At 38.9% G+C, this 144,179-nt stretch overlaps 2 protein-coding genes and 1 long non-coding RNA gene across 5 annotated transcripts; 1 reads left to right on the top strand and 2 right to left on the bottom strand.

The window, feature by feature from the left end:
- The first annotated feature begins 13,245 nt into the window (after nt 1-13,245).
- LOC122009871 (sodium/hydrogen exchanger 2-like) lies at nt 13,246-107,833 on the top strand. The gene is made up of 14 exons (XM_042566178.1): nt 13,246-13,572; nt 13,678-13,796; nt 46,015-46,112; nt 46,857-46,916; nt 47,458-47,504; nt 47,587-47,781; nt 51,034-51,080; nt 51,324-51,390; nt 58,849-58,949; nt 59,043-59,144; nt 106,250-106,385; nt 106,474-106,536; nt 107,082-107,165; nt 107,498-107,833. The coding sequence occupies exons 1-14, from the start codon at nt 13,393-13,395 to the stop codon at nt 107,831-107,833; spliced, it is 1,635 nt and encodes a 544-aa protein (XP_042422112.1). The 5' UTR covers nt 13,246-13,392.
- On the bottom strand, nt 72,047-75,128 carry LOC122009874. The gene is made up of 2 exons (XR_006119680.1): nt 73,519-75,128; nt 72,047-72,241 (listed from the first exon to the last, which is right to left on the bottom strand). It is a non-coding gene; the product is annotated as an uncharacterized LOC122009874 (long non-coding RNA).
- On the bottom strand, nt 93,828-97,108 carry LOC122009872. 3 transcript variants are annotated; one of them, XM_042566179.1, is made up of 2 exons: nt 96,955-97,108; nt 93,828-94,929 (listed from the first exon to the last, which is right to left on the bottom strand). In XM_042566179.1, the coding sequence occupies exon 2, from the start codon at nt 94,925-94,927 to the stop codon at nt 93,863-93,865; it is 1,065 nt and encodes a 354-aa protein (XP_042422113.1). In that variant the 5' UTR covers nt 94,928-94,929; nt 96,955-97,108; the 3' UTR covers nt 93,828-93,862. The 3 variants fall into 3 exon arrangements, with proteins under 3 accessions (XP_042422113.1, XP_042422115.1, XP_042422114.1); XM_042566181.1 differs by lacking the exon at nt 96,955-97,108 and adding an exon at nt 95,053-95,370; XM_042566180.1 differs by lacking the exon at nt 96,955-97,108 and adding an exon at nt 95,049-95,370.
- Nucleotides 107,834-144,179: the final 36,346 nt, after the last annotated feature.

The following is a 144,179-nucleotide window of genomic DNA, read 5'->3' on the forward strand; positions in this document are numbered from 1 at the left end:
ATTACACGCCAAAGCCCTAGCCGATACCCTCCTACGACTCAACTCTTCTCTCCGTTCTTCGAAATATACATAGATGGCACCAAGGTAACTTCATTCTCCCCAAGCTCTACTCATTTTGGCACTTCATTTTCATTTCTCACCAGATCTGTGTAATTTGGCTTGGTTCTCGGTTGTTGGTGGCTTCTGTGCTCACCTATTTACCCCCGTCCGTGTCCCATTTTTAACTTTTAGAAAGAAACAAGTTGGTGAGGGGCCTTCTAAGTCATCAACTGAGAAATCTAAACCTAAGGCTCCCTCCCAACCTCAACCATCTGTTTCTGGAAGATTTCCAAACCATCACTTTGAACAAGCCTTTCAACAAAGAACCTTCAAACTGCTTCCGTGTAGGTCTATGGATCAAAAATTCATGGATGAATTTTGTCCATCTATGTCGGAAATACTTGCCTATTACAAACTTGATTCTCTAGTCTATTTAGAATGGGACATCAATTACGACTTAGTATCTGAGTTTTATAATAATCTTCATCAAACTAATTATGTTAATTATAAAACTAGAGTTGCTAAGCAGACTATTGATTTCACTTTCTCGACCTTCTTTGATTATCTAGCTTGCCGGAGGTGTTCAGGAAATTTCTTTTCCATATACCCTGATTTACCAGACCCCTTACCTTCTCCTTTTGATGTCTCATCTGACTCTATTTATGAGTATTTCTTCGGTCATCCAAGACCGGGTGGACAAGATGAGTTAGATGTTGATTTTCCTACCTTTGCAGCCCTGAGATTATCTGCCCCAGATTACATTCTCTTTAAGGCTGTCACAAATTGCCTTCTACCAATCACATCTAAACCCTTGTCAGAGATCCGACCATATCACTGCTTGATGCTTTATGGATTGCGTTGGCGTCTTGATTTTGACATCATGTCAAGCATTTATTCGTCTATCATCTCCTATAGTGAGTCTAACAGCTTTACCGTTTATATACCTTATGGGCATATAATTACGGATTGGCTCGAGACCCTACATATTGATGTCTCCAAGGGAAGGATAGTCAAGATGGTGAGGCAGGACTGCAGACTTGGAAAACGTGCATTTTCCAAGTCTGGCATCATAGGACAATTTGGGGAGGTTCGTTGGAAGGACGGGAGAGCACTGGGTGAGTTACCACGGGCACCTCCATGACAGGTTGATGCTGCTCCTGTTGTTGCTCCTCCTCCTCCTGCTGCTGAGTATGGAGAGGCAGATCCTGATCTGCGTTGGCAGATCGCTGAGCTGGAGAGCCGCATCGATCAGCACGATGAGCTGTTGGCCGTTGAGCTCCATGGGCTGCGCGTTCGGATTGACTAGCGTTACGATGATCTACGCAGTCAGCAGTTGGTGACACAGCAGGTGCTTCTGGGATGGATGGCCAGCTACCCACCTCCGCAGTATTTCTCGTGCTATCCACCCTCGAGCAGCAGCTTGCCGCCTCAGGGACTCATTCCTCCAGCTGATGATGATGATGCTCCTCATATTGAGGATGTTGATTGATACACTTTGTTTTATGTTGGTCATTTTGATTGTCTATGTTTCGGATACTGTTTGATAGATACATGTGTCTGACCTGGATATTAGTTGTTTTCATATATTTATGCTACTCATTTTTCTATTACTTGCTTCTCTTTATGTTTCAGTTCTTATTGGCTATTTATATACTTTTCATATGTCATATCTTGATTGTACACTTAGAAAGAATTCTATGTGGATTAAGAAAGAGACAGTATGGGTTAAGGGGGAGTCCTTTAAGTCCTATTACCTAATTTGCACCTTTTCGGTGTTTGACAAAGGGGGAGAAGATAACTAAGTTTAGAGATGAATGAAGTTTTGATTTTAGGGGAGAGGATAACCTTGAGGATTATTGACTTCCTTACATAGTGTTGTATCCGTCTTAGGGGGAGGATCTTGATTCCCCTAAAATTATGGAAGATGAGCATTTCTAATCTAAACTTAAATCGTGTTGTCAAACAATAAAAAGGGGGAGATTGTTGATACAGTCTGACCTAGCTGTTGTTTTGATGTTGACACTGATTTAATTTTGTATCAGATATTAATTAAACTCAGATTGATTACTGATTAAGGTTGATCAGATGGAAGGGAAAAGTCCAGGTATGGAAACTTGGCACGCTGAGTCGGAGAGGGCTCGGTAGCTCGTTCTCTGGACTAGGTCAGAGAGGGCTTGGTAGCTCGTTCTCTAGACCGGACGGAGTCGGAGAGGGCTCGGTAGCTCGTTCTCTAGACTAGGTCAGAGAGGGCTCGGTAGCTTGTTCTCTGGACCGGACGGAGTCGGAGAGGGCTCGGCAGCTCGCTCTTCGGACTAGGTCAGAGAGAGCTTGGTAGCTCGTTCTCTGGACCGGACGGAGTCGAAGAGGGCTCGGTAGCTCGTTCTCTGGACTAGGTCAGAGAGGGCTCGGTAGCTCGTTCTCTGGACCGGACAGAGTCGGAGAGGGCTCGGCAGCTCGTTCTTCGAACTAGGTTAGAGAGGGCTCGGTAGCTCGTTCTCTGGACTGGACGTGGAAGTCGAAGAGGGCTCGGTAGCTCGTTCTCCGGACTAGGTCAGAGAGGGCTCGGTAGCTCGTTCTCTAGACCAGGAAGGCTTTAGGGTTTAGGGCTGGGAAGCTCTAAATCTACATAGGCATTGGATCGGTCTGTTGACCGATCCAGTGATACTATGGTTATCTGATCAGTCACCAGACCGATCAGTAACCAATCAGTAACTCTCTGTGAGAATTATTGATCGGTCTGGTGACCGATAAGTAACCAATCAGTAACTCTCTGTGAGAATTACTGATCGGTCTGGTGACCGATCAGGAGGCAATGGATTTCTAAGAAAGGATAGGGGATCGGTCTGTGGACCGATCCACCTATAGCCTGATCGGTCCACAGACCTATCAGAGCCTTCCTGGACCGATCAGGCTATGGCCTGATCGGTCAGAAAGGTTGTGGATCGGTCTGCTGACCGATCCACGATAATGTATGTAGTTTCTGCTGTTTCTCTGCAACTTCTGATTCGTTTGATTTAACCATCTGCTGTGAGCTTTTTAATTTGCAGGTTGCAGGTATCATGTCAATGCTTAAATTCAAATTAAACTCCATCAGGAGAATAAAACAAAGGTTTCTTTCTACTGTGTTTCGCTGCAAATGGTGCAATTGGAGCATCAACGTTCACTGGCTGCGATCTGGTTGCGATCAGTTGACAGTCAGCTTGACTCTTGCTTATTGGTTCGAGCTCAGAGACACCTGTGAAGAACATGGGTTCTATTGGTGTGAGTTCAGAGAATCGGATGAGGAGGAAGAGTGATTGGCGACGCCTTAGCTTGCAGCAGCGATTCGGTGCAGGTTGACAGTGATTCTGTACAGGTTGAACGCTGTGGAAAAACAGAGGTATAAGAAGAAGGAAGATAATAGAAGAACAGGAATCGATCAAGAAAGTGAAAAGGTTTTTTCGAGCTCTTGGCTGAGAAGCTGTTGTTTTCCTTCTTGCGCTCTGCTGTCGTCTTCGTGTGGCTGTGTGCATATTCTTCATTCTTTCTAGCCACCGATTGCTATAAGTCTTGTGCTTCATTTACATATCTCTGAAGACTTTGTGGAGATGTTACTCCACCGAGAAGGAGGAAATCTTTAGCTGGAATCTATCCGGGGTGTGATCTACCGAAAGATCAAGGAATCGTTCACCTTACGGACACGCCGAGGAGTAGGGGCAAGTTATCCCCGAACCTCGTACATACTGGTGTTAGTGGTGCTTGTCTTTTTTTTTTGTGTATTACATTTTTGTTTGCATATTTTCGCTGCGCTAACGATTTGTAGGAAGAAATTACTTAAGCGTTTAGAGGAGGCTATTCACACCCCCCCCTCTCTAGCCATCCGAAGATCCTAACAACCTCATGGTGGTAACACCTCATGTGCTAGCCACTAGACTATCTCAAGGGGACAATATTAAGATAATTTCATGAATGAGTACAAAGGGGTTTTAATTCATTATCATGAAGAGACTTTTGTATTCGTGCTCATTTTCTTCCTTCTTCCACTCTTGGCCGAAATCTACCAAAGAGGCTGCTAGCACAACTTTTGGTTGATTTTCTTCTTCACTTTTTGAGTTCATGAGATGGATGGAAGACTTGTTAGTGTGGATACCGAAAGAGGTGAGAACACTTGATTGCACTTATATCCAAGTTATCGGGAGTTTGTGTTTACGCAACAAAGGTAACTCCCTTCATGAAACTTAGTATGTGATTTTCCTTCACATGGATCTTTTGGAAAGGAACTAGCTATTTTCCGCTATGCTTTCTATGTATTTAGCGCTCTAGTTACTTACATCAACCCCCTTTGATCAATGAGACATGAACATCGTGGGGTCTTTCCTGATTGGGCCTCAATAGAAGAAATTTTTCTTGATTGTTGTGGATTACTTTTCTAAATGGGTTGAGACTGAAGCCCTAACCTAAATAACTAAAAATGCAGTTGAGAAATTTCTATGAAAAATATTGTCTGTCAATATAACATCCTCACAAACTCATCTCAGATAATGGAGGACAATTTTAGGGATGTCAACTAAAGGAGTAGTGTAAAAGATTCGGAATTTGATAAGCATTCATCTCAGTAGCCTACACACTAAGTAATGGGCAAACTGAGATGGTTAATCGAGAAATAGTTCATGACTCAAAATAAAATTGAACCATGTCAACGATAGTTAGGTAAATGAGTTGTCAAGTATTATATGGGCTTACCGAACCACACCTTAAGAAATCACAGGAATGACTCTCTTGATCTGGTTTATGGAGGGGAGGTGATCGTCCTAGTAGAAATCAAGGAAGAATTGACTTGAAGAAGCACTTATGGATAAGAAAATTCTAAACAATGACTCCTAGAGCTCACCTGATCACTAAGACTCGAGAGTAAGTAGTTGCTCAACTCAACGCATATCGATGGCAAATGTGTATTAAGTTTAATAGATTGGGAAGCCCTGGTTTGGAAGAAGATAAAGATGGTTGGGGTCGTGAGTAAATTAGAACCATAGTAGAGAGGATTCTTCCAAGTAATTAGCAAGAAAAGCTCAGGATCTTATTACCTATATAAGATAAAAATGACAAAAAACTTGATCGACCATAAAACGTCAACCACCTGAAATCTTACTTTTCTTAAAAATAATTTTGATATCCTTAAATATTATTTTACCTATGTTTATCTATTTTTTTTATTTCTCTTATCGAATAAATGACTATTTCACTACTCAAGTCTTGCCCAAACTCTCCCGATTAGGAGATAGTCGGGGTCGAGATTCTCCAAGTTACGATAGCAGACTCTTCTTTGTACAAAGGACAAGCGAGTACTGTATTATTTTGTCCTTTTTAACTCAAACATAGTCGGGATCAAGATCCTACAGGTTGCAATAGCAGACTCCCCTTCGTAAAAGGGTTGAGTATGAATACTATATCGCCTTATCCTTTTCAAGGCCCAAACTCCCTCGACTCGAACATAATCGAGGTGTAGATCCTCTAGGTTGCAGTAGTAAACTCCTCTTCATATAAGAGTTAAGCGAGTACCATATCACCTTATCCTTTCAGGGTCAAACTCCCCCGACTCAGACATAGTTGGAGTAGAGATCCTCTAGGTTATGGAAGCAGACTCCCCTTCATACAAGGGTCGAGTGAGTACCGTATTGTTTTTATCCTTTTTAACTTCCAAGCTCCCCTAACTTAGACATAGTCGGGGTCGAGATCCTTCAAGTTATGGTAGTAGAGTCCCCTTCATATAAGGGTCAAGGGAGTGTCGTATTACCTTGTTCATTTCAACTCAAATTCTCCCAACTCAGATATAGTCAGGGTCGATATCCTCTAAACTACTATAGCAGATTCCCCTTCAAACAAGGATCAAGTGAGTATTGTATCTCCTTATCCTTTTTAGGGCTTAAACTCCCCCAACTCTAATATAGTCTGGGTCGAGATCCTCCAGACTGCCACAGCTGACTCCCCTTTGTACAAGGGTTGAGTGAATAACATATCATCTTGTCCTTTTCAAGGCCCAAATTCTCCTAACTCAGACATAGTCAAGGTCAATATCCTCCAAGTTATGATAGAGGACTCCCCTTTATGTAAGGGTCAAGAGAGTACCCTATCACTTTATCCTTTTCAAGGCCAAAACTCCTCCAACTTAGACATACTCAATGTTGAGATCCTTTTTGATCTCTACAATAGTAATGGAAAGCAACATTAATTTCTCAAATTTTTATCATATTTAAAAGAAACTATTATAAAAGGTAAAAATCAGATAAGTATATCTCAAAAATCAGTATCATCCTCAACAGGGATACTCTCCTTAATCTTCAAAAGGTTAATGACTGGGAGGGGAAGTCAGCAGGAAGCTTCTCATTCTCTACCAGTTGTTTAAGGGTGCTATCAATTTCATGATGCACTATTTGGACGAAGCGGGTGTTGACCATATCATAGAACTCATATGATCGAAAGAATTCTTTGTTCTTGATGGCATAACGCTCACCGTCTTCTGCCTAGGGCTCCTCAAGCTCTAATACCTTACCCTTCAACTAGTATTTTTGGGTTTCAAGCATTGACACGGAGGCTTTCGATTTAGTTAGGGAAGTCTCCTGGTCCTGTGCCTCAGCCCGGACATCCTCGACTGCAATAAGGGCAACATCCATACCGCATCATCGGGTTTCCGCCAAGGCCTTGGCCGACTTGGCCTCCCCTTAAGTGACTCTCAATTTTACTTTCAAAAGCCCCACTTCCTTCTGGCTAGCCTCCAAATCATCTTAAATGACAACCTCCTTGGCTGTGACAACTTCCAATTTTGTTTGATGATCAATTATAACAGATGTTAGTGTGTTTATCTCCACTTGAAGCTGACTCACATGTGCTTTATACTAATCTTTCGTCCATTGTGTTTGTTGTCCCCCTCCTCAGTCGGGTGATTATTGCATGGTCAAAATCGAGGGGAGCTTGTTGTCGCTTCAGGCGATCAACTTTGGATTGCACGGTGATTATTTCCTCCTGAGCTATAGTCCAAACATTCTAAGAAAGGGTTACAGCTAACCGAGTCTTCAGTTCAGCTATGCAGGCTTGTAGCTCTCATCGGCCTTACTAGATCTTAGGGTATCACTAGCTGAATACCATCAGTTGGGATATTTTATTAGCCCCATTTAACATAAGTTCCTCTACTAAAGCTCAAATGGGGTATGTCCTTGGTTGTTTCCTCATTGTTTTTCCATGCGAGGACTACTAGACCATAGAGGGTAAGATCCACCCTGTTCTCTTCTTGAACCAAGTCTTGGGATATATCCACGGTAAAGGGGATGAATTCTTTGCCTAGTAAATCCTTCCAATAACATGCAGGACTCAAATCCATAGGAGCATGAGAAGGACTCGACCCCATGCGGGTAGTTCCTGATTCGGTAAGGGGCAAGAAAATTTGAGTCCTAGGAGATGGACGAAGGTACACCAAGGGAAGATTGGCCATAACTAGGTGGCTCTTTGACCCAGTTGGTGCCTCTGGTGACTGAATTGGCAAACATATCAGTGGACCTAGGGACTTGTCCAAGACTTGCACGGAGGTGGATGGGCTCGAGCGACGGGCAATGCCTCTTCCTTGAAATTTTGGAGGCGACCTCTGACTCTGCATACAAAGTCGGTCTCAAGGTGCTAGATTGATAAGGAGACCTCTTAGACTCTCCCATCAGGCTTGGCACCTTGGCCATCGATGGTGGAGCCACCTCTATTGGGTTTGTAGCCAGAGTCGGGAGTGCTCCTTCCTCGAATACCACTTTAGTAAGATCAACGATGACTACTCTACACACTTCCAATTCTGCCATAGTAAGTTTCATCATCATATCAGCTACCAAAATAACATGCTTTCAATTAGATATTAAAACTTACGATGATGAGAGTTCTTACCAAACAAATCTTTGAGGGGAGTCAACTCAGCCTGAACATAAGCAGTAGTCCTTCCTCGATTAAGACATTGCTGCTAACTATAAGCCTAGTAGCTTCTAGGATGCGCTAAAGTATCCCTGCTCTAAGTTATAGTCTTTTAAAGTCAGAAGTGGGGGCAATTTTCACTACCAACAAGTCGACCAAGAAATAAAACTTAAGGGGTTGATAAAGAAGAATTGGGGTTTTCATCCTTGGTGGGATGAAAGAAGCTACTTGATCAGGTTAATCCTGAATCAGGAGAAAAAGAAGAAGACCCCATCCTCTATCTTCTTCGATAAAAGATAAAATGAAAGAAGTGAGAAGAAAGTGGAAATGATACAAATAGAAAAAGGATTTCAACTCCAGTTAAGATGTAGAAGGAATTGGAGTCAAACTGTGATAATAGGATACAAAAATATCATGACACTTCGATGAAGAAAACTGAGATAGGGAAGCATAGCTCACTCAACATGTGATTTTAGAAGAAGGTCACAAATTCTGGAGGAGGATGATTTGGTAGGTCCTTGCCATTTGGAAGCCCTAACAGATGATTGGTCAGAATTCCATAGGATTGATCCAAGGATATAATAGTGAAACTTGAGGAGTTGGATCTATACCAAAGAGCATAAGAAGATTCTCCAGTCATGGAGTATGTACTACCACAGACTGGTGAAAAAAAGAATCGTAGAGATGGACTACTTGCTAGGTGAGAAGGAAAGCTCGAAGAACTAGAAGACAAAGAATGATGAATGCAGAGTTATTAGTTGTATGTAGGGATGCTCTTATCTGATATAATATAGCCTGACTTGCTCAATAGGAATCATTAGATGTCTACTGTTACAAAGGTAGGATAAATTTCTCAACGTAGGATCAACCATATGGAGCAAATAAAATCCAGATAAACATTACCCGATGAGAGATACTTCATCTTCTCTACTGCGAGTCACATCACATTAATGTGATGCGATCTTAAAGACATACTGGTGCATTCTGGGCTTAGAAATTGAGGCAGATGATGTAGGCAACGTGCTTAAAAGGAGTGATTACATTTAAAGACATAATGACTAAAGCGTAACGACATTTAATGCGTAATTTCTTCAGAAATACGCAAATGGATCCGCTATATGGCTTAAGTAGTCAAGATAGTTGGAATTATTCCGATCACAATAGTCTAGTCAGTCGAACTCTCGCTTCTTTCAACTAGATTTGAAAGGGAGACTCGTGATCCGAGGGTGATTAGTGGGTGCCACGTTGATAAGAGAAGATTGATAAATTTGTTGTGGTTCCAACAAGGGGTAAGTCTAGTCGACACTCAACTCCCAAGCCTCTCACCTCTCACCTCTTTGGCCTCCCGGTTCCTTGGTCTCCCGACTTCTTGACGACGCGCATAAGAACGTAAGACCATTTCAAGAAAAGAATAATCATATTATAAATCTCGGATTATTTTGAGAAAAGAATAATCCTCACACAAATCTCGAATTATTTCGGGAAAAAGATAGTGGTGTGAATAAACTTTTTCTTTAAGGAATTAAATATGATAACATGAAGATTGGAATTAAAAAAAAGGTCTGTTGTCTCTTTATAAAAAGTAGTCCTTTTCGACATCCAAAATATAATATGCACACCTACATACTGTTAGAGTGTATACTAAAAGCCTAGCTTTTGTAAACATTTATTAGTTGAAATAAAAGAATCACATTGGTCAATATTTGTATTTATTTGTTAAATGTAATTGTTAAATTAATTTATATAATAGATAACATGGAGTGTGGTGTCACACTCAGAAGATCATGTTGTCGGATCTCTATAAATTATAAACAAGTTGCTCATGACTAAGATGGAAATGAACAAACCATCAGAATAGTCGTAGTGTAATTAAGTATTAGTTTATCATGACTAATAAATTACACTGATACACTTTAAGTGTATTGAGTAGGATCATTTAGGTATGTTCTTTTTGTACTAACTTAGTAAAAGAACTAGGCCTTAGTTATTATGGAAGTGTGTGCTCTTAATCCTAATATAATAACAAGCACATATATTTAATATTTATTTCTTTGATTTATCAAAGGGTGAGGTTTAGCTCGATAAATCAATATGCTCGATAAGTTGGGAAATGATATTACTTATAGTGTGTGTTGTTGATTATAGAAGGAATCTGTATCCTAGTTATTTAGGTTGAGAATGTCCCCAAGAGGAGCTCATAAGGATTGTCATGTTAAACCCTACAAGTGGACTTAGTCCGACATGACAATAAAGTTGAGTGGTACTACTCTTGGAGCTAGATATTAATTAAGTGAGTTGTCAGTAATTTACTTAATTAGTGGACATTCTAATCTTAAACACAGGGAGACTAACACACTCATGATAAGAAGGAGCCCATAATGTAATTTGGGATTGGTGTGGTAGTGCGGTAATAACTCTCTAATGGAATGAGTTATTATCGATGAACTTGAGTTGTGTGTTCGGGACAAACATGGGATACTCAAACTCATCGGAAGGTCAAAACCAATTTCTCCTCTAGGTCCCTGTCGTAGCCTCATTATAGCCTCAAGTCCATCCAAATGTAAGGCTCTTCTTGGTGTCCAAGAAGGGGGTCAGACCATTGCTTGGTGACCAAGCAATGGCCGGCCACATCCTCTTATAGGGGTCGGCCCTATAGCTTGGTGACCAAGATTGTAGGTGCCGACCAATATTAATTCAAATAGGAGGGTTGTTTTGAATTTTTAAAATCTTCTCTTTGAAGAAAACTATAAGTTTTAAAAGAGAGATTTTAATTTTTAAAACTTTCCTTATTTGAATTTGGCCACATGTTTTAATAGAGAGTTTTAAAAGTTTTTAAAACTTTCCTTTTTTAACCATCCTCATGGTTTAAGAAAAAAAGGGAGATAAGTTTTAAAACTAAAATTTTCTATTCTCATGTTAAAAAAGGAAATTTTATAAGAGAGTTTTTAAATTTTAAAACATGGTTTTAATTTTTAGAAACTTTCCTTTTTTAACTCCTACTTTAGGAAAGAGAGCTTGTAAAATTTTATAAGAGTTTTTCTTGTAAAATTTTATAAAAATAAAATTCCTTTTTCCTCTTGATGAGGTGGCCGACCACCTTGCTTGGTGCCCAAGCAAGTGGCCGGCCATATTAAATTATTTAAAATCATCACAAAATTAAATTTGGTGATTGATTCAATCAAGAGGAAAGAAAAGAAAATATAAAAAGGAAAAAGGAAAAACTCTTGAATGATTTTATTTTTTGTAAAAAGTTTTTCCTTATTTGCCTTGGGCAAGTAATATAAAAGAAGGGGTGAGGGGGCTTCATAAGACACAACTCTTATTCTTTTGCTTGGGTGATCTCTTGGTGGTCGGCCCTCTCCCTTCTTCCTCTCCCTTTGCTCTCTTTTCCTTGGTGGTGGTGGTGGCCGGATTTTAGAAGAAGAAGGAGGAAGCTTTTGGGTGGTGTTCATCTTGGAGGATCGTCGCCCACACGACGTCCAAGGTGAGGCGAGGAATACGGCAGAAGATCTTGAGATCATTAGCTTACAAAGAGAAGATATAACTAGTATTTTTCTTCCGCATCATACTAGTTATTTTTCTTTGTATGAATTCTAAATACAAGAGACAATTAGATCTAGTTTATCGAATTTATTTTTCGATTTTGTGTTTTCTTCTTTTTCGAATTTGTGATTCGATTGTTCTTTTTGGTTAACCTAAAGTTATTTAAGGAAATAAATATTAGCTTTCCTTAAAAAACTTTGCCTAGGCGGTGGTGGTTGCTCCCATATCCAAGAAGGTCATGTGCCTCGCCATGCAGTCCTGGAAGCGAATTTTGGAAATTAATATTTATGGAATTAATAACTTAGGTAGATTTGAATCAATAGTGTTAAGTTCCGCTTGCGATTCAAATCTAAACCATTAAGAACAGATAAGTTAAATTTGGAATCAATAATGTTAAGTTCCGTCTGCGATTCCCTATTTAATTTCTAAAGAACACAATAGATTATTTAAGGAAAGGTTCGACACTTGTACAAAAGTTTTTGTACAGTGGAACCGGTACGTTTTCCTAGGATTAACCAACACATACATCAAAACCTAATATTCATTCTTTTTCATTTTCTTTGTTCTTTAACTTATGTACCAGAGTGATTGTACTGGAGAACCTCTGATTGTCATTCTAACTCATTTTCTTTTTTTACTTGCTCTCATCCAGGCTCCCAAAACCACTTCATCATCCTTGTTGTCATCAAGTGATTGACAATTAAGTTGACAACAAAGTCAACTCTGTCTACATTTGCAGGATAATATGTGACACATCTTATGCTGTACATTCTATGAACATTATGTGTAATTTTTTATTTAATTTTCTTTAATCTAAATATTACTTTATAAAAAAACATATACATGGTACATACAGGATGTACATCATAAAGTGTGATGCTGTATATCAACATCTATATAGAGAAATGATATACTACAACCTAAACTCTAAGTTCAATAAAAAAAATTATACATGGATATGTAATATAGAATAAAGAATATATCAAAATTATATATTTATTTATTTTAACAAAATCATCCTTTCCCATGTAACTGCACACAAAGAAGGAGCCGTTTGTATATATTAGTGGAGAGTCATGACCCCCACCTATAAAATAGATGGAGACTATGATTCCCCACCAATGGATGTAAATGATCCTCTCTTGGTATGTAAAAAGTGTATTAGAAGATCTACCCTTAACTGCATACGGGTGTTAGATCAGTGATAAAATGAATGAAATAATTTCAGAAAATTAAGATTCAAAAACTGACCACACTGTAGTATTATTTTTTTAATTTACATTTTTTTACCAAATCTAAATCCAACTTGCCCACCACACCACCCCAATCGTGATCGGTCAATTTATGTCTTCAAAGGGAATTTGATAACCACATCTAAATCTTAACTTGCTCATAAATGCGCCTCCAAGGGGAATCTCGTGAGTGACGGTGTCTTTTTCCTTACAATTTCTTTTTAAACAATTAAAACTCCTATCTGGACGTTTACTGAAATTAATTTCCAACCAAAAGATGAACGTAAATATTAGGCAAAGCCTTTTTGTAATAAGAATTTACTACTTTAGCATATTGAGCCATTTTTTAGATTTAGAGGAGCAGAAATATTTTCCCTGTTTGCTTTTTTTAGACGAAAAAAATTATGGCCAGGGAAGTCTTGCGCATAGACAGTAGACGAGTACACGTGATCGTCGGATCGGACGCAATGCTGATAACACCAAAGACGAAGGCAAGCCAAGCAAGGGAGGCAATCTCGAGCATATAAAATGGTCTGCTGGTCTGCTCGCGTGTCATCCTGAAGAGAGTCCTACTTTTTCGGTAGACGAGCCTCGGCTGCGCAACGCTTGTCTTGTTGTGAGATATTTGCAGGAAGACTGCGGCCAGGGCGGCGCCATGGCCGTGGATTTGTCTAGTGTAGCTGTGAAGCTGGGGATCCCCCAGCTCGGGGCCTCCGATTACGCGTCGGTGGTGTCGATCAACATTTTCGTGGCGCTCATCTGTGCCTGCATCGTGATTGGCCATCTGTTGGAGGAGAATCGGTGGATGAATGAGTCCATTACGTCGTTAATTATTGTGAGTATCTGTTTGCCTTCTGGTTTTTTTGGGTAATGCTCGAAAATGGTTTACTTTATTGTTTAGTCGAAGAAATGAGATGAATTGGGGATGCTTTGAACGCAGGGGTTGTGCACCGGCGCCGTGATTCGTCTCTTGTCGCAAGGCAAGAACTCGCATGTTATGGTCTTCAGTGAAGATCTCTTCTTTATCTACGTGCTTCCGCCTATAATTTTCAACGCAGGGTACTTTTTCTCTTCGCTGTGCCAGTTCCACATGTTTGTTCTACACTTGGAGAAATGATTCGTATGTTTGTTTCTCTCGTTTGAGTTTTCTTCTTTTTCTTTGTCTTTGAAAAAGATGAAGGGGGAACAAAATAGTTTACCCGACGCATAATGTGACTCGTTTGAGCGTTGTTGCTTCGTAGTTTCATTGTGTTATGGGGTTTCCATCATAAGACTTGCAAATTGGGACGACCTGACACTCGGGCAACAATTTTGTACTTACCGATCATACTAATGTTGGAACTGAATAATATGATGTCAATTCCAATAGATTGTTGAAGATGGCATTGCACTTGCCAATTCTGAGCAAGAGATACCAAATAATAAATCATAAAAAACAATTCTAATAAAACACCTGCAATTCAATCTTGAATTATACCTGCCTCAAGGATACAACCAATGTTGTCTTTGTTGTTGTCATGACAGTGCATTGAGGTATGTCGTGTGGACCCCTTTAATCTTTGAATAATATAAAGAATAGAGTCTTGAAAATATTAAAGAATAAGAATAGTAGGGGAAGGACACTAGAGAAGGCTCAAACTTCTTTTGACTAGAGCTTTCTCTGGGTGCATGAACCTTCTAAGCGACTTCTCTTCTTCAAAGAGCAAGTGCCTCAAATAAAAAAAATTAATTAATAATGGAATATATTTGTAATTTTGAGTCCTTTATAAATAAGAAGCACTAACAATCCCCCATAATACTCTAAATTAAAAAGAATATAATAGTAAATAAAGTATCACATAACATTTATTCTATGCGATCAATCAAGTGTTTTGACAAGCATAAACTTTTATTTAGTACTAGCCTTCATTTGATGGAATGAGGTGAACTAAAACCTTTGCCAAAGGTTTAATTTTGACCTATATTGTGTTACACATGAAGTTTGTCAAGTCTTCAGGTGCAACTTACTTGATAGAATTATTGCAAATGCAATAGATGAAAGTCCAAGTGGGGGCAAGCGAAGAAGTCCAACTAGGTTGAGAACTAAATATTTAGTAGATGGAAGTCCAAGTAATTCAAGAGTGACTAGATGCTTAGTGAATGGAAGTCTCGATAGATAAAGATTGATTGGGTACCTCACACACAAGGAATATTTGGAGGTGAGGATTGTTAGCAAGGAAGACTTGGAAGTGAGTCTTCTTAGCAAACAAAGAAGTCTTAAAGGCAAGACCTCTTGGCATGCAATTCCAAGTGAATTGTGAGAGTCGAGTGAACCTATAATTTGGCATTTTAGGAAAAATTTGACTTATGTAAAGACTAAATATTAGAATTGGTTACAATCGACTAAAGGTTGATTTCAGATGACTGGTATGCAAGTCAACTAGGGAGTTGACTTAGGATGATCTGCTTGTCAACAAAATGGTTTTGTTCAAGGTGGAGATGATTAGGTAGTTGACTAGGATGAGTTCAGTCAGTTGGGCAATGATCCCTTGCAAGAAGACTAGATGGAAATGTTGATTTGACAGAGGAAGGTTGTGGTCATCAAATGGATTATGTGATATATTGATACAATGGATGAGTCAATTGAGGTATCCATTGTTTTGTAGAAGATTGATGCGAAGTTAGCTTAAGTCATTTTACAAGTGTCTTTCAATGTTGATTAATTACAAGCATTATTTTTCTTGTTGGTCTTACAAAAATTTTTAAAAATGGTATTTTTATTGAAATTTTTTATGTATGTCGAAGGGGAGCTTGGCGCAATGCTAAAGTTGTTGCTTTGTGACCAAAAAGTCACATATTCGAATCCTGGATGCAAAAAGCAGGTAAGGTTGCGTACAATGGATCCTTTCCCGGGACCTCGCATAGCGGGAGCTTCGTGCACCGGGATGCCTTTTTTTTTTTGTGTATGCCAATAGGGGAGAAATTGGAGACTTTAAGATAGAAACCTTTCATTTCACTCTAAGTGAATTAAGAAATGGGAAAAAGTTAGAAATGACCCAAGAAGGGAGTAAATGAAAAATTATAATTTTCATGACTTGAAAATTGAATTTTGTATATTCTAACTTAAACATGTCGCCAAATCTTAAAAAGAGTTAAATTATTGGTGAAATTGTAGCACCAAGTGGTTAAGTTCGGCCAATTGGTTGATACTTAGTGAAATTAAGACAATTGGGAAAATTATTGGTGCAATCACACCCAAGCAGTCAAGTTCCAACAATTGATTAATAATTGGAGAGATTACGACAATTGGGGAGCTTATTGGTGCAATTACACTCAAAGTGGTCAAGTTTGGCCTAGTTTTGTTGTTTAGGTAAAGCATTAAGCTAGACCTATATTGTGTAACTAATGAAGTTTATCATATGTGCAAGTGTAGGTGACTTGACAAAGATACGGTAGGTGCAATGAATGAAATCCAGGTGGGTTAAAATTGATCGGTCACTTGAAGTTTGAGGATCAAATAATCAACACATGAAAGTCGAAGCAAGTTAAGAATAATCGATGCTCTTGGATGAAAATCTTGGTAAGTTAAAGTTGACTAGATACGTGACACACTAAGAAGATCGCAAGGTCTCTCAGCATGGAAAACTCAAAAGCAAGGCTTCTTGCAAACAAAGAAGTCCCAAAGACGAGGCCTTCTGGTAGGTAACTTCTAGTGGGATGTGATGGTGAGATGTGAGAGTCAAGTGGACCTATAATTCTGAATTTGGGTTTCAAGCAAAATTTGACTTAGGCAAACACTCAACCTTAGAATTGATTATAGTTGATGATCTAGTCGATTGAAGGGTGATTTTAGTCGTTTAGTATGTGAGTCAACTCAAGTTGATTTGCTTGCAAATAGAATGGTGGTAAAAGGCAAATACGCTCGCCCCCAGCATCCCCGTCAACCCGTCCTAGGGCCAACACGGAGGAGGTAAATCACGGGTGGCTACTAGACTTTGAATAGTGACTATCACATAAGGGAGACATTTACCTCGGCTTTGCCGAGATTCGAAACCCAGACCTCAGGTGGCAACAGCTCATGCGCTAGCCACTAGACCGTCTCGAGGGGACCTGCTTGCAAATAGAATATTTCTATTTAGGATGGACTTAAATTGGCAGTTGATCAGGGCGAATTCAGTTAGCTAACCAGTAGATTAGATCCTTGGTGATTATTAATTTGGTCGAGGAACATTGTGGCCGTTAGATCATGATACAATGGTTCAGTTGACTAGTTGACTGAGGTATACAAAAGACTAATGCAATGCTGGCTCAGTCGATTGATTAAAGTAGGAGTCAACTGTTTTTGTGCAGATTAATCTCGTAAATACTGACAATTGATACTCATCATCCTCAAGCTCTCTTCTCTTTAGTTTCTAACTTATTTTGTGGTTAGGCTTAAGGTTGCAACCTATAAGCTTCATATTTGCTCAATTGTCTTCTTATGTGCTCATTATCTTTATTATTAAAAGAAGAAGAATTGTAAGATGTTTCTCCATCTATTAAAGGAGAAATTATAGTGTGGTTGTGTTAGTGAGAGCCTTAGAGCCGATCATGTGATGATTGTTGTATGGACTCGATGTATCATATTCCTATATATATATATATTTATTTATAGAGGCATTTCTTTATGGTTATTATACTTACTTGTATTGGTGTCAAATAACTGAGTATAATAGTGTCCTTGAGTAGAAGGTTCTTATCTATATCAATCAATTGGTTGAATTGATAATGAGATGATATAGAGAACACTACTCTTAATCATTCCTAGTCAAGTATTAACATTCAGGGACAATGTTAATGCAATGAGACTAGCATATAGGTTAACTCGATCACTTGATCTCACAAGTCATGGATATTAGATATCAAGTTGACATATGGGTATGCATTGGAGAATGTATACTGAATGACCCGCCATGAGAAAGTATCATTGATCGTTATATGAGTGTCATATACTTTCTCATGTGACTATTAGTATGACTATCAGTCCTTGGACCTGAAGTCATCATGGTTCCCTACATAAGGAGTTACATACTTTGGCTTCGTCAAACGTCACCCGTAAATGGGTGGACTATAAAGGCGACTACTGGGTATGTAACAAATTATGCGGAGGGATGTGAGTGATGTAGATGGGATCTATCCCTCCTATATGACGGGGGTGATATTATGATTCTTGATAGAGTGAGACCACTAAGTGCATGGCCATGCCCAAATAAGTCAATATGAGATATTGAGCTCATTTGATTAGAGTGAGTCTACTTAAAGTTTAAGACATAGATTGATTAGAGGATGACACGGTCTATGCCTCAATTGATCAATTTAGATGTCAAGGATAAAAGGACGTTGTCACATATTGTGAGAGTCACAATTAATAGTCACAATGGTGATGTTGGATCTCAACATTCTTGTAACTTAGGTAGTAATGATGTGTTGCTAGATACCGCTCATTGCTTATGTTTATAAATGGGTTTAGGAGCATTGCCAACGTTACAAGAACCTATAGGGTCACACACAAAGGGTTGTTAGATGGACATTAGGTTCATATGATGGACCAAGAGGATTAGGTTAATGTGATGAATCAAATTGAATTAAGAGTAATCCAAATTAGACTAATTGAGTTGGACTCAATTTAATTCATGTGTCGAATGAGTCTAATTTAGACTATGATTCATTGAGTCAATTTAAACCAATGAATAGAGATTCATTAAATTAAATTGATTTGAGTCAAAGGATAGATTTGATCAACCATGAGAGATAAGAGGTCAAGTTTGACTTGACTTGAGAGGGAAGATGAAGGGTCAAGTTTGACTTGACCAAATGCCACTTCATTGTGACTTGGCATGGGTTGGCCAATGATGATGTTCCACATCATCAAGGCTACATCATTGTGTGCCACCTCATGAGGAAGACCAAGAGTCATGACTATTGGTATTACATGGAGATATGAAACACTCTAATAAGTGGCCGGCCAAAAGACAGAAAAAAAAGAAGCAAGTGTGTACTTATTCAAGGTGTCTTCTTCCTCTCTTCTTTTCTCTCCTTCTCCTCCATTGCCGAGACCTCTCAAGAGTGCTAGCACACTCTAAGTGGTTCTCTCCACCTTTTGTCCGTGTGGATACATGTAGAGGAGTATACACTTGGCACTCTACGAGATCCGGCAACCATTTGGACGAGCGGGATAAGCGAAGGGCATCGCTACAAGGGTAATACTTCCTTTTCATGTAGATCTAAGGTAGATCTAGTGTAGACAAACATATACATGAATATTTTATTTATCTATCTTCGCACGGATCCATGGCTAACTTCGAGATTTTCGCAATGCAAAAAACGGTTTTTGCGGCTCGAAAGTTCTAACAGTGGTATCAGAGCCACGTGCGAAGCTTGTACATGTTTGTATTTGTTATTACGAAAAGGTTTCAGATATGTAAGTTTATGTAATTTTTCTACTTTTATGGATTTTGTGAGTATTTTTATTGTAGAGGCGAAGCAACAAGTGCTTGGACACTTGTAGGCTTCAAATACCAAGAAAAACCTTCCGAAACGGCAAGGTCTCGCCCAAACACAATTATTTTTTTTTGGGGCAGTGACTTAAGGCGCTATAAGATCAGTTTAGAACACTCGCAATATTCATTTCGCGAGAAGGGGTGCTGCCCCTAACCCCGCAAGGGGCATTGTCTCGCGATCGCGCCCGAAAATCGCTAAACAGGACCGCCGTGGGGTTGTGACTCTTAAAATTGATAAAACAGTAGTAAAATTATAGAAATTTATGTAAAATACATAATTTAGAATTATGTATGATATTGTGATGGTCATGACTCAAAAATCCCAATGTGATTTGTTAAAATTGTGTTGTAATTCATAATATGGCCTGCGCGCCATTTTAGTATTGTGCGTGTTGTATATGATATGCGACATGCGCGTCGTGTCTCCCTTATTATGTTCCTGTTGTAAATATATTTTAGATTCGAATGTAACTCGAGTTTCATATTTGTAATGTACAAAATGAAGCAGTGGAAGGTCCACTCAAGAAGGAGTTACGAAGAGGGCAACACATGGCGGTCAAAAGGAGGCGCTTGAAGAAGCCATTAACCCTAGGTTGACCGTCCGATCTTTTTATTGGCTTGAGAAGATCGTAGTAGGGCCATTACCTCATCACAAATTAATTAATCAGTATATATCATTGCTTGTGTGTATGTGATGCATGCTAATATAGGGTAATTAGTGCTTTAATGCGTATATGATACACATTCATGATTAGATTAGATCTTAATCAAGTCAACTCGAAATGCCTACCAAGTTTTGATACCCATCACTACCTCGATCATTTGTTGTTGTTGAATCTGCCAAAGCAGAGCAACGCATATTATCTTGGTAGGGTGCGGATGGACAATCTTGGTCCCGCCTATCAAAGCTTGGGTGAGAACAAACTCAATTAGATTAAGTATAACTAGTTAACTCAATTGGATCGGGTAAAACTATAGGCATTTTCCAACGGTTGGGAAGATAGGATAAAGATCACATTTATCTTGATCCTATAAACAAGAGTTGCATAAAGATGTAATTTATAATTAATTTACCGATCATACTAAGTCTTGGGCGATTTAGCCAAAGCTAACTCAAGGCGTAGTATGATGTGGATCTTGTCCCGCGAGAATTATAGCTAATTGGTATGAATCTAGTAGTGTGGTTTGACCACATCCATGACTTGATTCTACAAAAACCCTATAATTCAGTGGGAGCATCATTTAGTTAAAGGCCTAATTAAATGATAAGTGGAATATGATATTTACTTTCTGCTTTATTTATGTTGTAGATTGTCATGTCGACGAACACGAACATTTTCTCCCTGTGTTCTGTCCTTGACAAGGACAAACTCAATGGAGCTAATTTCCTGGACTGGTATAGGAATCTGAGAATCGTTCTCACACAAGAAAGAAAATTGTTCGTCCTGGAGCAGACCATTCCGGAGGCACCTCCTGCCACTGCCACACGAGCCGACCGAGATGATTATAAGAAGCATCAAGATGATGCATTAGATATGTCATGCCTCATGCTCGCAACCATGAACTCTGAGCTTCAGAAGCAACACGAGTTGATAACTGCTTATGATATGGTTGAACATCTTCGTCAACTATATCAAGGACAAGCAAGGCACGAGAGATTCGAGATCTCTAAGGCACTGTTTCAGTGCAAGATGCAAGATGGGACTCCCGTAGGTTCATATGTACACAAGATGATTGGGTATATAGAGAATCTATAGAGGTTGGGATTCCCACTTGGCTAAGAACTGGCCACTGACTTGATCTTGCAATCCTTGCCAGAAAGTTATAGTCAATTTGTCATAAATTACAACATGAACGAAATTGATAAGCCACTACCTGAGCTGCTAAGCATGTTGCGAACTGCTGAGCTCAACCTTAAGAAGGTAAAGCCCAACTCCATTTTGATGGTGCAAAAGCATAAAAGCAAGGGCAAGCCTAAAAGTATGGGAAAATCCCAAGCCAAGGAGGGGTTGCCAAGGATGCTACCTGCTTCCACTGCGGTCAGACCGGGCACTAGAAGAGGAACTATAAAGGATACCTGGAAGATCTTAATAAGAAAATAAATGAGATTTCTACTTTAGGTATATATGTTATAGAAGTCAATCTCTCTATTTCTTCATCGTGGGTATTAGATACCGGATGTGCTTCTCACATTTGTACTAGTGTACAGGCGCTGAGAAATAGTAGGGCATTGACGAAGGGCGAGGTGGACCTACGAGTAGGCAATGGAGCACGGGTTGCTACTGTTGCTGTAGGAACTTACTTTCTATCTCTGCTCTCTGGGCTTGTATTAGAATTGGATGAATGTTGTTATGTGCCTGCTCTAACAAAGAACATTATTTCAGTTTCTTGTTTAGACAAGAAAGACTTTTCATTTATAATAAAGAACAAATGTTGTTCCGTTTATTTAAACGATATGTTCTATTGTAGTGTACCTCTGATGAACGGACTCTACATTTTAGACTTAGAGAACCTCATCTATAACATAAGTACCAAAAGGTTCAAGTCAAATGAAATGAACCGAACATATCTCTGGCATTGTCGCTTACATCATATAAATGAGAATCGCTTATCCCAGCTCCATAAAGATTGGTTGCTGGACTCATTTGATTTTGAATCATATGAGACATGCGAGTCATGCCTACTGGACAAGATGACCAAGACTCCCTTTAGTGGACACAGCGAAAGAGCAATTGACTTGTTAGGACTTATACATAGTGATATTTGTGGCCCTTTCAATGTCACTGCCAGAGGTGGTTATAGGTACTTCATTACATTTACTGATGACTTCAGTAGATATGGTTATGTGTATCTGATGACACATAAGTCGCAATCCTTTGAAAAGTTCAAAGAATTCAAGAATGAAGTACAAAACCAGCTAGGCAAGAGTATTAAGATACTTCGATTAGATCGAGGTGGTGAATACCTTAGCCATGAGTTTCATGACTATCTAGCTGAGTGTAGGATTTTATCCTAACTCACTTCTCCTGGAACACCAAGTGGAATGGTGTATCCGAAAGGAGAAATCGTACCCTATTAGATATGGTACGATCTATGATGAGTCACACAGATCTTCCTATATCTTTTTGGGGATATGCTCTAGACACGGCAGCCTTCACACTTAACCATGTTCCATCCAAAGGTGTGATAAAGACACCATATAGGATATGGACTGAGAGAGATGCCCAGATATCTTTTATGAGGATTTGGGGTTGTGAGACTTACATTCGATGTCAAGTCTTGGACAAACTGGGACCCAAATCCGATAAATGCTATTTTATAGGATATCCCAAGGAAACGAAGGGATATTACTTCTACATTCCGAGTCACCACAAAGTGTTTGTGGCGAAGACTGGTATTTCTAGAAAAGGACTTTGTTTCTAGAAAAACTAGTGGGAGTACGTTCGATCTTGAAGAAGTTCAAGATATGGACCATAGCACTGAAGCCTTGATGGAAGTTGAACTGGAACCGCAAAATGTTATGGATGATGAGATTGTTGCACAAGGAGTTGAGGAACAACAACCAGTTCAAGTAGACCTACCTCTTCGCAGGTCTGACAGGATACGTCGTCAGCCTGAGAGATGCTCATTTCTCTTGTCTGACCATGACGACATTATGCTCGTTGAGATTGAGCCTACCTCCTATCAGGAAGCTGTGATGAGACCAGATTATGAGAAATGGTTAGAGGCCATGAGATCCGAGATGGAATCCATGTACACCAACCGAGTATGGACTTTGGTTGATCCACCTGAAGGCGTCAAACCCATTGGGTCTTTAAGAGAAAGACTGACATGGATGGACTTATGCATACCTATAAGGGTCGTTTGGTAGCTAAAGGTTTCAAGCAAATTCATGGTATTGACTATGATGAAACTTTTTCTCCAGTAGTGATGTTAATTCTATTCGGATCATGTTTGTTATTGCAGCATACCACGATTATGAGAGCTGGCAGATGAATGTCAAAACCGCGTTTCTGAATAGAAACTTGCTCGAGGATGTGTACATGACACAACCTGAGGGTTTTGTAGATCCACTGCATACTAGCAGAGTATGCAAGCTGCATAAGTCCATTTATGGACTAAAGCAAGCTTCTCGGAGCTGGAATCTTCGATTTAATGATGCGATCAAATAGTTTGGTTTCATCAAGAATGAAGATGAACCATGTGTCTACAAGAAGGTTGTTGGGAACACAGTTGTCTTTCTTGTATTATATGTGGATGACATACTACTCATTGGAAATAACATCCCTTTGCTGCAGTCTGTAAAGACTTGGCTGGGAATTGTTTCTCAATGAAGGACTTAGGAGAAGTCGTTTGTATTCTAAGCATAAAGATCTATAGAGATAGATCTAAGAGATTGCTTGGCCTAAGTCAAAGTACATATATTGACACGGTATTACTACGGTTTGTCATGCAGTATTCTAAGAAAGGATTTCTGCCAATGTCACATGGTGTGAGTCTTTCGAAAACTCAAAGTCCCTCTTCTAGAGAGGAGAGAGACCGCATAGATAAGATCCCTTATGCTTCAGCCATAGGATCTATCATGTATGCCATGCTATGTACTCGTCCTGATGTTTTGTATGCTTTGAGAGTAGATACCAGTCAGATCAGGTGAACGTCACTGGATAGCGGTCAAGAATATTCTTAAGTACTTGAGAAGGACTAAAAAATATTTCTTGATATTTGGAGGCGATGGCGAGTTAGCTGTAGAGGGTTACAGTGATGCCAGCTTCCAAACTGATCAGGATGATTATAGATCGCAGTCGGGGTTCGTGTTTTGCTTGAATGGTGGTGCTGTGAGCTGGAAGAGTTCGAAGCAGGACACAATTGCTGATTCTACAACAGAGGCCGAGTATATTGCTACATCAGAAGCAGCAAATGAGGCAGTTTGGATCCGCAAGTTCATTATTGAGCTTGGGGTGATTCCTATCATAGCCGATCCTATAGAGTTCTATTGTGACAATAATGGAGTAATTGCGCAGGTTAAGGAACCTCGCTCACACCAGCGGACCAAACACATACTACGGCACTTCCATCTTATTCGAGAGATCATCGATAGAGGAGATGTGAAAATTTACAGAGTACCCACAGAGGCTAACGTCACTGATCCCTTGACCAAGGTTTTGGCACAGAGAAAGCATTATGGCACTAGGTCATTGGGTGTTAGAGCCTACACTGATTGACACTAGTGCTAGTGGGAGATTGTTAGTGAGAGCCCTAGAGCCTATCATGTGATGATTGTTGTATGCACTCGATGTATCATATTCCTATATATATATATATTTATAGAGATATTTCTTTATGGTTATTATACTTACTTATATTGGTGACAAATAACTGAGTATAATAGCGTCCTTGAGTTGAAGGTTCTTATCTATATCAATCGATTGGTTGAATTGATAATGAGATGATATAGAGAACACTACTCTTAATCATTCCTAGTCAAGTATTAACATTCAGGGACAATGTTAATGCGATGAGACTAGCATGTGGTCAACTCGATGACTTGATCTCACAAGTCAAGGATATTAGATATCAAGTTGACACATGGGTATGCATTAGAGAATGTATACTGAATGACCAACCATGAGAAAGTATCATTGATCGTTATATGAGTGTCATATACTTTCTCATGTGACTATTAGTATGACTATCAGTCCTTGGACCTGAAGTCACCATGGTTCCCTACATAAGGAGTTACATACTTTGGCTTCGTCAAACGTCACCCGTAAATGGATGGATTATAAAGGCGACTACTGTGTATGTAACAAATTATGCGGAGGGATGTGAGTGATGTAGATGGGATCTATCCCTCTTATATGACGGGAGTGATATTATGATTTTTGATAGAGTGAGACAACTAAGTGCATGACCATGCCCAAATAAGTCAATATGAGATATTGAGCTCATTTGATTAGAGTGAGTCTACTTGGAGTTTAAGACATAGATTGATTAGAGGATGACACGGTCTATGGCTCAATTGATCAATTTAGATGTCAAGGATAGAAGGACGTTGTCACATATTGTGAGAGTCACAATTAATAGTTACAATGGTGATGTTGGATCTCAACATTCTTGTAACTTAGGTAGTAATGATGTGTTGCTAGATACCGCACATTGCTTATATTTCTAAATGGGTTTAGGAGTATTGCCAATGTTACAAGAACCTATAGGGTCACACACAAAGGGCTGTTAGATGGAGATTAGGTTCATATGATGGACCAAGAGGATTAGGTTCATGTGATTAACCAAATTGGATTAAGAGTAAACCAAATTAAACTAATTGAGTTGGACTCAATTTGATTCATGTGTCGAATGAGTCTAATTTAGACTATGATTCATTGAGTCAATTTAATCCAATAAATAGAGATTCATTAAATTAAATTGATTTGAGTCAAAAGGTAGATTTGATCAACCATGGGAGATAAGAGGTCAAGTTTGACTTGACTTGAGAGGGAAGATGAAGGGTCAAGTTTGACTTGACCAAATGCCACTTCATTGTGACTTGACATGGGCCGGTCAATGATGATGTTCCACATCATCAAGGCTATATCATTGTGTGCCACCTCATGAGAAAGACCAAGAGCCATGACTCTTGGTATTACATGGAGGTATAAAACACTCTAATAAGTGGCCGGCCAAAAGAGAGAAAAAAAAAAAAGCAAGTGTGTGCTTATTCAAGGTCTCTTCTTCTTCCTCTCTTCTTTTCTCTCCTTCTCCTCCATTGCCGAGACCTCTCAAGAGTGCTAGCACACTCTAAGTGGTTCTCTCCACCTTTTGTCCGTGTGGATACGTGTAGAGGAGTGTACACTTGACACTCTACGAGATCCGACAACCATTTGGATGAGCGGGATAAGCGAAGGGTATCGCTACAAGGGTAATACTTCATTTTCATTTAGATCTAAGGTAGATCTAGTGTAGACAAACATATACATAAATATTTTATTTATCTATCTTCGCACGGATCCATGGCTAACTTCGAGATTTTCGCAATGCAAAAAACGGTTTTTGCGGCTCGAAAGTTCTAACAGTGGTATCAGAGCTACGTGCGAAGCTTGTACATGTTTGTATTTGTTATTACGAAAAGGTTTCAGATATGTAAGTTTATGTAATTTTTCTACTTTTATGGATTTTGTGAGTATTTTTCTTGTAGAGGCGAAGCAACAAGTGCTTGGACACTTGTAAGCTTCAAATACCAAGAAAAACCTTCCGAAACGGCAAGGTCTCGCCCAAACACAATTTTTTTTTTTTGGGGCAGTGACTTAAGGCGCTATTAGATCAGTTTAGGACACTCGCAATATTCATTTCGCGAGAAGGGGCGCTGCCCCTAACCCCGCAAGGGGCATTGTCTCGCGATCGCGCCCGAAAATCGCTAAACAGGACCGCCGTGGGGTTGTGACTCATAAAATTGATAAAACAGTAGTAAAATTATAGAAATTTATGTAAAATACATAATTTAGAATTATGTATGATATTGTGATGGTCATGACTCAAAAATCCCAATGTGATTTGTTAAAATTGTGTTGTAATTCATAATATGGCCTGCGCGCCATTTTAGTATTGTGCGTGTTGTATATGATATGCGACATGCGCGTCGTGCCTCCCTTATTATGTTCCTGTTGTAAATATATTTTAGATTCGAATGTAACTCGAGTTTCATATTTGTAATGTACAAAATGAAGCAATGGAAGGTCCACTCAAGAAGGAGTTACGAAGAGGGCAACACATGGCGGTCAAAAGGAGGCGCTTGAAGAAGCCATTAACCCTAGGTTGACCGTCCGATCTTTTTATTGGCTTGAGAAGATCGTAGTAGGGTCATTACCTCATCACAAATTAATTAATCAGTATATTTCATTGCTTGTGTGTATGTGATGCATGCTAATATAGGGTAATTAGTGCTTTAATGCGTATATGATACACATTCATGATTAGATTAGATCTTAATCAAGTCAACTCGAAATGCCTACCAAGTTATGATATCCATCACTACCTCGATCATTTGTTGTTGTTGAATCTGCCAAAGCAGAGCAACGCATATTATCTTGGTAGGGTGCGGAGGGACAATCTTGGTCCCGCCTATCAAAGCTTGGGTGAGAACAAACTCAATTAGATTGAGTATAACTAGTTAACTCAATTGGATCGGGTAAAACTATAGGCATTTTCCAACGGTTGGGAAGATAAGATAAAGATCACATTTATCTTGATCCTATAAACAAGAGTTGCATAAAGATGTAATTGATAATTAGTTATTTACCGATCATACTAAGTCTTGGGCGATTTAGCCAAAGCTAACTCAAGGCGTAGTATGATGTGGATCTTGTACCACGAGAATTATAGCTAATTGGTATGAATCTAGTAGTGTGGTTTGACCACATCCATGACTTGATTCTACAAAAGCCTTATAATTCAGTGGGAGCATCATTTAGTTAAAGGCTTAATTAAATGATAAGTGGAATATGATATTTACTTTCTGCTTTATTTATGTTGTAGATTGTCATGTCGACGAACACGAACATTTTCTCCCTGCGTTCTGTCCTTGACAAGGAAAAGCTCAATGGAGCTAATTTCCTAGACTGGTATAGGAATCTGAGAATCGTTCTCACACAAGAAAGAAAACTGTTCGTCCTGGAGCAGCCCATTCCGGAGGCACCTCCTGCCACTGCCACGCGAGCCGACCGAGATGCTTATAAGAAGCATCAAGATGATGCATTAGATATGTCATGCCTCATGCTCGCAACCATGAACTCTGAGCTTCAGAAGCAACACGAGTTGATAACTGCTTATGATATGGTTGAACATCTTCGTCAACTATATCAAAGACAAGCAAGGCACGAGAGATTCGAGATCTCTAAGGCACTGTTTCAGTGCAAGATGCAAGATAGGATTCCCGTAGGTCCATATGTACTCAAGATGATTGGGTATATAGAGAATCTATAGAGGTTGGGATTCCCACTTGGCTAAGAACTGACCACTGACTTGATCTTGCAATCCTTGCCAGAAAGTTACAGTCAATTTGTCATAAATTACAACATGAACGAAATTGATAAGCCACTACCTGAGCTGCTAAGCATGTTGCGAACTGCTGAGCTCAACCTTAAGAAGGTAAAGCCCAACTTCATTTTGATGGTGCAAAAGCATAAAGGCAAGGGCAAGCCTAAAAGTAAGGGAAAGTCCCAAGCCAAGGGCAAAGGCAAGGTAATGAAACCTAAAGGAGGGTTGCCAAGGATGCTACCTGCTTCCACTGCGGTCAGACCGGGCACTGGAAGAGGAACTTCAAAGGATACCTGGAAGATCTTAATAAGAAAAGAAATGAGATTTCTACTTTAGGTATATATGTTATAGAAGTCAATCTCTCTATTTCTTCATCGTGGGTATTAGATACCGGATGTGCTTCTCACATTTGTACTAGTGTACAGGCGCTGAGAAATAGCAGGGCATTGACGAAGAGCGAGGTGGACCTACATGTAGGCAATGGAGCAGGGGTTGCTACTGTTGCTGTAGGAACTTACTTTCTATCTCTGCCCTCTGGGCTTGTATTAAAATTAGATGAATGTTGTTATGTGTCTGCTCTCACAAAGAACATCATTTCAGTTTCTTGTTTAGACAAGAAAGGCTTTTCATTTATAATAAAGAACAAATGTTGTTCCGTTTATTTAAACAATATGTTCTTTTGTAGTGCACCTCTGATGAACGAACTCTACATTTTAGACTTAGAGAACCTCATCTATAACATAAGTACCAAAAGGTTCAAGTCAAATGAAATGAACCGAACCTATCTCTGGCATTGTCGCTTACATCATATAAATGAGAATCGCTTATCCCAGCTCCATAAAGATTGGTTGCTGGACTCATTTGATTTTGAATCATATGAGACATGCGAGTCATGCCTACTGGACAAGATGACCAAGACTCCCTTTAGTGGACACAGCGAAAGAGCAATTGACTTGTTAGGACTTATACATAGTGATATTTGTGGCCCTTTCAATGTCACTGCCAGAGGTGGTTATAGGTACTTCATTACATTTACTGATGACTTCAGTAGATATGGTTATGTGTATCTGATGACACATAAGTCGCAATCCTTTGAAAAGTTCAAAGAATTCAAGAATGAAGTACAAAACCAGCTAGGCAAGAGTATTAAGATACTTCGATTAGATCGAGGTGGTGAATACCTTAGCCATGAGTTTCATGACTATCTAGCTGAGTGTAGGATTTTATCCTAACTCACTTCTCCTGGAACACCAAGTGGAATGGTGTATCCGAAAGGAGAAATCGTACCCTATTAGATATGGTACGATCAATGATGAGTCACACAGATCTTCCTATATCTTTTTGGGGATATGCTCTAGACACGGCAGCCTTCACACTTAACCGTGTTCCATCCAAAGGTGTGATAAAGACACCATATAGGATATGGACTGGGAGAAATGCCTAGATATCTTTTATGAGGATTTGGGGTTGTGAGGCTTACGTTCGACGTCAAGTCTTGGACAAACTGGGACCCAAATCCGATAAATGCTATTTTATAGGATATCCCAAGGAAACGAAGGGATATTACTTCTACATTCCGAGTCACCACAAAGTGTTTGTGGCGAAGACTGGTATTTCTAGAAAAGGACTTTATTTCTAGAAAAACTAGTGGGAGTGCGTTTGATCTTGAAGAAGTTCAAGATATGGACCATAGCACTGAAGCCTTGATGGAAGTTGAACTGGAACCGCAAAATGTTGTGGATGATGAGATTGTTGCACAAGGAGTTGAGGAACAACAACCAGTTCAAGTAGACCTACCTCTTCGCAGGTCTGACAGGATACGTCGTCAGCCTGAGAGATACTCATTTCTCTTGTCTGACCATGACGACGTTATGCTCGTTGAGAATGAGCCTACCTCCTATCAGGAAGCTGTGATGAGACCAGATTATGAGAAATGGTTTGAGGCCATGAGATCCGAGATGAAATCCATGTATACCAACCGAGTATGGACTTTGGTTGATCCACCTGAAGGCGTCAAACCCATTGGGTCTTTAAAAGAAAGACTGACATGGATGGACTTATGCATACCTATAAGGGTCGTTTGGTAGCTAAAGGTTTCAAGCAAATTCATGGTATTGACTATGATGAAACTTTTTCTCCAGTAACGATGTTTAAGTCTATTCGGATCATGTTTGCTATTGCAGCATACCACGATTATGAGATCTGGCAGATGAATGTCAAAACCGCGTTTCTGAATAGAAACTTGCTCGAGGATGTGTACATGACACAACCTGAGGGTTTTGTAGATCCACTGCATTCTAGCAGAGTATGCAAGCTGCATAAGTCCATTTATGGACTAAAGCAAGCTTCTCGGAGCTGGAATCTTCGATTTAATGATGCGATCAAATAGTTTGGTTTCATCAAGAATGAAGATGAACCATGTGTCTACAAGAAGGTTGTTGGGAATGTTGGTGCAACCTTAGGTCAAGGATGACTTGGTTGACCTGACTCGAGTTGACCTGACTCGAGTTGTGTTTTGATGTTTGACGATGTTTGACGAGAAAAGAGTTGTATTCTTGATATGGGACAAGAATAGATGTTTGGGAGATTATTGGTGCAACCGTAGGTCAAGGTTGACCTAGTTGACCTGATTCGGGAAAAAGTCCAAGTATGGAGACTTGGCAACGGAAAAGTCCAAGCAGGGAGCTTGGCACTGGAAAAGTCCAAGTATGGAGACTTGGCACTGGAAAAGTCCAAGCAGGGAGCTTGGCACGCGAAAAGTCCAAGTATGGAGACTTGGCACGGGAAAAGTCCAAGTATGGAGACTTGGCACGGGAAAAGTCCAAGTATGGAGACTTGGCACGGAGAAGTCCAAGCAGGGAGCTTGGCACGAGGGAAAGTCTTAACTGGGATGTTAGGCAAGAGGAAAGTCCTGGTGAGTGAAGCCAGGCAGTGAGAAAGTCCTAACTGGGATGTTAGGCAGTGTGGAAATCCTGGTGAGTGAAGCCAGGTGAAAGTCCTGGTGAGTGAAGCCAGGCAAGGGAAAATCCAGATGGATCAGGGATGATCGGACTTCTGGTGTTGGAAAGTCCAAGTAGGTCAAGGGAGTGATCGGATACTTGGCACGAAGTGGAGAATCCAGATGGATCAGGGATGATCGGACATCTGGTGTGGAAAAGTCTAAGTGGGTCAAAGGGATTGACCGGACACTTAGCGGGGAGTGCTAGCAGGTCAAGGGAGTGACCGGATGCTAGGCATGATGTACCAACAGGTCAAGGTTGACCGGATGTTGGTGTGGAAGCCTTAGGTTTAGGGCTGAGAAGTTTGGATCGGGCTGCAGACCGATCCAATGATACATGCCTCATTTGATCGGTCTGGTGACCGATCAGTGACTGATCAGTATGCTACTGATGGTTATCTGATCGGTCTGGAGACCGATCAGAAGGAGATCAGTGGCAAACTAGCAGAGAAGAGAAGCCTGATCGGTCTACGGACCGATCAGAAGGTTCCCTGATCGGTCTGCGGACCGATCAGGCTTCAGCCTGATCGGTCCACGCACTAGCCGTTGCGACACAACGACTAGATTCTGTGTCTTCTTTATCTTCTTCGCAGGTGCAGGTATAAAGGGGTCCGGGGCTTCGTTGCTGAAAAAAAATCTCTTCCTCTAGAACTTCTGTTCTTCTGCTGCTGAAGCTTCTGCTTCAACTGAGCTTTGATTGAGCTCGCCACCGAAGCTTCGCGTAAGCTTCCCGTCGTCGACAAGCTGCTGCGTTTGGGTTGTGAAGTTGCTGCTTCACCTCCAGTCGACAAGAAAGCAAGAAATTGGTATAGTGCTATTGTATTCATATTGTATTGCTTTTCTTACTGTTCTTGTACTCTTTGTTTGCTGTTGCAAACGTTTGTGGCGAGGTTTCTCCACCCACAAGGAGTATATTGTATTAGCCGGTTCTCCGGGGGCTCATCCACCGACGGATTGACTGGACTCGTCCACCTCACGGACACGCCGAGGAGTAGGAGCCCTAATCTCCGAACCTCGTTACATCCTTGTGTTAAGGTTTGGTTTTCTTCTCTTTCGTTTCTTTGTATTTTCCGCTGCGCTAACACGTTTTGTAGAAAGAAACGACGATTTGGGGTCGGCTATTCACACCCCCCCCTCTCTAGCCTCCGTACGAAGGATCCCAACAAGTGGTATCAGAGCAAGGTTGCTCTTCATCGGATTCACACCCGTGGGAGCAAAGCTAGAGAATGGATCTCTATGGAGAAGACGTCACCATTCCACCCTTCTACGAATGCGGCGACTTCGCGTATTGGAAGGTAAGGATGAAGTACTTTCTTATGACTAACATAATGAATTGGTTTTGTGTACAAAAAGGTTTTACTCCTCCGGTGGATAAGGAAGGAAAACCACTTGAGAAGAAGGAGTGGACAAGAGAACAAATTCACAAATCCGAAATCAACGAAGAGGTAACGAGAATAATTGAATTTTCATTGCCTACTAACATCTTGTGTAAGATAGGTTACAACAATGCCAAGGAATTATGGGATAACTTGGCCAAGTTCCATGAGGGAAGCTCAAATTCAAGCCATGAAGAGGAGCTAAGTGAGCCAAGTAGCTCACATCATGGAGGAGAAGATTTAGAAGTTAAGGGCCACTCAACATCTAAAGAAGAAGAGGAGGAGAGTTCCTCTTCAAGATCGGAGCAAGAAGAAGAAGCTTCTACCTCCGGAAGGGATGAAGATGAGAGCGTTCATCCATCCTCAACCCTAGGTAACTCAAGCATTTTAATTTCTAGCAAATTACACATAATGTGCTTCGAGTGTAGGGAATTTGGGCACTACAAGAGCAAGTGTCCAAAGAGGGTTAGAAAGACTCCACCGGCACCAAAGGTCAAGGAAGCCGGCGTCCCAACACGCAAAGGCAAGAAGCACGTGGTGTGCTTTCAATGCAAGCAACGGGGACACTATAGGAGCCAATGTCCGAAGGGGAGGAAACCTCACAAGGACAAGGGATGCACATCGATAGGGGAGCTAAGGCAAACCCTAAGGTATCTTTTAAGGCTCATTCGTGCAATTCTAGTAGGATACATGCTAGTAATTTTATTGCATTAGTCAATAATGATAAGCATGTTAACACTAGAAATCAATACATGTGCTTAGGTGCTAAACATGTCAACCTAGATAGGGATACTACTAGGAATGCTAACCCTAGGATTAACACTTCTAAGGTTAAGGAAAACCTAGGTAGAAACCCTAAATCAACTAGACACATGCCTAGGAACACCTCAAGAAAGAATGACAAATCAAAACTTGAGGTAATAGAAAAGGAGAATCAAGTCTTGAGGTCAAGGCTTGATACCCTAGAAAAGGCCCTTAAAAATTTAGAGAAGTCAACTCTAGGGCCTAAGGGTCAAAAGTCCCAGGACAAGAAAGGTTTGGGTCACAAATCTAAGTCCCAAGTGGTCAAGCCCACTTACCACAATGTTCCATTCGATTATGGAACAAAACCTAGGACTAGGAAGACCACCACTAAGGTCACAAGGGGAGTCACCCCTAGAGTTGATCTTGATGAGTCCCAAATGACCAAGGCTTCAAAGCCTAAGAGGGTCATTAGGAGGGTTGCTAGGGAAGTCATCCCTAGTGAATATTTAGTGAACCCAATGAGCTCACATAGATATTGGGTTCCTAGGAGCATCTTCTCTATCCCATAGATGGGTTAGAGAGTGTCAACTCCAATTAGAAGGGTAGTTAACCCAACTTTGAGGAAATTGACACTCAAGGAGCATTTTCAAGGTTTTGATAACCTTTGAAAATGAAAAAGAATTATTATTTACTCCTTGAAGAGTAAATTGTGCCATATTTGAAAAATATCGATTTTAATCTTATTTGGCACAATTTAAGAAAACCTAGAGAAATACCATAATTGAGATTTTGGTTTTCTCTTAGGGATATATGGGCAATCTAGGGTTAGATTTTAAGTTAGCTAAGGCTAAGGATACTTAGATAGGGAATTTAGGTATTTTATTTGTGCTAACTTGCTATGATTGGTTGTCATATGCCATGTCATGACATCATGTTTAGTTTTATTATCATTTGAAATGTCATGATAATGCTTAGGCTAGTTTATATGTCATGCTTTATTTAAGTTTTCAAACTTTATGCCATGACATCATGACATTGGCACATGTTTTTACTCATGATATCATTATATGCCATGTCATCATCTCTTGCATTATAATCAATGAAATTGATTTAAGGACAAACATATAATTTGATATTGAGATCAAATTGGTGTTTAGAAAATGCATGAGAACTTAGCCTAAGTTGACCTTAATCCATATCTCACATCAAATTGACTTGAATGTGGTTTGATACACCTTAGATGTGTGTGAGATATTAGGATCATGAGTTAGGATCAAGGTGCATAGTCCTTGTACCTAGATGACCCTAATTCAAGAAATTAAGGATCATAGGGAAAGCTTGTGTACAAGTCATGTACATCTAGCCCTAAGATTATGGTCCTAAATTCAAATGATTTTAAAAGCATTTTAAAATTGATTTGAAAAACCTTGATGAAGCTTTCCTAGTGATAGCATTCATCATTGAACATTGTGATACAAAGTTGAGTTAAACTTGAACTATTTCAAAGTTTTTGAACTTTGTATCAAGATTGAAAAATGGAAGTTATTTTCATAGAAAACTATTTTTCCATGATAGTATATGTTATGAGGAATGTATCCTCAAAATTTCACAATTTTTCGAATTTTCTGGAATTTTCTAGGAGTTTCTGAATTTCGGGAAGGAAATTTCAGAAATCTCCTGTCAGAGTCTGGATCGGTCTGGGGACCGATCCAGTGAAGCATGGATCGGTCTGCAGACCGATCCAGTAAGATCCGAGAGCTTGGTGCGATGATCCAGAAGAACCAGAGAGCTTGGTGCGATCTGGTGAAGGCCTGATCGGTCCGGGGACCGATCAGTGACGATCCTCAGGGTCGACAGCAATTCAACATTCAGGTCAGACTGTTTCAACAGGGGTTTGTGGATTTCTAAAGGTTTGGAACTCACAAAGACATTGTTGGTGCAATGGTCAAGGGGGAGTTAACCTTTAGGGGGAGTTTTACCTAATTGTCAAGGGGGAGTTGACTGTTAGGGGGAGTTTTTACTCCTTAAGACTTTTGAGGATTAGTGATATGGGAATCACTAAGCTGATTGTTGAGTTTAGTATTAAGGGGGAAATTAAGAGTTTCAATGAAATGTATGGGACTTTCATTAGGAAGAAACTCTTGACCTTGATACCTTTTTTTTTCCTTTTTGATGTGTGTCAAAAAGGGGAGAGTGTTCATTGGAGAATTATTGGAGAACCCAAGTTAGGTTATCGGGTTAACCTAAGCTAGGAGAAGAATGTCAAGGAATGTTCGAGGAAGAACATTGGAATTCTTTTTGATGTGTGTCAAAAAGGGGGAGAATTATTGGAGAACCCAAGTTAGGTTATCGGGTTAACCTAAGGGGAGAATGTCCAGAGAATGTTCAAGGAAAGAACATTGGACATTGGAAGATGGTTGGAAAACCTAAGTTAGGTTATCGGGTTAACCTAACTTGATTATGGGTTTTGTCAAACATCAAAAAGGGGGAGATTGTTGGTGCAACCTTAGGTCAAGGATGACTTGGTTGACCTGACTCGAGTTGACCTGACTCGAGTTGTGTTTTGATGTTTGACGATGTTTGACGAGAAAAGAGTTGTATTCTTGATATGGGACAAGAATAGATGTTTGGGAGATTATTGGTGCAACCGTAGGTCAAGGTTGACCTAGTTGACCTGATTCGGGAAAAAGTCCAAGTATGGAGACTTGGCAACGGAAAAGTCCAAGCAGGGAGCTTGGCACTGGAAAAGTCCAAGTATGGAGACTTGGCACTGGAAAAGTCCAAGCAGGGAGCTTGGCACGCGAAAAGTCCAAGTATGGAGACTTGGCACGGGAAAAGTCCAAGTATGGAGACTTGGCACGGGAAAAGTCCAAGTATGGAGACTTGGCACGGAGAAGTCCAAGCAGGGAGCTTGGCACGAGGGAAAGTCCTAACTGGGATGTTAGGCAAGAGGAAAGTCCTGGTGAGTGAAGCCAGGCAGTGAGAAAGTCCTAACTGGGATGTTAGGCAGTGTGGAAATCCTGGTGAGTGAAGCCAGGTGAAAGTCCTGGTGAGTGAAGCCAGGCAAGGGAAAATCCAGATGGATCAGGGATGATCGGACTTCTGGTGTTGGAAAGTCCAAGTAGGTCAAGGGAGTGATCGGATACTTGGCACGAAGTGGAAAATCCAGATGGATCAGGGATGATCGGACATCTGGTGTGGAAAAGTCTAAGTGGGTCAAAGGGATTGACCGGACACTTAGCGGGGAGTGCTAGCAGGTCAAGGGAGTGACCGGATGCTATGCATGATGTACCAACAGGTCAAGGTTGACCGGATGTTGGTGTGGAAGCCTTAGGTTTAGGGCTGAGAAGTTTGGATCGGGCTGCAGACCGATCCAATGATACATGGCTCATTTGATCGGTCTGGTGACCGATCAGTGACTGATCAGTATGCTACTGATGGTTATCTGATCGGTCTGGAGACCGATCAGAAGGAGATCAGTGGCAAACTAGCAGAGAAGAGAAGCCTGATCGGTCTACGGACCGATCAGAAGGTTCCCTGATCGGTCTGTGGACCGATCAGGAGGTTTCCTGATCGGTCCATGGACCGATCAGGGACAGAACAGAAGCGAAGGCTTCTTCCCTGATCGGTCTGCAGACCGATCAGGATGTTGCCTGATCGGTCCACAGACCGATCAGGGTTCTAGCCGTTGCGACACAACGGCTAGTTTCTTCGCTGTTTCTTCTTCGCAGGTATAAGGAGACGAGGGCATCTTTTGTGCAAAACACTCTTCTCTTTCCTCCTTAGAACTTCTGTTCTGCTGCTGTAGTTTCAGCTTCGACTGAGCTTTGATTGAGCTTGCCTCCGAAGCTTCGCGTGAGCTTCCAGTCGTCGACCAGCTGCTGCTTTTGGGTTGTGAAGTTGCTGCTTCACCTCCAGTCGTCGACAAGAAAGCAAGCAATTGGTAGAGTGCTATTGTATTCATATTGTATTGCTTTTCTTACTGTTCTTGTACTCTTTGTTTGCTGTTGCAAACGTTTGTGGCGAGGTTTCTCCACCCACAAGGAGTATATTGTATTAGCCGGTTCTCCGGGGGCTCATCCACCGACGGATTGACTGGACTCGTCCACCTCACGGACACGCCGAGGAGTAGGAGCCCTAATCTCCGAACCTCGTTACATCCTTGTGTTAAGGTTTGGTTTTCTTCTCTTTCGTTTCTTTGTATTTTCCGCTGCGCTAACACGTTTTGTAGAAAGAAACGACGATTTGGGGTCGGCTATTCACACCCCCCCTCTCTAGCCTCCGTACGAAGGATCCCAACAGGGAACACAGTTGTCTTTCTTGTATTATATGTGGATGACATACTACTCATTGGAAATAACATCCCTTTGCTGCAGTCTGTAAAGACTTGGCTGGGGAATTGTTTCTCAATGAAGGACTTAGGTGAAGTCGTTTGTATTCTAAGCATAAAGATCTATAGAGATAGATCTAAGAGATTGCTTGACCTAAGTCAAAGTACATATATTGACACGGTATTACTACGGTTTATCATGCAGTATTCTAAGAAAGGATTTCTGCCAATGTCACATGGTGTGAGTCTTTCGAAGACTCAAAGTCCTTCTTCTGGAGAGGAGAGAGACCGCATAGATAAGATCCCTTATGCTTCAGCCATAGGATCTATCATGTACGCCATGCTATGTACTCGTCCTGATGTTTTGTATGCTTTGAGAGTAGATACCAGTCAGATCAGGTGAACGTCACTGGATAGCGGTCAAGAATATTCTTAAGTACTTGAGAAGGACTAAAAAATATTTCTTGATATTTGGAGGCGATGGCGAGTTAGCTGTAAAGGGTTACAGTGATGCCAGCTTCCAAATTGATCAGGATGATTATAGATCGCAGTCGGGGTTCGTGTTTTGCTTGAATGGTGGTGCTGTGAGCTGGAAGAGTTCGAAGTAGGACACAATTGCTGATTCTACAACAGAGGCCAAGTATATTGCTACATCAGAAGCAGCAAAGGAGGCAGTTTGGATCCGCAAGTTCATTATTGAGCTTGAGGTGATTCCTTGCATAACCGATCCTATAGAGCTCTATTGTGATAATAATGGAGTAATTGCGCAGGTTAAGGAACCTCGCTCACACCAGCAGACCAAACACATACTACGGCACTTCCATCTTATTCGAGAGATCATCGATAGAGGAGATGTGAAAATTTGCAGAGTACCCACAGAGGCTAACGTCATTGATCCCTTGACCAAGGTTTTGGCACAGAGAAAGCATTATGACACTAGGTCATTGGGTGTTAGAGCCTACACTGATTGGCACTAGTGCTAGTGGGAGATTGTTAGTGAGAGCCCTAGAGCCGATCATGTGATGATTGTTGTATGGACTGGATGTATCATATTTCTATATATATATATTTATAGAGGCATTTCTTTATGGTTATTATACTTACTTGTATTGGTGGCAAATAACTGAGTTTAATAGCGTCCTTGAGTAGAAGGTTTTTATCTATATCAATCGATTGGTTGAATTGATAATGAGATGATATAGAGAACACTACTCTTAATCATTCCTAGTCAAGTATTAACATTCAGGGACAATGTTAATGCGATGAGACTAGCATATGGTCAACTCGATGACTTGATCTCACAAGTCATGGATATTAGATATCAAGTTGACACATGGGTATGCATTAGAGAATGTATACTGAATGACCCGCCATGAGAAAGTATCATTGATTGTTATATGAGTGTCATATACTTTCTCATGTGACTATTAGTATGACTATCAGTCCTTGGACCTGAACTCACCATGATTCCCTACATAAGGAGTTACATACTTTGGCTTCGTCAAACGTCACCCGTAAATGGGTGGACTATAAAGGCGACTACTGGGTATGTAACAAATTATGCGGAGGGATGTGAGTGATGTAGATGGGATCTATCCCTCCTATATGACGGGAGTGATATTATGATTCTTGATAGAGTGAGACCACTAAGTGCATGACCATGTCCAAATAAGTCAATATGAGATATTGTGCTCATTTGATTAGAGTGAGTCTACTTAGAGTTTAAGACATAGATTGATTAGAGGATGACACGGTCTATGCCTCAATTGATCAATTTAGATGTCAAGGATAGAAGGACGTTGTCACATATTGTGAGAGTCACAATTAATAATTACAATGGTGATGTTGGATCTCAACATTCTTGTAACTTAGGTAGTAATGATGTGTTGCTAGATACCGCTCATTGCTTATGTTTCTAAATGGGTTTAGGAGCATTGCCATCGTTACAAGAACCTATAGGGTCACACACAAAGGGCTGCTAGATGGAGATTAGGTTCATATGATGGACCAAGAGGATTAGGTTCATGTGATGAACCAAATTGGATTAAGAGTAATCCAAATTAGACTAATTGAGTTGGACTCAATTTGATTCATGTGTCGAATGAGTCTAATTTTGACTATGATTCATTGAGTCAATTTAAACCAATGAATAGAGATTCATTAAATTAAATTGATTTGAGTCAAAGGGTAGATTTGATCAACCATGGGAGATAAAAGGTCAAGTTTGACTTGACTTGAGAGGGAAGATGAAGGGTCAAGTTTGACTTGACCAAATGCCACTTCATTGTGACTTGGCATGGGCCGGTCAATGATGATGTTCCACATCATCAAGGCTACATCATTGTGTGTCATCTTATGAGGAAGACCAAGAGCCATGACTCTTGGTATTACATGGAGGTATAAAATACTCTAATAAGTGGCCGGCCAAAAGAGAGAAAAAAAAAAAGCAAGTGTGTGCTTATTCAAGGTCTCTTCTTCTTCCTCTCTTCTTTTCTCTCCTTCTCCTCCATTGCCGAGACCTCTCAAGAGTGCTAGCACACTCTAAGTGGTTCTCTCCACCTTTTGTCCGTATGGATACGTGTAAAGAAGTGTACACTTGACACTCTACGAGATCCGGCAACCATTTGGACGAGCGGGATAAGCGAAGGGCATCGCTACAAGGGTAATACTTTCTTTTCATGTAGATCTAAGGTAGATCTAGTGTAGACAAATATATACATGAATATTTTATTTATCTATCTTCGCACGGATCCGTGGCTAGCTTTGAGGTTTCTGCAATGCAAAAAATGATTTTTACGGTTCGAAAGTTCTAACAAATTGATGAAGTAATTCACTAATGAGCCATAGGCTTTGTGAACTAGGAACCAAGGGTTCTGGACCATGTAAACTCGAAGTGTTAACTAGTGTTTCTTATTGTTGTTTTTTATATTTCCGCGTGGAAACCAATATTAGCATCGAATTAAAGCTTTCATTTTTCAGTTTAGGCTATTCCCTTCTCTTTGTCCCTATATGTGGTAGTTCCATAAGAAGACTCCTCTTATGAATAAATCCTATTCCCCTCAATTAATGAGGATTTTAAACATCCAGCGCCTTCAATAGGTTAGTCCCTTCAACAAGGCTGTATATAAGGACTTTATTCCTATCCTTGCACTTGAGTAGACAAACATTGTTTTCTACTGAAGTAGGACATCAAAATCATTAAACATTTAACATTTATCAGTAATAATATATGCTCAAAATTAATGTAAAAATTCTCACCCCCACATTTTCATGTATTATTAAATTATCATATATAAGAATCCCCTACATTATCAAAATTTATGATAGAAAAAATTATGGTGCAAAGGTTCTAAAGTATAGCACATGTCTAATCATAATTTTTCATTAGATCTTTTCTGAAAGATTTTCAAAATTCATATCTTTTGCTGCATATGGGCTTGGTTTAACTTTTATTAAAGAAACATGCATTATGGAGAGCAGTTGATGATTATGAACCATTCATCTCTCTCTAACTATGAATTGTCATGCAATAATTGCCCCAGTTAAGATATGGTATGATGACTACAAACTATACTTTTTTGTAAACTTGTTCCTTTGAAATATGGGGGTATTGTTCAATTTACTGTACTATTTTGCAACTATATGTATCTCTTCATATTTATACTATTTTGCTTAATTTGATATCTCTAATGCACTGATAACAATCCATTGATTTCATGCAAACATGAGTTCATACCTCATGCCTCGCACTGCATGGAACCATGGAAATGTAGTTTGTACATGATGGATCTGTGGTCTGATATGAGACTGGTCTCATCCAATTTAAAAGAAATAGGTTGTCAGTTCCCATGAATTGTAGTGCATTTCAACTCATTTTCTTTAGGATCTTTTTTTTTTGTTCCATCTAGAAATTGTTGCTGCATTACTGCATTGAATCTCATGATTGGAAAAGGAAGTCGCTTCTCTTTAGATTGTTGGAACTAGATAATAAAATATTGATTCCACCAAGGTTTAGGGTTTTGTTCCGTGCCAGGCGGAACGGGCGAAACTTACCGTTCCGCCCGAGCACCGAAACCGGCATCAGAAGAGCAATGATTTCGACGTGCATCATGCGACAGAAGGAATCGTGTGCGCTCGTCGTCGCGAGACAGAAGGAATCGTGCGTGCTCGTGCGACAGAAGGAAGGAGGAGGAAGAAGAAAGAATGGATCTTTGGGATAGTTTACGGATCACTTACCTGGAACATCTGCCTCGGTGAGGCCATTGGTGAAAGACCAGTAGGCGGCGACAGAGGCGAGGGGACGACGGCGGCGAGGGGACAATGAGTCCCGTGCGAAGGGAGGCGGCGAATCGCGCATCATGATGAGAAGAAAAAGTAGGGTTTTTAAAAACTTATAATTAGAATTTAAAATCGTTATTATATATATATATATATATATAATTTCAAATTAATTATTATATATATTATATAAATTATTAATTAATTAAATAAACGGTTAATTAATTAATATAATTATAATATATAATTTTATTTTATTTTGTTTTTTTATTAAAAATATAAAAAAATTAAAGTGAAAAAATAGATAATTTATATATATATATATATAGTTATATAATTTAAAATAATTTTAAAATCAAACTTTAAATTATTTTTATAAATTAAAAATAGATTAAAATGTTATAAAAGTATTTAAAATAATTTTAAAAATTGATAAATAATTTTAAAAGTCTATAAATAATTATAAATTTTAATTGTTAAAAAAATAAATAATATATAATTTTTTTAAATAAATTTGATTTTAGAATACAGCCCAAGTTAACAATTCTCTCTATATAAAATATTTAATATAGATTATTTACAATATTTATAAACTATAATTATATAAATATATATATTATATAAATTAATAATTAAATAAATTAAATTTTATATAATTAGTATATATAAATTAGAATTTTTCTATTAATTTATATAATTATTATAGATAATATATATATTTTTATCTTAAAATAAAAGATTTAAAACCATAAATATTAAAGAAAATACTTTAAATTATGTATGCTTTATTTCAGAAGTTTTGATAAATATATGCTATCATGTTACGTAAAGTTAATAAAACAACTTTTATATATATATATATATATATATATATATCGAAATCGTATTGGCACAGCACGATACGATCCCGAAACTGTATCGTTCCGGTGTAGGATAGAAACCTCGGCACGGGTCGAGATTTTAAACCTTGATCATTCCACTAAGTTATTGGAAATAAAATCACATGGCCAATTATTGTTGAGCAATCTCAAATAAAAGCAAATAAATAAAAGGGATACTAGGAAAACAAAATTCATAGGCAACTGAGCTTTATATCATGCCTTAAGGATAAGTTTCAGCTCATTTAATTCAGTCTTATCATGCCTCTAGCATACAACTAGTAGTCACTCGTGATTTATCTTCTCCATGTTGGGGTAGGGACGGATTGGCGGGAGCGCTGGGGCGAGGGAATTGCCTTTTGCCACATTGAGCTTTATCATGTATTCCCTTTAAATCTTGAGCAACATTAAAAGTATATAATCTTGAAAATATTATAGAGATAACTCCATTGCTCTTGATTAGGACTTTCCTTCAGTGCATGGAATCTGAATATCTCCTCTTTATAGAGAGCAAGTTTTTCTTCAAGATGCCCATTTATCATGTTAGTGTCCATATCAAGAGTTGTTCTCACTAATTTAATAAAAGATTAAATAAATTTGAATCTGAAGCAGGGTTTAGGGTTTCGTTCCGTGCCGGGCGGAACGGGCGAAACTTATCGTTCTGCCCGAGCACCGAAACCGACATCAGAAGAGCAATGATTTCGGCATGCATCACGCGACAGAAGGAATCGTGTGCGCTCGTCGTCGCGAGACAGAAGGAATCGTGCGTGCTCGTGCGACAGAAGGAAGGAGGAGGAAGAAGAAAGAATGGATCTTTGGGATAGTTTACGGATCACTTACCTGGAACATCTGCCTCGGTGAGGTCACTGGTGAAAGAACAATAGGCGGCGGCAGAGGCGAAGGGACAACGAGTCTTGTGCGAAGGGAGGTGGCGAATCGCGCATCGTGATGAGAAGAAAAAGTAGGGTTTTTAAAAACTTATAATTAGAATTTAAAATCGTTATTATGTATATATATAATTTCAAATTAATTATTATATATATTATATAAATTATTAATTAATTAAATAAACGGTTAATTAATTAATATAATTATAATATATAATTTTATTTTATTTTGTTTTTTTATTAAAAATATAAAAAAATTAAAGTGAAAAATAGATAATTTATATATATATATAGTTATATAATTTAAAATAATTTTAAAATCAAACTTTAAATTATTTTTATAAATTAAAAATAGATTAAAATGTTATAAAAGTATTTAAAATAATTTTAAAAATTGATAAATAATTTTAAAAGTCTATAAATAATTATAAAATTTTAATTGTTAAAAAAATAAATAATATATAATATTTTAAAATAAATTTAATTTTAGAATACAGCCCAAGTTAACAATTCTCTCTATATAAAATATTTAATATAGATTATTTACAATATGTATAAACTATAATTATATAAATATATATATTATATAAATTAAAATTTTATATAATTAGTATATATAAATTAGAATTTTTATATTAATTTATATAATTATTATAGATAATATATATATTTTTATCTTAAAATAAAAGATTTAAAACCATAAATATTAAAGAAAATACTTTAAATTACGTATGCTTTATTTCGGAAGTTTTGATAAATATATGCTATCATGTTACGTAAAGTTAATAAAACAACTTTTATATATATATATATATATATATATAGCACGGCACGATACGATACCGAAACTGTATCGTTCCGGTTTAGCACCGAAACTTCGGCACGGGTCGAGATTTTAAACCTTGATCTGAAGTAGGTTTTTAATTTTGTTTTTTCTATAAATAAACTCTGCTAGCTAAACCTAATGAAAAACTTCTAGGAGAATAGTAAAAATGAGCCTCAAATCAATTCAATACATTGAAGAAGAGGGTCTGCCACATGTCTCAGAAAGCTGATAGCTGGTTATCATCACCAAATGACTTCTCTCACATTTTCCAACTTATTTGTTTTTGCACTGTTGATGGAATCAAGGTCTGAAGTATTTCTAGAACAGGGAGTTTTGGCCCTTCAATGACGCAATTTATGATTCTAGCACACTATGAAGCTTAGATAATGACTGAAGCATTAATCATCCAATGAAAAACTACAGTCTAACTATGAACTAATGGCATATCTGTTAATTGGCTTCCTGTTAACGGTGTTACTTCTCATCTTGGCTCCCATGTTGCAAAGGCAATGTGGCATAATGACACTAATGATTTGAGTGGAAAAACAGATTACAAATTGTGTCAAAGTTTTGAGTGTAGTTTGAAGCTATTATAGCTCATATTCATGCCAATTACCTAAGTTTATTGGGTAATTGGCTAAAATATGTTGTTGAACCTCCAGTCTAAGGACCATGATAGCTTCTTGTGCGCCCCACGGGGTTATCTCGGCTGGTAAAGGCGTGGAAGTTTGCCACTGAGAACATGGGTTCGAGTCCGCAGGGCAACGGGGATTTATTCCCTATCCCTGTGCAAAAAGTCTCGGCCCACTGCGTACTTGCCACCGAGCTACCGTGATTTACCTCCCTCGTGATGACCCTGGGCAGGGTGCGGCGGGGGCCCTGAGGGCGAGGGTTCGCCTTTTGCCAATGATAGCTTCTTGTGCATTGCTCAATACAAATGCTAAGGGAAAAGGCAAAACAAGTCCATGGTGGGATGACAATCCCATATTGCTTGGCTTTTATTATTTGTTTCATTTGCCTATTTTATTCATAGCAAATCTGAGGAATGCCCTTCAAGTTTCAATTATTGAAATGCTCTCTTGGTTTTCCATAGGCGTCTATGATTTCGACAACCATGCCATTTTGATTTTGTATTATTTTTAAAATATGTTTTCATATTAACTGTCCTGAAAGGTACAACAGAAATTCATAACTCTCTGTTGTGCTCTTCACTTTACATGCCATCTCGAATCATGGTCTTATCACCTGGCACACTGTAGGTACTTAGCATCTTGCTTTAAATCATGTCCTTGTCCAGCCATTCAATCTTGTATGCTATTTTATTGCTCACCTACTAAACTACATTTTTGGATCTTCAAGATACCAATGGGTCATTTGAACATTTTTGAGAGAAATTTCTTTTGGTGAATCAGGTTCCAAGTAAAGAAAAAACAGTTCTTCCGCAACTTCATTACAATTATGTTGTTTGGCGCTGTAGGGACATTGATCTCCTTTTTCATAATTTCACTCGGTAAGGGAAACATATCTGAACATACATATTTATAATTTGCATGGTATGCTACTATTGAGCAGAACTTTGTGCTGGTAGCAAAGATAATTTTCTACTGTGACCATTTTGATATTGCATCTATTTATCAAAAATAGCTGCATATCGAAGTTCTAAAATGTTTCTTTGTCATATTCATTGATTTAGTTAGAGAATTTCATGATTCTTGACTTATCTCCTCTTTATCAATGGCTGTCAGGCACACCTATTTAAGGCGCTGTGAACATGCTCTTCTGGAGTAATTAACTTCCTTGATTGTCTTGATTCAAGTAACCAAGTGATGCAACCATTCCAAACCTGAGTGTTTCTGAATTTTAGAAAATGATTGTTTCAGGGCATCATTATTTGTTGACTTGTGTCATTGCCATATATTACTAAATAGTAATGATACATGCAGTGAACTTGAAGCCATGCAATGAAATGCCCGGATTTATTTCACTTAAATTGCTAATATTTGGTGAAAATCCAATTTATCTAAATTTCACCTTAACATTCTTGTCCATATAAAATCTGGAAGTGAATTTCCTGCTTCTAGAAACAAATTCATATTCTTGTTCTTTTCCTTCACTTATAGGCAGGCTTATCTCTGTCTATACATCAATTACTGATATATGACTAGTTTATTTTTACATTTTAATTATCTGAAGAATTCATTTTAATTATGTAAATGATGAATAATTTTCTTTCTTGACCTCTATTTTTTTATAGGTGTTATAGAATTTTTCAGAAAAATGAATATAGGCGCATTGGACATTGGAGATTATCTTGGTAAATAATTTCTTGTGCACTTTTTTCTTTATTGTATAATTGTTTTTTTTTAATTCCTCTTTGGCAATGTCTCCTACAAAAGCAAGGAAATTACTAGGGAAGCTCATAGGAAAATAATTGTAAAATATTCTCCATTCCATCCAACTGCTTTCTTAAAGGGAAGGAAAGAGGTTGGGAAACTATAAATTTTAAAAAAAAATCATTTACTAGAGATCAAAAATATTAATAAAAAATAAATTTTAAAAGTATAAAAAACATTGATTTTTTTTTTTTGTTTTTTGTTTTTTTTTGAAGTTTGGATTTGAGCTCAATTGCTTGCTAAAGTTAATTTTCTGCCCAGATCATACAGAAACAATCTATAGAAACACTGGAACAAAAATTCGCCTTTTCTTTCCCTTTCTATTTCTGCCAAAGGAAGCAGAGCAAAAGAAGTGTCACTTGGGAAATCATTCTTACATCTTATTTCCTTTGCTTTCCTTCCCTCATAGGAAACACAATTTGTGTTATTGCCATTAATCTTCCCTTTTGATTCCTTATGCAGCTATCGGTGCAATCTTTTCTGCTACAGATTCTGTTTGCACTTTGCAGGTTCTAAACTCTAACATATTATATTATGGACGAACCCTTGTTTCAGCTAACTGATGTTGGTAACATGTTACATGAAAATCAGGTGCTTAGTCAGGATGAGACACCTTTGCTTTATAGCTTGGTGTTTGGTGAAGGAGTTGTAAATGATGCTACGTCAGTGGTGCTTTTTAATGCAATTCAGAAATTTGATCTAGTTCATATTGACTTGACTGTAGTGTTACAGTTTGTTGCAAATTTCTTTTATCTGTTTTTAACCAGCACCTTGCTTGGAGCAGTTGTAAGTTCTGACCTAATATACTATGGATGTATGCTCCTACTTATTTGTAAAATACGGTACCCAAATAATATTTAAATAATAAGGTTATTTGATAAATAATTTTATTGGGATTTTTAGAAATTTTTAGAAATTTAATCGGAACTCGTATGATATATTTTGAGGGGATAAAATTATAAGTTTTGGAAAAGGTCCGTTTGGAATATCCAAATATGACAGTTGATTGAGGAATAAACTTAGGTTTTAATTTATCTAAACGTAAGTTTATATTATAAAAACCTAAATTTGTCGTGCCTAGCATCTCACCCGCGCGCCTCTCCTCTTCCCCTGCCGATTCCTCTCTTGCGTCACCGCCGACCGCCTCGGCCCGACATCGATCGCCAGCCACCGGATGGCCGACACCGACCCCTGAGCTCTGATCCAACCATTGTCTTTCCTCTCCTAGCCGAAGACACTCGGAGATTGCCGGAAATCAAGCAAGGAGCCCTGAATCTCTTCACCGCCGAACCCCCCTAGCCGTGCCCTAGCTCCCTTGACCGCGCGGAGCTTCTTCTCCCCGAGCCTCACCCAGGCGAGCACCGGCCGATTCCCTTCTTGTGATCCCCTCTTTTCCTCTTCGCCAAGACGCACCGCCGCCACCTACTCCCAAGTCTTGGCCTCTCCTCGCACCAACACCAGAGACACTGTGACGAGCCACAGCCGCCGACCTCCTCTCAACACAGTCGTGCCCTAATCGATCCAGCAGGTACAATCTCTCCTGTAGGTATGAGTTTTGGGAATAAGGGATAGGAGTAGGTGTATAAACGATCTCCATTGATGTCCTTGCTTCTTCCTATGGTTTCTTTCGGTTCCTTCCTATTGCCCCCGAATGATTTGAACAAGTTGATAGTGGATTAAGTCTTGATTAAAGATGCTCTTGCTTCTCCCTGTCGTTTCTGGATTTTTTGAACAGATTCTAATAGTTTAAGCTTCGATTGATGACATTGTTACTTTGTCCGTTCCGTCTAAATCTATGAAGTGTTAAGCTGTGTTCGATGGTGTTTTGGTTTTATTAATCAGTTTTGCTTCGCTGAACAAGCTTGAGATAATAGGATGTGACCAATTTCGTTGTTACTTCTACTCATGCTTTGTTTTGGAATTAGTTGTTGCTGCTTTTGCCTTCCGAATTGTTGAGGAAATTTGTGTGGATTTAACTTGATGTTGTAGCTGAGGTTGCTGTGGATTCTATTTGTGGCTTTTATCTCCCCGCTGTTGAAGGATTTTGGGACAGATTTGGTAGTCATTGTACAATTTCAAGAATTATTCTTGCTACTTTAAGATGTTTTCGGATCTTGGTCAGGTAGGTGAAGTTTGGTTTTGTCTTGAATAGCCGTGATCTTGAGAAGTGAATTGGTGTGATGTCATTTGAGTTAGCTGTGGATTTATGGAGGGGTCTGATGTTTCTATGTCTTCCTGATGCTTACGAATTTTTGAATGGAAATGAGGGTGGTTTGGATGGGATTTCGGTGTGGTGGTTGATTCTTTTAGATGATCTTATATGCTGGTATAGATCTGAATTATTAGGTGGAATTTAACATGGTTCCTAATCGAATTAGGTTTGGGATTTGATTTAGCTATTAAATTCATATATAATTAGCTAAATCTATATACTATGTGATCGCAGGATTTTGGATTTGAGACGAGTCGCTTGATGTGGAGGTTGTTTGATACGATCTTCCTGTTTAGGCGGGTACTTCTTGCTTTGTTTTTTTTTAGTACTTTGACCTTAGTGCATGAATTATTTTGGATAAGGACTGTTTATCTTGAATCCACTCTTACTTTCCTGCGCTTGATACTTCCACGCAATCTTTGAGAAATTCGTTCCATATCTATACAGTCTCTTGTTGTTGTCCATGATCAATAGCAGATACTAGATACCATGTTTGTATGCTTTGGCTGTTATCTATTTATATATTATGTTGAGCATGCTGGCTTCATGTAGCATACCTGTTTCTGCTTATATATATATGATGACTGTTGCATTGCTTGCATCATGTCATTGCATGCATGCCGCATCCTCGGCCACTCGAGAGAGTGGTAGCTGGAGTTGATGCCGCTTGTCCTGTCGTGCCGCACTCGACCACTTGTGTGAGTGGTAGCTGGAGTACGAGCAGCAAGGACCCCGTCGCAGATGTAGCTAGTTAGCTACTATGCAACTGTCCCCTCGGCCACTCGTGGTACAGTCTGTCACTGACCCGGCCTCTCGGCCATACAGGGGTCATGGTGCGGAGAGGTGGGCGGGAGTGACCATCCGTGCATACGCTGTTATTATATTTATTTTGGTTGCTGCTGTTTATATATGCTGTTATTGCTTACTAACTGCTGTTGTTCACGTATGCTGATATGCTTACTTGTGTTGAGATATATTCTCATGGTAGATGTTTAGTCATTGGAAATTTGTATGTACCTTGCTTATTACCTCTGTAGTATGAGCAGTACTGTAGCAGGTTAGTACCAGTTCTGACCTACTATACCTAGCCTAGGATATGGTTTCAGGTATGAGCATGTATTTTGGTTCTATTGTAGTATCTGTTATTTCTCCTTATGAGACTGTATTTCTTTTGGCATTTCTATTAGTACATTAAGTTCTTGCACTATCTCTTTCCTTACCCGCTGAGTTTCAATACTCACTACCCCACAAAATGGTTTTCTTTCGCCAGGTAACAGGTAGATGAGTCATGGATGCTTGGAGAGTCCCCGCTGTCAGTCCCACATCACACTCGAGGACAGTTTTCTTTTTGGATTTTGTTATCGTTTGGGTGGTATGTTGATTTTGTGTATTTTGTTTTCAATAAGTCGCTATGAATTTTGGGTCAAGTCTGTGATGGCAGGTATTTTTGTTAGTGTCGTTGTTGGTTTTTACGTTCGTATCGTTTTATGTCTTCCGCTGTTGTGTGTTTATTTTGTTCCAGCCGAGTGGGTTGTTATTAACTGATTGATTGTGCTTATATCCAGCCGTGTGGGTTGTTGTATTATGTTATATGTTTTATTCATTTATGTCCAGCCGGGTAGGCTGTGTATATTAACTGCGTGGTTATGTTATTTCTATTTTGCATATATATTCCAGCCGAATGTGGCTGAGGTATATTTTGTATGTAGTAATGTTTCAGATTGTCATCCGTACAGGGGAGATGTTGCCGAAATTTCTTCGGACAGGGACTCCTTTGGGGTGTAACATTATTAGGTTGTTTCATTGAGATTTTACTCCCTTTGCAGGCAGGATTACTCAGTGCTTACATTATTAAACAGTTGTATTTTGGAAGGTATAGAAAAAACATCAACCATTTTCCATTTAGTCTCTGCATTTTTGTCATGTATATTATACTATATTTAATGTTGCAGCACCATAAGTGATTAAAGGATAAATAGATCACACTGAACTAAAAATTTAAAGTGAAGTAAATACCAATGGTTTTTTTTTCTGCAATTGATGAATGATAACACATGAAGCATCTTAACTTATTTCCATTTATGTATCATTTCTATTGCTTTTGTTTGTTATCCAGGCATTCAACTGATCGTGAAGTTGCTCTTATGATACTTATGGCTTATCTTTCTTATATGCTGGCTGAAGTGAGTTTTTTTCCCCATATCACCTGTTAGAATAAGTATAGGGGTAGTTTAGTCTTTTGGTTTATTTCTTCTTTTCTATATAAAGGCCTAACTCGTGGTTCCTAGAGATACACGAGATTTTAGGTTTTGCTTTGAACATGGTATTAGAGCCAAAACCCTAATTTCTTTTTTTTCTTCCCCGCGCCGAACTCCTTTTTTTTTTCTTTCTGCCGCGCCGCGCGACGCGAGTTCTCTTTCTCGGCGCGACGCGAGTTCTCGAGCGCCGCTTCCTTCCTCGCGTCGCCTCCTTCCGCGCGAGTTCTCACCGACGCCAACTGGCATCGACCTCTTCCTCGATCGTGCGGCTAGGGCTCGCGACAACTCCCACCACCGCCGGCTTTCTTCTTCTTCCTCGCCACTGGCCAGCAGCTTTCTTCGCTGCCTCGATCGGTGTCGGCGCACGCTTTCTCAGAGTTTCGAGGTGAGCCGCTTCCGCCCAACTCCGTCTGTCCAGGCGTGTGGCCAGCACTGGCGATTCTTCCCGTCGCCCCCTCTGGTTCGGTGTCGCTGACAAGCAATACCTTCCGGTCCTTTCCTGATTTGGAGGCAGAGGCTGCAAGGAGAAACCAGCAGCATTACTTCCGGCGGTTGTGAGTTACCTTCTTTCCTTGATTCCTTGTTGCTCTCGCCAGAGGGAATTGCAAAAGATAGGGTTTCAAGGAACGGGCCTAGCAGCGAGCTCCGTTTATCACATCTCTTGTCCTCGACCGATTGCAGTTCTTTCCAACCTGCTTAATGGCTACATCCGGCGTTCCAAAGTCGGATACCTCAATCTTTACCAACCACATCACTGCACCTCTCTCTTCCGAACAGTTGGATGGTACGAATTATGTTTCTTGGGCATCTCACATTGAGCTTTGGCTTGTTGGACAGGGATATGAGACACATCTCACTCAAACTGAAGAAGATGTTCTAGACGCCGATCGTCCTCTGTGGAAGAAGGTTGACGCTCAGTTATGTTGTATTATCCGAGCCACCATCCATTCATCTCTTAGGAATGTCTTCCGTACTTACAAAACCTGCAAAGCTGTTTGGACACAAGCTCAACAACTCTTTACAAACACCTCTCGGCGACTCTATCAAGTTTGTGAAGATCTCATGTCCATCCTCAGCGCCCATCAGATTAAGGATTCAATGTCGACTTATCTGGGTTCAGTTTCTAGCCTTCTTTGTGACTTCAATGAATTGCTCCCACCTGCGGCCGATCCTGTTGAAGAGCTTGAAAATCGGAAGAAATTTTTTATGTCTTTGGCTTTATATGGTCTGCCCACGGATTATTCTCATGTCCGTGACCAGATCCTGGGCAGCCCCACAGAAGCTACCATGGAAAATACCTGGGCAACTCTTCTCCGTGTCCCGGCCAAAGTCTTGACGATGCCTTCTTCTGTTCCTGTCGACTCGTCAGCTTTGGTCTCTCGACACAAAGGACCTCCACCTCGCAAGGGTGGCAAAGGACGCCCTTGGTGTGATCATTGCCACCGACCGGGACACACGATTGATAAATGCTGGAGTCTACACGGTCGTCCTCCTCGTGCTGCTCAGATTGTTCAGAGTTCTGTTGCTCCTTCAGCTTCCACTTCACAGTTAACACCTGATTCGACTTCAACACCTTCTTATACTGACTTTCTGAAATGGTTTGAGGATCGACAGGCTTCGAGTTCCGCTGCTACCATTGCAGACGCTGGTACTTCCTTTGCTGGCATATCCCATTCTTCGGGTCCTTGGATTCTTGATTCTGGGGCCATCGATCATATCACTAGTAATAAATCTCTTTTTTCCTCTCTCACTACTTCTGGTAATTTACCAATGGTCATCATGGCCAATGGTTCCCAAACTCAATCCCAGGGTATTGGTATTGTTCATCCTTCTTCATCTCTTTCAATTCATAATGTTCTTTATGTTCCTGGCGCTCCTTTTAATCTATTGTCGATAAGTCAACTTACTCGATCTCTTGATTGTGTCATTTCTTTTACTAACACGTCTGTTTCCTTACAGGACCGGAGTACGGGGAGGATGATTGGCTTCGGATGTGAATCTCATGGCCTATATCGGCTTCAACAAGCCTCTTTTGTTGGTTCGGCGGCGGCATCTCCACTTCTTATCCATGCTCAGTTGGGACATCCAGGTCTTAATAAGTTGAAACAGTTACATCCTAGTCTTTCTCACTTAGAGTCTTTATCTTGTGCGTCGTGTCAATTAGGCAAGCATGTTCGTAGTTCTTTTTCTCCTCGTATTGAGAGTCGGGCTATGTCTCCTTTTGCTTTGGTTCATTCTGATGTTTGGGGTCCGAGTCGGGTTTCTTCTACAATGGGGTCAAGGTATTTTGTTACTTTTATAGACGATTTTTCCCGTTATACATGGTTATATCTAATGAAGGATCGTTCAGAATTGTTTTCTATTTTTGAATCCTTTTTCTTTGAAATAAAAACTCAATTTGGTACTTCCCTTCGAACTTTACAAAGTGATAATGCACGCGAGTATTTGTCTACTCAGTTTCGTACCTTCTTGACATCTCATGGTGTGCTGCATCGCACGTCTTGCCCTCATACCCCTCAACAGAATGGGGTTGCAGAACGCAAGAATCGTCATCTCCTTGAAACCACTCGGACTCTTCTTCTCCATTCTCATGTCCCTCATCAGTTTTGGGGTGATGCGGTACTTACTGCGTGTTATCTCATCAATCGCATGCCTTCATCCACTCTCCAGGGTAAAATACCTCATCAGGTACTTTATCCACATCAGTCCCTTCATCCTCTACCACCTCGGGTCTTTGGTTCTATTTGTTTTGCTCATGCTCTTGATCCCGGCATTGACAAACTCTCTCCCCGGTCTCATAAGTGTGTCTTCCTTGGGTACCCCCGGTCTCAGAAAGGGTACAAGTGTTATTCCCCTACTCTTCGTCGGTACTTCATCTCTGCTGACGTCACATTCTTTGAGTCGGTTTCTTTTTTTGGTCCTTCCGCTTCACAGGCCGAGGTTTCTCCCTCTCCACCTGCACTAATGACTATCTTTTATCCTCCGGAAGCGCCTCTATCACCTCCTGCCTCGTTCTGCTTTGCCGCCGACCAACACTGACACTGCTGTGGGCACATCTTTGGAGCCAAGTCCTTCGTCGTTTCCTCCGGTCCCATCTCCTGACTCTGATGTTCCTATTGCACTTCGAAAGGGTATGCGTTCCACTCGTAATCCTTCTCCTCACTATGTTTCTTTAAGCTATCATCGTCTTTCCCCATCCTATTATTATTGTCTGTCTTCCCTGTCGTCTGTTTCTCTTCCAAAGACTGCAGGTGATGCCTTTGCTCATCCAGGATGGAAACAGGCTATGCTTGATGAAATGAGTGCCTTACAGAGCAGTGGGACTTGGGATCTCGTTCCTCTACCTCCTGGAAAGTCAGTGGTTGGTTGTCGATGGGTGTTTACGGTAAAAATTGGTGTAGACGGCACGGTTGATCGGCTTAAGGCTCGTCTTGTCGCTAAAGGCTATACTCATGTATTTGTATTGGATTATGGAGACACCTTTTCTCTTGTTGCCAAGATGTCTTCTGTGCGTCTTTTTCTGTCTATTGCTGCAATTCGCCATTGGCCTCTTCATCAATTGGACATCAAGAGTGCATTCTTACATGGTGACCTGCTCGAGGAAGTCTACATGGAGCAACCTCCGTGTTTTGTTACTCAGGGGGAGTCTTCTGGGCTTGTATGTCGCTTGCGGAAATCTTTATATGGTCTCAAGCAGTCACCCAGAGCATGGTTCAGTAGATTTAGTACTGTAATTCAGCAGTTTGGCATGATTCGAAGCGAGGCTGATCATTCTGTTTTTTATCGCCACTCGTCTACTGGTTGCATCTATGTAGTGGTTTATGTTGATGATATTGTCATCACAGGTAATGATCATCTTGGGATTTCACAAGTAAAACAACATCTTTTCAAACATTTCCAGACAAAGGATCTTGGCAAACTCAAATATTTTCTAGGGATAGAAGTGGCACAGTCTAAAGATGGGATCATTATATCCCAAAGGAAGTATGCAATGGATATTTTGGAAGAAACAGGAATGTTAAACTCAAAGATAGTCGACAATCCCATGGATCCTAATGTCAAGCTCCTACCAAATCAGGGGGAGCCTTTTTCAGATCCTGAACGGTATAGGCGATTGGTAGGGAAACTAAGCTACCTTACTGTCACTCGTCCGGATATCTCATTTGCAGTGAGTGTAGTAAGTCAGTTTCTTAGCTCTCCATGCAAAGAGCATTGGGATGCAGTGACTCGCATTGTTCGATATATTAGGGGTGCACCAGGAAAGGGTCTTCTATATGAAGACAAAGGACATACTCAAGTTGTGGGATATTCTGATGCAGATTGGGCAAGATCTCCCTCTGATAGAAGATCCACTTCTGGATTTTGTATATTTGTCGGAGGTAACCTTGTTTCTTGGAAAAGCAAAAAACAGAATGTTGTGGCAAGATCCAGTGCAGAGGCAGAATATCGAGCTATGGCTACTGTTAGTCAAGAACTTATATGGTTAAAACAATTGCTTCAGGAACTAAGGTTTGGAGAGGTTACACAAATGTCACTCATATGTGACAACCAGGCCGCTATGCATATTGCCTCAAATCCAGTCTTCCATGAGAGAACAAAGCATATTGAAGTTGACTGTCACTTTGTCAGAGAGAAAGTCATATCTGGAGAAATATCTACTAGTTTTGTCAACTCAAATGATCAGCTAGCAGATATATTCACTAAATCACTTAGAGGTCCTCGGATTGACTACATATGTTGTTGGTTGCTACTCGGAAAACCTAGAGGTTCCACTGTACAAAAATTTGTACAAAGGTCTGAACTTTTTCCTAGCTACCATGTGTTCTTTTAAATTAAATTTTGGATCGCCTGCGGAACTTAACACGTTTGATCCAAAACTTAATCTATTTGTTCTTTTAGGTTTTGACTTGGATCTCCTGCGGAACTTAACACGTTCGACCCAAGTCTCCTTAAGTTATTAATTCCATTAAATATTAATTTCCATAAAAGGTTCCCAGTACTGACGTGGCGAGGCACATGGCCTTCTTGGATATGGGAGCAACCACCACCTACTAGACAAAACCTTTAATAGAAAGCTAATATTTAATTTCCTAAAATAACTTTAGGTTAACCAAAAAGAACAATCAAATCACAAGGAAAAGAAAGAAACAAAAGAACACAACTTCGAAAAAACATATCCGAAATACTAGAACGTAAGCCTCTTGTATTTGGTATTATTTCCATAAATAACTAGCATGATGCGGAAATAAAATTTACTAGTTATACCTTGTAGAAAAACCTCTTGATCTTCTACCGTATTCCTCTTCTAACCTCGGACGTTGTGTGGGCAACGATCTTCCAAGATGAGAAACCACCAATCACCTTCTTCTCCTCCTAGCTAGGTTCGGCCAACAAAGAGGAAGCTTCACCAAGGAAGAAAAACAAAATACTAACCAAGCTCCAAGAGATGCTAGCTTTCTCTCCTTCTTCTTCTTCTTCTCCGAGTAGTATCCGGCCACCACAAGAGCTCCAATAGAAGGGTAGGGTTCGGCCACCACAAGAGGAAGAGAAGGAGAGGTTGGCCGGCCACACCAAGGAACAAAAGAGGGAGAGGAATAATAGATGTTGTGTCTTGTGAAGGCACCCTCACCCCTTCTTTTATATTCCTTGGCCTAGGTAAATTAGGAAATTTAATTACAATAAATTTTCCTTAATTTCCTTGACATGATTTAATTGAGAGAAATAAAATAAAATTTCCCTAATTAATTTGTGATGGCCGGCCACATTATTGGAATACAAAAGAGGACAAGTTTTAATCAACAATTAAAACTTCCTAATTTGTTTCCGGAAATTTTAAAAAATAAAATTTCTCTTTAAAATCTCTTCATGGTTAATAAAAGGAAATATCTATAATTTTAATTTTATTAACATGTGAATAATTTTAAAGAGAAAATAAAACATCTCTCCAATCTACAAATAAGGAAAGAGATCTAATCTCTTTCTTTAATCTTTTGTAGATCTTTTACAAGAGAGATTTTTTAATTTTAATTCTCTTTAAAATATATCTTCCACATAATAATAAAAATTAAAATTAAATTTCTTTTTAATTTTATTTGGCCGGCCCTACTAGCTTGGGTTCAAGCTAGGGCCGGCCACCCAATTTTATACCTAGGCCGGCCCTAGCTTGATCCCAAGCTAGCTTGGCCGGCCCCTATTGGGTGGGTATAGAAGGTGGGTATAGGTGGGTATAGAACTCTATAAATAAGAGGCTACGATAGGGACCGAGAGGAGGAATTGGTTTTGGTCTCCCGATAAAATTAAGCATCCCGTGTTCGCCCCGAACACACAACTTAATTTTATCAATGATAATTCATTCCACTAGAGAACTATCATTGAACTACCGCACCAATCCCAAATTACAGTTTGGGGCTCCTTCTTATTATGAGTGTGTTAGTCTCCCTGTGTTTAAGATATCGAATGTCCACTAATTAAGTGAGTTATTGACAACTCATTTAATTAATGTCTAAGTCCAAGAGTAGTACCACTCAACCTTATCGTCATGTCGGACTAAGTCCACCTGCAGGGTTTAACATGACAATCCTTATGAGCTCCTCTTGGGGACATTATCAACCTAGTATCTCTAGGACACAGTTTCCTTCTATAATCAACAACACACACTATAAGTGATATCATTTCCCAATTTATCGGGCTTATTGATTCATCGAACTAAATCTCACCCATTGATAAATTAAAGAAATAAATATCAAATATATGTGCTTGTTATTATATTAGGATTAAGAGCACACACTTCCATAATAACCGAGGTCTTTGTTCCTCTATAAAGTCAGTATAAAAGAAACGACCTCAAATGGTCCTACTCAATACACTCTGAGTGTACTAGTGTAATTATATAGTCAAGATAAACTAATACCTAATTACACTACGACCTTCTAATGGTTTGTTCCTTTCCATTCTGGTCGTGAGTTACTGTTTATAATTTATAAGGTACTGATAACATCATCTTCTGTATGTGACACCACATACTATGTTATCTACAATATAAATTAAATGAACAAATGTAGATAATTAGACCAAATGTGATTCTTTATTCATAATGAATGTTTACAAAGCTTAGGCTTTCAGTATACACTCCAACATATGTAACAAGCTTGGTGTATATGATCTATATTCTCAAGCTTGAGGGGGAGTGTTAGAATAAGTATAGGGGTAGTTTGGTCTTTTGATTTATTTCTTCTTTTCTATATAAAGGCCTAACTCGTGGTTCCTAGAGATACACGAGATTTTAGGTTTTACTTTGAACATCACCAAACATATGTCAGACCACTAGTATGCCAAATTGGGATAAGATTTAGCTCATCAATAGAAAATAGTTTGTCCTTGCAGTTGCTGGATTTAAGTGGTATTCTTACTGTATTCTTTTGCGGAATAGTAATGTCACACTATACCTGGCATAATGTTACGGAGAGCTCTAGGGTCACTACAAAGTATATGATTTTCTATCAGCATGAATTGTGTAACTTGAATCTGAATCAGGCTTTTATTAGTCAGTTTGAGCTCTTTCTTGCTTGTCTTTTCAGGCATGCCTTTGCAACATTGTCATTTATTGCCGAAATTTTCCTTTTTCTTTATGTTGGAACTGATGCACTAGACATTGAGAAGTGGAAATTTGTCAGTGACAGGTTTGTTATGTTTCTATCATCATATGTGTTTAATCTGTGATTTAACTGATTACATAAATGAGAAGTCTGCATGAATACTACTAGCCTCTTATGCTGACTACTATATTGTTATCTATGGTCTTGATTTGATATTATCATACAGTAATATATAATGCATTTTAAACAGAACTTGTTATCAATTTCTCATGTTGTGGATCCACTGAAATCACTAGGCTTTCAATATTAACACACTATAAATTTAAACCTGGAAATTCTCTTAGAAAAGACCTTTTCGTGCAAATTAGGAATTTAATTTGTAAGACTTTCATATTTTGTAAAAGTTTATTTTGGTAGATCCTCTTGTATAGGAGGATAACATGGTGGAGATAATTTTCAATTGGTGCTTGTTGGATTGTTGCAACACTACTGGGGTGGATATTGTTATTATCTCAAGATAGTTTTGATGTGATTAACTAAGTCAGGTTATGTCCTGTTGGTATTTAACCCCTGTGTCTAAGTGTGCAGGAACTTAGGAGAACAGGAAGTTGAGCGAAAGACGTAGTTAGCAAGAAGGACAGCACGGAAGAGAACCGACGAGCTAGATGCGTCCGAGGCATGAGGTGTTGCAGAAGAGTATGTTGGCGGACGAGAAGGAGGCACGCTGCACTTCCAAAGGACGAGAAGCCAGAGCAGAAGTTTACTCGAGAAGGCCGGAAGTTGGGTTCGGGTGAGCCCTATTTCAGATGGCCGAGATCACCCAAGTGAGCGGAGCCAGAGTAGAAGACTCAGACCAATACGAGCGGAGCCGGAGCGGAAGATCTAGACCCAAGCGAGCAGAGCTGGAGCAAGAACCCGACCAAAACAAGTTAACATGATGTTAACTTGGTCTGGACGCCCGGATCATAATTTCTATCCGGATCACGTCAAACGTGATCCATTGCGATGGGCATAAAACTTTATCCCTCTTCAAGCGCCTGTAACCCTTCCAGGCACCCCGACCAGGGCTATAAATACAACTCTGGTCCGAATGGTTCAGAACAAGGCTTGAAATCACTTGTATACGAATTTATTTAAATGTTCTACTACTTTGTGTGCTTTCAACGCTTGTAAGAGGCTTCTCCCCCTACGACGAAAGGAGAATTTGAGTAGTGCTTCAGAGTCTTAGATTAACAACTTTTCCGGTTGTAATCAAGTAAAAAATCGGTAGCCTTTTTCTTTTTATACAAGTGTGTTATTATTTCAAAAGATCAAGAACGGTTTTTTTTTGTTATTATTGTGTAGGCAATTCACCCTTTTTTATCGGCCGTACCGATCCTAACAAGTGGTATCAGAGCAAGCCCCGCTTCAGAAAGACTAACCGCCATCTGAAGCAAAAGAAATGACCGAATCCAGCATCTACCCGTTGAAATTTGAGGGAGACTTCGCAACTTGGAAGAAGTGCATGAAGGTATTCTTCAAAACTGGCTTCAAAATTCTCTTAAGTATAAAATACAGTTTCGTAGCACCTACGGATCAGCACAGAGCCGAGAAAGATGAATACACATGGACGAAGAAGGAGCAAGCCAACTAATGGAAAAGCAGAGTTCCATCTACTCAGCGTTCTTCCTCCCCAAGAGGTCAGCCGAATCGGAAGCTACGACTCCGCCAAAGATCTCTGGAAAAAATTCCTAGAGCTTCACGAAGATTTCTTGGAATCCAAACTGGCTAAACGGGACATCCTCCGAAGCCAACTGACAAACCTCCGAATGAACAAGGGAGAGAAGGTTGCCCAACTCCATGCAAGAATCAAAGATCTGATCACCCAGCTCAACAACCTCGGAGAAAAGGTAACAAATCGTGACTCCTTAAGGTACGCACTTAACTCCTTTCCGAGAACTTAAGAATGGTCAATCTTAGTAGATGCTTACTATATCTCTAAGGACCTTGAGGTGTGCACTCTTGAAAGCTTATTTTCAACTTTTTAACTTCACGAGTCTCGCTATATAGATTCTCAGGAAATAGAGAAATCAAATAACATTGCTCTAAAAGCCAAGAAGGATGAATCATACATTGACAACTCCTTCAACGACAATGAAACAATATATATGGTAAGGAAATTTAAGAAATTTTTTAAAACTAATAAGTTCAATCAAGTGCAGGCAAAGAAAAGAAGAGCAAGGAAGGTAAGATGCTATAACTGCAATGAAGAGGGCCACATTAAGGATGACTGCCCAAAACTGAAGAAGAAAAATAAGAAGGGGCCAATCACAACAAAGCATAAAATCCTGAAAATGATGTGGGACGAGTCTTCATCAGAGTCAGATCTAGATGAGTACGTTGGACTTGCACTGATGGCAAGCCACCAGGAGGAGAACGTAGATGAAGGGGGAGACTCCTCAGAAGAAAGTAGCAGCGAGAAGGAAGAAATAAACTTCAGAACAGATCTGGTAAGGGTATGTTTACTACCCCTAACCAGTTATATTCAGGTATTAAATTCATGACCAAATCCCTATGTAAACTAAAAACGAAAAATATTAATTTGAAAAAGGAAGTTTGGGAATTAAGAACAATCCTAGCTAAAACATGCCCCCTAGAAATGTATGATAAATTAAAAGATGATAATGAAAAATTGAAGGACCAAATTGAAAAATAAAAATCAAAATATCTCGAAAAACTATAGAAATCTAAATTGGCATCTTAAATATCATAAGGGTCAAATTAGAAGAATATCACAGAAGTATATTCCTAGAAAGTTTTTGATAAATCTAGTGGGAAGGAATCTATTTTGGGTTCCAAAATCATGCTTAAATTAAAATTATCTTTTAATGCATGATCTGTTTTAAGTTAAACCTAGGACTTTCAGAAAGAAAATTAAATATTTAAATTCTTTAAGAGGCTTTGTCTAGAAGTGGTTGATGCTCTAATAACTAAGAAGGCCTAGTGCCTCGCCAGATTCTGGAAGTCAATTACTGAATTGAATATTTAATTGATTTACTATGAAGCATTTAACTAATGTTTTAAATTGCTTATCAAAATTTCTATTAGAAAATTTTCTATGAATTAGTTATCAAAATGCAAGTTTTTTTGTGTGATTTTTTTTCCTAAAATTTAAATTTTTACCCTTGTTAAATCTTTTTAAACATTTAAAGTTTTTTTAAAACTTGTTAATAAAACTAGAGTTTTTAAAGCTTAACCTTTCATTTTTTTAGACTCTATATTTACCTTTTCTAAAGTCATTTTAACATTACCCTATTTTTAATGTGATCAAAAGGAGGAGTAATGAAAATTAAGTCTAGGGGGAGGGTAGTATTTTTAAAAAATTTTTACTTGCAAATTATTTTTAATTTTTTTTTACTTGCAATTTTTTTTTTCTTTTCAAAAAAATTATAATTGTTATTTTTGAGCTTTACCCTAACTTAACTTGATTTGCTCACATCATAAATAGGGAGATTGTTAGTACCCCAAGATAGTTTTGATGTGATCAATCAAATCAGGTTAAGTCTTGTTGGTATTTAACCCATGTGTCTAAGTGTGTATGAACTTATAAGCACAGGAAGTTGAGCGAAAGACGCAACTAGTAAGAAAGACAACATGGGAGAGAGCCGAGGGGCTCGGTGCGTCTGAGGGGCAAGGTGTTGCGGAAGAGTGCGTTGGCGGACGAGAAGGAGGCGCACAACGCTTCCGAGGGATGAAAAGTCGAAGCGAAAGTTTGCTCGAGAAGGCCGGAAGTTAGGTTCGGGTGAGCTCTATTCCGGATGGTCGAGATCACCCAAACGAGCGGAGTCGGAGCGGAAGAATCGGACTAATGCGAGTGGAGCCGGAGCGGAAGATCTGGACAGCGAGTGGAGCCGGAGCAAGAACCCAACCAAAACAAGTTAACATGATGTTAACTTGGTCCGGGTGCCCCGGATCATAACTTCTATCCGGATCGCGTCAAACGCGATCCGTTGCGATGGGGATAAAACTTATCCCCCTTCAGGCACCTGGAACCATTCCAGGCGCCCCAACCAGGGCTATAAATACAACTCTGGTCCGAATGGTTCAGAACAAGACTTGAAATCACTTGTATATGAGTTTCTTTAAGTGTTCTATTACTTTGTGTGCTTCCAACACTTGTAAGAGACTTCCGCTACGACGAAAGGAGAATTTGAGTAGTGTTTCAGAGTCTTGGATTAACAACCTTCCCGGTTGTAACCAAATAAAAAATCGATAGTCTTTTTCTTTTTAGTTTATCAATTCTTTTTATACAAGTGTGTTATTATTTCAAAAGATCGAGAAAGGTTTTTTTTCGTTATTATTGTGCAGGCAATTTACCCCCTCTTGCCTGCCGCACCGATCCTAACTGATAGCCCCTTAGGGCTGCTAAACCAAGGTCTAGCGATACCACCACTATACTTTCTCCTTGCCGGACAACTTAATGAGATGGAGAAATCTCTTACAATAGTTGTCTCTACAAGATTGAGAAAAATAAACATAAAGAGAAGAACACACAAAGAAAAGCTCTTTGAAAATCTGATCTCTCCTTCTAGCTTCATAGATGAATCTCAGGTGAAGGAGGAGGATTCTTCTCGGAGTTCTCTGTCTTTGAACGAAGGTATCTGAGGCTTTTATATGAATGCCCAAATTGAGCAAGTTTGCTTCATATTCTTTAATTATCAATCGGTTGCTTGCAAATCACCAATCTATTGCTTCCTATATTTGGTGTTAATTTGCCCGTTGAGCGATATTTAGAACTTTGGATATGTGATTGATGCCTGCTTAAAATTGAATATGTGTTGATTGATGCAAGTCTATGAGACAATGTGTAATAGCGTAGCGCAGTTGATTTCCAAAGGTTCCGTGTTCTCATAATTCCGACCAATCGACTGTTGCAATCGATAGTAAAAGCTACTATCAAACCACAAACTCAGGGTTTGGAGTATCAATTGAATATTATATTCCTATCAATCGATTGATGTTAAAAACCTCACACTTATTTGTGGTTTGACTCTCATGTATCAATTTGTCATGCCAATACCACAATCTGATTCATGGTTTATTAGGTCGTGACTTCTCCATCCTTGTATAGTAGTCAATTGATACTTAACAGTCAATCGAACCTTGTACTATTTCTCATCCATTCTAATGGACAAGTCCCACCTATCTTCTTTTACCCTCATCCCACATTTATTTTTTTATACCTTGTGCTAGCAAAACCTCATGCTTTCTAAACTGTCATGCCTAGAGGCTAGAGCCTTTTCATCTTTGGATATTCATCACCTAACATTCAATCACCTGATCTGTTAAGGCTTCCCTTTTGTCAAGAATTCGGCCTCCAGCCTTCGTGGATTTCATCACCTTGCATCCGGACTTCCTCTTTGCTAAGAATTCAGTTTTCGACCTTCTTAGACTTTATAATTTCTATCAAGTTGACTTTTCCTACACACTTGATAATCATGTAACAATACTTCACATGTTTGTCTTAACTTAAACGTTGTGCAGCATTGTCTTATTAGGAGGTCAATTTAATTAGTTTATTTCCCAATTTATGTGGTTTATTTCTTAATTTAATTTAGTTTTGTAGATGTAAGGATATTTTGTGTCGAACCAATTTGACATTAGAATCAAATTCTTTTGTGTTGGATAGTCTTGCTTCCCATGCACTACATTCTAATTACTCCTTGTTATTGTCTTGTTCCATTCAATTCTTAAGTGTTATTCGCTTGAAACCATTCCTAACCTACTCGCTACAACACCCACCACCTAACATTCACTTAAGCTACCTTCACCACTTGTGAACCCCGCTTCGTCTTCCTCATCATCCACACCCATTACTCTTTGTTTCTCCTTTCTTTTCTCACCATCTCCATTCACTACAAGCCATTTAAGCCACCAAAATACCTTCTTCATCCTCGCCACCACTAAAGCATTTTGCTTTGTGAGACACCGAAGGCCAACATGTTTGTATGCTCAGATTTACACTTGCATGCGTTAACTCCATCTACCTCCATCCCCATATAACTCAACTCGATTGTCGCCATTAGTTATGTCTCTCTCCCATTAAGGCCTTCATTAGAGGTGTTATTAGCTCTAGATTAGTTTTGCTACTATGCAGATGACCTCCACCAACTGCCACTAAGTTATTGCCTCCTAGTACTGGCTATATATTAAGCGGGTGACCATTGCTTGTTCCTTGTGTTGCAACAAACTTGCAAGCAACCCAACTATAGTCCTCTTCCCTCTACAATCATGCCTCTATTTGTGTCGATCAATCATGTTGGGTTCTTGACATACTATAGTCCTCTTCCCTCAACTATTAGAATCGTAAAATTAATTTATTGGACCTCACTTGTTAAAAACACTGAACAGAAGTTATTTAAGACCTATAGAAGTTTTAAATGAGCTTGAGCCACCCATGACCAAACCCAGCTTCACACGACATGGGCCGTGTCATGCTAGGCTTAGCCCTAGTGGGCTCAGCTGGGGTGACACCTACCAACACGTGCCAAGCATTGTGTAGTTTTGAGCCATGTTTTGCTAAGCACAAATCTCAGCATGGTGTGATATGCGATTGAGCCATGCCAATCATGGTTTAAAATTTTAAGTCATGTTAAAGTTTCGATTTATGACCAAAAGATATGATTTTGATATCGTGTCATGCTAATATAGTTTCGGTACTTTTTTTAAATATAAAATATAAAGGGCGGCTTGGTGCATGAAGTTCCTCTAATTTAGGGTCCTGGAGAAGGGTCAAATCACATTAGATCTATTATACACAATCTTATCCTGCATTTCAAGAGGTTGTTTTCGTAATTCAAATATGTGACCACAAGGTCTCACGACAACAATTTTATCGTTGCACAAGGCTCCTCCTCACTTTTTTAAATATTTAAATATAAAATATGTTAATTAAAAAAATTATAATATTTGATTACTATAAATACTTGTTATTAGGTTAAACTAATATTTTAAAAATTAGGATTGAATAAAAGTCAATTTATGATTAACTAATGTCTAGACATGACGATTAAGATCAAGTAGGTTTAAATGAAATGGAATTTAATTTTTTTATTCAGTTTAAGGAGGTCGGGAATAAGAAAAAAATTAATATATGGAGAAAGGAAAAAATAAAACTTTTCCTTATGTGTTAAAGGTGTTTAATGAGAAAAGGAATTAAAAAAAAATTAAAATAGGGGGAGGAGAATGAATTAAGAGGAGAATGAATTAATTATTAAAAAATAAAAATGAAAAGAAATTAATAGTTAAAAAATAAAGAAAATAAAAATTTAAAAAAACTTAGTCGTGGTCTTGCATGAGACCACCCCCGATGAGGCCTTTGCGTGACCGCGAGATCTCACACGATCGTGTCGATGTAGGTGTCGTGCCGATTGGCGGGCAGAACAATAAATTTCGCCGGTGTCGACAAGTAGGACACAAGATTTTAAACTATGACGCTAAAATATTTTTTCAACCAAATTATATTTTTTTAGTAACATTCAACAAACATAATTTTATTAACTTTGGATATTAGACATTCATAATAATATTATTTTAATAATAAATTCTAATGATTTTTTTATTATTTTTAATTAAAATTAAATGTTTTTAAAATTAATCATAGAACATGTCCAACACGACGTCAGAGCTGGATGATTTTGTTATATTCGTGCTAACATGGGCACAAAATGAATAAAACTAAATTAGGCTTGACAAGTGACATGACAACCTAAAAAAAAAAAGACAGCTCGGTACACGAGACTTACCCTGCTTTTTGCAAATTAGGGGAGGATTCATTGTATGCAGCCTTATCTTGCTTTTTGCAAGAGGCTGTTTCAGGATTTGAACCCGTGACCTTTTGGTCACAAAGCAACAACTTTACCATTACGCCAAAGCTCCCCTTCAAGCACTAGATCTTATTTTTCATAGTACTATCTTTATAATGCATTTTCTAAGTTCCATTTTGCATATATGCTTGAACTAAATCTAGTTTGGTTGCACTAGATCGTAAGTGTCAATAGGTTGTTTATAGAAGTTAGATCATTCTATATATTAATATTGTCCTTTATAGTTCATAATATATAACTTAAGGATAATAGACATCCACACTCATATTCCATAATCCTATGTCTAGATAGAATTAATTCACTTCCTTAAAGCCTATGCTCAATGTAAACCTAGACGTGCCAGGCAAAATACACTTAGTTTAGATGAAAAATTTATCTACAATACATTTCTTGATTGGCTAATTGAGATAAAAAAAAACTGATTGGTATAACAAGATTCCTACTCAATGAACACAATTTGGCAAATACAAACTCATTGGAGTTGCATAAAAGTTTTGCAAAGTGCTCAAGCTAATGTAAATTGAATTATTAAAATGAGAAGTAAATTCGTATGTTACTAAACACTTTTCCAATAAACTATACTTCAAATGAATAAATCTAAATTCTTCATACTTAGTGTCGTTGAATATGAATCCTACTAGCAATACTGCAGTGATATTAGGGAAATGTTTAGACCGACCCTTGTTCAATTCTTTAACAATCTTAAGCTAAAGATTCATTATACTAGGCCTTCTATAAAGCTATCAAAATTGAAGATTATTTTGAGCATAAGAAGTCCTATCATATAACAATGTAGGGGATACTACCCTATACTTAAAATAACATGTTTAGACATGCAAACTCAAGTTGAGTAATAAGTATATTATCTAAAAATTGCAACTACTTTAAAGACAACATCCAAAGCCCTTAAATCCAAATAAACTTTGGTTGATTCACATAACTTAATTCTAAATGTCTCTTGTGATAGCTAAAAAAATTATAAACTTTAACAAACTTTTTTATAGTCTCACCTCGTAATCATTTTCTCCAGATAAAGAACCATTAGTTGAGCCACAATATTTTACTTTAGAGAAATCCCTTGATAACTAACTTTAATGATTTGGGATTAGAAAATCCTCATATGACCAGAACTTAAAGATCCCATGATGACATGACCTTTGAAGAGCCTTTTTGTTAAAATGACCTCTTTGAAGAAGAATCATGTTGCTAACCATGACTTAGGTTCATAGAATATAACTTGTTCATACAACATTGAAATATCAAAAAGGAGTAGAATGGTGCAAGAAAAATAAAATAAGAATGCACCACATCTATTTAAAGATTACCAAATCAAAAGGAATAGATGTCATTTGGTGGTTATTTATTACTCTAAAGATTGTTGGCTGTAATGATTGGTTTTCTTGTCTACTACTTACTATGAAGGCTATATTTCTACTAAGATGGTATAAGATACATATGTAATGATAGAATCACAAATATGTTGAATACTGATTCTGGTAATAACATATTGATGCACCACATAGGTTAAAGGAGCATCATATTGATGCATTTTTTACCCATGCAATCAGATATTTACTCAAGTATTAATTCCACTATTCCTTACTGTGAGGAAATGTGAAGTTTATTTAACTTAGCAACCTGTTAAAAAAGTAGCTCAATCAATTTTCAAATGAGGGGAGTTGCCAATTTGTTGGGAAACACTTGAGCCTCCGTCTTTGCATGTTAACTTTGTCATATTTCACACTCCTTTGATTTTGTACTAGTGATATCATCTTCCCTACATTTCTTTTATTTAGAAAGGGTGATCAAAATAAAAAAGAATCAAGCCTTAGAATCCCAAGAACTAGGAGAAACAAAATACTTCTTTCTCACTCATTAGAAGGGACAACAAAGGAGAGGTAATTAAGAAACTATGATAAACAAAGTCGATGCAATTTTTCCTTATATTTGGAAACCATGACACCCAACAAAGATGCCTACAACTCCCATACAAATTTGAGGCCTCCTTTGTAGTGTAGAATAATGCAAATCAATAACTTTTGTCTGTTTGTAAAGATAGTTATGAGAGCCCTCAATCACTCACATCTGATAGATATTGAAGTAAAGAACAGTATAAAAATAGAGAATCCAAAATATGATGGATTATCTCATATTGAGCATATTTGTGGCATAGCCACTACAATCTTATAAATACATCATAGATAGTTTAATTGTCAGCATACATATGCATTAATTCTTAGCATGCATGCATGCATGTGCATTAGTTCTCAAAATTAACTTTTAGCACTCCCTCTTAATTTTGAATGATCTATCACTCTAAGTTTTTCACGCAAGTAGACAAACTTTTCGTTTGAAAGTGACTTTGTGAAGACATCTACTACTTGTTCTCCAGTCTTGCAAAATGCTAAGTCAATTTCTCTTTTGCTTGCTAACTCTTTAATGAAGTGATGTTGTAACTCGATGTGCTTTGTGGGACCTTGAAAAATAGGGTTATTAGTCATTGCAATGGCAAACATATTGTCACACAAGAGTATGGTTGGCTCAAATTGTTCTTGTTTCATATGTTGGTGCAGGAAGTACCAGATGATCAAACTTAAGTTTTGATTATGGCAAAAAGTTTAAAGTTAAGGTTTCTTGTTATCTAATAAGCTGAACTAAGTGTGGAGGAAAGTCCTAAGTGATCATAGGCAAAGAAAAGTCCTTGTTGAGGCTAGGTAGGTGGAAAGTCCTAGTTGCGGTTAGGCAACGAAGTCTTGGCGGGTTGAGAATGTTGGGTGAAATCCTGGGGTTGAGGACATTAGGTGAAAGTCCTGGGGGTCGTGGACACCAAACAAAAGACTGGACGAGTCGGGGATCATATGTCTAGCATGAAGTCCTGATGTCTCGGACGCTGAGCAAAAATCCAAATGGTTTGGAGGACTGGGAGTAGGTGAGGACTCATTCTCCGAAGAGGGAACAATAGACGTCGGTCCGACCTAGAATTTCAGCGAAACTCAAAATCAGGATCGGACAGTCCGAAGGTTGTCAAAACTTATTATTCTTTATATATTATTGCCTGAACTAACCTTGTTTTGCAAAAACAAGGATCTAGCAAAAAGTTGGTTCGGGCGCCCGAAGTTGCTGTAGGTGCCCGGGCAAGTTTTACATAGGGAGCGCCTCGGCAAGTACTTGGCTAGGCACCCAAGTGGTCCCGGCGCTTGGAGTTGCTCCAGGCGCTTGGATGACCAAAATCTCATCGACACGTTGAGTTGAAGCGCGACGACTGGCTGACTCAAATCAGTGGTCAGGCACCCGGGAGGGGATCTAGGTGCCCAGATGGGGCTATTAAAGGAGACTTCGACTAGCAACTTCAAAACATCAATTGAAACATCTTCCGCTCATGCGCGTTGCTTTGAAAAAGTCTCTACGACGCACAAAAGCTGCTCCGACGACAACTACACTAAAGATTTCTTTCTGCATAGTCGATATTTCTTATTGTTCAAATTACTTGTAATCATTTGAAATTATACTTGTATTCTTCGATTGATTAGTGATTGCCCAACGAAAGCACTCTCACGTGCGGGCAAGTAGGAGTCGCCACATGCTCCGAACCAAGTAAATCTTGGCTTGTTAGCGTTGTCTATTTTTTTTTCTTTATTCTGTTGCCATTTGTCTCTCTAAGAGTTTTAAATGAATGTGAAAAAGCCATGAACGTTATTCACTCTCCCTCTAGTGCTTTCAATCCTACAATTGGTATCAATGCTTTGAATTGGTGAAACCACCATTTGAGCAAAAAATGTTTGTATTTTTTCACTAGTGAATATATAATTTGACCAAGGGTTGATCCAAACAGGACTTGATGTTTGGAAGAGGAAAGTCTAGTCAGCACTAGATGATTAACAAGGATAAGTTCTAATGGAAGGATAGGCAAGTGAGAAGTTTTTTGAGTGACTAGTCTTAAGTGGAAGTTAGGCAAGTGGAAGTCCTGATGAGTGAACTCGGGCCCTAGTGAGTGAAGCTAGGTAGTGGAAGTCATGATGAGCGAATTCGAGCCCTAGTGAGTGAAGTTAGGTGATGGAAATCTTAGTGAGTGAAGCTAGACAATGGAAGTCCTAGTGAGTAAAGCTGGGCAACCCTAGAAGGAGGTAACCCTAGGTAATGACAAGTCTTGGAGGAGTGAACTCTAAGCATGTGTGATTGATCGGTTTCTGGTCGACCACGCGGAGTTAACCGGACCAACGAATCCTGAAATCTATTAACATTGTTTTATTTTACTATTTTATCTATTGTGCTAACTCAGTGTTGCAGGTAAGTCTTAGTAGATCGGCTTAGTCAGATACTAAGTAAGACTAAAGAAAATCTAAACAGGTCTGGAGGACCAGATGTTTGGTAGATAAGTGGAGGTAAGTCATTGGAGGAGAGTGACTTAGTGATGACATGTCCCGGTTGAGGGGACAGTAGGCATCAGTCCCATTAAAGTTCATTTCGGAAATCTAAATTGAGACCTTGACTAGTTCCTGGTCTTGGAAGGGCAGAAACTAATTATTATTGCTTATTATTATTGTGTTAACTTTGTTTTGCAGGTTAAATATTTTTTGTTGCACTAACACATTTTGTAGGGCAAAAGGACCACAAAATGCTTTGGGTGAATAGTACCTAAGGCGCCTTCAGGAGTTTGGAAGACGTCTTGAGCACTGTTCATGGAAGACGCCTTTGGTCGGATAAGACAAAGACGTCGATCATAAGAAGTCAGTTTTTAAGGGATAGAAGTTGACATTGAAGACGCTTTCCATCCCTTATAAAAGAGTATTTTGACTAAGGCTTTCAACGCATCTCTTCTACAAGCTTCTACGCGCCCGTTTGACATACCAACTGCTCCGGCTTCTTGCTGTTGTTCTGCTACGACATTTCTGCGTCTGACTATCGCTGAGAAGCTATCCAACACCGAGCCTGATCCGATCATCTTCGAAAGTGTTGGGTAACAAAGTTCAATTTTGTACTTAATTATTGCAAAAGGAAAAGTGTAGCGTGTTACACTTGTTCCTATTATTTTTTTACTCGATCCCCTCTTCCAGTGGTTTCGGAAGAGGTTATTTGAAACACCCTAAGTTTTTTTTTTTTATGCATCATATAACATTCCAATGAATAAGAAAATTGTTTGTTATTGATAATCTAGTCATACATCCTAGGAATTTAAATTGAAAGCAAATTCACTCTCTCTAAATCATAAATGCTGTTTATTTATTCTTTATGCGGAAATCAGTGAGTCCTCGGGAGTGTACTGTCCAGTCCAGTCTGGTCAAGGGTCTAAGCCTCCAACGTCGTTTGTTTCTTCACCTGCCACACAAACCCAAAACCCAGTGAGTTAACTCAGCACCTCCAAACCAATGTAGCACAATCTTCTTATCTAGTTGCATGCATCAATAAATCTACTTTTTCTTGGATTTGTTGTCTAACATACAAGCAAACAGGCATATAAGCATTTTTTTTTCATAAAACATTATACTATGAGTATCATCAATATTACTTTGTGTATCCATTGTGTGTTACATTATAAACATTTTCCTTTAGCATTCATCGTATATCACACTTAGGTGGAGGCGCATTAGTCATCCTTTATTCGTTTGATCAATCTGTTTAACCATGGTACCAGGTGGCGGGGAGTCAGCAACACTCGTCACTGGGCCGTGGCCAAATATGGAAATCCGATATTGGGGTCCCTCTGGGGCCTTGTCCCATAAACGGGGTCCCTCTGGGGCCTTGGCCCTTCCGGAAATTTCCATTAATCTTCATCATCATAGTTTTTTTTTTTATTATTACATAAGCAAGATTACTATATATCACAATCAACTACTTAAGCAAATATATAGTGACTACACGTGGTCATAGTTTGATCAATACCAGACTTCGCAACCTACATCCATAGTAGTTATGCCTATCCCCATAAGAAGGGCTACTTAAAATCCACAAAATTCCTGAACAACTTGTACATTTCAAGACAGTAAGGAATATCAGGCACTAACAAAAATTCGAACAAAGTCATAGCAGGTATTCTGTTTTGAAGGTCAACTAATAACTGATTTGCAGTGTCATCCTCATAGTTCTATCAATATCAGATTTCCCTACATTCTTGCCAGTCTCTATGGTTGAATCTATTAGTTGGAGCTTACTGCACGCTACTGATACTTTATTTAGATCTAAGGTATTTAGTTCATGCAAATTCGAGGAGTACATGCGGCAAAAGAAATATCTTAACACTCAAGGGAGATAGAACATGCACACCTGACGTTATAGTCATGCAAGATTATTACCATGCCTATATTATGAAGCTAGGGTCACTCAATAGTTTTACGTGCATGTGGGAAAGCAAAGCAAGTTCCACTTAATTCTATGGTCATGAATTTCTGGTACAGAACAAAACAAGATTTAATTAATGCCATGGTCATGCAAAAATACTAGTTACGAGTATGTGGAAAAACAAAGCAAAGTTCCCTTAATTCTGTGGTCATGAAATTTCTGGTACAGAACAAGACAAGAATTAAATAATGCCATGGTCTTGCAAAAAAAAAATACTAGTTGAAACAAAAAGAAAAATCAATCCCTCAACACGTCACCTACTCCCTTTCCCCTCAACACTACTTGGGGAAAACGAAAACTTCACCAGAGATCGATACAAATCCTTTATCCTCCACCCAATCAACCAATAACCGCAACCACCAAGAACCTCTGCTGGCCAACTGAACCAAAGCATTCATCCTTACCTCCTGCAGATAGCCTAAGGAACCCTCAAAACTTGCTGCGTTTATGGGTTAAAAGGCTGGAAAAAAAAATGCTGGGAAGCCATTGTGAAAACAGAGGAAAGCAAGAAGAAAAACAGACTCTAACGAGTGGAAAGAAGAAAGGAGTCTAAGAGGTGCCTTGTTTTCGGAGACCCGGTGTTGGCGCAGGTGGTGACGACGAACAATGGTGAGACGCCCCCTTTCCCTTCCTTCCTTCGAGACCTCCCTCCTCTTCCTTTTCTTCCGCCGAAACCCCTCTTCTTTTTTTTCTCTCTTCACTGCCGACCCCTTATAAGAACCAAATCCTTAGGGTTTGGCCCATTCTTTACCAATTGGGCTAAGCCCAAGTGTTCATTAATTGGTTATTAGCAATTTAGCTCCCTTTAAGTAAAACAAAGAGTTTATTTCTATGTTCCCCTTGGATTTCTCTCTTTTTTTTAAAAAAGATTGGACTTTACAAACCATCTCCCCCTTAATTGAATTTTGTCCTCGAAATTTTAAACTTACCAATTAACTCCGGGTAGCGGATCCTCATGTCAGTTTCTGTCTCCCAAGTGGCCTCTTCGTCAGCATGGTTCAACCATTTGACCTTGACCATCCTGACCGTCCGGTTCCATAGCTTCCTCTCTTGCCGGTCCAGTATCTGTATAGGTCTCTCCTCATAGGACAGATCTGGGGTAAGCTGCAGCGGTTCAAAATTCAGCACATGGGAGGGATTCGACATGTACTTGCGCAACATTGAGACATGGAACACATTATGCACTCCTGCAAGATTAGGTGGCAAGGCCACCCGATATGCGAATGTTCCCACCCTATCTAGGATCTCGAAGGGTCCAATGAATCTCGGGATGAGTTTACCTCTCTTGCCAAATCTCATAACACCTTTCATCGGTGCTATTTTCACAAACACATGATCACCAACGGTAAATTCCAGGTCCCTTCTCCTCTTATCAGCATAGCTCTTTTACCGACTTTGGGCAGTCTTCATTCTCTCTCTAATCCTGGCTACTAGGTCTGTTGTATGCCTCACGATTTCTGGTCCCACCTCTGCCCTCTCTCCCACTTCATCCCAATGGATAGGGGATCTACACCTCCTTCCATAAAGTGCCTCATAAGGAGCCATGCCTATAGATGACTGATAACTGTTGTTATAAGTGAACTCCACAAGCGGCAGCTTTGATTCCCAACCCCCCTGGAAATCGATCACACATGCTCGCAGCAAGTCTTCTAAAATTTATATCACCCTCTCTGATTGACCATCTGTTTGGGGATGAAATGCTGTACTAAACAATAGTTTAGTCCCCATGGCCGAATGCAAACTTTTCCAGAAAGCCGAGGTGAACCTCGGATCTCTATCCGATACTATAGAAACGGGAATCCCATGCAATCTGACAATCTCTCGAACGTATAACTCTGCATACTGAGTCATGGAGAAGGTGGTTTTTACTGGTAGAAAATGTGTTGACTTAGTGAGTCGATTGACTATCACCCATATGGCATTAAAGCCTTTCACCGTCTTCGGTAGACCCACTACAAAATCCATGGTGATATTCTCCCACTTCCACTCAGGAATTGGAAGTGGCTTAAGCATCCCCGCTGGCCTCTGATGTTCTGCTTTGACTTGTTGACAAGTTAAGCATTCCGATACAAAACGTGCAATGCCACGCTTCATACCTGGCCACCAATAAAGTAATTGTAGGTCCTTATACATCTTTGTACTCCCGGGATGCACAGAATGTGGAGTGTTATGAGCTTCTGTCAGGATCTCAACTCTAAGTGAGTCAACACCGGGAACCCAGAGTCGACCTCAGTATTTGACAATACCATCTTCGACTGAATATAAACCCAAACCCTTAGATTCATCCTTCCGTTTCCACTTCTGTAGTTGCCTATCAATAACTTGCCCCGTCCGAATTTTGTCCCTCAGAGTAGGTTGTACGATTAAAGTGGTTAAGTTGGGAGCCTGGTCCCTAATATAGATCTCGAGGTTAAATTCTTGAATTTCCGTCTGGAGGGGTTTCTGTATCGATAGCTGTGCGATGACTGCTGTTTTCCTACTCAAGGCATCAGCAACCGCATTAGCTTTCCCGGGATGGTAGTGAATATCGCAGTCGTAGTCCTTCACAAGATCTAGCCATCTTCTCTCTCATGTTCAGCTCCTTCTGGGTGAAAATGTACTTTAGGCTTTTGTAGTCAGTAAATATTTTGCACTTCTCCCAATACAAATAATGTCTCCAAATCTTGAGAGCAAACACAACCGCTGCCAGTTCGAGGTCATGGGTAGGATAATTCTTTTCATGCACTTTTAATTGCCGGGACGCATACGCAATGACTCGATCGTGTTGCATTAGAACCGCGCCCAAGCCTAGCTTCGAAGCATCTGTATACAACACATACTCTCCCTGACTTGATGGCATAGCTAAAACTGGCGCTGTAGTAAGCGCTTGCTTCAACTGCTCAAAACTGTCTTGACAATCATCCCCCCCATATAAACTTAGCATTCTTCTTCGTAAGGGACGTTAAGGGCACTGCAATGGAAGAAAAACCCTTGATGAATTTCTGATAGTAGCCCGCCAAACCCAAGAAACTGCGTATCTCGGTTGCATTTTTAGGCCTTGGCCATGCTCTGACTGCCTCAACTTTAATAGGATCTACTTCTATCCCATCCTTTGAAATAACGTGGCCCAAGAATGCTACTTTCTCTAACCAGAACTCGCACTTGCTGAACTTTGCAAACAACTTTCGGTCTTGTAATATCTGCAAAGCGATCCTCAAGTGTTGACTATGCTCCGCCCTGCTCCTCGAATAGATCAAAATGTCATCTATGAATACAATAATGAACTGATCAAGATACGGCTGAAATATGCGATTCATGAGATCCATGAAGATCACTGGGGCATTTGTCACTCCGAATGACATTACCATAAACTCATAATGTCCATATCGCGTCCTGAAGGCTGTCTTGTGCACGTCCGTTTCTTTTACCTTCAACTGGTGGTATCCTGATCGGAGATCTATCTTCGAGAATACCGACGCCCCTTGCAATTGATCAAATAAATCTTCAATTCTTGGCAGAGGATACTTGTTTTTCACTGTCACTCTATTCAATTCCCGATAATCGATACAGAGCCTCATACTTCCATCTTTTTTCTTCACAAACAACACCGGTGCGCCCCATGGTGAAAAGCTCAGGCGAATGAATCTTTTATCCAACAACTCTTGAATCTGATCCTTCAGTTCTTTCATTTCTGCCGGAGCTAGTCGATACGGTGCCTTAGAGATTGGCACGGTACCTGGTATCAGCTCAATGGAAAATTCCACCTCCCTTTCTGGAGGAATACCAGAGACATCCTCAGGAAATACGTTAGGAAATTCTCGGACAACTTCGACATCCTTCACCTTATGGTCGACTGTATCAGGTATGGAAATAACATTGGCTAGAACTCCCTGACATCCCCTCATCATGAGTTTCTTTGCACTGACACAAGAAATGAGGTGCGGCCTTTGTTTGTCCCTGGTTGCCTTAAAAATAAACAGCTCCCTGCAGGATGGTCGGATGGACACTGTCCTCCGCCGAAAGTCGATCGTAGCTCCATTCCGTGATAGCCAATCCATTCCCAGAATAATATCGAAACTCAGGCATTGGCAACACAATGAGATCTGCCTGAACCACCTGCTCTTGCAGTCTAAGCTCCATGTCCTTCGCCATCCTAGTAGATAACATCTGTTCGCCAGAAGGTCCAGTGACTCTAAATACAATCCCCTTGTCTTCTGGTAAAATTCCTAGTCGCTTTATGAAGGCCTTCGATATAAATGAGTGTGTAGCTCCTGAATCCAGCAAAGCATACGTAGCTACACCTGTGATGGATATCCTACCTGTAACAACAATACCATTATACCCACTTAAGTATAATAATTACCAGAATTGCCCGTTAAGCCCCTTAACATTTCAAATCGGTCAAATTTTTCGTCCTCATTATGTTGAGTGCTCTATATTTTCTTGTCTATAATTGGTTATTGGAGGTCCCTCCTCGGACCATGTAAATTAGCCATGCTTAACATTTATGTGATAGGTAATAAATACATTAAACTAATTAGATTACCTGTGATAAGTATGTTAGGTTCTTCGGGCCGCGAAAACCGCTTTTTCGCGTCGCGGAAACCCCGAATGACCCAAAGTCGTAGATCCGTGCAAAGATTCGTATACAAAATTCGAAAAACTATTTCTTGTACGAGTTCAAAAATCGATCTACTACTTAGATCTACAAGAAAAAGTGTTTACCCTTGAAGCGTGCCCTTCGTTTAGTCCCGCTCGTCCAAGGAAGCGTTGGATCTCGAGAGTGTCAATGTAGACACTCCTCTCTCGGTATCCACACGAACAAGGTGTAGGACCGTTAGATTTGATAGAGGGGGGGTGAATATCGATTCGAAAAAACAAGAGTTTAAGCGCAGCGGAAAAAGATAAAGTAGACACAAATATTTTTACTTCGTTCGGAGCCTGTGACGACTCCTACTCGAAGGCCCGTGGTCCTTAACCACTTTCGTTGGGCAATCACTAGCAAGTCGAAATATGATTACAGAAAAAGTACAGGAGATGCTAGTAATAATAAAGCAATACCGACAAAAAGAAAATTAAACAAAAACCGGAAGAGCACTTTTGTCGGAGCGTTGTTGGCGTCGCACTTGAACGTCGAGCAGCAAGATCAGCAGAAGAGTTCTCAAATTGAAAGCTCCTGCGGGGCTTCTTTATATATCGCTCCGGCGCTGGATCCCTCCGGCACGAGTGTGACGAATCGCTCAAATCAAGATGCTCCACGTAGCGACGAGGTGTCCGGATAAAATTGCCTTCGAGCGCCGGATCCCTTCCGGCGCCTGAACCTCCGGATCCTCTCGGCGCCGGACCTTGTTCGAGAAAGACTCCTTTTTCTGCAAAACAAGGTTAGTCCGAGGTAAATGTATATCCTGTAAAACAAATGGTTAGTACAGTTAAAGTTCAACAGATAGATAAAGAGAGTATGACTTAGATTCCGCCTTTCCGAGACCGAATCTAGTCACGATCTCGACTTAGACATCCGAAATGGATCTAAGCGGATCGGCGCCTAATGTCCCTTCCCGGAACGTCCTCACGGTCACTCCCTCCGGTGACTTACCTCACTTACTTGCCGGACGTCCGGTCAGCCTCCTAGGTGGACTTCTCGCCAAGCGTCCGGTCGGCCCGTCGACCGCTTGGACTTCTCGCCGACTATCCGGTCGGCACGTCGACCTAGGTGGACTTCTCGCCAAGCGTCGGTCAGCCCGTCGACCGCTTGGACTTCTCGCCAGCTATCCAGCCCGTCGACCTAGTCGGTCTTCGTGCGACATCCGGTCAACCCGTCGACTGGGCTTCTCCCGCACACTTGATCAAAGTGTCGGACAATAAAAACTAATTTGATTTGTCATTCATCAAACTGGTTAAATCGTTAGTGCTAACCGCACCAACAATCTCCCCCTTTTTGATGGAATGACAACCTGGTTAAGTTAGTGAAAACATATGCAAGTAACAACATGCATTTATGTGGTTTTTAAGTTAGTTAGTATTTTCAAATTGGTTTAGCTAACTTAACCACCTAACCCTCCTCCCCCTTTGGCATTCATCAAAAAAGATGAACAAAGGTAAATAATCATAGTGAAGAGTTACTGTAACAGGTAATCAAATTTTGAAAGATATCTAAGTTTGGTTCAAAATTTGAACGATAAAAGTGTAATTTTTAACACCAAGTAAACAAAATAGTCAAGTTGACTTGGGGGAGTTTAAAGTTTTGAAAACTTGTTTAAAGCATTAGCTTTTAGCTTTTAGAAAAATTGCTAAGTTTAGATAGTCTAATTTTCAAACATATGTGTATAAGGTCTAAATTTCAAGATCAAGTTTAAATTTTCAAAACAAGTTTCAACTTTGAAACGCTTTTCAAACATAAGTTTTCAAAACCAAAATTCCAAAACTAAGTTTGAAAATTTTATTTTTCAAAACTGATTGAAAAATACTAGAAAAATTCAGTTTTCTAGAATACTAGAAAAGTACTAGTTTCAAAACCATGGTTTAAAATACTAGAAAAGTTCAGTTTTTAAGTACTAAGTAAAAAGGATAAAAAGTTTGTGATTTAAAACAAACAATTTTGAGTTGATTTAAAAAAAATTCACAATTTTAAGCAAGTTGATTTTGAAAATTGATTTTTAAACTTTGATTTTCAAAATTAAGGAAAATGATTTTGAGAAGCTTAGTTTATAAACTTAAGTTTTGAAAAATCTAATTTCCACAATTTTCAAAACTAAGTTAAATCTAATTTTCAAAATCAATTTTCAATAAAAAGTAAAACCAGTTCTTAAAAACAACTTAGTTTTATAAGAGTTAGTTTTCAAAAGTAGGTTTAAGAAATTTTTAAGAAAATATTTTTCAAACAAAATTTAAAATATTTTATATAAAGGAAAATTTTTAATTAATTCCTCCCCCTGAACCTGACATAAAATTTGAAAATATTTGCTAAAAATATTCAAAGTAGATATATATTTATTTTTTAAATTGAGGTAGAATTTTCTAGAGAGATTTTAAAGAGAAGATTAAAAAATAACACTTCAGGAGATAATTAAAAAATAAACCTCCCCCTTAATTTGATACTCCTTTAATTTATTAATCCTCCTTATTTATTACTTCCCCTTAATATAAAATTTTACAACCGTAACATATTTTTGTACCTAAGTGTTTTAGACGATTGTATAATTATCTTTATAAAATTGTTCATTTAAATTTGACTAACCGTAATTAATGTTAGATTAAGTTGAAATAAATTAACCTTTAGTGTAATGTTAAGTAAGATAAGTTGTTATTAATTCAATAATTGATCAATATTAATAATTTATTGATTAAATTTTGCTATAATCTAAATTTTGTATTAATTGATGAAGGTGTTAGTTATAATTTAACTTTTCATTTACTTCCTTTTAAGTTGGATTGACTTAGTTTAAAGTTGGTGGTAATTTGAAGTTAAACTCGTTATTAAACAAGGTTAAGTAAGGTTCAATTTAAGTCAAACTTTAATTATGTTTTAATAAAAATAATTAATATTTTAAAGGTTGATTAAGAAAAATGACTTAGAGTAATTTTAATATTTTTACTAAGGTTAAACCTAGGTTCTAATCAAATCAAGCTTAGTTCTCAAATAAAGTTAAACTTAAATAGTTAAGTTCTACTTATTAATTACATAATTAAGTTGAAGTTAACGGAATTTAAGTTTTTAAGTTAGGTGTCAAAGTTTTAAATGAATTTAAAAGAATTATAATAATTATTATTTTTAAGGGATTTCTAACAGGAATTTAATGACAATTAATATACGTTCAATACAGTTTTGATTTTAGATTAAAATTAATATCAATAATTAATTTAGCTTTAAGTTTAAGTTTAAGTTAAATTTTTAAGTTTTAATTTTCAGTTAGGTTAAATTCAAAAATAATTTTAAGGTTAAAATGATGTTTAAGATTAAAAATGAGTTTAAAGTCAAAATAATAATTTTTAAAGTCAAAATAGTCTATAGAAATAATTTATTATTATTACTATTTTTTTAAGTTAAAAGAATTTTATTATAGTGAAAAAATAAGAAGAATTTTTCAAAATGATACATAATTTTTTAAACTAGTTTTTAAATGATTTTTAAAAGTTTTTAAAATAATTTTTGAAATAATTTTTAAGTTAAAATAATTTAAAAATATAATTTTTATATTAAAATAATTTTAAGTTAAAATAATTTTTAAGTTAAAATAATTTTTATGTTAAAATAATTTTTAAAATAACAATAATTTTGAAAAGGTTTTAAAAGAATTTTTAAAAGAATTTTTTAAAGTTTTTAAAATGATTTTTAAAATAGTTTTTAAAATAATTTTTAAAATGTTTTAAAAGAATTTTTTAAAGTTTTTAAAATAATTTTTAAAATAGTTTTTTTTTTTAAAGAATTTTTTAAAGTTTTTAAAATGATTTTTAAAATAATTTTTAAAATAATTTTTAAAATAGTTTTTAAAATAATTTTTAAAATGTTTTAAAAGAATTTTTAAAAGAATTTTTTAAAGTTTTTAAAATGATTTTTAAAATAGTTTTTAAAATAATTTTTAAAATAGTTTTTAAAATAATTTTTAAAATGTTTTAAAAGAATTTTTAAAAGAATTTTTTTTTAAAAAAAATTTGGAAATAATTTTAAAATAATTTTTAAGTTTAGAATAAAATTTTTAAATTAAATATAAAATTTTTAAAGTTAAATTTAAAATTATTTTTTTTTAAGTTAATTTTTGTTTTAAATAATTTTTTGAAGTTAATTTAATTTTTAAAATAATTTTTAAAGTTAATTTAATATATATATATATTTTAAAATTAATTTAGTTTTAATTCGAAATTTAATTGTTAATTAATTCAAAATTTAATTTTAATTTGAAATTCAAAATTTAATTTTAATTAATTTTAATTTAAAATTCAATTTGAAATTTGAAATTTTAATTTTAATTTGAAATTCAATTTGAAATTTAAAATTTTAATTTTAATTTGAAATTCAATTTGAAATTTGAAATTTAATTTTAATTAATTTTAATTAATTTTAATTTAATTTGAAAATTAATTTGATCCTTATTCATCTCACCCGATCTAGATTATCAATCAGGGAATCCTATAATTTTGTGAGATGAATTAGATTTAATTACAGAGTTTGTTTTAACTTTTGTTAGATTCAGGTTTAGCTTTGGTCTCAACAAATAGGCATTCTTCGGATAAACTTCTAAGCTTGGTGAGTCACTTGGACGTCATTAGAAGTAGCCAACCTTTCGAGGTTTTCCGAATAGTCCTATCCACGGAGCTTAGTATTAAACCTTGGTCTAACTAGTTAGGATCCATTTAAGGGTAGCTTCGGTCAGTTCCACTTGGCCAAATGCACCAGATCGAAGCCATATCTTTCTAGACATGCGATGCCCAAGCTTCCCTAACGTACTATCATCCAAAAACTTCACCAGTACCATGATTCAAGTTAAATTTGGTCTCTTTTTAACTAATCCTAATTACCCTGTCGGGTTAGTTTGTTTGGGTTACCCTGTCGGGTAAGTTAGTTTTGGAGGTACCAGCTATTATGGAGCCTCCCCCTGAATTATTGGCCATTAATTTAAGATTTTTGTATAATTAGAGTTGATTTTAGTTAAGTTTTAATGTTTAGTTTGTAATTTAAATTTAAGTTTTTAATTTTGAATTAATTAAATTGGTCAAATTATCTTTCTTTAAGAGAGTGTATTTAATATTTGAATTTTCTTTCAATTTCAATTTTATTGAGTTAATTAAATTATCTTTCTTTAATAGCTTATTTTTAAAGTTTAAGTTTTTATTTATTTTTAAATTTGAATTAACTAAACTGTTTGAATTATATTTTCTTAACGGTTTATCTTTTAGCTTTTTATTAATTGTTAATTTTGAAATTTCTAGATTATTTTTGTTTAATTTGTTATCTTTAACATTTAATTTTAAATTTGTTAAATTCCGTTTTGATTTTATCAAAGTGTTTGATTTTATCCTTATATTTTCTTTACCTTTTAAGTTGATATAATTAGTGGAATTTATTAAATAAGTCTTATCATTAAAATTTAATTTTTTGTTAATTAAATTATCTTGGGTTTGGATAGAATTTTCCAGATTGATATTGTCTAGATTATTAAATAATTTATTAATTATGTCTAGATTAATATTGACCTTGTCATCTTTTTTGTTCGAATTTTCAAATTTGTTTAGGTTTAAATTCAAATTTTTAGATTTATTGATTATTTTTAGATTTTCTGTATTTTCTAAATTAATTATATTTATTTTATCAGAAAATATCCTAGGGGTATTTTCGCAAGTATTGTCATGTATACTATTTTCACATATACTTTCAGACATATCCAAATTAACATGCACATATTTTAAACTACTACTAGCAAGGGTGTTTTGGTAATTATTACTAACCTTGAGCGCAACCCCTAATTCAGCAGGCTTCTCCGTTGGATCTGACTCGAGTCCGGATTCGACTTTAACTTGATCTTCTAGCTCCATTGGCGTCTCGTGAAGCTTGATCAACTTGGTCCATAGCTCATATGCATTCTTGTATTTTTCTAGTCTGCATATAATATTGTTAGGTAAAATATTATAAATAATTTTACTTACGTTTTTATTCAGCTCCGAGTTCTGAGAAGGTTTTTTCAATATTAGCATATAATCGATATCTACGCTTCCTAAGAAACATTCCATTCTTCGCCTCCAGTAGTTGAAATCTTTACGGTGGTGGTTCATTGGGGTTCCATCCTTCTTGAAAAGACATTGTTCTTGCACACAATGAAACAAAGACAAAATCCCAAGACTTGGTCTTGGATTAGCAGTGCTGGAAAAAAATAATATTTCACTACAATTTTTTTTAAATAATAAAATATTATTAAAATATTAATAAAAAATATTATCTCAAATTTTTGAAAGTGTAATATTTTGTCGATACTAAATAATAGTGAAAAGATGACGATGTATTTTTCAAAACCAGTTTTGGAGGAAAAACGAAAGGCGTAAGGTTTTATTTTAAAAACGAACGATATATAATTTTTCTTTAAAAGACCCCTCTTGCTCGATTGGTGGTTGCACCAAATCGAAGCTGATACCACTTGTAGGACCGTTAGATTCGATAGAGGGGTGAATATCGATTCGAAAAACAAGAGTGCAGCGGAAAAAGATAAAGTAGACACAAATATTTTACTTCGTTCGGAGCCTCCTACTCGAAGGCCGTGGTCCTTGACCACTTTCGTTGGGCAATCACTAGCAAGTCGAAATATGATTACAGAAAAAGTACAGGAGATGCTAGTAATAATAAAGCAATACCGACAAAAAGAAAATTAAACAAAAACCGGAAGAGCACTTTTGTCGGGCGTTGTTGGCGTCGCACTGAGCGTCGGCGGCAGATCGTGAAGAGTTCTCAGTTAATTAGCTCCTGCGGGGCTTCTTTTATATCTTGTTCAGGCGCTCGATCCTTCCGGCGCACAGGTGTCGCCAAATCAAGATGCTCCACGTGGCGGGTGTGGATAAAATTAGCCTTCGGGCGCGGATCCTCGCGCCGGACCACCTGTTCGAAAGACTCCTTTTCTGCAAAACAAGGTTAGTCAGAGGCAAATGTATACCCTACAAATGGTTAGCACAGTTAAAGTTCAGCAGATAGATAAAGAGAGTATGACTTAGATTCCGTCCTTCCGAGAGCGGAATCTAGTCACGATCTCGACTTAGACATCGAAATGGATCTAAGCCGGATCGACGCCTAATGTCCCTTCCCGGAACGCGTCCTCACGATCACTCCCCTCCAGTGACTTACCTCACTTACCGCCAGACGTCCGGTCGGCCCGTCTGGACTTCTCACCAAGCGTCCACCCGCTTGGACTTCTCGCCGACTATCCGGTCGACCCATTGGCGTCCGGTCGGTCGACGCTTGGACTTCTCGCCACCTATCCGGTCAGCCTAGGTCTCGTGCACATCCGGTCAACCCGTCGACCTGTCTGGGCTTCTCCTGCACACTTGATCAAAGTGTCAGACAATAACAAACTAACTTAACCTGATTTGTCATTCATCAAAACCTGGGTTAAATCGTTAGTGTTAACCGCACCAACACAAGGAGGGTTCTCTAACTCTCAAGGATGGAAGAGAGAGCACCACAAGTGTGCTAGCACTCTCTAGATGCTCTCGGATGGGATTGGAAAGAAGAGAAAAGAAGAGAAAACAAGAAGAATCTCACCACTCCTCTAGTAGTCTTCTCCTTTGTGACCTTCACACTCTCTTATTGTCTTGGACTTAACTCACACCTCTCCTCCCAATGAAGTGCACGGCAACCATCAGCCATCGAGAGAGGAAGCAAGAAGGAAGATGATACAATAAAACCACATCAATACACACAAAAATGAAAAAACCCCACACCATTAAGTGTGGCCGGCCACATAACTCCTTTCATTAATGTGGCCGGCCACATTAAAGAAAGGAGAGTGTAACCTCCAATGAGGTGGCACACCTCATGAAGTGGAGGTGATGTGGCAACTATGTGTCATGCCATGTAGGATGAGTCAACCTACATGATGTGGCAATGCATCAAGTCAAACTTGATGTTTCAACTTCCAATTTGGTCAAGTCAAACTTGACCCAATCTCTTCCTTGTTGAGTTAAATTCAAGCTTTGATTCAAGTCAATTTTAATTTAATGAATCTCAATTCATTAATATAAATTGACTCAATAAATCAAATGTAAATTAGACTCATTCAACAATTGAATCTAATTGAGTCTAACTCAATAAGTCTAATTCGAATCCAATCTTTGGTTCATCATATGAACCTATTCCTATTGGTTCATCATATGAACCTAAACCCCATCCACATGTTCTTTGTGTGTGACCCAATAGGTTTTTGTAACGTTGGCAATGTTTCTAAACTCTTTTAGAAACATAAGCAATGAGCGGCATCTAGCAATACATCATTGCTAACCAAGTTACAAAAAATGTTGAGATCCAACATCACCTTGTGACTCCTCACAATATGTGACATTGTCCTTCTATCCTAGACATCTAGATTGATCAATGTGAGACATAGACCGTGTCATCCTCTAATCAATCTAAATCTTGAACTCCAAGTAGACGCACTCGATCAAATGAGCTCAACATCTAATGTTGACTCATTTGGGCATGGCCATGCACTTAGTGGTCTCACTCTATCAAGAATAGCGATGTCGCTCCCGTCATATGGGAGGAATAGATCCCATCTACATCACTCACATCCCTCTGCATAATTCGTTATATACCCAGTAATCGCCTTTATAGTCCACCCAGTTACGGGTGACGTTTGACGAAACCAAAGTACATAACTCCTTATGTAGGGATCCATGGTGACTTCAGGTCTAAGGACTAATAGTCATACTAATAGTCACATGAGAAAGTATATGACACTCATATAACGATCCATGATACTTTCTCATGGCGGGTCATTCAGTATACATTCTCCAATATATACCCATGTGTCAACTTGATATCTCCATATCCATGACTTGTGAGATCAAGTCATCGAGTTGACCTACATGCTAGTTTTATTGCATTAACATCGCCCCTGAATGTTAATACTCGACTAGGAATGATTAAGAGTAGTGTTCCCTATATCATCTCACTATCGATTCAACCAATCGATTGATATAGGTAAGAACGCTCTACTCAAGGACGTTACTATACTTAGTTTATTTGACACTAAAACAAATAAGCATAATAACCAAACTATTGCCTTTATTAATATAAGAATATGATATACATGAGTCCATACAATCATCAAATGATTGGCTCTAGGGCTCTAACTAACAATCTCCCACTAGCACTAGTGCCAATCAGTATAGGCCTAACATGACCGTCATGCTTCCTCTGTGCCAAAGCATTGGTCAAGGGATCTGCGATGTTAGCCTTTGTAGGTACTCTGTAAATCTTCACATCTCCTCTATCGATAATCTCTCGAATGAGATGGAAGCGTCGTAGTATGTGCTTGGTCCGCTGGTGTGAGCGAGGTTCCTTTGCCTGTGCTATAGCTCCATTGTTGTCACAATAGAGCTCAACTGGGTCGCGATGCTGGAACCACCCAAGTTCGATGATGAACTTGCGGATCAGCCTCCGCCTCGATGCGCAATATACTCGACCTCTGTTGTAGAATCAGCTACTCTTCGAACTCTTCCACTCACAAGACCACCATTTAAGCAAAACACGACCACATTGCGATCGGTAATCATCCCGATCGGTCGAAGCTAGCATCACCGTAACCCTTTACGGTTAGCTCATCATTGCCTCCGTATATCAAGAAATATTCTTTAGTCCTTCTCAAGTACTTAAGAATATTCTTGACCGCTATCGATGACTTTCACGGATCGGTGATATCGCTCGTCATGCTCAGCGTCACGAGACATCGGTCAGTCATGCATGGCGTGCGTGATCGATCCTATGGGAGGCATAAGGGATCGATCCATGCGGTCTCTCCCTCTCTAGAAGAGGGACCTTGAGTCTTGAAGACTCACGCCATGTGACATCGGCGAAATCCCTTCTTGGAGTTCTGCATGGCAAACCTTGTCAATGTATGTACTCGACTTAGGCCAAGCGATCTCTTAGATCTATCTCTATAGATCCGAATCCCTAGAATGCGGGATGTCTCACCTAAGTCCTTCATTGAGAAGCAACTCCCTAGCCAGGTCTTGACGGACTAAAACATAGGGATGTCCTTCCCAATGAGTAGTATGTCATCCACATACAATATGAGGAAGACAACTATATCCCCTACAACCTTCTTGTAGACACAAGGCTCATCTTCGTTCTTGATGAAACAAAACTGTTTGATTGCATCATAATCGATTCCGACTCGAAGCTTGCTTTAGTCCATAAATGGACCTATGCAACTGCATACTCTGCTATCTGTGGATCTACAAAACCCTCGGGTTGTGTCATGTACACATCCTCGAGTAGGTTTCCATTCGAAACGGTTTTGACATCCATCTGCCATATCTCATAGTCATGGTAGGCAATAGCAAGCATGATCTGAATAGACTTAAACATCGCTATTGGAGAAAAGTTTCATCATAGTCAATACCATGAATTTGCTTGAAACCTTTAGCTACCAAGCGACCCTTATAGATAAGTCCATCCATGTCGGTCTTTCTCTTAAAGACCCACTTACACCCAATAGGTTTTACCCTTCGGTGGATCGACCAAAGTCCATACTTGGTTGGTGTACATGGAATCCATCTCGGATCTCATGGCTTCAGCCATTTCTCGGAATCGGCTTCCTGATGGGTGGTAGGCTCATCCTCTATGAGCACAATGTCATCGTGGTCGACAAGAGAAATGAGTATCTCTCGGTGACGACGTCCCTATCGGACCTGCGAAGAGGTATGTCTACTTGAACCGGTTGTTGTTCCTCAACTCTTTGTGGAACAACATCATCCACAACACTTTGTGGTTCCATTCAACTTCCATCGAGGCATTGCTATTGTTCACATCTTGAACTTCTTCAAGATCGAACGCTCCACTAGTCTTTCTAGAAACAAAGTCCTTTCAGAAAGACCCGATCTTCCTGACTACCTTGTCTTGTTGGGAATGTAAATAATATCCTTAGTTTCCTTGGGATATCCGGTGAAATAGCACTTGTCGGTTTAGGTCCTAATTTGTCGAGACTTGACGTCGATCGTAAGCCTCACAACCCCAATCCTCATGAAAGACACCGGCATTTCTCCCAATCCATATCCTATATGGTGTCTTTATCACGACCTTGGATGGAACTCGGTTGAGAATGAAAGCTGCTGTCTAGAGCATATCCCCATAGATATGTCGGAAGATCTGTGACTCATCATAGATCGTACCATATCTAATAAGTGCGATTCCTCCTTCGGATACACCATTCCACTGGTGTTCCGGAGGAGTGAGTTGGGATAGAATCCACACTCGGCTAAATAGTGAAACTCATGGCTTAAGTATTCTCCACCTCGATCGGATCGAAGTATTTTAATACTCTTGCTGGTTCTGTACTTCATTCTTGAATTCTTTGAACTTTTCAAAGGATTCTGACTACACATAACCGTATCTACTGAAATCATCAATAAATGTGATGAAGTATCTATAACCGCCTCTAGCGACATTGAAAGGGCCACATACATCACTATGTATGAGTCCTAACAAATCGCTGTGCCCACTAAAGGAGTCTTGGTCATCTTGCCTCGTATGCATGACTCGCATATCTATGATTCAAAATCAAATGAGTCAAAACCATCCTTATGGAGGTGGGATAGCGCTTGTCATTTATATGACCTAAGCCCAGAGGTAAGTTTGGTTCAAGTCATTCGACTTGATCCTCTTGGTATTTATGTTATAGAGGGCTCTCTAGGTCTAGAATGTAGAGTCCGTTTATCGAGGTGCACTAGAACATATCGTTTAAAAAGGCGGAACAACATTTGTTCTTTATTATAAGCGTATCCTCTCTTGTCCAAACAAGAAACCGATATTATGTTCTTTGTCAAGGTAACAACAATCGTCTAATTCTAGTACTAGCCCAGAGGCAGAGATAGATGATAAGTTCCTACAATAGCAACTCGTGCTCCATTGCCTACCGTAGGTCTATCTCATCCTTCGTCAATGCTATTCCTCGGAGCTTGTACATTAGTACAAATGCGGTATCTAATACCCACGATGAAGAAATAGAGGTTGACTTCTATAACATTTATACAAGTAGAAATCTTATTTCTCTTCTTCTTAAGATCTTCGGTATTCTTTGAGTTCCTCTTCCAGTGCCTTGCTTGTCCTTGATATAGGTGACAAAGATGTTCAACCATATCGTAAGCGCTCATAAACTCATGTTGCTTCTGAAACTCAAAGTTCATGGTTGCGAGCATAAGACAAGACACATCTAATGCGTCATCATGATGCTTCTTGTAAGCATCTCGGTGCGCTCGCATGGCAGTGGCGGGAGGGGCCTCCGGAATGGGCTGCTCCGAACGTCAGTTTACGTTCTTGGGTGAGATTCCTGTACCAGTCCAGGAAATTTGCTCCGTTGAGCTTGTCCTTCTTAAGGACGGATCGCAGAGAGAAAATGTTCGTATTTGACGTCATGGTTATCTACAACAGAAAAATTTGCAGAAATAAATATCATATTCTTTAAAAATCATTTAATTAGGCCTTTAATTAAATGATGCTCCCACTGAATTCTATAATTCTTGTGGGACAAGATCCACATCATACTAACCCTTGAGTTAGCTTTGGCTAATACGCCCAAGGCTTAGTATGATCGGTAGGTAACGATTACCAATTACATCTCTATGCAACTCTTGTTTATAGAATCAATATCCGCATTTATATTAAAACTCGAGTTAGCTTTGGCTAATACGCCCGAGAGTTAATATAGATGTGATTTCCAACTATTGGAAGAATGCCTATAGTTGACTCGATCCAACTGAGTAACTATGAATACTCAATCTAATTGAGTTTGTATTCACCCATGTGTTGATAGACGGGACCAAGATTGTCCCTCCGTATCCTACCAAGATAATATGTATTGCTCTGCTTTGGCAGATTCAACAATACATGTGATCGAGGTAGTGATAGGTATCACGGCACGGTTAGGCATTAGAGTAGAGTCGATTGAGATCTAATCTAATCGAAAGGGATGCATCTTGTGCATGACTTAGATCTAATCTAATCGCAAGGGTGCATCATGTGCACGACTTAGATCTAATCTAATCGTAATGCACTAATTAATTAACTACTTATTAAATATGCATCACATACACAAGCAATTAATTAATCTATTTGTGATTTAGTCATGGCCCTACTACGATCTTCTCTAGCCAATGAGAAGATCGATTGGTCAACCTAGGGTCAACAGCTTCTTCAAGCTCCTCCCTTTGACCACCTTGTGTTGCTTGGAACTCCGTCTCGTGTGGACCCTCCACCGCTCCAATTTGTACATTACAATTTGAAACTCGAGTTATTTTCGAGTCTAGATCTAATTTACAACAAGAAAATAAGAGAAGGCACGACGCGCAGGTCGCGAATCTAATACAACAATCGCAAACACATAACGGCACGCGGGCCGTATTATGAATTACAACACAACTAATCATATTGGGCTTTGGGCCATGACTATCACAAATTAATATATAATTCAAAATTATATATTTTTCATAATTTTCAATAATTTTAAAATAATTTTTTACAATTTTTATGAATAAAATTTCCCGGGCGCAATCGCGGAACGGATCCCCTGCGGGGCCAGGGCATCGCCCCTCCCGCGATCTAACCATCGCGAGGGTTCCTTTGCGATCCAACAGCGCTTAAACCCGCTGTCCCAAAACGATTTGGGTCGAGACATTGTCGTTTCGGAAAAATCTTTTTAGCGATTTCGGGTGCGATCGCGGAGCAAATCCCCTTGCGGGGTTAGGGGCAATACCCTACCCACGATCTAACCATCGTGAGTTGCTCCTTTGCGATCTAATGGCACCCAAGCCCGCTGTCCCAAATGGATTTGGGGCAAAACAAGCCGGTTTTGAAAGATCTTTCCGGTAGACGAAGCCTACGTGCTTTGCTTCTACGGAAAAATTACCCATAAAATCATAAAAACTAATTTTCAGAAAATCACAGAAGGTTTTATTTTCATAAAAATAAAAACAAACTCGTACAAGCCTTGCGTGGCTCGATACCTTTATTAGGTTCTTGGAAAATCGCTGAAACCCAAGGACCCAAAGTAGATCCGCAAAGATTCGTATACAAAATTCAAAAACTATTTCTTATACGAGTTCAAAAACCGAAATACTACTTAGATCTACGAGAAAAGTGTTTACCCTTGAAGCGTGCCCTTCGCTTAGTCCCGCTCGTCCAAGGCGTTGGATCTCACAATGTAGACACTCCTCTCTCGATATCCACACGAACAAGGAGGGTTCTCTAACTCTCAAGGATGGAAGAGAGAGCACCACAAGTGTGCTAGCACTCTCTAGATGCTCTCGGATGGGATTGGAAAGAAGAGAAAAGAAGAGAAAACAAGAAGAATCTCACCACTCCTCTAGTAGTCTTCTCCTTTGTGACCTTCACACTCTCTTATTGTCTTGGACTTAACTCACACCTCTCCTCCCAATGAAGTGCACGGCAACCATCAGCCATGGAGAGAGGAAGCAAGAAGGAAGATGATACAATAAAACCACATCAATACACACAAATGAAAAAACTCCACACCATTAAGTGTGGCCGGCCACATAACTCCTCTCATTAATGTGGCCGGCCACATTAAAGAAAGGAGAGTGTAACCTCCAATGAGGTGGCACACCTCATGAGGTGGAGGTGATGTGGCAACTATGTGTCATGCCATGTAGGATGAGTCAACCTACATGATGTGGCAATGCATCAAGTCAAACTTGATGTTTCAACTTCCAATTTGGTCAAGTCAAACTTGACCCAATCTCTTCCTTGTTGAGTTAAATTCAAGCTTTGATTCAAGTCAATTTTAATTTAATGAATCTCAATTCATTAATATAAATTGACTCAATGAATCAAATGTAAATTAGACTCATTCAACAATTGAATCTAATTGAGTCTAACTCAATAAGTCTAATTCGAATCCAATCTTTGGTTCATCATATGAACCTAATCCTATTGGTTCATCATATGAACCTAATCTTCATCCACATGTTCTTTATGTGTGACCCAATAGGTTTTTGTAACATTGGCAATGTTTCTAAACTCTTTTAGAAACATAAGCAATGAGCGGCATCTAGCAATACATCATTGCTACCCAAGTTACAAAAAATGTTGAGATCCAACATCACCTTGTGACTACTAATTGTGACTCCTCACAATATGTGACATTGTCCTTCTATCCTAGACATCTAGATTGATCAATGTGAGGCATAGACCGTGTCATCCTCTAATCAATCTAAATCTTGAACTCCAAGTAGACGCACTCGATCAAATGAGCTCAGCATCTAATGTTGACTCATTTGGGCATGACCATGCACTTAGTGGTCTCACTCTATCAAGAATAGCGATGTCGCTCCCGTCATATGGGAGGAATAGATCTCATCTACATCACTCACATCCCTCTGCATAATTCGTTATATACCCAGTAATCGCCTTTATAGTCCACCCAGTTACGGGTGACGTTTGACGAAACCAAAGTACATAACTCCTTATGTAGGGATCCATGGTGATTTCAGGTCTAAGGACTAATAGTCATACTAATAGTCACATGAGAAAGTATATGACACTCATATAACGATCCATGATACTTTCTCATGGCGGGTCATTCAGTATACATTCTCCAATATATACTCATGTGTCAACTTGATATCTCCATATCCATGACTTGTGAGATCAAGTCATCGAGTTGACCTACATGCTAGTTTTATTGCATTAACATCGCCCCTGAATGTTAATACTCGACTAGGAATGATTAAGAGTAGTGTTCCCTATATCATCTCACTATCGATTCAACCAATCGATTGATATAGGTAAGAACGCTCTACTCAAGGACGTTACTATACTTAGTTTATTTGACACTAAAACAAATAAGCATAATAACCAAACTATTGCCTTTATTAATATAAGAATATGATATACATGAGTCCATACAATCATCAAATGATTGGCTCTAGGGCTCTAACTAACAAAGTATAGTGTCTTGCTTCCTTGGCATGCATCACAAATGCTCGTCCGGTCACCGGTTCTCGCAACTTCGGGCATTCTTTAGCTTTGTGCCCGTCTCCTCCGCATTTGAAGCACTTGTAGGTGCCCCATAGGCACTGGCCATAGTGCTGACGATTGCACTCCTTACACAATGGTTTTTCCTCTGTCTTGACGGCAGTTGCTCCCTGCAGTGGTTGCTTCGTTTTCCCTTGAAGTTTCGTCTGTCCTTGCCCTTTCTGTGGTCCAGTATATGACTTCTTATTCTGCTGTTGTTGCTGTTGTGGAGGAGGCCTCTTTTTCTGCACTTCCCACTCGATATCCCTCAAGGACTGCTTGGCTCTGAAGGCTCTAGTGACGGCATCTTGGTATTCAGTCGGATCGGCCAACAGAACATCCCGACGGATAGTAGGCCTGAGGCCATCCAGAAAGTGCCTTAATATTTCCGTAGCATCATTTGCAATAAGGGGCACAAAATGGCATCCTCTATCGAATTTCTTAACAAATTCAGCAACAGACAAGTCTCCCTGACGGAGACTCATAAACTCCCTCTTCAACCTCGATCTCACATCAGCGGTAAAATACTTGTCGTAGAAGATTCCCTTGAACTCCTCCCAGGTCAGGGTATTCTGATTAACCCCCTTTTCAGCTCCCTCCCGCCATAACAAAGCATCATCCTTCAGTAGATATATGGCACATCGAACTCTGTCAGCGTCAGCCATGTCCATGTATTGGAATATCACCTCCAAAGATCGGATCCACCCCTCAGCAACAAAGGGGTCGGTAGTGCCAGCAAAATCCTTAGGGTCCATCCTTCTGAACTGCATATACACGTCTTCCTGTCGTCCCCTATGGGTGTTACCAGTATGCTGTTCCAGGAGCCGAGCCATTCCTTCCAGTATTCGGGTAGCAGCATCTGGTAGCGGAGGTGAGGGAGGTGCATCACGTCTCTCCTCCTCACGTTCTCCTCCATCACGGCCATTTGTCTTACGCCTTTGATAGACTCGTCTTGGAGGCATACCTGCACATAACATCTCACTCGTAACCATCTTATACTCATTCGAACATTTAACTGCCTAACTTTTATAACATATAAGCATTTAAATTCAGTATATACAATTCAAAGCAGTAATATCTCACAGACTTGGGGCTCAACTCTTGAACTTCCTAGAACTGGTAGTACACATCCCTTAGAAGATCTTTGCTCTGATACCAACTGAAACACTCTAAGTTTTTTTTTTATGCATCATATAACATTCCAATGAATAAGAAAATTGTTTGTTATTGATAATCCAGTCATACATCCTAGGAATTTAAATTGAAAGCAAATTCACTCTCTCTAAATCATAAATGCTGTTAATTTATTCTTTATGCGGAAATCAGTGAGTCCTCGGGAGTGTACTGTCCAGTCCAGTCCAGTCTGGTCAAGGGTCCAAGCCTCCAACGTCATCCGTTTCTTCACCTGCCACACAAACCCAAAACCCAGTGAGTTAACTCAGCACCTCCAAACCAGTGTAGCACAATCTTCTTATCTAGTTGCATGCATCAACAAATCTACTTTTACTTGGATTTGTTGTCTAACATACAAGCAAACAGGCATATAAGCATTTTTTTTTTCATAAAACATTATACTATGAGTATCATCAATATTACTTTGTGTATCCATTGTGTGTTACATTATAAACATTTTCCTTTAGCATTCATCCTATATCACACTTAGGTGGAGGCGCATTAGTCATCCTTTGTTCGATTGATCAATCTGTTTAACCATGGTACCAGGTGGCGGGGCGTCAGCAACTCTCGTCACTGGGTCGTGGCCAAATATGGAAATCCGATATTGGGGTCCCTCTGGGGGCCTTGTCCCGTAAACGGGGTCCCTCTGGAGCCTTGGCCCTTCCGGAAATTTCCATTAATCTTCATCATCATAATTTTTTTTTTTATTATTACATAAGCAGGATTACTATATATCACAATCAACTACTTAAGCAAATATATAGTGAGTACACGTGGTCATAGTTTGATCAATACCAGACTTCACAACCTACATCCATAGTAGTTATGCCTATCCCCATAAGAAGGGCTACTTAAAATCCACAAAATTCCTGAACAACTTGTACATTTCAAGACAATAAGGAGTGTCAGGCACTAACAAAAATTCGAACAAAGTCATAGCAGGTATTCTGTTTTGAAGGTCAACTAATAACTGATTTGCAGTGTCATCCTCATAGTTCTATCAATATCAGATTTCCCTACATTCTTGCCAGTCTCTATGGTTGAATCTATTAGTTGGAGCTTACTGCACGCTACTGATACTTTATTTAGATCTAAGGTATTTAGTTCATGCAAATTCGAGGAGTACATGCGGCAAAAGAAATATCTTAACACTTAAGGGAGATAGAACATGCACACCTGACGTTATGGTCATGCAAGATTATTACCATGCCTATATTATGAAGCTAGGGTCACTCAATAGTTTTACGTGCATGTGGGAAAGCAAAGCAAGTTCCACTTAATTCTATGGTCATGAATTTCTGGTATAGAACAAAACAAGATTTAAATAATGCCATGGTCATGCAAAAATACTAGTTACGAGTATGTGGAAAAGCAAAGCAAGTTCCCTTAATTCTGTGGTCATGACATTTCTGGTACAGAACAAGAAAAGAATTAAATAATGCCATGGTCTTGCAAAAAAAAAAAAATACTAGTTGAAACAAAAAGAAAAATCAATCCCTCAACACGTCACCTACTCCCTTTCCCCTCAACACTACTTGGGGAAAACGAAGACTTCACCAGAGATCGATACAAATCCTTTATCCTCCACCCAATCAACCAATAACCGCAACCACCTAGAACCTCTGCTGGCCAACTGAACCAAAGCATTCATCCTTACCTGCTGCAGATAGCCTAAGGAACCCTCAAAACTTGCTGTGTTTATGGGTTAAAAGGCTGGAAAAAAAAGTGCTGGGAAGCCACTGTGAAAACAGAGGAAAGCAAGAAGAAAAACAGACTCTAACGAGTGGAAAGAAGAAAGGAGTCTAAGAGGTGCCTTGTTTTCGGAGACCCAGTGTTGGAGTAGGTGGCGACGACGAACAATGGTGAGACGTCCCCTTTCCTTTCCTTCCATCGAGACCTCCCTCCTCTTCCTTTTCTTCCGCCGAAACCCCTCTTCTTTTTTTTTTCTCTTCACTGCCGACCCCTTATAAGAACCAAATCCTTAGGGTTTGGCCTATTCTTTACCAATTGGGCTAAGCCTAAATGTCCATTAATTGGTTATTAGCAATTTAGCCCCCTTTAAGTAAAACAAAGAGTTTATTTCTATGTTCCCCCTTGGATTTCTCTCTCTTTTTTTTAAAAGATTGGATTTGACATTATTTGTGGATTATCCATCGATAGGTCTGTGAGACATGGGTCTTGGAATAGGAGTCACCGAAGGCTCCGAACCATGTAAAACTAAACGTGTTTTTCTTTTTTCTTGGTTTCTCGTTGTTCCACTGCACTCGTACTTAATTTTTAAAAAGGAAAAAAGAAAAGATTTTTAAAACCACGTGATCCACCCTCCTCTCACGTGCATCTCGATCCAACACACTCGAGTTCTTCAGTTTTATTTCTTTCCGCACTACTAATCCAAGATCCAGTCTTGGAACATTCATTATTTTATGTGCGAGATTTTCTATCAATGTCCCACCAAGAAAGCTACAGTACCGCTCGCCTGTCTCTTTTCTCCGGTGAGGACTTCGGTTATTGGAAAGGCCGACTGGAGTACCACTTGAAGAAGCAAATCAAAATGTGAATCATCATCCAAACTGACTTCTCACTATCACTCGACAACACTGGAAAACTAGTATCATGCGAAAACTGGGACCAAAGCATAATGAAGAAAGTTGAGGCCGGCGCAAAAGCTACTCAAACTCTACAATGCGGACTCATCAAGAAAGAATTGAACCGAGTTGGCCTATTCTCAAGCGCGAAAGACTTATGGGAGAAACTAAGCAAACTGCACGAAGAAACCTCCAATACTAAGGTAAGTAAACAGGATCTAATTTTAAATAAATTATATAATATAAAAAAGTAGGAAGGTGAGATGACGAACCAGTTGCACGCATGCATCCAAGACCTTCTCAAAGGCCTCCACGCGATCAGACAAAGAATGGAAAATTGCGACATTACAAGGTACGCGCTTAATACTTTTCCGAATAACACTTTGTGGGCATCCATGGTAGATGCTTACAAAGTGTCTAAGGATCTTTTTCTAATTAAATTAGACGAATTGTTTTCCGAATTCAAACTTCACGAACAGACTAATGCACTGCTGGTGGAGAAAGACATTGCTTTGGTAATAGGTACAAGTAAAATGAGGGAACCAAAAGTGAGGCGCCAGACCGAACCTGAGTCCAAAGACGAAACGAACTCAAAAGACGACGATGAAATCAACGCCGAGCTCGTGAATCTCTGGTATAAAAACTGTATAAGAAAAAAAAGGGCTTCACTAAACGAGAGATCAAGAAGGTGACCCAATCGAACACGAAGGCCAAGTCTGAAGTTACATGCTACGACTACAATGAGAAGAGACATTACAAGACGGGATGTCCAAACTAAAAGCAAAGAAGAAGGAAGGCTTTGAAAGCAACATGGTTCAAATCCTTGGAAGACTTCAATGAAGAACATGAGCAAGCGAGCTTCCTTGCTCTACCCGTATAAGCTTACATTGCCGAAACTAAGTCTGAGTCCGGAACTGGAGATGAATCAGAAACTAAGTCCGAGAGAAGCTACGGATCCGTATCTGTTTTCGAAGGGCCTAACAACACAGTAAGTTCCTCTCAAGTAGATAAATTACATAACTTGATAAATTATCTGATGCGTAAACTAGCCAAATCCAATATCTGGGTCAAGTAACATCAAAAGGAGGTAACAACCCTTAAGGAAGTGACTAACCTAAGTCCCTTGACCGGGCCTGTTCAAATTGGAACTTCAACTCAAGTCCAATAACTTGAGGAAGAAAATTTTAGCCTGAAAAATCAAGTCAAGGAACTAAAGAACACATTGGAATGATTTACCTTGGGTTCCAAGAATTTTGATTTGATTCTTGGAAAACAAAGAGTCGTATACAATCAATCCATACTCGGGTATAAGGCTAAACAAAAATTTAAATCTTACCTATCTCTAGTTATTCGAACCAATAGAAAAGTAGTCCAAGCATGGACCCCTATGTCTAACTTGATTAATCAAGTTGGACTTGATCAATATTGAATCCCTAAGGATCAAATTTACTACCTTGATAGACCTTATCCAGGTTATAATCTAGGGGAGCCAATAGAAAGACCATCTTCATTATTAGATAGACTTGTTTGATATTTGCTTTACTGCTTTCCTTATTCATGCTTAGATTAGGGTAGATAAGGACTTAGGCTTGATCGATATTTGACTAGTTAGACCTAAGATTTTCAGAAAGAAAATTAAATATTCAATTGTTTTAAAAGGCTTTGTTTAAAAATAGTTGTTGCTCCAATACCCAAGAAAGCCTAGTGTCTCTCCATAATCTGGAAGCTAAATATTGAAATGGATGTTTAATTGACTAGCTGTTAAACCTTAGCCTAACTCAAATATAAATTAATTCTTAAATTTTAATTTAAATTGTGTTAGTTAGAGCCATAGAGCCAATCATTAGATGATTGTTGTATGGACTCGTTGTATCATATTCTTGTATATAAATAAAGGCATTTGTTTTATGGTTATTATGCTTACTTGTATTGGTGCCAAATAACTAAGTATAATAGCGTCCTTGAGTAGAAGGTTCTTACCTATATCAATCGGTTAGTTGAATCGATAGTGAGATGATATAGGGAACACTACTCTTAATCATTCCTAGTCAAGTATTAACATTCAAGGACAATGTTAATGCGATGAGACTAGCATGTAGGTCAACTCGATGACTTGATCTCACAAGTCATGGATATGGAGATATCAAGTTGACACATGGGTATGCATTGGAGAATGTATACTGAATGACCCGCCATGAGAAAGTATCATGGATCGTTATATGAGTGTCATATACTTTCTCATGTGGCTATTAGTATGACTATTAGTCCTTGGACCTGAAGTCACTATGGTTCCCTACATAAGGAGTTACGTACTTTGGCTTCGTCAAACGTCACCCGTAACTGGGTGGACTATAAAGGCGATTACTGGGTATGTAACAAATTATGCGGAGGGATGTGAGTGATGTAGATGGAATCTATCCCTCCTATATGACGGGAGTGACATCAATATTCTTGATAGAGTGAGACCACTAAGTGCATGACCATGCCCAAATGAGTCAATATGAGATGTTGAGCTCATTTGATTGAGTGAGTCTACTTGGGATTCAAGATTTAGATTGATTAGAGGATGACAGGGTCTATGCCTCACATTAATCAATCTAGATGTCTAGGATAGAAGGACACTTGTCATATATTGTGAAGAGTCACAATTAGTAGTCACAAGGTGATGTTGGATCTCAACATTCTTATAACTTGGGTAGTAATGATGTGTTGCTAGATACCGGTCATTACTTATGCTTCTAAATGGGTTTAGGAGCATTGCCAATGTTATAAGAACCTATAGGGTCACACACAAAGGACAATTAGATGGAGATTAGGTTCATTTGATGAACCTAAAGGATTAGGTCCATGTGATGAACCAAATTAGATTAAGAGTAATCCAAATTAGGCTAATTGAGTTGGACTCAATTTGGTTCATGTGTTAGATGAGTCTAATTTGGACTTAAACTCATTGAGTCAATTTAATTCAATGAATAGAGATTCATTAAATTAAAATTGACTTGAACCAATGGTTAGATTTGATCAACCATGGGAGAGAAGTGGTCAAGTTTGACTTGACTTGAGAGGAAGATGAAGGGTCAAGTTTGACTTGATCATTTGCCACCTCATTTGTGAGTTGGCATTAAGTGGGCCAATTATGATGTGCCACTTCATCAAGGCTAGCACATGTGTGTGCCACCTCATGAGGGAGATCAAGAGTTGTGACTCTTGATATCCCATGGAGGTTTAAAAGCCTTTCTTGGAAGTGGTCGGCCACTTAGTGCTTGTGTGAGTTTCATTTTGTTTGGTAACTCCCATCTTCTTCCTCCTCTCATTTTTTTCTCCCTCTCTTCCTCCTTTCCGAGACCTTTAAAAGGTGCTAGCACACCTTTTGTTTGGTTTCTCCATCTCTTGCTTGTGTGGGTACACATAGAGGAGTATCTATTTTGATACTCTCGAGATCCGACGAACCTTGGACGAGCGGGATTAGCGAAGGACATCGCATCAAGGGTAAAGCTCTTCTCCTTTGTAGATCTAGTTTAGATCTAGGTTAGAAACTCGTACTCGAAGTTTTACGAAATTTTATTTCTTCGCACGGATCCGGTGGCGGGGTTTCGGGGTTTCCGCAACGCAAAAAGCGGTTTTTGCGGCCCGAAAACCCCAACAAATTGAAGATAAAATTAACCATCTCACAAAGCTTATAAGATTCCTTGATTGGTAATATAGAAAAAGAGTGAGATGCATTTAGGTTTAAAATTAGTTAATTAAAACTTAAACCTAATCAAACTTAATCTTTAAATCAAATAAAACCGAATTAAAATTTAAATCTAATCAAACTTAATTAAAATTTTAAAACCATAATTATTAATAAATTTTAAAAACTTAATTATTTATTAAAAACTTAGTTATTTTTAAAGCTTAATTATTTTTTTTGAAATTCAATCTTAAATATTTTTCGAAATTCAATCTTAAATATTATTCAAAATTCAAACTTAAATATTTTTCAAAATTCAATTTTAAATTTTTAAAAATTCAATTTTAAATATTTTTCAAAATTCAAACTTAAATATTTTAAAATTTAATCTTAAATATTTTTCAAAATTCAATCTTAAATTTTTTGAAATTCAATCTTAAATATTGTTCAAATTCAAATTTAAATATTTTGAAATTCAATCTTAAATATTTTAAAATTCAAACTTAAATATTCAATCTTAAATAATTTTTCAAATCCAGAGATAATATTCTCAAACTTCAAAATTAAGATTAACTTAACTCTATCTCACACAAACCTATAAGTTTAACATGTTTGATAATATAGAATGGGTGAGATGGAAAATCAGGAAAGTAAATGATATATCATTAAACTTATTTTTGCATGCTTGGACTCTAGGGTCATAGTCATTAAGCAAGGCATTAATTAAATTACTTAAGCTCACTGTCTTGTACAACTTAAACAAATCACTTAAATTTTTTTAAAGGGGGAGAGAAATAGGGGTTAAAAATTAAATATTTTCAAATGTTAAGATTTTTCAAAGGTTAAGATTTTTTAAATAAAAAAAGGAGGTTATATTTCAAAAGAAGGTTTATAAGTTAAGTTCTTTCAAAATCAATTACTTCTTTAAACTTTTAAAGAAATCTCCTAAGTAAAAATTTTTTGAGTAAGAGGAGTTATAACTAAGTATCTTTTCAAAGAGTTTTTTTTAAGTTAAGTATTTAGCTAAATATTTTTTCAAAGAGATTCCTTTTAGCTACGTATTCTTCAAGGAAATTCTTTTAAAGCTAAGGAAGAAATTCTTTTCAAAGCCAAACATTTAGCTAAGTTTTTTTTGGGAAAAGGAAAAACTAAGTTTTTTTAAAGAAGAAAAGCTAAGTTTCTTTAAAAAGAAAATTAAGTGACACTTTTCAGGGAGCTTAAAGTTAAATTTTTAGAAAAAAATTAAAAGTTAATTTTTCAAAATTAAGTACTATCTTTACAAGCTAATAACTTTTCTATTTACTTAGTATTCTTTTTGATATATGTCAAAGAGGGAGAGAAAGGTTGAAAGTTAAGTCAAACATAACTTAATAAATAAGTTTTCTTTTAAAAGATTGAGGATTAAATTAAAGGGGGAGCATCTTTACTTTATTAAATTGTTAAATTGCTTTATTTATGCTCAAATTCCTTACTTATTTTAGATTATTTGTTGTTATGCTTTACTTAATTTTGAATTATATTATCATAATCAAAAAGGGGGAGATTGTTGGTGCAGGAAGCACCAGATGATCAAACTTAAGTTTTGATTATGGTAAAGGGTTCAAAGTTAAGGTTTCTTGTTGTGTAACAAGTTAAACTAAGTGTGCAGGAAAGTCCTAAGTGATCTTAGGAAAAGGAAAGTGCTAGTTGAGGCTTGGCATGTGGAAAATCCTAGCTGCGGTTAGGCAATAAAGTCTTGGTCCGGGAGATTGGGCAAAGTGTTGGTGGGTCGAGGATGTTGGACGAAATCTTATGGTCGAGGATGGTAGGCGAAAATCATAGGGTTGCGGACACCAGGCGGAAGACTGGATGGGTCAGGGATCGGACGTCTAGCATGAAGTCCTGACGTCTCGGACATAGCAAAAGTCCAGACGGTTTGGAGGACCAGCCTGGCAAAAGGTATTCTCTCCTGAGAGAAGTAGGTGAGGACGCGTTCTCCGAAAAGGGAACAGTAGATGTCGATCTGACCTAGAGTTTCAGTGAAACTCAAAGTCAGGACCGGACAGTCCGGAGGCTGTCAAAACTTATTATTCTTTATATATTATTGCATGGGCTAATCTTGTTTTGTAGAAAGAAGGATCTAGCAAAAATTGGTCTGAGCGCCCGGAGTTGCTCTAGGTGCTCGGGCAAGTTTCGCAGAGGGAGCGCCTCGGCGGGTGCTTGGCCAAGCACCTGGGCGGTCTAGGCGCTCGGCAACTCGGACAACCAAAATCTTATTGATACGCTAAGCTAGAGTGTGACGACTGGTCGACTCACGTCAGGTCTAGGTGCCCTGAGATGGATAAACTTCGAGGATGAAGTTTCGACGAAAGCTCGCCATGTCAGCATAGTCCAGGCATCCAGGAAGGGATCTTGGCACCCAGGAGGGGATCTAGGCGGTCAAAAGCTCGCCATGTCAGCATAGTCCAGGCACCTGGGAGGGGATCTTGGCGCTTAGGAAGGGATCCATGCAACCAGGAGGGGGAGAATGAATGCCATGTCAACTTTTGTTGCTAGATTGATTTTTGTTCTACTCATTGCCTTTTGCTTTGCCTCTTGAATTAGAATTCCAATGTTGATATTTTTGTCGTCTTGATCGGTATTCATTCTTTCTTTCTGTCACATTCATTTTGGATTGGAGAGCCTGCTCTAATGGTTTCTCTGTATATCTAGCCATTCTATTCTCATGAGCTTCAAGAGAACCCATTAGTTCATACATGGTGAGTGTAGACAAGTCTTTAGATTTCTTAATGACAAGAACATGTTAAAATTTTTCTTGTAAATTTTTAAAATTTTGTCGACTATTTTCTTTTCTTCTTTAATGTCATCACAAATTTAATTAAATTAACTATCTTACAATTTTTGAAAAAAAATCACATTCCCTTTCAGTTTCTTTCATGGACAAATTATCAAAATTGGTAAATAGAGTTCATAGTTTTATGGCAGTGATTTCCTCTAAGCCTTGAAATTCTTTGTTCATAACTTCCAAGCATCCTTAGCCTTTTTTATGCCACAAATGCAAGGGAAAATTTACTTGCTTAATCCTTAGTGGATGTATCGTAAAGCATTTGTATCCTTTTTGACATTCTCTTTATATTGCCTTTGTTGAGCATTTGTCCATGCTAGAGCTGTTCCCATTGGCGGGTTCTTCGGAGCTTTGTTCAGTTACTCTTCAGAGATCCTGTGAGGTGAAAAATGTTTCCATCTAGCTACTCCAATAATCATAGTGCTCTCCATCAAAAATTGGAACTTAACTTGGAGAGTATTGGAAGAGAGTATTTGCCATCTATTAAATGAAAGTATACAAACCAATTATAGATATTGAAGTAAAGAACAATATAAAAATAGAGAAACCAAAATTTCATGGATTATCTCATATTGAGCATATTTGTGGCATAGCCACTACAATCTTATAAATACATTATAGATAGTTTAATTCTTAGCATGCATGCATGCATGTGCATTAATTCTCAAAATTAACTTTTAACAACATCAATGTGAAATGCTGGTTTTGAGACCTTAACAATAAGGCAATGTTTGGTTAGGAGTAATGTAATCAAATTTGTAATGTAATTGGACTTGGAATGTAATTGGATTACTTGTTGTTGGCTTTGTAATTCAGATTACAAAACTGTATTACCTTTTTATAATTCAGATTACATTACATTGCATTACAACTTTAAAATTGTACCAAACAAAGTTATCAATCTTGTAATATAATCTTGATTATATTACTGATTACCCCTCACCAAAAACATAGCCTTAAGTTCTTAGTGACTAAGCTAGTTAGCATCCTCTCTGTAGATCCTCTTGTTGAGAAGGGTAATAAATTATTTAAGGTAGTTTTAAATTGGTAATTGTCTTATTAGGATTGTACGCTAGTTTTGGTAGAGGTTTAATTTAATTTGGTTCCTTTCCTAATCTGTAATTTATTTATTTTCTAGCTATATTGATTCCTTATAAGTTGTATTTATTTCTCTTATTTCTTTCATTGATTTTTTTTGTTTGTTTTGTTTGCAATTTTATTTGAGCCAAAGTATTCAACAAGGACCACAAGCCCCCATGTTTATTTTATTTCCGTTCTCTTTGTGAGATCGTTTGTTTCTTTGTGTGAGATTGTTTTTTTTTCATGCTACATCAACTGGTATTAGATCTCACCTTTCAGTGCATGCACATGACATAGACCTAGTCTGCTTTTATCCATCTATTACAAATACGAAGCACTGGATATAGGGAAAGCTAACAAAATTCTTTCCACCAGAGGAGACTGCAAACTGTATACTGAGTGAAGTCCAGTGCACACTCAAAGATTTGTACTTCAGTTATGTTCATCTTTTGCTCAGTATTTATGTTGATAAGTATTTTATTATGGACACTTATGAATGATGCGTCTATATTTGTAATTAGAATGTTTTTTCATATTGCTTTTGAATTGCTTAATTTGTTGATGCCTATTGAGTATTGTCTCTATTACTTTCATGAATTATCTCTTATTGCTGTGGTTCAATTAATTCAGTATCTATCTTTAGAAATTCTTAATTAGAAACATTAGTATAGTTTCTGCAAATTTTGTGTGCATTGGTTTACCGTTGCAGAAGGGGAGCTTTGGCACAACGGAAAAGTTGTTGTCATGTGACCAAAAGGTCATGTGTTCGAATCCTGGAAACAACCTCTTGCAAAAAGCAGGATAAGACTGCGTACAATGGATCCTTCTCCGGGACCCCGCATAACGGGAGCTTCGTGCACCGAGCTATCTTTTTTTTTTATTATTGGTTTACTGCTGCAATACACTGATTTCATGGGTAACTTACTAATTTTGTACTTCCATACAGCCCTGGAAAACCTATTGGTGTGAGTTCAATTCTTCTAGGTTTGGTATTGGTTGGAAGAGCTGCCTTTATCTTTCCACTATGTTTACTTTCCAATATTAAGAAACCTCAGAATCAAAAAATCTCCTTTAAGCAGCAAGTGAGTATTTCTTCAGTGCTTTGTCATTGTATTTTATTTATTTATTTTCAATATCAATCGTATTTGAACATACTTGAATTATCAACAGGTTGTAATTTGGTGGGCCGGTCTTATGAGAGGCGCTGTGTCAATTGCACTTGCTTATAATAAGGTAAACATGATCAACAACCACTTTCTACAAAAGAAGCATTCTTCTATAGAATCTTATCTATACTGACTTTATGTCAGGCAATACTATTTTTATGATTTTACAAGAAGCCAAAATGATATTCTTCAGTTTTTTTATTCAAGAACATACTCTGAATGATAGCTATGAGTTCCTTCTGGCTCAGTGATCCAAGGAAAAGTAGTCATGTGGTTGAGGTGTTGCTATATGTTCATACATTAAATTTTGTGCTTATATGCATCCTTCTGTACTACTTTTGTTATATCATATTTGAACTTGTTTGTGGGGAAAGCAGATAACCTACAATCAGGAAAAGCAGTACACGTGATAGAGCCTATTTAAGTTGTGTCCATGCATTCTTTATTAGGTGAATGCTGATTAAAAAAGGTATTTAGGTCACATTTATGACTACGTACTTAAAAATGTACCTAATACCTTGCATACTATACAAGTGCGGGGGCATCCTATCAAGTCACTAATTGCATAACAATTCTTTAATGCTAATAAAGTGATTAATGGTGCTTTTGCAGTTCACTAAATCTGACCACACTCAACAGCGTGGAAATGCGTTCATGATCACCAGTACCATCACAGTTGTTCTTTTTAGTACAATGGTAAGACTTCTGTTTAGCCTCATGATGTTAGTCACTGCTAGTCTGTTAGAGTTGTATATGACTACCTCAACTTGGTACAGCATCTTCAAGTTATAAATAACTACTGGGGTAATACTGAAAGAATTGTGCTATTATTACAAGTTAGTTTTACGACCTTATTGAGGATTGTTAATTATGTTGAACTGAATTTCACTTTTGATTCTTTGATATTAACAACAAAGAAGATTCAAATTATCTCCCCTAGATGACTGTTGAAACCTCTATGCTAAGTGAGTATCATTTACCATATTTTCTGAAAACATCCTTATGCTAATTTCCCCTCATTCTGTTAGGTGTTTGGTTTGATGACTAAGCCTCTTATCTATTTCTTGCTGCCTCCGAACTCTAAAGACCTCACCAGATCTCTTAGCGTCTCTTCGGAGCCTTCAAGTCCGAAGTCATTCCTTGTTCCGCTACTTGGCAATGGGCCGGGATCTGAGGTTGAAGCAGCGCAACATATACTCCCTCCGACAAGCCTCCGAATGCTGTTGACAAGACCAACCCGCTCTGTTCATCACTATTGGCGCAGGTTTGATGACGCCTTCATGCGTCCGGTGTTCGGTGGTCGAGGTTTTGTTCCATATGTTCCTGGTTCACCCGTCGAGCGCACTGGCAACCCTTGGGAGTGAGCCAAAAACTAGAGGAATCACATTGCGTAATGTTTCATCAGAAGAAAGATGAGCAGATGAAAATTCAACTGCGGAAATTTCTTAAAAAATTCAGAGTGTGAAAAGCGGTCTTTAGCAGTAGAGCTAAGCATGTGGAGCGCAGCCCTTTACAGTTGGTGAATCTCATCAGCACTCACTCTCTGTATAAATCTATCTATCTATTTGTCCTATTTTATCGCTATCAAGGCATGTCAGTTCCACCCAACATATATTTTGTATCAGTTATTAATTAATTTGTAGAAGCGTGTATATTCATTATTGTCAAATTAAGGCCACATGCTTGGAGTTGTTTTGTTGCTGGAGCTGTCAAATAGGCTGGTCCGTGGTGGGGGTTGACCGGCCAAAAATTCATCATTTGGTGGGGCTGAGAGATTGGCCCGTCATCTTAGCAGGATGAGAAATTTTCAATTCCATCAAAGTTAAGGTAGGTTGTAGATTAAACGGGCCGCCACCTCAAGATATCATAATTTTTTTTAAAAAAAATGTAGGAAAATTTGAAATTTTAAAGTTGGATTGTCGATTAGATGGGTAAGGCCACAAGCTAGTTTTTCACTTTACGCACACAATACTAATTTAGCGATGATGAATTTTTGTAATGAAATAACTTTGTTACATATTAGCAATAAAATTTATGATAAAAAGAGTAATTATCACAAATTAGTAATAATATTTGCGATAAAAAATATTTTGTTCCTAAATTAGCAATAAAACTATTTCGTTACAAAATTTGTCACTAAAAATAAATTTAGCGATGAATTTTTGTATTGAAATAAATTTGTCACATATTAGCAATAAAATTTATGATAAAAAGAGTAATTGTCCCAAATTAGTAATAATATTTGCGATAAAAAATATTTTGTCCCTAAATTAGCAATAAAACTATTTCATTACAAAATGCCACTAAAAATAAATTTGTCGCAAATTGATCACGAATTCAGAATTCGTTGTTAAATTTAAAGATCTTCACCATGTAAAAATTGTCCGAAATCTTAAAATTGGCGATGAGTTTTGAATCCGTCGTCAAATTGATAACAAATCTTGAATTCAAAATTCATCATCGATGAACCAAATCTATTCTATCCCTCCAAATCCTCCAATCCCGCCAACTCCCCATGATCAAGCGATGACCACGACGACGAACAAGAGATTAGAGAGGTGCGGCTGTAAGCTTTCTCCCCTCTCTTTTCCCATCCCCTCTCATTTGCCATACCCCACATCTGCTGGATTTGTCTACGACGAGGTGTGTCGGTTGCTAGTCATGGATGTGAGGTGCAGCGACCACTAGCCATGACCTCAGGCGCTAGCTCAGGCTAACCATGAGGAGGCTGGCCACTACCCTCGAGGCTAGTCTCGATGAGACTGGCCGGTTGCCAGTGATGAGGCTGGCCGCCCATTGAGGCTTGCTAGCCGACAACCGATGACTACAGTTTATGCCTTAGCATGGTCATTTATCTTGTTTGAAATAAGGGTTTCTTGACGGGCCAATGATGAGAATTATCACCTGTGCATGATTTATTGGATAGTAAATAATATGAAATTAGTTACCAAGAATATGAAATTGTTTGTGAAATTTATTTAGTTTATCAAAAATATTTGTTTGTGCACCTTTATATTTGATTGTTGATTTCGTAGTATTATTTGTGTAGGTCTCTTGTTTTGGATCATAGAAGTCGAGAGAAGGGGTAGTAAATCTCAATCATTTTAAAATCTTTATTTTTCCGTAAAACTGAATCAAACTAGAGTAATAGCGGAATAAAAATAGAGACAAGTACATGATCGATTCTACTTGGTTCATAATTCAATGACTATTACTCCAAGGCTCATGATCCTTCATCGATTCTAATAGACAATCTAATAAAATTCTTCCGATGAAGCAGAATCATACAAATGAAATGTATAGTAATAAGCTGCTAACACTTTTAAATGAATGCAATAAATTAAATATACCAACAACAAGGATTGAAGATGAAGCGTAGTTGTAGGATAGCCTTCTAGTGTCATAGTAGTAGAGTTTGCACAAGTAGAAGCAGAAGTAATGAGTGAATTGATAATTGGCTCGAACCCCAAGACATTCTTTTATAGGCACCATTCAGTTGACCAAAAAATCATTTCGTCGATTGAACCTTTCTGTTGATTGAACTCTGCTCCTTTCCTTGTTTTCTCTGATATGATTCGTTCGATCTAGTAAATCACACTATTCGGTCGACTAATCCAAGTTATCCGTCGATGGAACCTCTAAACTGAAGGATCGAAGAGAAACAATGGAGGGGGGAGGGGTGAATATTATTCATTTTTAAAAAAACTTTTATCTTTTTATCAAAGTAAGTAGCATAATAGAAAAATGAAAGCAATCGAAGAGACTCGTTTGGTTACTTGATTCAGAGCCTATGTTGACTTCTACTCCAAGATCCGCGATCCTTGATCGCACCGTTGGGCAATTCACTATAATTCTTCTTCTCGAAACCTTCAAAAGGAAGCAATTCATACAATGAAAAGAATGATAGTAATACACTATTATCTTCTTGTAAATAATACAAACTAGAATGTAAAGTATACCGACAAAGAGTAAAAGATGAAGCTCATCAGCACTTCTTGGCATAGCAACTTGCAAGTGTAATTTAAGGCACAGAATGACAGAAGCACAAGCAGAGAGTTGTATAGAATAGTTGATCTTCTTGTTTCGAATCTCAAGGTCTTTTTATAAGATTCGTTTGGTCGACCGAAAAGACGTTCGGTCGATCGAAAAGACGTTCGGTCGACCGAAAAGACATTCGCTAGACTGATCCTTTCGGTCGATCGATCTCCCTATCTATCGACAGATCCACTAGCTTTCCTTCTTTATGCCTTTAATTGTTCGGTCGATTGATCCTTGGGTTTGGTCGGCTAATCCGCTTGAATTCCAAGTTTGCTGAGATTCGATCTTCTAGGTTGTTTACCAAAATAGGTTCGGTTGACCAATCCTTGTGTTTGGTCGACTGATCCGCCTTGAATACCAAATGTGCTCTGCTCGATCTGAACTCTATGTCCTATCAACTTTGTTCAGTCAACTAGATCTCCTGTTCGGTTGACTAATCCTTCAGAATATGTAAAATAGAATTAGATGTATAATATATAAAAGATATCCCTACAACACAAAGTTAATATAGAGATATGATGCATGAGTAGGAAAAAATAGTAAGACATTTCTTGATCTCAACTTAGAAACTTGCCAATTTCTTTAGTTGGATCAACAACCTAAGGTTTGCCCCTTCCTAAGACACGACCTCCCCGTCGCTCCACTCTAGTTGATTATCTCAATTTATCTGCTAAACATTTGATCCTTCAGACCTGTTTGGACTTTCTCTATTCAATATCTAATCGCTTGATCCAATAAGATTTTTTATGTAATAGTAAATTAGCTAACAACAATAATAGTAATGTAAAATACTATATGATGGAGTCAAAGATAGAGAACAATAAGTTGTCCAACAAAGTAACGATATGGATCATGCTTAACCCACTCTAGATATTAATGATGATCTATTATGCATCAATAGAGGCCCAATTACAAGGGCTAAGGCTAGAAAGATGAAGGAAGCCCTTAATGTGCTAATTGAAGATGTGAAGGTCAAAGCTACCATTGAAAAAGGTTTGACCAAGAGCAAATCATTTGGCTTAGTTGACCTAATTCAAGCCTTAGATGAGCTATTAGCACTTAAGTTTCATGTCTATGTAGTAGGGATATGTAGACTCAATTTATACTCAATTTCTACTTTATTTGGATTGTAATAATGCCATAATCTTAAAATGGCTAAGTAGTCTACATAATCTTTTACTAAATGAACTTTCTTTTGGCTTTTTAGGGTTTTCTTAGTCATCCTATAGCTATAAATAAAGAGGGTGATGGTCACACATGGATCTTTGATACCCAGCCGGGTACATACACACACGCTGGTGCTTGCTAGGCTTTCAATCGACCGGTAATATACTAAGAAATTCTTATAAGGCTAAGTTCCTTTACTCTCGGTCGGTCTTTGCTTGACCGAAAGCGTGTAGGCACACATTGGTGTTCACTCGGTCTTCCCTTGCCCGGTAATATATTACAAGCTTCTATAAGGCGGAGTGCCTTTATGCTCGGTCGGGCTTTGCCTGACCAAGCATGTGTAGACACATGGGTACTCGCTCGGCCTACACTCGGTCGATAATATACCACAAGCTTCTATAAGGCTCAGTGCCTTTATGCTCGGTTGTGCTTTGCCTGACCAAGCATGTGCAGACACATGGGTGCTCGCTCGGGCTTCACTCAGCCGATAATATACCACAAGCTTCTATAAGGCCAAGTGCTTTTATGCTCGGTCGAGCTTTGCCTAACCAAGCATGTGCAGGCACATGGGTGCTCGTTCGGCCTTCACTCGGTCGGTAATATACCACAAGCTTCTATAAGGCTAAGTGCCTTTATGCTCAGTCGGGCTTTGTCTGGCCGAGCGAGTGTGGGCACACATTGGTGCTTGCTCGGCCTTCACCCGGTCGGTAATATACTAAGAGCTTCTTATATGGCTAAGTGTATTTATGCTCGGTTGGGCTTTGCCTGACCGAACGTGTGTATGCACATAGATGCTTGCTCGACCTTTACTCAACCGGTAATGTACTATAAACCTCTATAAAGCTAAGTGCGTTTATGCTCGGTCGGGCTTTGCCTGACCAAACGTGTGTAGGCACATGGGTCCTCACTCAGCCTTCACTCGACCGGTAATATACCACGAGCTTCTATAAGTCTAAGTGCCTTACGCTCGGCCTGGCTTGGCCTGATTGAAAACGTGTAGGCAAACATTGATGTTCGTTCGGTCTTCTCTCAGGCAATAATATACCATGAGCTTCTATAAGGCTAAGTGTTGGAGCAATCCCAATGGTCCGCGGGATCATGTGTTTTGGTGTTTGGGCAAAGGGTTTAAGTTAGGTTCACCCTTGTATTTGATATGTGTATTTGAGTTGTGCAGGTTTGCAGGATACACATGTGACTCAGGTTGATGGCTTTGGGTTCGGTGAAGGATGTAGCATTCGAGGGACCGTGGACAAGGCAGCGAGGATAAGGGTCGAGGGAAGCGACTTCGAGGCATACGCGAAGGATGGCATTGGGGATGAGCCGCGGGCTTGAATGCATCTGAGGGACGAGAGCCAAAGGAAGTAGGCTTGAAGGCAAGATGTCAAAGCTGCAAATGAAGCGTAAAATGAGTCATAAGGGTGAGGGTACGAGTGCATGAGAGATTGTACTCGGAGTAAAATCCTAGTTTTAGGGTTTTATTGTAGCAGTACTATAGCGCTACTGTAGCAGTACTGTAGCAGTCGACTGCATGTTTTAGCAGTCGACTGGGGCAGTCGACTGGTAGCGAACAGAATGTCTTTGTTCGTATGGAATCGAGCCGTTGGGATGTAACGATCGAATTTTCACTGAGGGCAGTTGACTGGTAGGCGGGATTTTCCAACCCGTGGCCTATATAACCAAAGCTTGGGAGCTTGGTTAGAGTTGACGAAATAGAGGTGGTTAATCTCTATTAGTAGTCTACTTGTGCCCTAGCGTCAAAAGAGTTCTTGTGAGGGTTGTGGTGAGGTTTCTCCACCCACAAGGAGCTATGTGAGCTAGCCGGAGTTTGTCGGGGAGTAATCCACCGAAGGATCGGGATCGTCCACCTTACGGACAGCCGTGGAGTAGGAGTTCTAATCTCCGAATCACGTTAAATGATCGTGTAGCTTGGTTTGCATTTCATTCCTTCCTTTAGTATTTAGCTTTCTACTTGCTTTGTTTGCATTTCCGCTTGCGCACTAACGTTGTAGAAAGAAGCGAGTATTTGGGGGCGCCGTCTATCCAACCCCCCTTCAAGTCGGCCACCGATCTCCCAACACTAAGTGCCTTTACGCTCGGTTGAGCTCTGCCTGACCGAGTGGCCGTAAAAAGCCTTTTACTTGGTCATTCATTATCTTATTAATTATACATTCACCCGACTATATACTTCTCCTATCCTTCTCGATCCTAACTCCTTCTTTATTCGACAGGCTGACCTATCATAACTCGTATCACTAGAATCTCCTTCAAGGCTAGCCGAAGGAGGTATGACCGACTGACTAGACACGAGTTTCAATTTTATTTGTTTGCTTTATTTGCCAAAGCCATTTATTTTTTTCTATCTTCTCCTTTTATACCTTGAGAATTGTGCAGTTTTTCAAAATTGTCTCTTTGGTAATTGGTCCTTCAATGAAAAGAGAATGTCAGAGGTGCTCGTGTTGGAATGTATACTAAAAGCATAGCTTTTTATATAAACATTTATTTAGAAATAAGAATCACATTGGTCAAATGTCTACATTTATGCTAAGTGTAGTTGTCCATTTAATTTATATTATAGATAACATGGTGTGAAGAGACACACAGAAGATCATGTTATCATATCCTTATAAATTATAAATAGTAGCTTACAACTAAGATAGAATGGACAAACCATTGGAGTGGTTGCAGTGTAATTTGGTATTAGTTTATCTAGACTATAAAATTACACTAGTAGACTATGAGTGTATTGAGCAGGACCATTTGAGGTTATTCTTTTTATACTAACTGCATAAAAGAATAGAATCTCAGTTATTATGGAAGTGTGTACTCTTAATCCCGATATAACAACAAGCACGTATACTTAGTATTTATTTCTTTGACTTATCAATGGGTGAGATTTAGCTCGTTAAATCAAAAGTCTCGATAGGTTGGGAAATAATATTATTTATATGGTATGTTGTTGGTTATAGAAGGAAATTGTGTCCTAGTAATCTAGGTTGATGATGCCCCCTTGAGGAGCTCATAAGGATTGTCATGTAAACCCTGCAGGTGGACTTATTCTGACATGACAATAAGGTTGAGTGGTACTACTCTTGGAGTTAGATATTAATTAAGTGAGTTGTTAGTAACTCATTTAATTAGTGGGAATTCGATATCTTAAACACAGGGAGACTAACACACTCATGATAAGAAGGAGCTCATATAGAAATATGGGATTGGTGCGGTAGTTCAATAATAATTCTTTAGTGGTATGAGTTATTATTGATGAACTCGAGTTGGTTGTTCGGGGTGAACACGGGAAGCTCAAGTTCATCAATAGACCAAAACCAATTCCTCCTCTCGGTCCCTGTCGTAGTCTCTTATTTATAAAGTCTTATATCCACCCAAACCCAACTTCTTGCCCACCTTAAGGTGGCCGGCCAAGCCAAGCTTGGAGCCCAAGCTAGGGTCACCCAAACCAAGGCTAGATGGGTTCAAGTGGTGGTCGACCCTAGCTTGGAGCCCAAGTAGGGTGGTCGGCCACATTAGATTAAAAGGATTTTTAATTTTTAAAATCTTTCCTTATGTGGAAGCCATGACTTTAAAAGAAAGTTTAAAATTTAAATCTTTCCTTTTATACCTTTCTACAAAAAATTAAGAGAAAGATTTGATATCTTCCCTTATTTGTAGTTGAAAAGAAAGATTTTAATTTTGGAGAAAACTTTCTTTTTTGTAACAATCCACATATTTTAAAAGAGAGATTTTAATCTATAAAAGTTTCCTTTTATGACCAACCATGAAGGGAATTTAAAAAAGAGAAATTTTTATTTTAAAAATTTCTGGAAACAAATAAGGAAGTTTTAATTTTTTATTTAAAACTTTCCTTGTTTGGAACTCAATGAGGTGGCCGGCCATAGCAAGAATAAAAGGAAATTTTCCTTGGCAAGAAAAATAAGGAAGTTTTAATTATGTCTAAAACTTTCCTTATTTGTCATGACCAAGGATTATAAAAGAGAGGGAGGGGTTGGCCCATGACACATGACATCTATTATTCCTCTCCTCTCTTTTCCTTGGTGGTGGCCAGCTCTCTCTCATCCTCTTCTCTTCTTCCTTGGAGGCTGGCAGCATCACATCTCTTGGAGCTTTTGGTGGCCGGATCTTGCTTGAGGAAGAAGGAGAGAAAGGAGGCTTTGTTTCCTAGCATCCCTTGGATCTTGGTGGTGGTGGCCGGCCCTTTTCTCTCTTTTTTCTCTCTTCTCCTTTTGTTGAGGCCGGCGGTACTTGGAGGTCTTGTTTTATCTTGGTGGCCGGTTGCTTGTGGAGAAGAAGAAGAGAAAGAAAGCTTCCCTTGAAGAATAGTTGGTGGCCGAAATTTGCAAGGAGAAGAAGAAGGCTTGGGTGGATTCTCATCTTGGTAGATCGTCGCCCACACGACGTCCGAGATAAGAAGAGGAATACGACAGAAGATCAAGAGGTCTATAAGCTACAAAAGGTATAACTAGTTATTAGTTTTCGCATCATAACTAGTTCATTCTTTTGGTTAGATCTTGAAATACCAAACACAAGAGGCTTACGATTTTTACGTTATCATTTTGTTATCATTTTTCCGATTCCATGTTCGATATTGTGCTTATATTGAGGTCTCTGTAGTTAAACCTAATTTACTGTAAGAAGTTAAATATATGACTTCTTTGAAAGGCTTTGTCGAGGCAGTGGTGGATGATCCCATACTTAAGAAGGTCTTGTGCCTCGCCATGTTTGACCTAGGAGTTGATCTCTGAAATAGATATTTGATAACTTTTGTAATATGGTTTAACTTAGGAAGAACACATCGGTTAAACTTGGATTAATAATGTTAAGTTCTGTTTGCGATCCAAGCTTAACTCCTGAAGATTGAACTTGAATCAATAATGTTAAGTTCTGTTTGCGATTCAAGTTTAACTTCAGTAGAGCACAATGGTAGCTAAGAAAGTTCTATGCTTGTATAAAATTTTTATACAGGGGAACAGAATGGTATCCAGGTGCAGTAACCAACAACTCAAAGATATGGCATCTCAACAAATGATTTGGTCTGTTGTATCTATCATAAATGCCTCTTTATGGGTGATCACCACGTAGCACTTTTTTCCTATTTCTTGAAGCAACCTTTCACATGCTTCTTTATCACTGTCCTATCACATGCCCCTTAGCAAATCAACGCTTCTCCCATTGCGAGCCATTTCACTTTGACGGTGATCCTTACACCATCTTAAACCCTAAACCTTTTTCATTTCTTTACTCTTCGTCTTCCTCAACTCATTTTTTGGCGATTCTCTTTTTTGACTTTCTCCAACACTTCATGTTACTTCATCTCCCCTGACCTTCTTCTGCTGCCTTTCATCCTTATGAATCTAGTAAGTTACCTATCCCTTAAGTGCTTTTGTTTTTCACCATGGATGAGGAGTTACTAGTTCCTTGGTACGCTTTGACTCATTCTTCCTTTAGTACCGATGATCAAATTTCTATTTGCTCTCAGTATGAAATCCCTAAAGTATATCGTATCAAGGTTCCGCGGCCTTATGCTCATCCCCATCTTCCTCCTGATAACTATGCTACCTTCTTCAATGACCAATTTGTTGGTTGCTACTCGGAAAACCTAGAGGTTCCACTGTACAAAAATTTTGTACAAAGGTCTGAACTTTTTCCTAGCTACCATGTGTTCTTTTAAATTAAATTTTGGATCGCCTGCGGAACTTAACACGTTTGATCCAAAACTTAATCTATTTGTTCTTTTAGGTTTTGACTTGGATCTCCTGCGGAACTTAACACGTTCGACCCAAGTCACCTTAAGTTATTAATTCCATTAAATATTAATTTCCATAATTGGTTCCCAGTACTGACGTGGCAAGGCACATGACCTTCTTGGATATGGGAGCAACCACCACCGACTAGACAAAATCTCTTATGGAAAGCTAATATTTAATTTCCTAAAATAACTTTAGGTTAACCGAAAAGAACAATCAAATCACAAGGAAAAGAAAAAACAAAAGAACACAACATCGAAAAACATATTCGAAATTCTAGAATCGTAAGCCTCTTGTATTTGGTATTATTTCCATAAATAACTAGTATGATGCGGAAAGAAAAATTACTAGTTATACCTTGTAGAAAAACCTCTTGATCTTCTACCGTATTCCTCTTCTAACCTCGGACATTGTGTGGGCAACGATCTTCCGAGATGAGAAACCACCAACCACCTTCTCCTCCTAGCTAGGTTCGGCCACAAAGAAAAAGCTTCACCAAGGAAGAAAATCAAAACACTAACCAAGCTCCAAGAGATGCTAGCTCTCTCTCCTTCTTCTTCTTCTTCTTCGAGTAGTATCCGGCCACCACAAGAGCTACAATGGAAGAGGGAGATTCGGCCACCACAAGAGGAAGAGAGGGAGAGGATGGCCGGCCACACCAAGGAACAAAAGAGGGAGAGAAATAATAGAGGTTGTGTCTCTTGAAGGCACCCTCACCCCTTCTTTTATATTCCTTGGCCTAGGCAAATTAGGAAATTTAATTACAATAAAATTTCCTTAATTTCCTTGACATGATTTAATTGAGAAAAATAAAATAAAATTTCCCCAATTAAATTCAAGTGGCCGGCCACATCAATGAAAACAAAATTGGACAAGTTTCAATCAACAATTAAAACTTCCTAATTTGTTTCCGGAAATTTTAAAAAATAAAATTTCTCTTCAAATCTCTTCATGGTTGATAAAAGGAAATTTCTATAATTTTAATTTTACAACATGTGAATAATTTTTAAAGAGAAAATAAAATATCTCACCAATCTACAAATAAGGAAATAGATCTAATCTCTTTCTTTAATCTTTTATAGATTTTTTACCAGAGAGATATTTTAATTTTAATTCTCTTTAATAAATTATATCTTCCACATAATAAAAATTAAAATTAAATTTCTTTTTTTAATTTAATTTGGCCGGCCCCCACTAGCTTGGGTTCAAGCTAGGGCCGACCACCCAATTTTATACCTAGGCCGGCCCTAGCTTGGTTCCCAAGCTAGCTTGGCCGGCCCCTTATTGGTGGGTATAGAAGGTGGGTATACGTGAGTATAGAACTCTATAAATAAGAGGCTACGATAGGGACCGAGAGGAGGAATTGGTTTTGGTCTCCCGATAAAATTAAGCATCCCGTGTTCGCCCCGAACACACAACTTAATTTTATCAATAATAATTCATTCCACTAGAGAACTATTATTGAACTACCGCACCAATCCCAAATTACATTTTTTGGGCTCCTTCTTATTATGAGTGTGTTAGTCTCCCTGTGTTTAAGATATCGAATGTCCACTAATTAAGTGAGTTACTGACAACTCATTTAATTAATATCTTAGTCCAAGAGTAGTACCACTCAACCTTATCGTCATGTCGGACTAAGTCCACCTGCAGGGTTTAACATGACAATCCTTATGAGCTCCTCTTGGGGACATTATCAACCTAGTATCTCTGGACACAGTTTCCTTCTATAATCAACAACACACACTATAAGTGATATCATTTCCCAACTTATCGGGTTTATTGATTCATCGAACTAAATCTCACCCATTGATAAATTAAAGAAATAAATATCAAATATATGTGCTTGTTATCATATTAGGATTAAGAGCACACACTTCCATAATAACCGAGGTCTTTGTTTCTTTATAAAATCAGTATAAAAGAAACGACCTCAAATGGTCCTACTCAATACACTCTAAGTGTACTAGTGTAATTATACAGTCAAGATAAACTGATACCTAATTACACTACGACCTTCTAATGGTTTGTTCCTTTCCATTTTGGTCATGAGCTACTGTTTATAATATAATATTATCTTCTGCATGTGACACCACATGCTACGTTATCTACAATATAAATTAATTGAACAACTACAAACAAATGTAGATAATTTGACCAAATGTGATTCTTTATTCAAGACAAATGTTTACAAAAGCTTAGGCTTTCAGTATACACTCCAACAATCTCCCACTTATACTAATGACTAAGCTGCCATATCTTCTACCATACATCTGATTCCCATTCCCTCCACATGCCGATCTTGGAAGGGCCTTAGTGAAAGAATCTGCCAGGTTATCTGCTGATGCAATCTTGGCGATGACAACTTCTCCTCGCTTCACGATATCTCGTATCAGGTGGTACTTGCGCTCTATATGTTTACTTGCCTTATGAGCTCGTGGTTCCTTCGAGTTTGCAACTGCACCACTATTATCACAATAAATTGTGATGATTTTGGGCAAACCAGGAATCACATCTAAGTCCATTAGAAAGTTCCTGAGCCATACTGCTTCTTTAGCTGCCTCAGAGGCTGCTACATACTCAGCTTCCATGGTTGAGTCCGAAACGCATTTCTGCTTAACACTCCTCCATGAAATGGCTCCACCTCCTAAAGTAAACACATAGCCTGATGTAGACTTACTGTTATCCCTATCTGATTGGAAATCTGAATCCGTGTAACCCACAGGGAGCAGATCGTCTGCTTGGTAAACTAGCATATAATCTCTTGTCCTTCTTAGGTACTTTAATATATGCTTTACCGCAGTCCAATGTCCTTGTCCAGGGTTACTCTGATATCTGCTGACCATGCCCACGGCAAAACAGATATCAGGCATTGCATACATTAGGCTTCCTACAGCCGAAGCATAAGGAACTACTTTCATGTCCTCTATCTCTTTTGACGTCTTTGGAGACATCTCTTTAGATAGAGCTACTCCATGTCTAAAAGGTAAGAAACCTTTCTTGGAATCCTGCATGCTAAAATGAGCAAGGATTGTATCTATATATGAAGCATGGGACAGACACAACATTCTTTTCTTACGATCCCTTATAACTTTGATCCCAAGAATGTGTGCACAATCTCCTAAGTCCTTCATATCAAATTGTTTGGACAACCATACCCTTACGTCTGATAATACCTTGATATTGTTGCCAATTAACAAAATATCATCTACGTATAGTACAAGAAATACCACCACGTTTCCGTTACACTTCTTGTATACACAAGACTCATCCGGACACTGAATAAATCCATACGACTGGATTACTTCATTAAACCGGATGTTCCAAGACCTTGAAGCTTGCTTCATCCATAAATGGACCGATTGAGCTTACACACTAGATGCTCTTTGCCTTTTCAATGAACCCTTGGTTGCTTCATATGGATGTTCTCTTCAAGACTTCCATTAAGGAAAGTCTTGACATCCATTTGCCAAATCTCATAATCCATATGAGCAAAGAATGGATAAGAGTATCCGGATAGACTTAAGCATGGCTACCGATGAAAAGGTTTCCTCATAATCGATTCTCTCTTTCCGAGTACCCTTTCGCAACAAGCCTAGCTTTGAAGGTTTCTACCTTCCTCCATCCCTCTTTTCCTTTTGTAGATCCACTTACATCCAACGGCTTTTACACCATCGGTGGTTCTACAAGCTCCGGACCTTATTAGAGTACATAGACTCTATTTCGGAATTCATCGCTTTTGCCAAGATCTGGATCTATATCTTGGAGTGCTTCGTCATATGTCCGGGATCGGGTTCATGTTTACCCGGATCAAATCCAAGACTCTCCCAAAACATGAATCTTTCAGTTGCCTTACAACCTCCCACTACGACGAGGCACCGTCTGTGGTTGTGTATCATGTGTGACACGTGTTGCGGTCTCTTGTGGTACTTCATCTTGTCTCTGTTGAAGTAGACGTGTCCTCTCTAAGTTCTTCTAAAACAACTTTGCTACTGGGCGTGTGATCCATTATATAGTCTTCTAAAACGGCATTGGTGCTAACAATGACCTTCGTCTTTAGGACTATAAAATAAACCACCTTCGTTCTTTGGGATATCCTACAAACACGCGAACTTCTGTACGGGATTCTAACTTATCAAGATCTGGTTTCAAAGACATGTGGACTACCCCAACCGAATATGCTTTAGGCTTTCGCCATTCCACAATTCTATGGGAGTAGAAGAAATTGATTTAGAAGGTACTAAGTTCGGAACGATACTTCTGTTTCCGAGCATATCCCAAAACGAATTTGGTAATTCTCAATAACTCATCATTGATCTAACCATCTCCATAAGAGTCCTATTCCTTCGCTCTGCCACACCGGTGTTCCAGGTGCGGACAATTGGGATTGAATCCCAGCCTCTGATAAGTAATTCCTAAACTCTCCTAAGAGGTATTCGCCACCACGATCTGACCGTAGTGTCTTGATACTTTTATCTAGTCGTTTCTCCACATCTGCCTTGTATTCTTTGAACTTATCAAAGCACTCGGACTTGCGGCGCATTAGGTAAATGTATCCATATCTTGAATAATCGTCTATGAAAGAGACAAAATATTCAAAACCTCCTCTTGCCTGGACAGACATAGGACCACACAAATCAGAGTGAACCAACTCTAACACTTCTTTGGCTCTATACCCCTTGGCCTTGAACGGCCTCTTGGTCATTTTACCTTCCAAGCAAGATTCACAAGTTGGAAAATTTTCCAACTCTAATGAACTCAAAAGTCCATCGGCTATAAGCCTCTGAATCCTACTTAAGTTAATATGACCAAGCCTTAGATGCCAAAGATATGCTTGGTTCATTTCCGAAGGTTCTTTTCTCTTATTAGAGTTAGAAGATGAGTTATAAATTTCCATGTTTTGCTTTGTGGAAGAAATTGGATTTAAAATATACAAATTGCCAACTAATGCATCAGAACAGATACTCACTTTATTTCTTTTAATAACTACATCATTACTGAAAGAAACTGAATATCCATCTAAAAACAGTTTAGAAACTGAAATTAAATTCTTTCTAAAACTGGGTACATAAAGACAATTTCTTAAAATCAAATTTCTATTTCTACTAAAAGATAAGTAGATGTCTCCCTCTGCAACAGCTGCCACCTTAGTAGCATTGCCCATGTAGACGGTAATCTCTCCTTCAGATAGTCGTCGGGTTTCCTGGAACCCCTGCAAGGAATTGCAGACATGATCAGTGGCTCCCGTATCTACACACCAGGTGCTGGTAGATAACACCGCTAAACATGTTTCAACAACTAGAGTATGAGATATACCTTTGTTTTGGTTCCTACGAGGACAGTCCGCCTTCCAATGTCCTGCCTGCTTACAGATGAAGCACTTGCCCTTCGGCTTCTTCATTCCAGCTTTAAATCCCGTACTCTGAGATTTATTCACTTTCTTTGCTGAACTAGCTTGTTTCTTCTTCTTCTTTCCTTTCGGTTTAGAAGTAGAACCATTTTCAGCATAGTGAATTTGAGCATTGTGACGAAATAATCCTTTTGCTGCTTGAAGTTCTGTCAGTAGTTCCACTAATGAATAAACCCTCTTATTCATATTATAGTTCCTCAAAACTTCTAGGTAGCGTTTGGAGGATCATATCGATCCGGGTTTCCCCATCAATTTCTCCTCCAAGGATCTGTATCTCGTTCAGATAAGCCATCATCTTTAGGATATGATCCCTTACAGGAGTACCCTCTTGCATGGTGGCTGTCATTATCTTTCTCATGGCTTCTTGCCTAGAAGCCCTATCCTGATGACCAAAGAGTTCCTTGAGATTGTTCATAATATCATAGGCTGTTGGTAAATCTTGATGTTGATGTTGCAATACATTTGACATTGAAGCCAAAATGTAACACCGCGCCATCTCATCTGCTTTTACCCATTTCCTATGATATTCAATCTCCTCTTGGGTAGATTCACCAGTGGGTGCATCAGGACACCGTTCAGTCAATACAAATTTATAGCTTTCAGCAATGTCTTCCAATCTATGTAGTTTGGTCCAGTAAGTCTATTCTGTTGAAGTATGATGGACAGTGGGTTGAAAGACATCCTAAGAATCACAAATAACTTTTGGTCAGAACTCTAAATTTAGAATAATATTGATTCCTCAAACAATACTATTTTAAATTAACCAACACCTCAAAACACCGTGAATTTTGTATGCCACGTTAGTGTGGACGTATACAAATTCAACATTTGTAAAAGGAGGGTTTTATCCCATTAATTTTATTATCTTGTCAACCTAACTTTTTGACAAATAAAATTAATAGTTGGTGTCTTTTGGTCACACAAATAATAGCAGTGACTCCGATGGGGAGGATACTATTAGATGTATCTAAGTGTATACCATTACTTGACACTAAGTTCATTAATAAGATTATGCCCCTTCCGTTGGGGAAGATCACACGCTCTTAATTAAATTCCTATAGTCATCCAAAAATGGAAGTCTGTTCTAATGATCCACAAACAAGTTCATCCGTTATGGAGGAAGGCACTCAGAGCCAACGCGCAAGCTTGTTTGCATCACTTACAAACCAGTAATGGAGACCATGGGATTTATTTGAAAATCCCTCTCCCACTTAGTTATTTATAAATGAGGAATTTTAACTATGCTAGCCTACTAAGCATGTAAACTAACACATACACACAACACAATATAAAAGCAATAAATAGAAAATCTAATTTTCAACTATTATGGCTTTTATCTCTAGTTGTCCTCCGTGTGTTGTCATCCCAAGCTGCTGCCATATTTGGCCACCGTCGCATCCATCTTGCTCCTAGTTCTGCTGCGCCTCTGGTCCTTAGAAGGTTCCACGCTTTGCAAGATTCGATCCGCGACATAAATAGAATTTTACATTTTTGATCCTATATTCCATAAAAGGAATGTACATGTATCTAGATCAAAAATAAAATCCTAATAAAACTAAATACAGCTCCTGCTGTATTTTAATACAATCATGCACACACATATAAATGCCCTTGACATGTCCAAGGGTCCAATCACACACATAATAACTAAAAGCCATAATAGTTGGATCCTGCATCCACAAAGTTAGCACATCCTACTATTAACCTGCCTAAATTATGTATGACATGTGCATAATTAAACTAATACCAAATACACAGAGGCAAAACCCTAGCTCTGATACCAATTATTGGTTGCTACTCGGAAAACCTAGAGGTTCCACTGTACAAAAATTTTGTACAAAGGTCTGAACCTTTTCCTAGCTACCATGTGTTCTTTTAAATTAAATTTTGGATCGCCTGCGGAACTTAACACGTTTGATCCAAAACTTAATCTATTTGTTCTTTTAGGTTTTGACTTGGATCTCCTGCGGAACTTAACACGTTCGACCCAAGTCACCTTAAGTTATTAATTCCATTAAATATTAATTTCCATAATTGGTTCCCAGTACTGACGTGGCAAGGCACATGACCTTCTTGGATATGGGAGCAACCACCACCGACTAGACAAAATCTCTTATGGAAAGCTAATATTTAATTTCCTAAAATAACTTTAGGTTAACCGAAAAGAACAATCAAATCACAAGGAAAAGAAAAAACAAAAGAACACAACATCGAAAAACATATTCGAAATTCTAGAATCGTAAGCCTCTTGTATTTGGTATTATTTCCATAAATAACTAGTATGATGCGGAAAGAAAAATTACTAGTTATACCTTGTAGAAAAACCTCTTGATCTTCTACCGTATTCCTCTTCTAACCTCGGACATTGTGTGGGCAACGATCTTCCGAGATGAGAAACCACCAACCACCTTCTCCTCCTAGCTAGGTTCGGCCACAAAGAAAAAGCTTCACCAAGGAAGAAAATCAAAACACTAACCAAGCTCCAAGAGATGCTAGCTCTCTCTCCTTCTTCTTCTTCTTCTCCAAGAGATGGAAGGGAGATTCGGCCACCACAAGAGGAAGAGAGGGAGAGGATGGCCGGCCACACCAAGGAACAAAAGAGGGAGAGAAATAATAGAGGTTGTGTCTCTTGAAGGCACCCTCACCCCTTCTTTTATATTCCTTGGCCTAGGCAAATTAGGAAATTTAATTACAATAAAATTTCCTTAATTTCCTTGACATGATTTAATTGAGAAAAATAAAATAAAATTTCCCCAATTAAATTCAAGTGGCCGGCCACATCAATGAAAACAAAATTGGATAAGTTTCAATCAACAATTAAAACTTCCTAATTTGTTTCCGAAAATTTTAAAAAATAAAATTTCTCTTCAAATCTCTTCATGGTTGATAAAAGGAAATTTCTATAATTTTAATTTTACAACATGTGAATAATTTTTAAAGAGAAAATAAAATATCTCACCAATCTACAAATAAGGAAATAGATCTAATCTCTTTCTTTAATCTTTTGTAGATCTTTTACAAGAGAGATATTTTAATTTTAATTCTCTTTAATAAATTATATCTTCCACATAATAAAAATTAAAATTAAATTTCTTTTTTTAATTTAATTTGGCCGACCCCCACTAGCTTGGGTTCAAGCTAGGGCCGGCCACCCAATTTTATACCTAGGCCGGCCCTAGCTTGGTTCCCAAGCTAGCTTGGCCGGCCCCTTATTGGTGGGTATAGGTGGGTATAGAACTCTATAGATAAGAGGCTACGATAGGGACCGAGAGGAGGAATTGGTTTTGGTCTCCTGATAAAATTAAGCATCCCGTGTTCGCCCCGAACACACAACTTAATTTTATCAATAATAATTCATTCCACTATAGAACTATTATTGAACTACCGCACCAATGCCAAATTATATTTTTTGGGCTCCTTCTTATTATGAGTGTGTTAGTCTCCCTGTGTTTAAGATATCGAATGTCCACTAATTAAGTGAGTTACTGACAACTCATTTAATTAATATCTTAGTCCAAGAGTAGTACCACTCAACCTTATCGTCATGTCGGACTAAGTCCACCTGCAGGGTTTAACATGACAATCCTTATGAGCTCCTCTTGGGGACATTATCAACCTAGTATCTCTAGGACACATTTTCCTTCTATAATCAACAACACACACTATAAGTGATACCATTTCCCAACTTATCGGGCTTATTGATTCATCGAACTAAATCTCACCCATTGATAAATTAAAGAAATAAATATCAAATATATGTGCTTGTTATCATATTAGGATTAAGAGCACACACTTCCATAATAACCGAGGTCTTTGTTTCTTTATAAAATCAGTATAAAAGAAACGACCTCAAATGGTCCTACTCAATACACTCTAAGTGTACTAGTGTAATTATACAGTCAAGATAAACTGATACCTAATTACACTACGACCTTCTAATGGTTTGTTCCTTTCCATTTTGGTCATGAGCTACTGTTTATAATTTATAAGGTACTGATAACATTATCTTCTGCATGTGACACCACATGCTACGTTATCTACAATATAAATTAATTGAACAACTACAAACAAATGTAGATAATTTGACCAAATATGATTCTTTATTCAAGACAAATGTTTACAAAAGCTTAGACTTTCAGTATACACTCCAACACAATTAGCGACAGCTTACGTTTCCCTTCTCCTCCGTTCTTATGAGAAATAAGCCAATATTTCGGTATCCCTTTACAATAATTTGCTCCAAATGCTTTTAGATATCTATGTGGATTATACATGTTATTCCGCCTTTTTAGTATCCCTCCTACTCCTCAAAACTTCTTCATGTTTTCTTATCCCAAAAAATCAGAACCGGGAGTGTTTCTTTTTCAATCTCGTCCTAAGATGGTGTTCTTCATAGACATGCCTTCCTCCAAAAAGGGTTGGAAATCGCGCTTCTTTTTCATAAAATTTCCCAGACCTGTTACATGGTCTACCGCATGGCAGCCTTCCTTCCCTCCTCTCCCTGATGTAAAATAACTTCATCAACAGTCGGTCTTCTCTAATTATTACAATAGATTACTTGGTTATCACTTTTACATCCATAAATGGCTATGTAATGATCTTCTATACCTTTTTGGCCTGAGCCCTGTTCAAAAATGATTGCAATGTTCCTTTGGTAAGTCTTTACACTTCAACCATCATTTTTTTTCTAACTAAAATACTCTTTTTATTTGTTGTAGTGGATGATGTATTTAGAACTTTGGTTGACAAGGAAATCCGCCTAGAAGAGGAGGCGTTACTAACCAAGGAATGAGAGCTCAATGCAGAGCTTAATGTTGCATCAATTCAAGCTTCTGATGCTCCTTTGCCTGAACCTTCTACCCAACCTACGCTCGCTTCTAGTTCTTACACTACATCTGGGGAGACATCCACGAGTTTACCTCCTTTGCCAGAGGATGCCCCTTTGGAGCAACCAAAACAGGCACCAGAAACTACCCCTACCAGAAAATACCCTGGGCGAAGGTTAACCTTAGCACCCCTCCCCAAGAAATGTGCTATCTCTGTTCCTGAGGATATACCTGCAGGAGATATTCAACCTACTTCTCCAGAATCTATCCTATCTTCCTTATACCCAATGCTTGCTTCCCCACCTATTCAACCACCAGAAGATCCTCCCCTTCAAAGTACTAGTTTGGATCCTGAGTTCATAATGACCTTCCCAGAACCAATTCCTTTATCTAACCAAGGAACTCAAGATCCTCCTATTCTTCTCTTCTCTCCTCCTTCACTTCATAGTTCTTTATCATCCTCCTCCACATCTTTTCCCACCCTTCCAATATTATTGGGGGGTGGGTTCTTTGACCACCGTTTGGGCAGAGGCCTGCCAACAACTTGAAAAACTCACCTTTACTGAGTTGGCTGATATGTTTTCTTTCGAGGAAACTAAGGTAACATGCCCTTCGTCCCTTTATTTTTTCATTAATGCACTCTAACAATAACTTTCCTTTCTATAGTGGTGGGTCATTAATATGAGTGTGGCCCACCCGATTTGGCTCAAGAAAATAAGACACTGAAGCAGCAAACCCCTGGAGCGTCTTCTTCTCATGCCTTTAGAGAATTAGCGGAATTATCCACCCAGCTACAAGAGACCGCAAACTTCTTGTGACAAAATCTAAAAATTTGAGTCAATGGAAAACCTTTGCAGGGAATTTTAAGTCTCAAGTTAAATCAGAGGCTAGCCTTCACACTGAATTAACATCCAAATTAGATAAGTATACTACTAAAAATGCTCAATTGTCATCTCAGTTACAAGCACTAAAGGATACTCATGCTTTAGAATTGGCTGCTAAAGACTCTTATTTGCGATCTAAGAACTTTGAGCTAGACCTTCTACGCTTATCCTTAACCATAGCTCAAGAGAATATTTCCTCCAAAGAGTCTGTACTAAAACCCTCTCAGGATGCTCTAGCAGATTATCAGGCGAGCGAAGATGAATGATTTGAAAAGAGGAAAAGAATACTTTTAGCATCTCCTGAATTTAATGCTCCTATTGCTGCTTCGATTGCCAGAGCCTTCACTCACGAGGTTGAGGGGGGTATAAAATGATTAAAAGACAAAGGACATATAATTTCTGATCCTCCAGCCAGTTTCCTTGATCGTCGAAAATTGCTTGATACCATACCCCCCTGATTTATTTCCCAAGCTGATCTAGCTTGTGGAACTGATTTTTCATATGTTCTTGTGATGTAAAACAATTTTAATTGTTAACTTTCTCTTATGATGTTTAACTATTTACACAATTTATCTCTGTCCTTATCCATTGAGTACCCAGAAATTTGCATACTTGGATGAAGTTATGTTGATTTTAGTTGACTTGGTTTTATTACCGAAGGGTTAAGTTATTATTTTTAATTAGAATTGGCACCCATCCAGAATTTAACATTCGCTCAGATTTATTTCATTGTCTTTAGGGTTATCATTTATTAATCTTCTTATAAGCATATTATCCTTATTTTAATCTATACATTATTTCTGAGTAGCAATTTTTGTTTGACCTTTACCGGCCTAGTAAGCTCACTTCTATATTTAATTTCACCCAAACTTAACACTCGACCGACCTTCGATGACCAGTCAAGTTCAGATATTGTAGCTTTAATTAACCTTCAGACTCTATTGACCAGTAACAACTAACCGAGTTAATAATGACTGGTCGGGTTTATAATATGAGGAGTATATATACATATTTAGTCTTTCTTGGGATCTTGGAACTTTTAACCTTGGTAATGGCTTTAATATCTTGGGACATAACGTTTTATATCAGTTACCAATACTATTTTTCTATTGGTGACACATGTGTACCCATGACATCTGGAATGTACTTATTTCATTATGTCCGCCACCTTATCAATCCATCCAACGACTCCTCTTTGACCCCACTGTTTTCCTTACTTTGATCTAACATTCCTTATTAAAACACCCTTTTTGATACCCTGCTAAGGGTTTTAAAGAGATAAAAGAGGAAAATCCCTAACACTTTGTCTTCTTCCTCCAGCGTGCATATTTCTTACTCTTTGTCTTCCACTAGCTGTTATTCTTGTTCTCACCGATCTTTCAATGTCGACCCCCGATTAGTGGTATGCTCAATGCTCTTCCCGATTTACAATATAGGAGGCCTATGAGCTTCAATGGAACTATGGCTTTCCTCTGCATTTAGCCACCCCTACTTCCAAGGATCGCCCTCATCTTCCCCCTCCAGAGAGTGTAGCCATATTTTGGGAATAGGCCCTATGTGGTTTTCGATTTCTTATTCATCCCTTTTTTTTATTGATGTTAGTAGGTATTTTTACCTTTATCTAAATCAATTTGTTCCCCAATCATTATCTATTATGGTTGAGTTTGTTGTTGTTTCTCGTCTACTTGACTTTCTTTTATCTCATTGACTTTTCCATCATTTTTTCATTCCTTGTCTAATGGAAGATAGTATTTTTAAGTTTCAATCACACCCTAAATCCACTCTATTCCATAGAATTCCCCCTCAAGGAGAATGGTGAGACAACTTCTTTTTTATGCATCTTCCTTCTCCCCCACCATATCCCATAGCCTGACATCAAAACCTTTCTCCCATCCCTCAATTGGGCGATATTTTTGAAGTCTCAATCTTTGCTCTTCCCTGGAAAAATTAAAAGGAGCAAAGTTTAACTTGCCCACCTTAATCGCCGAAGGCTTATTGTTTGCCTTTGGTCTCAGCCCAGCCGACACAACTTTGGATGTTTCCTTTGGTAAGAGTATTCTCCTTATGTATATTTTTTGGTCATTTTCATATTATTTTTAACATAATTTTCTCTCTTTTTCTGGCTGATGCTATCCTCCCTGCTTTCATGTACAAGAATACTCGACTAACAAGAGCATTCTTGACTAGAATGGGGGAAGAATTATTAAAGGATCGCCATCTCAACCACCCTCCCTCCTCTCTTGGTTTACTACCTCCATCTGAGTAACCTCAAGAATCATCAAGCTCATCAGATCAGGAAGGTCCGTTTGTTGTGAAGCGTAAAAAGCCTCGTACTTCTTCCCCATGTCTGCTTGCTTCCACCATAACTACTTTTGAGCATATTCTTATTACTTCTTCCGAAATCTTCCATAGTAGAGATAAGGAACCTGCCCTTCCTACACATACTCATTCTAATTTTGCTTTGAATATGATGAGGCCAGAACTTCTTATTCCCATGTCTCTTGATATTCCTCCAGCTGTTCCATCACTTAAGGAAGTACCAACTATTCATGTGGCTCCATCGCCCCTTCTTCTGGCTCTACATTCTTCTTCCACCAATCCCCGTGCCAAAAGAACTCCTTACAAGAGATTAAATACCTTTAGTCCCATTGTTGGATGCTACTCAGAATTCCGTTCTTCTTCCCCTGTACAAAAATTTGTACAATCATAGACCTTTTCTAACAACCTTTGTGTTCCGCATGAGTAAAAATTGAATTGGAAACGGAACTTAACATTTTTTACTTCAAGTTCAACTCATGTGTTCTTCAGTAGTTAAAACTTAAATTGCAAACAATACTTAACAGTATTAATCCAAGTTCATCCCATGTTACAGAAGTTGATTAAATATCTATTTCAAGGATTGACTTCTAGGTTAAACATGGTGAGGCACTTGACCTTCTTGGGTATGGGATCATCCACCACTTTGTAGACAAAGACTTTCAAAGAAATTGGATATTTAAACTTCTTATAGTAACCCTAGGTTTAACTACAAAGATCTCAATAGAAGCACAAGATCTAAACACTAAATTGAAACACAAAAAATGAAACACGAAATCGCTAGCCTCTTGTGATGGTATTTCAGGATCCATACAAAGAAAAACTAGTTTCACTATGGAATTAAGAACTAGTTATACCTTTCTTTGTAAACAAAGACCTCTTGATCTTCTGCTGTATTCCTCTCCTCCTCTTGGACGTCGTGTGGGCGACGATCTACCAATATGAAATCCACCCAAACAACTTCTTCTCCTCTAAGAAATTCGACCAACAAGAGAAACCAAAATAGGAAACTTCCTTCTCGTCTTCTTCCTCTCCAAGAAATCGGCCACAAGAAGTTGCCACTTGATGTGCCGCCGGCCCTAAGGAAGAAAACAAGGAGAAGAGGCATCCTTCTTCTTCTTCTTCTCCACCAAACAACGGGCCACCAACGATGAAGAGAGGTGCCGCCGGCCTCAAGGGAGAAAGGGAGAAAAAGGGTCGGCCATCAAGGAATAGAAGAGGAGACGTAGGTTGTGTGTTACCCCATAAGGCACCATCTACCTCTCTTTTATAATCCTTGGTCATGACAAAAAAGAAAATTTTAATAATAATTAAAATCTCTCTCTTTTAAATTTCCTATTGTGATGGTTACAAAAGGAAAGTTTTAAAAATTAATCTCTCTCTTTAAACATTGTAGATGACTACAAAAAATGAAAGATTAAAATTAAAACTTTTCTTTTAAATCATGGTTACAAAAAAGGAAAGTTTTTATCAAAATTAAAATTTCTCTTTTAAACACTACAAATAAGGAAAGATTTTAACAAAATTAAAATCTCTCTTTTAATCCTTTGTAGATAGATATAAAAGGAAAGATTTTAAAATTTAAAACTCTCTTTTAAAACCATGTGGATGGCTATAAAAGGAAAAATTTTAATAAAAATAAAATCTCCTTTTAATCCTAGTGGTCGGCCCCTAGCTTGGGCACCAAGCCATGCTTTGGTTGGCCACTTCTTGGGCTCCAAGCTAATGCATGGCTGGCCCCCTTGCACCAAGCAAGGATGTGTCTGACCTATTACTTGGGTAAGAAGTGTTGGGATCTTAGATGGCTAGAGGGGGGGTGAATAGCTCCTTTAAAAACTTAAACGAAAACTTCTACACAGATAATCGTTAGCACAGCGGAATTAGACAACTAAAAGAGAGAAAAACATAAGCACACTAACACTAGGATTTACGAGGTTCGGGGATAACTTGCCCCTACTCCTCGGCGTGTCCGTAAGGTGGACGACTCCTTGATCTTCGGTAGATCGCACCCCGGATAAATTCCGGCTAAAGATCCTCCTTCTCGGTGGAGTAACCTCTCCACAAAGATCACAAGAGTAACTTTGAAAGTGAAGCACAATTACTTACAGAGTGTGGCTAAATGATTTAACAGTTTAACTTACAGCCACGAAGCAGAAAAACAACGACAGGAGGAATCAGCCAAGAGCTCAACGAAAACGCACAGCCTCTTGCTTGAACGACAGAGAGAGTTTTTCCAGAGTATTTTTCATCCTCTCCTCTTCCTCCTTCTTATTTCTCTGCTTTCTTCACTGTGTTTGCCTGCATCGAATCACTGCAAACCAGTAGCGTATCACTGTCGCCAAACCAGGCGTCGCCAATCACGCTTCTTCCTCATCTGAACTCACACCAATACCATCCTTGGTCTTCACTGGTGTCTCTGAGCTCGAACCAATAAGGAAGAGTCAAGCTGATCGCAGCCAGTGAGCCAACTGAACAAGCCAGTGAACGTTGACGCTTCTTTTGCACAATTTACAGCGATAACCAGTAGAAAAACCATTTTGTTTTATTCCTTTGATAGTCATTGATTTGAATTCAAACATCACCATGGTACCTGCAGCCTGTAACTCAAAAAGCTCACAAGCAGATGTTAGATCAGATGCATCAGAAACGAGTCAGAAATCTCAGAGAAGTAGCAGGAGACATGCGACATCACTGTGGATCGGTCAGCAGATCGATCCATAGGTTTCTGGACCGATCAGGAGATCGGTCCGGGAAGATCCTAATCGGTCTGTGGACCGATCATACTATGTGTGGATCGGTCCACAGACCGTTCCACGCTTTCTCAGCGTTTCTGATCACTTCTTTCTGATCGGTGCCCGATCGATAACCTGTACGTGGTTGCGATCGGTCCACGCATCGGTTAACCCACGTATTTCTTACCGATCGTCTGAAATGTTTAGTGGATCTGATCGGTCACCGCATCGACGATAGCCCACGTAAAGTCGAACCGATCGGTGATCTTGAGTATCACTGGATCGGTCTGCAGAGCGATCCAGACGACCAAGGTATCACTGGATCGGTCTGTAGACCGATCCAATGCTACCGAGTGAGTTTTGCAGCTTTCCAGCCCGAAACCCTGAGGTCTTTCTGGTCCCGAGACCGAGCTACCGAGCCCTCTCTGACCTAGTCCGGAGAACGAGCTACCGAGCCCTCTCCGACCTCATCCGGTCCAGAGAACGAGCTACCGAGCCCTCTCTGACCATTCCGTGCCAAGTCACCATACTTGGACTTTTCCCGTGCCAAGCTCCCTGCTTGGACTTTTTACCAGATGTCTAGTCAACCTTGACCCATCTGGATTTCCCTTGCCTGGCTTCACTCACCAGGACTTTCCCTCCCAACTGATCAACCTCGATCAGTAGTCATTCTGAGTTAAATTAATATCTGATACAAACTTAAATCAGTGTCAACATCAAAACAACAGCCAGGTCAGACTGTATCAACAATCTCCCCCTTTTTGTTGTTTGACAACACGATTTAAGTTTAGATCAGAATTGTTCAAATTTTCATAATTTTAGGGGAATCAAGATCCTCCCCCTAAGACAGATACAGTACCATGTAAGAATAGGAGAATCATCCCCCTAAGACAGATACAGTACCATGTAAGAATATGAGACTCATGATTCTCCCCCTAACTCAAACTTTCATTTAATTCTAAACTTAGTTACCTTCTCCCCCTTTGTCAAACACCGAAAAGGTGCGAACAAAGTAAGAAAATGTTAAAAGACTCCCCCTTAACCCATACTGTTTTCTTTCTTAATCCCCCAAAATGCCAATTGTAGGATACCAATTGTAGGATCAAAAAGAATTTAGATATCTCCACAATAACATGATATTGTCCACTTTGGGCCTAAGCCCTCATGGTTTTGCTCTTGGGCTCTCCCCAAAAGGCCTCTAAGTGTATTACGAGACAGTGATAAAGAGATAAAGGACAAACAGGACATGCAAGTGAACAGCATATTAATATCCAATAGAAAATGAAGCATAATAAAGAGCAAGCAAAAAGAAAACGGAGTAGCATAAATACAGGAGTAGCATCAGAAGTGCAAACATCCAGGTCAGTCATAAAGACTAACAAATAACATCCAAAATACAGACAGCCAACAAACAAACTGTATCAATCAACATCCTCACACTGAGGAATATCACCATCATCGGCAGGAGGGGTGAAATCCTGAGGCAGCATGCCGGAGGATGAATAGCCTGGGTAAGACTGCGGAGGCGGGTAGCGTGCCATCCATCCGAGTAGCAACTGCTGTGTCACCACCTAATGCTGCTGTCATCTGTAGAGTCATCGAAGCGCTGGTCAATCCGGATGCGTAGTCCATCGAACTCTGCAGCCACCATCTCCTCGTGACGATCAAAGTGACTCTCCAGCTCGGCGATCTGCCAGCGCAGATCGGGATCCGCCTCAGGAGGAGCAGCAACAGGAGCAACCTGTCGTCGAGGTAACTCACCAAGTGCCCTCCCATCCTTCCACCTAACTATCCCATCCTGTCCTAAGATTCCAGACTTGGAAAACACACGTTTCCCAAGTCGACAATCCTGCTTAACCATCTTTACTATCCTCCCCTTAGGGACATCAATACCCAGGGTCTCAAGCCAGTCAGTAATTACATGACCAAAAGGCATATAGATGGTGTAACCGCTTGGCTCGCTATGGGATATGATAGAAGTATAGACACTCGACATGACATCAAAGTCAAGACGCCTACGCAACCCGTAAAGCATCAGACAATGATACGGTCGAATCTCTGCCAATGGTTTAGAAGTAATAGGGAGAAGACAGTTTGTAACAATTTTGAAAAGAATGTAATCAGGAGCAGAAAGGCCAAGGGCTGCAAATGTAGGAAAGTCGACATCTAACTCATCTAATCCATCTGGTCTCGGATGTCCAAAGAAGTACTCATAAATCAAGTCAGATGAGACATCAAGAGGATGAGGCACGGGTTCAGGCAAAGAAGGATAGAATGAGAACACCGTCCCCGAACACATACGACAGCCTAAATAACCAAAGAAGGCAATTAAGCTGAAATCAATGTTTTGCTTAGCCACTCTTGATCTATAACTACCATCAATAGTCTGATGAAGGTTGTTATAGAATTCAGAGACTAGGTCAAAATTGATATCTCTCTCTAAATAGACCAAGGAATCAAGTTTATAGTAGGCTATGGTCTCCGTAATGGCTGGACAAAACTCATTCATGTATTTTCTATCGACTGATCTACATGGGAGCAATTTGAAGGTCCTTTCCTTAAAGGATTGTTCAAACTGTTGGTTGGGAAATCTTCCCGAACTGGATGGTTGAGGTCGGGAAGGAGCAGCAGGAGCTTTGGATTTATCTTTGGACTTGGAAGTACCCTCACCTACTGATTTCTTCCTAAGGGGACACAATGGGGTAAAATGGGGCAATGAGTGAGCACCGGAGCCACCAACAATTAAGAACCGAGACAACAAAACAACAGAAGATTCAGTGAGAAATGAAAACACAATGCCAACTTCTTAGAGAGGTAAGAAGTTACCTTGGTGCCATTTGAACTTTAGACTAGGGCTTCCGAGGGCTAGAGCTTCGGCTAGGTTTGGCGTGCAAAGAGAAGAGAAAGGGTGAGCTGTGGGAAGAGTCGGCTAGGGTTTCGCGTGAATGAGGAAAAGGAGGGATCGGGAGGTTTTAAGGGTTTAGATGGGTGTACAGTGAAGAAATGATCGGACGGTTGTCCGATCAGAAGGTATCCGAAGCCCCCTGATCGGTCACCAGACCGATCAGGGAACCTCCTGATCGGTCTGTAGACCGATCAGAAAGTGATCAGTAGCATTCTGCGAAGCTGATCGGTCCCCGGACCGATCAGGGAACTTCCTGATCGGTCCGTAGACCGATCAGAGATCGATCAGTAAGCCCCTAAGTCACAGACTTAACCAATGGAACCACTGATCGGTCTATGGACCGATCAAAAGAGCCCTATGCATATCAGATTATCCTGATCGGTCCCTGGACCGATCAGTGAGGCGCACAAAAATAACCTGATCGGTCCTTGGACCGATCAGATTACAGACAGAAAGGTTGGGAAGTTTTTGGATCGGTCTGTCGACCGATCCATCTTCTCCTGATCGGGCTATAGCCCGATCAGTGTTTGATACTGAAATTTTCAGTGATTTCAGTAACCGAAATCCTTAGATATGTTTGATAGTTCGTAGAAGTTTCTCCAGTAAAACTTTCAAAATCAATATCTAGAACCCTGAGAATCTACAAGCATAACTATGTCCTAATGATGGGCTCTTATGGTGTGAATTTGTTTATAACTTGAGACTTTCAAATTCGACCACAAACACTGAGATTTCAGACAAGTTTCAAGTTTGTCAAAATAGACAACTCAAGGTTAAAGACTGAAATCTTCAACCTTGCTATGTTCAGTCCCAAATTTGGCAAAATATGTCCAAATTTCTATCATTATTTCAATGACTTATCCTAGTTTCAATCAAAATCACGAAAGGTATCGATTAAAGGTATCAAACATTCCAACAATCAAGGTTACATGATTTATAGGGAAAAGTCCAACCAAGTTTCCTTGGTTGGAATATATGAGTAAGATCTACGAACCAAATAGACATGAATTATGTAATGGTCTTCCCCATACTCAATTAATGTCTCTTCAACCTAATTATTCAAGGGATGCATGATACATTTTGAATAATTTGGTTGTTCCTAGCATCTCACCCCATTTCTAGCAAACAAAAATATTTTGTTAAACCTTATAGTTTGTGTGAGATGTTCCCAAGTTGCCCAAAATATTATCCCAATTACTCTTGTCATTTTAATAGTCCTTATTGATCATGGTGAAGTTCTAATGACCTAAGGAGCCAAACACATTCCCAACTCCCTCCTTAAATGACTAAATTCATTCTCCGGAAGGGGTTTGGTAAAAATATCAGCTAGGTTTGACTTTGACTCAACATATGTGAGTGCAATGTCTCCCCTAGCTACGTGATCTCTTATGAAGTGATGACGCACTTCAATGTGTTTGGTCCTCGAATGATGGACTGGATTTTTAGTTAGGTTGATCGTGCTAATGTTGTCACATAGCACTTGTACACCCTTATAAGAAAGTCCATAATCCTCTAGGGTGTGTATCATCCACAACAATTGTGATACACTCTCTCTCATGGCAATGTATTCAGCCTCGGTCGTGGAGAGAGCAACACAATGTTGCTTCCGACTTGACCAACTAACTAATGATGAACCTAAAAATTGACAGCCCCCACTAGTGCTTTTCCGATCCAATTTGCACCCAGCATAATCGGAATCGGTATAACCTATCAAGTCAAAAGACTCTGTACGAGGGTACCATAGACCTACTCGAATTGTGCCCTTAAGGTATCTTAATACTCTCTTAACTGCAATTAAATGAGATTCCTTGGCACAGACTTGATATCTAGCGCACATGCCCACAGCAAAAAGTATGTCCGGTCGACTAGCTGTGAGATATAGAAGACTACCGATCATGCTTCTATATTGCGTTAGATCTACTGGTTTCCCACTCTCATCATTGTCAAGGCGAGTGTTTGTTGCCATTGGAGTGGATACTTCTTTAGAGTCACTCATTTTGAATTTTTTGAGCATCTCTTGAGTATATTTCGTCTGATGGACATAAATGCCATCTCGAGTTTGTTTGATTTCAAGTCCAAGGAAGAATGTCAATTCTCCTACTAGACTCATCTCAAACTCACTTTCCATGTGAGAAATAAATTCATTCAAATAGCCCTTGTTATTTGAGCCACAAATTATGTCATCGACATATACTTGGGCTACAAAAATATTTTCACCATCTCTACGCAGAAATAGTGTTGGGTCTATTTGGCCTCTCACAAAACCCTTTTCTAGTAAATATGTTGACAACCTTTCGTACCAAGCTCGTGGTGCTTGTTTAAGCCCATAAAGTGCTTTCTTGAGCTTGTACACGTGGTTTGGAGCTTCGGTATTCACAAACCCCGGTGGTTGTTCAACATAGACTTCTTCTTTAATAAAACCATTTAAGAAGGCAGATTTAACATCCATTTGATAGAGTTTGAAACCTCTATGTGCAGCAAAAGCTAGCATCAAACGAATGGACTCTAATCGTGCCACGGGAGCATAAGTCTCATCATAATCGAGACCTTCGACTTGACTATAGCCCTTGGCTACAAGTCTTGCCTTGTTTCTTACAACTTCTCCCTTTTGATTTAACTTATTTTTGAAGACCCATTTAGTTCCAATAATGGTGGTCTTTTTCGGTCTAGGAACCAAGTCCCACACTTGGCTCCTTTCAAATTGACCTAATTCGTCTTGCATAGCTATGATCCAATCAGGATCGCGCAATGCCTCATCAACTAATTTTGGTTTAATCTCTGAAATCAATGCGACTTCACTAGACTCATTTCTAAAAAATGATCTAGTCCTAACCCCTTGTTGGATATCTCCCACAATTTGGTCTTGGGGATGACTAGTGGCTATCCTAGATTGTCTTGGTGTTGGTGGTGCCTCATGAATGGTCTCACTCGGCACAGGCGAGGACTCAATATCAGGCAAAGGATCAAATTGAGTTCTTTGTTGCCTTTGCTCATCAACATCAGAGTCAACTTCGACTCGTTCTTCATTTTGATCATTCAAACTTAGATTTCTAAGTTCAAATTGAATTTCTCCTACATCCCTTGGTTGATCATTTAAGTTAGGGATTTCTTCAAAGGCTACATCAGAGGACTCTTCAATCAATTTGGTCCTATTGTTGTAGACTCGATAGGCTTTGCTGGTAAGAGAATACCCGACCAGTATCCCTTGATCAGCCTTAGTCGTGAACTTCCCAAGATGGTCCTTGGTGTTCAAAATAAACACCTTACAACCAAACACCCTAAGATGTTTAATTGTAGGTGGTTTCCCAAACCAAAGTTCATGGGGAGTCTTTCCTAAAAACCTATGTATTAAAACTCGATTTTGCACATAGCAAGCTGTATTCACAGCTTCAGCCCATAAGTAGCTCGGTAGTGAGTACTCATTGAGCATGCTTCGTGCAGCCTCTTGTAAGATTCGGTTCTTTCTCTCCACAACCCCATTTTGCTGTGGGGTCCTTGGAGTAGAGAACTCATGCCTATATCCCTTCTCTTGACAAAACTCTAAAAACCTATGATTTTGAAATTCCCCACCATGATCACTTCTAATGGTTTTAATTGTTGTCGATTTTTCATTTTCAGTTCTTCTACAAAAGGAAATAAAAATATCTATAATTTGGTCCTTATGTTTCAAAAAGAAAGTCCATGTGTATCTAGTAAAATCATCAACGATTACCAAGCAATATCTACTTCCATTCAATGATATTACACTACTGCAATCAAATAGGTCCATGTGCAATAAGTCTAAGGCAGTAGATGTACTCACAATGCTTTTACCTTTATGAGATGCTTTTGTTTGCTTACCCATTTGACATGCATCACATAGTTTGTTCTTTTGGTACTTGATGCTTGGTAAGCCTCGTACTAGTCCTTTGTTGGCCAACTTCCGAATGTTCTTCATGTTTACATGTGCCAACCTTCTATGCCAAAGCCAAGACTCTTCTTCTTTTGACATGAAACACTTAATCAAAGCATTAGTAGCACTTTTAAACGATACTTGATAAATATTATCAACCCTTGTGCCTACTAGTACCATGTCAAGTGTGTCAATGTGTTTAACCAAACATTGACTTGAATGAAATTCAATTGTGTAACCCGTATCACACAATTGACTGACACTTAGGAGATTAAAAGTCATCCCCTTGACTAGAAGAACATTCTTGATGTGGAGACATTCGGATATATGAATGTCTCCAACCCCTATAACCTTAAGACTACCATTATTGCCAAAAGACACATTACCTCTATTTTTATTTTGTATGGTAGAGAATAGTGACTTGTCCCCTGTCATGTGCTTGGAGCATCCACTATCAACAAACCAAGTTGATAGACGCTCCCCCTCGACCAATGCCTACAAGACACGAAAGACGGATGTTTTAGGTACCCAAATTCTGGGACCTAATGCATCTACAATGAGAGACTTAGGCACCCATGCCTTAGTCACCTTCTTCCTAGTCTCATGAACCCTAGAAACATGTGTTCTATGAAATTGGGTTCTTGACACTAAAGAAATAAAGCTAGACTCCTTAGGTTGGTATCCTAATCCAGCCTTGTTGTAAACCGCCCTTTGGGCATTTAGAATCATGTCTAAGGTCTTAGAGCTGGTTGAGAATTTCTCAAGCATTTTCTTGAGCTTCTCAATTTCACCCTTCAAGGTTTTGTTTTCATCCTCTAGGGCCTCTTGATAAAGGTCATCGACCTCATCTTCCCTAAGGGCCCTTAATTTCTCTATTTCATCTTTTAGCAGTTTAGTTTCTATTTTTGATTTTTTAAGGGAAGTAGACAAATGTGCAATTGTTTTATAACACTTTTCTAAATGGGGAGAGGTTACCTCTTCATCATCCGAAGATGATGAAGTCGCGGCTGAAGAGCTTGAGTCCTCACTCTCGGACTCGGACTCCTCTCTTGCCATGAGGGCTAACTGCCGTGTACTCTTCTCCCTCTTCTCTTCCTCAGATGAACTTGAAGAAGACTCATCCCATGTAGCTTTTAGAGCCTTCTTCTTCTTGACTCTTTCCTCCTTCTTTTTGGCTCGTTCCTCCTTCCTTTTTAATTTTGGACACTCGCTCCGATAGTGTCCCTTTTTGCTGCACTCATAACATGTAACATTAGTTTTGTCAATATTTTGTTCACTAGGTTTACCTTTCCCTTTGTATCTTCTGCTCCTTCTCATGATTCTTCTCACGAAGTTGGCCATCTCGCTTGATGATGATTCACCTTCATCATCGGACTCGGAGGAGGATGAAGATGAAACAATTTCTTTCTCCTTCTTCTTTTCTTTCTTTCTTCTTCCCTCCTTGCTCTTTTCTTCTGCAACCAAAGCAATACCTTTCTCTTTTTGCCCTTTGTTAGCAAGTTCATGTAATTCCATTTCACAAAAAAATTCATCTAACTTAACAATGGAAAGATCCTTGGATACCTTGTAGGCATCCACCATGGATGACCACAAGGCATTCCTAGGAAAAGCTTTTAGAGCATACCTTACGAGGTCACGGTTTTCTACTCGTTCATCCACCGAATGGAGACCATTGATGATCTCCTTGAACCTTCCATGTATCTCACTTACAGTTTCATTTTCCTTCATGACAAGGTTCTGTAGTTGGTTTAGGAACAAATCCTCTTGACGATCCGAGAGTCTCGAGTCCCTTCTTGGAGCTCGATGAGCTTGTTCCATAGATCCTTCGCACTTGTGAAAGGACCAACCTTGACAAGTTGATCCTTGGCTATCCCACATTGCAAAGTGACAACCGCCTTGGCATCGGCTTGTCCCTTGCGAGTTTGCTCGGTTGACCATCTCGATGAGTCAAGTTCCTTACCTTCTTCGTCCTTTGGAGGTGAGAATCCCTCCTTGACGGAGAACCACATGGAGATATCGGTCTTGAGGTAATACTCCATGCGGCTTTTCCAGTATTGAAAATCTGCTCCATCGAAATAGGGTGGACGGTTGGTGCTGAGTCCCTCCTTCATGGCCATTGTTTAGCTCTTTGGGTTGTTAAGCCGAAATGAAGAGCACCAGGCTCTGATACCACTTGTTGGGATCTTAGATGGCTAGAGGGGGGGTGAATAGCTCCTTTAAAAACTTAAACGAAAACTTCTACACAGATAATCGTTAGCACAGCGGAATTAGACAACTAAAGGAGAGAAAAACATAAGCACACTAACACTAGGATTTACGAGGTTCGGGGATAACTTGCCCCTACTCCTCGGCGTGTCCGTAAGGTGGACGACTCCTTGATCTTCGGTAGATCGCACCCCGGATAAATTCCGGCTAAAGATCCTCCTTCTCGGTGGAGTAACCTCTCCACAAAGATCACAAGAGTAGCTTTGAAAGTGAAGCACAGTTACTTACAGAGTGTGGCTAAAGGATTTAACAGTTTAACTTACAGCCACGAAGCAGAAAAACAACGACAGGAGGAATCAGCCAAGAGCTCAACAAAAACGCACAGCCTCTTGCTTGAACGACAGAGAGAGTTTTTCCAGAGTATTTTTCATCCTCTCCTCTTCCTCCTTCTTATTTCTCTGCTTTCTTCACTGCGTTTGCCTGCATCGAATCACTGCAAACCAGTAGCGTATCACTGTCGCCAAACCAGGCGTCGCCAATCACGCTTCTTCCTCATCTGAACTCACACCAATACCATCCTTGGTCTTCACTGGTGTCTCTGAGCTCGAACCAATAAGGAAGAGTCAAGCTGATCGCAGCCAGTGAGCCAACTGAACAAGCCAGTGAACGTTGACGCTTCTTTTGCACAATTTGCAGCGATAACCAGTAGAAAAACCATTTTGTTTTATTCCTTTGATAGTCATTGATTTGAATTCAAACATCACCATGGTACCTGCAGCCTGTAACTCAAAAAGCTCACAAGCAGATGTTAGATCAGATGCATCAGAAACGAGTCAGAAATCTCAGAGAAGTAGCAGGAGACATGCGACATCACTGTGGATCGGTCAGCAGACCGATCCATAGGTTTCTGGACCGATCAGGAGATCGGTCCGGGAAGATCCTGATCGGTCTGTGGACCGATCATACTATGTGTGGATCGGTCCACAGACCGTTCCACGCTTTCTCAGCGTTTCTGATCACTTCTTTCTGATCGGTCTGTAGACCGATCAGATAACCCACAGAATGCTTCTGTGTGGTTACTGATCGGTCCACAGACCGATCCTGTGTGGTTACTGATCGGTCCACAGACCGATCAGTTAACCCACAGAATGTTTCTGTGTGGATCCTGATCGGTCACCAGACCGATCAGATAGCCCACAGAAAGTCTGTGTGGTTACTGATCGGTCACCCGACCGATCAGTGATCTTGGAGTATCACTGGATCGGTCTGCAGACCGATCCAGACGACCAAGGTATCACTGGATCGGTCTGTAGACCGATCCAATGCTACCGAGTGAGTTTTGCAGCTTTCCAGCCCGAAACCCTGAGGTCTTCCTGGTCCCGAGACCGAGCTACCGAGCCCTCTCTGACCTAGTCCGGAGAATGAGCTACCGAGCCCTCTCCGACCTCATCCGGTCCAGAGAACGAGCTACCGAGCCCTCTCTGACCATTCCGTGCCAAGTCACCATACTTGGACTTTTCCCGTGCCAAGCTCCCTGCTTGGACTTTTTACCAGATGTCTGGTCAACCTTGACCCA

This window comes from Zingiber officinale, chromosome 8A (genome assembly GCF_018446385.1).
Source record: "Zingiber officinale cultivar Zhangliang chromosome 8A, Zo_v1.1, whole genome shotgun sequence".
In the NCBI taxonomy this organism is placed as follows: domain Eukaryota; kingdom Viridiplantae; phylum Streptophyta; class Magnoliopsida; order Zingiberales; family Zingiberaceae; genus Zingiber; species Zingiber officinale.

Bases quoted from the DNA above. Each gene is read 5' to 3' on its own strand.
- LOC122009871 (XM_042566178.1), top strand. From the start codon at position 13,393: ATGGCCGTGGATTTGTCTAGTGTAGCTGTGAAGCTGGGGATCCCCCAG. The intron at 47,782-51,033 runs GTAAGTTCTGAC...CTCCCTTTGCAG, and splicing joins GCACCTTGCTTGGAGCAGTT to GCAGGATTACTCAGTGCTTA. The intron at 58,950-59,042 runs GTATATGATTTT...TTGTCTTTTCAG, and splicing joins AGCTCTAGGGTCACTACAAA to GCATGCCTTTGCAACATTGT.
- LOC122009872 (XM_042566179.1), bottom strand. From the start codon at position 94,927: ATGCCTCCAAGACGAGTCTATCAAAGGCGTAAGACAAATGGCCGTGAT.